The sequence below is a fragment of the Papilio machaon genome, chromosome 2 (genome assembly GCF_912999745.1).
Source record: "Papilio machaon chromosome 2, ilPapMach1.1, whole genome shotgun sequence".
Taxonomy (NCBI): domain Eukaryota; kingdom Metazoa; phylum Arthropoda; class Insecta; order Lepidoptera; family Papilionidae; genus Papilio; species Papilio machaon.
The window spans coordinates 9,797,075-9,941,253 of NC_059987.1; the positions used below are offsets into that span (position 1 = coordinate 9,797,075).

Here is a 144,179-nt window from a genome sequence, read left to right on the forward strand (position 1 = left end):
ATTCGTTTTTTCGTTTATGTTAGTTTTGTGACATGATGAATGATTTTTCTACGAAATTGGTTTACAAACAGTAAACCAAATGTAGTATGATAATTTTTATTTATTTATATATGGAACCGATGATGCCTGCATCTGTTAATCCTCACGAAAATCATATTAATAACTGATTAAATATTTTATATTTCTTTCAAATCTAAATAATGAAAATAAATATTTGTATTATAAGAAAATAAAATATTTTATCTATAAATATCACATTCCAAATTAATAATAAACAATTTATACAACTTAATTGCTCAATTTCGATTTTAAACTTTCGAAAAACGCTAATTTAGTTTTTATGGTGCCTGGTTCGGGGACTGGACTGCCCGGTCTACTCGATTCCTTTGTTACCTCTTCTGTTCCTTCGGGAATGGCTTTGGACCCTCCGGGAACTGTTAGTGGTGTGGCCAATGACAGTTTCAGTTCGTCGCGGAATTCTTTAGAAATACTTCTAGCTGTAAGACTGTGCATGTATATTAGTTTGTTTGGTGGTTTGTCTGTTTTGTCGTCGAAGTTAAGCATGTTGTCTTTGCTTTTTCTGCGTCTTGTGGGCTGTTTTGGAGGCTGAAAAATTACATATTGATTATTACCTTCTAATAATAAGTAATTAATATCTGTTTACTTATTTTCACTTTTTTAATTGTACAAATTGTCATTGTATTTAGTATGCAAACTCTCGCTCGAAGATACAATATTCAAAACATCAAAAATCAAAGATTTCAGTTAAGATAAAACGATAATTTCTTATCAATTTCATACATTTCTTCATTTATCATACTGACCTTGGTTGATTCGTTCAAATTCTCCATGCTGACAAACTTTTTAGCTAATTCTTTTACGTTAGGAAGTTGCGGAAGGATGTCCTCTATATCACTGATCTTGTTCACGCTTTCTTCTCTTTCTGTGTTTGTAAGAGTTGTGTTTGTTTCCTCGCACGTATCAAAATTAGTACTGAGGCTGTCGTTCATTACTTCAGAGAGATTCTTATCTAGTATCTCAATGTTGTCATTGTTGTCAACCGTTTCTTCGTATCTCGGCGATACCTTATCATCGGGCTTACATTTTACAATCTCCCCGGTCTGCACGTTGTATATTTTAATAGAATCTTCTAAACTACTAGTGCTAATAAATGAGTTTTCAATTCTGAGATTTTCCGGTGACTTTTCTGATATATCATCTTGATTGATTATTTCTATGGTTAACGGAGCCGTATCTGGATTGTATGCGGATTGCAGGATTTCATCAAATTTACTATCAGTGTCATCAGCCATTGCAGGTTTTGCGACAAACAGTGTGTGCTCATTCGCGTCCTCGTATTCTATTAATATTTGATCATTGTTGTTGGGCATCGTCGTAACTGATATTTGCATTTCATCTTTACCAGCGAATTTCGTATAATGTTGATTTGTGGCGATTGTTGTGAACTGTTGTATCAATAGTCCCTGAAAGAGCGAAAACAGTAAAATAATATTCGAATGTATGGCATAAACCATTGGGTTATTAAATCAAAAATTAACATGTACAAAGATAAAACTAAGGCTGACTCTAATTGATTCTATAAATGCATATAATCTTTATAAATTAATTTTAAAGCACACGCGTGGTTTTGAAAACGAATTGTGCGTATCATGGTTAATTTTAATATAATTTTTATACTTAAAATGGTGATTATAGGAGGCGATGACGTCGATGGAGTGACCTAATGATTATGGTAGAAGCTAAAGTGAGAGCTGCAAAGGAAAATGTTTGTTATGAAGATGTGCGTGCGACAGATTTTGTTAGTTCATTCGCAAGCATCTTGTTAGTCAAAATTCTGTCACCAAAAACGTACAACACTCACCACTAATCTCATTGAGGATTACTGTGGAAATATTACTGAAAATTTTAATTAGAAGGACACAATCTATAAGTGCAGTTGTATAGGTATTTGTAAATGTATTATGTGCCAAGTGCTGTTAGTCGGCCAGGTTTTTTTTAAATCACACAGCATGCTTTCTTTTCACACGTAACAGATAAACCAAACGCGTCAAAAACGAAGATATTTTGAATTAATTGAAAAATTATTTAATAGTCCTTTCACCATGTCAGTTTTAGAATAAATTTAACTGTAATGTCAGAGTTATCCTATGTATTCTAATAAATACAGTTTCGGTTGTCCTATGTTTGTATCGAGCATAGGGGCAGAGATTCGGATTGGTTGATTTAGTTTTATCTACATTTAAAATAAATGGGAGTGCTGAGAGGTTTGATGCTATTAAAGTTAACTAATAAAGGTGTCTATTCACCATAAATCTTTTTGAAAACCTTTGTTTAATCTAAGGCTTCCGCCGAAAGTGTAATTTAGACCTGGTCGTCGTTTGGAGCGAATGTACAAGTCCTCGCTCTTCAATGTGTTACTTCGCCTAACAAGTGTGTAAGGTTCGAATAGATCCTCTGTTATTTCTGGTGTTTTTGGTATTTTAAGTCTAACTATATCCTCGTTTTCCACATAACCATCACCTCGATCGCACACAGGTTTATGTTGTTGTCTTACGTTCCGGGTGACATAATGTCGGTCTGTCGAGTGATTCTCGTCATCATTATCACTTGGTCTGTCAGGGTTTTCGAATATGGGATTTATAGCAAAGTTGGGACTGGCGTTTCTGGGGCTGAGAAATGCTCGGACGATGTTGTGATGAAGGGCGGACGCCTCGAGGTCGCTCAACGAACTGCTGGCACTTACAGGCGAAGCGAGCTCTGTATCGAAATTGTCTAAACTGGTCGATTTATGCATTGACGATATCGAGCTTGTGTCGCTGTTACACAAGCTGTTTGTCTTGCGCGCTCCAGACGACATTTTGGCATCTTTTATGTAATAATCTCTGCCATATCTGTAAGAGTATGAAATGTTTTTTAAGATATATAGTAGTGTTTAACGGTGTAATTTATGGAAAATGAAGTGTACCGTTTGTATTGAGGAATTTCTTCTGAAAGTACACGTTTCAAGCTTTTATGTGTTGGACTTCTGACTTTCCCATTAGGAGAATTAATTTCATTTTCATTTAAAGTTAGCGAATCGATTTTATTAGTTATTTCCTCGTTGATTGTACCATTATGTTTTCTTTCTTCAACATCGACTTCCTTCTCAATCACTGGATTAACTGTATTGACTTCGGTAACTTCTGCTTTAAATTCTTTATCTTTACAAGTAAACGAATCGAATAACGACGAAGTACTTTTCGCTGTTAATCTTTTTTGTATGGCTTCTGGAGAATATGGATTATTAGGCATCTCGACATAGTTTAGCCATTTCTGGCGCTCTCTGTATGCAATGGAACCTGCAATTAAAGAATATTGTATATGAAAAATGTTCTAAAGTTAGTTGTTACGATTATTTTAGAATCACATACTAACCTGGTATCAAATCTTCATTATCATCTGTGGTAGTGCATCTGAAAAATGATTTTTTTTATATCAGAACTATTGCGAAGAAATTGCTAAATAAATTGTTTGGTTTGATTTACAATGACTTACCTTTCCGTATCATCCTGAGCATGTTGCCTGCGCAGACTATCAGCGTATCTCTGCACGGGCACTGCTACCGTCTCTTCATATTCACCAACTCGCTCGTGACGACTTAACGTGTTTGTTGCTGAGCTATCTGTAAAGATTTTTCTTATTAACTTCATTCCATTTGGCATTGAGTTTGGTATTCTTTTAATTATTTGTTAAACAGTTTATTATTAAGTAAAGTTATTTACCTGCGAACGTTTTTGAATTGGGATCATGATCAATGTTTTCCAAACTATCTGCTTCCATAGCTTGTGATGTATCCAAATCTATTAATAGTCCAGTTTTAGTGTCGTTAAAAATAGATCTATGGATTTCTTCTTTTAAATTAAATTCTGCTTTCGGCGGCGGTCCGCTTTCCACGTCAAGTAATAAAATGGAATCTTTCTCCTCATTATTGTTTACATGATTGGTATTTTCTTCATTGTCAAGGTCGGTTTTATTTCCTCCCACGCTTGAAATGGTTTCACGTGTCTCGTTATACTTCTCGTTGTCGTCCGATCCAATAAAAATCATATTATCAAGACTATCTGCTTCAAAATCATCCGTATGAATTTCAGGTACTTTCGCTTTTCCTCCTATAATATGTTTCGAGTCTAAAACTTTTTTGACATCGCTCTTGTAGTCTGCTGCTTGTTCTTCTGCGTCACTCGCATTATCTGAAAGATCGGTTGTGTCCTCGGCATCTCTATCGCCTATGAGCGCTCGGTAGTCCGCATTAGAGTTAGGGACCAGCATCGGTACAGGTACGGATTGTATTGTTTTAATTTTTTTCTTCTGAAATAGCCAGTTCTCCTCCCAAGATCCATCGACGGCCTGTATGTCACTGCTCGATATTTCGTCCAAGTCATGATCTTCGTTATCTATGAAAAGTTATATTTTACAAATGATTCACGTAAAAATTCACGTAAATAAAATGTGTATCACAGCAACGTTTGTTTATGTGCAAACAAATGTTTTTATTTACAACACAACAGATATAAAATCACCATTATGCACGATGTCTCCTCCGAACTCCGGGAAGGGCACGCGTCGCGGAAGCGCCTCCGCCTCGTCAGTGGCGTCGCCTTCCTCCCAGTCTGATACATCCTCCTCGCGCAGCTGGAGTCAAAATTAATTTAATAAGTACCTTGGCATTAAAAAAACTAATTTTACTAAATCTTACCTCGCCTGTGATTTTCAGTAAATACTCAAATCGGTGGAAATGTGGTGTTGGATATGTTAAAGTATGGATGTAGAAAGAAGCGAGTAAAGTGTATCAGAATTGTTTTAACCGATCACTTGCTACGTGAAGTGAGCTTACCGGTGGACTGATGTCTCTGGTGTTCCTGGAGTGCAGCGAGCGGGGGTCGGAGCGCTCTGAGCGCTCTGAGGGCGAGGGGCTGGCGCTAGCGGAGTGGATGCCGCTGCTGCGACCCCCGGACCCACCGGATCCGCTCTCTGTCTGGTAACGCTCGATCACCTGCAAGAAATCACAGTTTCATAGTTTAGTTATGATACGATTCAATTGTCTGCAAAGGTAAGTACCAGCTGAGCTCTTCAAGTAAATAATTTTTATTCGAGTCTTTTGCACAGTATCATGCGTGATTTGGCCACTATAAGGTACTTGTGGAAGAATGTAAAATTCGTATGTAGGCTTGTGCTGATTCCATTTCTAAAAGAATATTCTTCTTAAAATGATGTCAATCAAAATATTTATTTACAAAATACTTCGTCGAAATGTCTTGTTTTATTGGCGGATTTTGTCAATCCCGGAACTACTGTGAGTATTTAAATGAAAGAAATTATATCGCAAGATAACATTAACATTGGTATTTATAATTTTATCACAGTTGTATTACATTAGTTGCTACGCAATTTAAAACATATTCGACTGTTTATTTTATAACCAAGTGTATGACGAGACATGAATACCGTACATATGGAAATTGCCACGTTATTCACAAGACCAATAAATCTCATTAAGAAGAAATCATTGCAATTGTTTTTATACAATAATAACAAGTATATCTTGTAAATAAAAAACATTTAAACTCTTACAGCTACTTTAAACAAAGTTACCCGAATGCACAACGGATGTAAAACGGAATGTGTATCTTTAGAGAATATTTGTATGGATAATAATATATTCCTAACTATTTATCATATACCTCTATTATCAGAAGTACTTATTAAGTCGCCGATTAAATCTATTTGATTGGTCGCCAGGAGACCGTTGCACTCTGACTTGACGACTTATTTGATAAGCAATCACTTTACAATATCAATTATCCATGCAGGTAATAAATGTTTATTTTACAATGAATTTTAATAACTTATATTTAGCTACTGGATTCAAAATTTAATTAAATGTTTTCTAACGATATTTTCTTAATTTGTAGAGTAGTGGAATTCACCTCAATTGTTTCAAATTATTCAACGCGTTTTAAGAGTTCATTTTCAGACAAAACAATCATATTGGTATGGAACTTGTCGAAGGTCTTAGGTTAAGTAAATTTAAAATCAACTAATTAAAACCATAGCTATATTATATTACAAGAATTAGAGCAACAGAACAATCAGTTTAGAGAAAGTAACTCACAATATAGCTGATGAAATTGTACATCTTCGTAAGTGTTGCAGCGTGACGAAATATAATGGGCACTAGTTTCTAAAGATATAGGTACACGTAAATAATGTGAAAATAGAATAATGAGAAAGATAGAGACAATTCTCATAGAACGGAACACTCTCACACTGCGGCCCGAATATCAGCCAATGCTGGGCAAAGAATTATCTACAGGGTTGGCGACGACGAGAAAACTGTTTTGAAGAGTGTTAAATTAATTGTAAGACTGTCGTTACTTGATATTATTAGCATGTTTTCATTTAATTGTATGATCTGGTAAACTACCATTAGTATATCTTAAAAGCTGAATTAAACAAATTGAGACATTAGATTTAATTAAAAAACAAAAATCATCTATTAACGTTGCTGGTATAAATTCAATGCAACATTAATTTTTATGTTCAAGAATATATGTACAAAATTACTCACCCAACCAATAACATATAAGGAAGCAACTACCAAAATCATATATAATGTCAACATTGCTACAAAGAAACACTCGCAGGTGGTAAGACAAGCGGTTTCAGAACGCACGTCATTAGAGAAAAATTTGGCGCGCGCGCACGATTGACAGATTGCTTTCGCGCCTTAATTAACATAAAATCGTATTAATACTCACCATTTCTTTATAAAGCGTGCAACTGTTTCGATGTATCTTTGGGGCTTATGACAAATTGTTATCGTGATAACACACATTATCTGAGGTTCGTACTCAATATTGATACGGTTGAATCATTTTAGTCTATGTTTTACTAAAGATTTCATTCGTCAAAGGAACTACGAAGGTACGTTGTGTAAGAACAGATTTGATAATATTGTTTATGATAAGTTCTCTTGTTTATGATTGATGCTGATTTATAGATACGCCTGGAGTAGCTGTAGATGTAGAGTTTTGTAGTTGTAACTTATATTTATCTACCCGTATGGTGCAATCATTACGAATGTTTATTTAATTTTGATAATTTCATGTTAAACACAGTGATAGACGTCATGTTAATTTTGTTTCTGTTTATTTAAAGCTATTATTAGTAAAATATTTGATGCAAAATCTCGAATGAAAAAAGATGTTGCCTCAAAATCTCAAGACCCTGAACTGGCTATTCATTAATTTTATTAAGGAAATGATTTAAAAATCTGTGTAAAATTGTCTCGTTATTATGCATTACATAATATATAAAATTCACCTTATATTATGTTACGTCTTTATTTAATCTGTGGGAAAACTGGAAACATTTTAAGTCAGGCGCTCGAGCCGGCGAAAGGTGTGAAGAAGAAGGCGGAAAGTTACTATTGTAATGTGGACATAATGGTCGTTAGCAAGCCGAGTAAATGATGAGTTGCGTATGCGCAATATGCAACTCTAGCAGCTTATATTAACATATTTCTATTCTATTTTTATATACGACTTCTTGAACAATAACAGCATCTTACATTACAAGTATTCTAGTTTAGTATTGTTGGTTTTAAAGCTTATTTACGAGATACGTAGTTTTAAACAACTAATTTTGAATTAAGTCTTCTCAAAATCTAGTAAAATGTCCAATGGTTTTTAAAATAAATAAAATCGGTACGCATAAAAATCGATTATAATTATAACAGGTATGATTGAATTCCGGCCCTGATATAAATAATTAAAATATAATTTCTACGTATTTGTCATTTGACAGCCCTAAATTAGTGTATGGCAGGTGCCGTGACATGATGACTTTGTACGGTTTCCCGCCAACATTACATAAAACTAAGTCGCGACTAACCAGATATGTTCGATTATAGGCAAATCAATAATTTGATATCAAAATAAAAACAGTAAACAAGGCAAGGTAATTGATAGGGATAACACAACCAGTAGCAGAGACAGCTAAATTTCATGTAGGCAAGCCACAAAAAGGTTATATTAAAAAAGTACGCTTATGTCAGAATATTTCTTTTTACCTCCAAACTTTTTTCCGACAACATTTCGAAGCACTCATCGAAGTATAATATAAAGGCGTGTTGCCATTTCTTCCACTGTAATTTCGCAGATATGTAGTACAAATTGCTGAAGTAATAAAACGGCGAAAGATGAGGACACACTGCTTCCATTTTACACCAAAGAGTTTGTATATTCGTTTTTTTTAAACCACTGTTATTTGTACCGCAAACTTCCGACTCGAATATTTTTGACTGCACTATTTAGTTTTAGGGGCATGTAATAAAACCGAGTTTACTTTATTGACTGACTTTAATATAATATATCACTAACTTCATAAACACGACAAATAGTCATTGCAATTGTGATATATGCAGAGGCCAAGAAATATATGAATGCAAAAGTATGAGCGAATGAAAATCTCTTGGTGATTAAACAACGAACAATTGTTGAATATCTCAGTGTTTTTATTATCAATAATAAATGATTTTCTGTTTCAATGACCATGACAAGCTGGTAAGTGAATCAATTGATTCATAATTCATAGCTTTTCTTCTTCCTCCCTTTCTCTCTATTAACCCATGTTCCAATCGAATGCCTTAATTTTTGACCACAAATTACATTAGGCTATTTATCTTTTTCAAAATATTAGCGTAAAACATTCTAATAACTGAACTGCACAATCTTCGACACGGATTTGTTTGTATTCAGCGTTCAATTAGAACGAGATAATAGTTGCTATAACTAGTCAAACAACAATTTTAAGTGCTTTTGTTTTTTTGCATTGTATAATTGTTGTTATTATACAACCTTGTACGGTTTCTTTTATCTTATTAAAACGTTAAATTAACTACTAAAATCACGAAACGGCTAGAATAATAACCCGCAGACTCACTCAAAAATATCCTCTTCTCGATCAATGGATTATTGCGGATACTGTTATTTTTATTAGGCAACAAATCCTTAACATAATTTCTGATCCTTTAACTTTTAAAACAACAGTCAGTTGCTTCGGAATTTTATCAAAATCTTACCTTATTCAATATAGCAGTAGCTAGAAGATCCTCATATGTAGAAGAGTGTATGGTGGGTGTGGGCGTAGGCGTTGGCGAAGGCGCGGCGGCGTACCGCGCCAGCGCCGGCAGCGCTGCAGCCTCTTCCACGACTCTAGCCACGAGCCGTTTGAGCTGCGCGTGCGCACCACTCGCTCCGCTGCCCACGTAGCTGGCATTTGAACCATGCTGGGACTGCGGTAAATCTGACGAAAAGAAACAAGAATTCAGAATTGCATGTGGAAACAGTTTACGACACTACAAATTTTCAACAGAGTATAAAATTTGCTTTTGTAAAGTTGTAGATAGGTAAATACTAAAGTAGGATTTGTGCAGAGATACAGAGTGATTAGAGTGAAGTGCGTAAGAATATGTGCGTGAGTTGAAATTTTTCAAGCGTTTAAAATAAATATAGACATAGTGCGTGCATCAGGACAGGATCTTGCAAAATACCTCAACTCTGCTTATACTTTTGCGTTACAAGTCTGATAATTTCTTCTTTTTCAAATTGCAATTGCAATTTTCGCAATTAACTCTTTGATTGGAGACATAACCTTGATTTATGAATACTTTTGTGTTCAAGTGAAGTTGTAAATTATAATAATACATAGTCAATTAGTTGTTATTATCTGTGGCTGGGCGCTGAACAATGGCAACAATTAGTATTTGTCATAGTCACTCTGCACGCCATCTAGCGTTTTCAGAGAATCCGAGGTCGGGTGCCGACCTCTGACGATTTTAAAAGTTAAAGCATTGTCTTTGATTAATGTTTGTACGATTATTTAGCTAACGACCATAAGACATTTTCATTTTTCTTTTGAAGGAAAACATTATGTTTTCTTTAGACTATAGTTACATAATTTATTGGTTGTTTTATCAAAAACTTACATAAACTAGCGACCATATTTCTTCCATTGTATCGTAAACTAATGTACAATCATCTGTTTTGAATAATGTGAAGTAAATCATATAGAGATTTTGAGGGTTTACTAATAGTTCTATTGGTCTCTTAAAGCATAAAATACAGTCGACTAAGTTTAGATTTTAAACGTAGTTCTAGGACTTAAAATCACATTATTAATGTTACCAAGAAATATAAATATACCGTGTAACTTAAAGGTGTACGCAGAAATTACAGATCTACGTTTGGCGCGAGTTTACAATGTACTAATTATTGTAATATTTTTGGACTTACTACTTAATAGTTTGCATACTACAGTGAATATATAATAAAACACGCTTTAATGTTGTAACCTTTTCTCTCTAATTCCCACGTCAAGCTTTTTACAAAAACCCCATCTCAAAGAGTATGTCAGTGACGTTCGGAAATTTGAACGCCACATATATATAAATACTTTAAAAATTAAATAAAGGTAAATAATAATTAATTATGTTTATTACTTTATGATAAAAAAAGGTTATTTTTTGTAAATACTTTTTGCACTACACATGAGATGAGACTTGAATGAATAACTAATGTGTTAAAATAATACACGTCAGTCTTGTTTTCAAGGAAACTTTTTACTATATTTTTTGTAGGATTCGTCCGTGTTGTGTATAATTGTTTAACTCTTTATATCATGGATAGGTATTATTCTACTAGCTGTAATTAAGTATTAAATTACACTGGAAGAAAAGCAAACGCAATAAGGCGATAAAAAGCCAAATGATTTACGAATAATAAATCGGAACATTCCAGAAATTCTTGGTACATACAAGTGACCTTTGTTTGTTATTGTATGTTCAATAAACACGTTGACTTTTGCCATATCTTTCTTGAGACAAGTTACATTAAATATTCTGTTGAAACAAATATATTTACGTTATTTGTATACTTAAAGTCAAGTTCCATGTCTCTTGGAGTACAAAATGATGTAACTAAATGTACGTTAGTATCACAATAATATGTTTAAAAAGTATTAATAAAATTAAAAGTTAATTTTCACATAATATATGATGTATAAATAGAAACTTCTTTATACATTAGTAGTTGTAGTTTATACAGTAGTAGTTAGTTTTGTACGCGCGGAATTTAAAAAATATAACCTAACCTATGTCACTATAGTGTAGCTCTCCAAGTGGCAATTTTTCTAATCGGTTCAGTAGTTTTGGAGCCTATGCAATACAAACAAAGAATTAAAAGTTTCCCCTTAATTAGTAAAGATTAAATTAGTATAGACTAAATTATACGATGTAATTGGAGAAACAGATTGTAAATATCGTTAAATCTAAGAACTTATATAAATATTATTTTAAACGAAAACAATTAAAGCATTTTATAAAAATAATACAGACATCACCCACACTTGTTCAAAGTCTGGAATGATGCAAAGTCCTATTCGAGGTTCGTTAGTAATTCATTTTACCACGTCAATATTTCAAACATGTACTTAGTTTTAAACTTACCTAAAATCTCCTCAATCCAGTAACAGGAGACATACAGGAATATGGCAACTCCCAGCCAAAACCCGATCAGTAATACTATCAAGTATTCCAACATCTTCAATATTTCATTTTATTATATCACCAACACTGTTTATTTTATTTGTTATCTTTTATTTTTAATATCAGCCACCTTTCGTTATGAGTTTACATTATATTCATCAGAATAATCATGTTTTTGTTGTAAGAATTGAATGGATTCCTTAATTGGAAAGATATATGCGTAAAATTTTTGAGAAAACATAACAGTTTAATTAAAGACGATAACATTTTTTTTAATTGGATGATTATTATTTTAACTAGAATATAACTCTGATTAACGATGTAACTGTAATTTTCCCATTTATATAGGTATTACTAGCTGTCGCCCGCGACTCCGTCCGCGTGCAGTTAAAAAAAACTAAATGGGGGGGGGGGTATGAAAAATAGATGTTGGCCGATTCTCAGACTTACTGAATGTGCTCACAAAATTTCATGAGAATCGGTCAAGCCGTTTTGGAGGAGTTTAACCACAAACACCGCGACACGAGAATTTTATATATTAGATTTAAAAGAAATAAATAAATACGTAGTCTCATGTACTTATATTATTTAAGTAATTAGAACCTAGTAGTTATTTTGAAATTTAACATTGAGTGCGGAATTAAACATTCTGCCAAAGATGTGGCATACTGGCCACTAAGACCTTTGCCTTTTTAGATTAAGAAAAAGATAGGCGAAAAAATAGTAAGAGAACCGCGCGGGAAGTTACCAACGAAATGTAGTCTCGAAAAGTGTTAGCAACGTGATGTATTAGTTATTAGAGTTTTGGGAATTTTAATGTAAATATGTATATAGTTTTATGATTAGTATTTTATTAACGTAATAAAAGCATTTTGGCTGCCATGCTGGTATCAATTTATACACAGTGACCATTTGATGTGTGTTTTAAGAGTTGATTGTTTGTTGATATTATGAAATCCGTTCTGCGTGTTTCGGAACGGAATTGAAAACTTCGCGCGTTGCGATGTAGTGACAAATCAAATGTTTGGTAAACTATCTTTTAATAAATCAGAGATAATTTCTCGAAAATTTAAATAAATCTGTTAACTTAGCAGGATAAAAACGACTAAAGTTGTTTTAATACCTTGCGTAAGGCTTTAGAGAAATTATTTTGGTAATTTTTTTTTCTCCCACTTTCTGAAGAAAGTAAACGCACGGATTGTGAACTATTTGCTACTGTAACGAACGAAAGTAAGGCGAATGCGTTATGGTTTCATAAAAAAAAAAAAACATAACAACCGTCTCTAACGAGTACATCACGACCGTAACATTGATAAGCTTTGCTGAATGTGTATCTAATACGGAGTAAAGGAAAAACGTAAACCAATATCTCACGTATTTTATCGTTTTCTACAACCTTTCAACCAGAAAGTAGTTAAAAGAAACTGGAAAACGAAAACTTATTGATACGAATAGACTCGAAATAACTTTCTTTCAAAAATTTAAGGTATAAGTTAGTGGCGTAAAGCAATGGTAACTTTCTAGTCGATTTATATAGAATTGAATTTAATAGAATCAATAACGTTCATTATGAGAACGCAATTTATATCAACATTACGTGATAATCCGAAAAAAAACCTGTAAAAATAAAGCCAAAGTAACCAAACAGTTACTTAACCGATAATCGTGAGGTATGCAGGACGAAGATGTGACATGAAATTGCTAACGGTCATCATGCAAATTACTGTGGATGTACAATGGTGTGCTATCAGCACCGTTTGCTCTTTGACAGATCGAGGACGATCTTCAGTCGTCCTCAGAATAAACATTTGACAGTATTGTTATGGTCAAAATATAAGTTTAATGTGGTTTTATGTTTATAATCGCAGTGATTCTGAGTGTTATCATATTGTGGTGCATCGTATCTATCTTTCTTAAATACTAGCTGACGCCCACGATTTCGTCCGCACGTAATAATAAAAAACTTAATAAGTAGCTCATGTTTTCTTCCAGACTATGTTCCACATCTATGCCATATTTCATCGAGATTTGCTGATCCGTTCCGGAGATACCTACAAACAAACATCCATCCATTCATACATCCATCTAAACTTACGCATCTATATATATAAAAGAAAGTCGTGTTAGTTACATTGTTTATAACTCAAGATCGGTCGAACTGATTTAGCTGAAAATTGATGGAGAGGTCGCTTAGAACCAGGAAACGGACATAGGATAATTTTTAGCCCGTTTTTTATTTTTTATTCCGCGCGGACGGAGTCGCGGGTAAAAGCTAGTTTATAATATTAGTAAGATGCATCTTCTCGATTTCATTCATTTTCCGTTTTCGTTCATGTTTGCATTTACGAGCCTTAAAACAGTATTTTTGTTTACATGCCTTCATATTAAGTCACTGAATTATCAGTTAAAAGTCAATATTTAAACTAATTCGCTGTTACATTTGGCAGTATTAAACTGATACCATCCTTGACCCATAAAATGATACATAGGTAATAATGTTAATTCGAACACGTACGGTATTTTAATGTTTACTTCCATATATGTATTCCTGTTGCGTTTGATCGTTCGTATGTAAATATGCGAATACCGTAACCGCAAGGATTAGACCTAGTATCATAAACAGCTATTTTAGTAGCAAGTATTGACAAATTCGAAACTAGAAAAAAGTACAGATAGTATAAAATATTAAAATAATAGAGAGATAATGATTTCCTATGATTCAACGTTAGGAATCCTCGGTAATAGATTTTTTCGCTATGTAAAAGTTCACCTTTTTTATCATTTGCGGATCGAATTTAGTTCTATTTTACTTATATACTCCTAGTTTATTTAAAAAATATATATAATAAGATAAAGTTGATGTATAATTAAACGAAAGCATAGGAGAATTACGTTGTCATTTCCTCGGACACGTGTTGCACTAGTTAAGGTAATGACTGGATCAGCTCTCAGTCGAGAGTGAACATAGAAAGGGTCGTTCACATGCAACATGCATTAATCATTACAACAATTTCATTTAAAATACCCCTCGATATTATCATAAATGAACCTGTCCGTCACATAAAATGAATAACACAAGGAAAAATGCGTTGTAAAAATAAAATAAATTAGATATATACATATTATTATTAAGTCTAAAGTAGCGTAGAATAACGATTAAGTCACAAGGCTCACCAGCATCCTCTATACTAGTCGATGCGCACTTCGAAATGGTACAGTTGAAAAATACTACTGGCTGTTTTAACAATTATTCTATAAAAAAGGAATATTTGATAACTGGCCATTGGTTTCTGAGACAAAAATATCTGAATAAGTGACACAACAGATACAAAATGTTTTAAACGCGGATTTTGGTCCCAGAAAGCCATGGTAACTATTGCCCGAAATAGTTATTCATTTATATAGTTAGTAATATATAATATGTAGTTAGTAATATTTACATTTATTCTTTTTGATTTATAGTTCTATAGGTGTCGCTCGTGACTCCGTCTGAGCGAAATTAAAAAAAAAACATAATAAGTAGCCTATGTGTTCTTCCAGACTATGATCTACATCTATGCCAAATTTCATCGAGATCCGTTAAGTTAAGCCGTTCCGGAGATACCTTCAAACAAACATCCATCCATCCATCTAAACATTCGCATTTATAATATTATCAAAATTTTTAAAACGATAACAAACAACATTCAATAAACAAAGTATCATGATTGATGTTATGGAAGGTTGTTATTACTTATTTATATTGAATTGTTTCACAATATTGATGTCAACGATTTATATCTGACAAATTATATTTTAATGACAACTCATTAAATAATAGTTACTTAGCGTTACGCAGGTTGTTATTCAAAGCAACGATAAAAACAGTTTTATCGGATATCCGGTAGACCTAACGTCGCAATGTTCCTCAAGTCTTGATAAGGTAACTGGTTTCTTCGATTACCATTTTCTAGTTTTAGGGTTTCGATCGCAGAAACCTACCATTAACGTCACAAATATAGCGCCACTTTTAGAAATAATATACGTGATCATAATTTCTTGAGCCCAACTTGGCAGAACTTACGATTTGACTTTTCCGTGGTTTACTTATTATAATGTTTTATGGCACTTAACTTATATAGGAACGGCTAAAACACTCACGTATATATATCTGGTGTCGGCATCGACTAGTTACGGGCCCATCGGGGGCCCTTCATCAGGGTGAGTGGGACTGGTAGCCGTTCCTATATAAGTTAATGATAATGTCTCACGAAAGTTTGAATAATTTAAGGGCACTTGTTCATATTATTAATATTTATAAGTTTTACTACATTGGCCAGTTTAAAAGTACGTAAACAAAGTTAAAGATGCTGACGTGGAATCTCATGATCTCAAGAAGATTTTTTATCTCCATTCTACTAAGGATGTAAATGTTGATTTTTCCTTATAAATACAAACGACAAGAAAAACTATGAGGAAATACATTCCGTTCGTCCGTACGTGCTCTTTAAATAGTAAGGTTATTTTCTGATAGTTTAGATTAAGTATTATAAATCAAGACTTAGGTAGTGATTTAGTACTCATGAAACGACTGAACGCGGCAATTATCGTTTAAAACTGTTATTAGTTTCATTATACGTATTTACTTTATATGCAAAAGACAGAAAACAAAATGTTTATACATAATTAGAGAATTCCAAAATAGTACGTGCAAGTATTTACAGTCGTTATATGTGAAGGGCTTTGGCCAACATTAAAATGCAACCGACGCGACGTACAAATAGGGACGTTTGCGTACATGGCTATTTACACTTTCCCTTTCAATAGCTATGCAATATGACAGATGATTTTCTTGTCAAAGTCTATCTTATGTAGTTCTTAACGGACAGTCCTTTTTATTTAATATGTAGGAGTTTTCTGCATGTTACAATTAAATTAATAATGTAGAAAATACACGATAATTTGTCTTTTAAAATACTAAGGATAGCTTAGTTAATGCAAAATGTTATTCCCTTTTTCTATACTCATGGAATTCAAATAGTTTAATGTTATAAATTCGTATTTAGTTTACTAAATTTGTGATAACAAATGACCTTTGTTTCTAACTTGAGAACAATACGAGCATTATAAATGTTGTATAGAAACTAATTTTATTATTATTACATGTTAATATACTAAATTGATGTGAGTGAAAAGTGATTCCTAAATATAACGTTCGTTAAATTGGTTAGATTTTATCAGATCATTGCTACGGTTTTGGGTAAACATTTTGTTTTAGATGTGTTGTCCTGGCACGAATATATGCAACATGCGCCTTCAATTTCAATCGTGGATTATATAAAAATGAGTTAAAGTTTTTTTGTGTTGGTACTTTACACCCGATACGCGGGATGATTTTTTTCCACTGTGGGATAATCGTTTGGTGAGAAAACGTAATGTTATTAATAAACAGAACGTTTAACAAAAACCTTTGACCACTAAGAACTATTAAAAAAACTATAAAATTAAACAAAATGGTAAAGACTACGTTTTATTGTGTTTGCATAGAAAAGCGCGCGAATATTATCTTTTGAAGTACGTATGCCGCGCTGTCAAAAAAAAACAACTGACGTTTGTCAAAGTTTTCAGGACTGGCCGGGCAGAGACGTAATACAAAGACTTTTTATTATTGTTTTTGGCCGGCCTCATTGACGTAACCTTTAACAACTGTTTATTAATAATTTAAATTGGCTAAATAAATTATAACCCGGAAAAACTTTTTTACAATGATATAAAGTCAAAGTTTTCATGAATATGTAAAAACTAAACTAAATATGTAAATAAGTTTAATAAAAATAAAGCGTTTAAACGAGACTTTTGCCCGAATACTGAAACGTCACTTAAATATGTAAGAGCGTCTTAAATTATAAGACCACGCTTAAACTCCAATATGCAATTTTCGTAAGTCAGTTAAAGACGCATCTCAACTTTGATGCCAATCAAATCGTACCATGCTTAAAGGCCACTCAATATCACATTTCTTATACTGGATCGTCACTCAACGACATTTTGCTGTCAAAAGAACTGTCATGTCGACTTAAGTACGCCAACAATTTAAGAGTGGTCGCGAGCTATCTTAAGATTGAAAATCTAAGGTGTTAACATGTCTGCTTCATCATTATCATCGTTTTCGGAGAAATAAAATTCTCATGTCACAATGTTCGTTCCCGTACTCCTCCGAAACGGCTTGACCGATTCTCATGAAATTTTGTGAGCATATTGAGTAGGTCTGAGAATCGGCCAAAATTTATTATTCATACCCCTATTAAGTTTTTTTTAACTGCGCGCGGACGGAGTCGCGGGCGACAGCTAGTATTAATATAAAAATGCCGACTGAACGAGAATATATCGGAATCACAAATAGGTTTGTAGCGACATTTGTCTGCGCCCCGCTTAAACTGCTTAAAAAGTGTTTTGATGATATTAAAATTTTAATTCAAACTTTCAAAATATGAACTAGATGTCGCACCGTTAACTTGTCAAAACAAAACGCCAGATGCTTTCCATTCTACAAAAGTAAGGTCAATTTTTTAATTTATTTATTTATTTAAAAATAATTTAAACAGAAAGGATATTTTTTAACAACCTTCTTTGATTTTTGAGTATTTAGTATTTTTATTTTAATTTTCTTTACTATTTGGGAATAAACACGTCTTACAACTATAGGTTGTCCAAGCCATGCTGCGTGAAACGGATACGTAAATTGAATTTTATGAAAACGTAATCGAGAACAAGCATTTTTTATACACTCTTTGACCGAAAACAAAGGATGTTGCCATGACGTAAAAATAATACGTCTACTTACGGAATCACGCGCTTACATGTCTTGATTTGCGTTTGTGTATTCCACTTAAGTTTTGACGTCTGTTAAATTGTAAGCAATGCTTACGAAACGAGATATTTAAGTAACGTTTCAGTATTCGGGCATTTATCAATTAATAAAAGATTTGAAGCATTTATTCGTAATTTATGCACTATTGGAAAGAGGTCAACTGCCTAATCAAGGTAGGCAATATCTCATATTGTTTAAAATTAAATGCAGCAACTTTAATGTTAAATTGGTAAAATTAACAATAGTTGCACGTGTATTATTCTAAGATTATTATCAGTAATTGATTCTATCATAAGTTCTATTACTTTTTTATTCTGTATTAATAAACAATTTAACCGGAACTTATGATTTCAGACTTACATCATCACTCGGAAAAAAAATATGTTCGCGGTCAAAACTTACAATTTTTTATTAAATCATACAGTTAACTTTTAGGTTATAGCAACTAAATGTTTATTGCTATCGATAAACTGTTTGTGGAAGTGTTTTTGATCATCAATTTATATTTGAGAGAAAATTAATAAAATGATATCCGACTTACGTAAGTTTTAATTTTACGCGGAAATATCTTTAATTTGGCCTAGAATTTCGACGTTATTTCCATCTTAGGTAATATTTAGATGAATTAGAGAATCACGTTCTCTTACATTACGAATCAAAAACGGACAATAAACGTTATTTTTACCATATCATTCTAATGAAAATAATGCGTTTTTTCTTGACTTTCTCAATAGATGTCTCTTATTTTTGACAGTAACATTGTCGAAACACCTACGCTAAAACATTTGTGAAGTACGAGCATAAAATAATAAACTTATGTTATATATTTTTTTTTATATCTTTTTCGTCAAATAATATTTATTGACAAGTAAAATAGTGGAAGGGCAAGCATATACTATGCGTAATAGACTTTCCAAACTAACAAATAATACACCGAACAATTTCTTATCACAAACACATTCCAAACATTACATACTTCTTGAAAAACTAGTTTCTTATGTAACCTTTTTTCTACGATTAGGCTGTCGGTCGTTCGATTGTCGATAATTCTTTAAATTTCCGTAAAAACAGCAAATCAAGTCTATATTAACAAGCACACAAACACGTGCTAAATGTCACGTAAAATAAAAAACACATGAGCTGTTAAAGAATGTTTCATTATACTTATTAAACTTGTGCTAATATCACCGTATTTGTAAAGTTTCTTTCAAATGCACATTTTCGCACAATGATGGTCGAAAAGAATTATTGTTGTACTTCTGAGTTATTCTAACATATCTTCTTTATAAGGATTACCTCAAACTTCAGTGAGTTACGCCTCAAAATGAAGATGTACGAATTTGAATACTGGCCATAGCTGTAAAAGATATTCCCTATTTTTTTTTTAAGTTTAACGTAAACATAAGTGTTGTAGAACAACTCGACTTTATGGTAATATTGAATTGATCATATGTCTGTTATTTGTAAAGGAGTCGGTATTTTTCTCAGCCAAATAATTATGCAGTCTGCAAACATAAGTTTTGCTTTCCGACTGGGTTTTTATGTTTGAAGTTAATTTATTTTAGCAAAATTATAGTCACACCAAAATTCTTTAAATTAATTCATAAATTTTTACTAAGTGCGGTTGAAAGACATCTAAAATTATTATTTTACATTACTAGTATTCATTTACATTTATTTTGGATCCAAGTTAATTTTATTTTCTCATATAATTAAATACAATAGTCAAGTAAAAAAGTAAGTACATGGATAATCAAAAGAAAAAAAACGTTAATTATGTACTTTAAGATTAAAATCATACGAAACTCAAGAAAAATCTCAACAAAAACATATATCAAAAGATGGCGGGAGAAAAACAATTTGCCAACCGGAATGCGTCTTATTTAGCCAATTAAATTGTTATTGTATGGAATTAAACGAGAAATAATTGTGAACAAAGTCCAAGGAGATCCGATATGTTATATTTGCGTTGAGTTATTAATATTTTGTCTTAAATTTATCTTGAGTTTTTTTTTCGGGTAGATACTGGCATGTAATAAGTGGCCGAACGTTCAAAATTTTTTCGCCTCTCGGTCCGCCAAAAAAGTTATAAGGCCATTGAACTTGCATCATACCTACAACGTTGGTTCGTGATAATTTTGGTTTTGTAAGACTTAATTTTTTTTTTACGATTTTTAAGCAATTTGTATACATGATTATTTACGACCATAAAGACGTTTATTAAAATGCAAATATGCACAATATTTTTGATGCAGATTTTCCATTAAAATGTTTATTTTCGGTGTAATTTAGCCATCTTCGAAGACGTTGAATCTATCGGTTATTAGTTATTAATGAATTTTCGAAAAGTAAGTTATTTTTAAAGAAAAAAAATAAAGTGAGTGGGTAAATTAAGTTACCACAGCAATTAACAATACATTAACGGAATATTCCGATCAGATTTGTTATATAACAGACCTACAAATCTACATTAAGGGACGTTGTTGTTAAAACCGATTACATATTACTTATATAAGTAATATGGTCAGTAGAACGAATGTTAGTGCCAACCTTTGAGCATTCTGTTTCTATAAAAAAAAGCAATACTTTAACAGACTTAACACTTAGCCAAACAAGCTGTATTTTCGATTTGTAAATTACTTTAGTAAAGATAAAATAACTGTATTTTTATTGTGTTTTAAATTATCAACTACTTTATATGAACAGGTAAATACTTGTTTTATAGATAAAGAATAAAATGGTTAAAAACGAGAACTTTCCGACGATAAAAATTAACTGGTTTAACTGGAATTAAATACTTTGATATGAACACAATTATACTAATTATGCGTAACGATTTAAAACAATGTTCATACGTTTAAGGTGCGTTTTGAGGCAGACATTTTAGTAATTGTACGATTTGAATTGAAAAGACTTTGATAAAAAGACTAACTCGATTTTGGTTTTCAGTAAAATTATTAATAAGTTAGCATTTTGAACGTTATTAGATACATGAAGTTGTATTAATTTTCTTCTTTTAATTCTACTGTTTTCTATGTTTTAATTCTTTACAGGTTGAATCTACTCCTTCTTACGTATTATTAAGTACTAGCTTTTAGCCGCGACTCCGTCCACGCGGAATAAAAAAAATGCACACAAGATAAAAAAGTTCCTATGTCCGTCTCCTAGTTCTAAGCTACCTCCCCATCAATTTTCAGCTAAATCAGTTGGACCGATCTTGAGTTATAAATAGTGTAACTAACACGACTTTCTTTTTATATATATAGACAAGATTAGTATCTAACTTATTCAATAGATGTAAGGGCGATAAATAAATATTTTTAATTTTTAAATTTAATTTTTAATTCTGTAACTCTTGTTGGCAAAAATCGTTTAATGTTTCATGGTTTTGTGGAAATTTTATCACGATCTCCAGTGATGGTAATAATTTAAGTAAAAAAAATATTAAGGTATTAATACTGCTAGATTTTTAAAGCTGTTACTTCGTTATCTTGTCTAACCAAACATTAACAAGGCTGCCTAGGAACGTTAAATTTGCTAGTTCTACACAAGATAAGAAAAAAAGATAAGGTAAATAAATAACCTATGTACTTGTACTTGAAAATGTGAATTCTAGCTTCATATTTTATATACACACCGGCACAATTAGCGGAACACATAAAAAAGCAGGATTTTAAAATCTTTTACTTGAGGAACTGGCCAGTTATGATATTTTTTTGATTTATTGTCAAATTTGAAAATAGAAAATTAGATGACATACACTTTTTTCATTCATTTATTTTATTTTCCCGAACAATACGTTTTGTCAACTTGTTCGAGTAATAACTACGTAATTGTAATTTTTTTGAAAAATTGCACTTAATGGTTTTTTATAAATTTGTTATTCTATAGGCAATTTTGTTTATTAAAAGCTCTTTATTATGCTTGACTTAACATCACTGGAAATCATTAGGGCTGATGAAATGAGAAGAAATGGCCATACCTACAGATCAATTGCCTCAAGGCTTCGTCGACCAGTATCAACGATTCATCGCAGCATCCAGCGGTACAGATCGTCTAATTCTCTTGTGAGGAGGAGGAGTCAAGGTAGAAAAAGATGTACATCGAGGCGAGATGACAGTTTTTTACAACTTGGAGTTCGTAGGAATACGCGATTAATGGCTGTACAAGCTCGAAATGAACTGGAAGACGTTCGAGGAGTACGAGTAAGTGAGCGTACAGTTCTCAGGATATTTGAAGAAGTTGTTTTAGGGTCGTATATACCTGCCAAAGGCCCAAAACTTGAGAGACGTCACCGCGTAAACCGATTAAGCTATGCGCGAGAACATCGTCATTGGGATTTGAACGATATGAATCCGATAGAGCATGTCTGGGACTTGCTAAAAAGAAGGGTTAAATCCATAATGCCACCCCCCAACAATCTGAATGAACTTGGAAACGCATTACTTGAGGAGTGGGAGCGGTTGCCTCAAGAAATCATCGATAACATAATCTGTAGCATGCCCAGACGAATGGAAACCGTAATCAGAGCAAGAGGGGGAAACACTCGTTATTAATTTTTCTTTAATTTTATTGTTAAAACATTGAATGCTTACTTTTTTAAATTTTTTGTGATGGTTCATAATCATCTAAAAATTTCACTTATTTCAAATTTCTTTATTTTTTAATAAAAAATAACGAAGACTTTTCAAATTCGTTGTTAAAAGATGTTAATCAATTTGTTATTTTGTGTCTAATTACATTTTCGTCAAATATATGCGTTATTATCTCATAGTCTCACTTTTTTTTCTGTTCCGCTAATTGTGCCGGTGTGTATATAAGACCATTCCTCGACTGTTTTAAAATCCTTTCGATTTGTTTGTTAATATCGAGAAACTATCGCCATCTTTAAAATGTATTCTTGCGAAGTTTGAGTGTGAAGGAAAAATATTAGTATTTTAACCTTCATGATGAAATATATGCAGATATAACCTTTTAAATACTTGGCAAGACTTTTTATGGTTTTACATATTAACCATAGATATTTATATAAAAGATTCACAGTCGACCGCAACTTCGTCAGCGCAGAATAAAAAAAAAGCTTTAGTTATTCCCGAATACATTAGATACCTTCCTATAATTCCGGCCTTAGTTATAGTATATTCCGGTCCATCCTTTTTACAGATTACACGGAACAAACGCAGACTTTTCGGACAGATAGCAGACAGACAGACAGACAGGGAGACGTTATAAGCGTTGAAAATACACCATGTTCGCGAAATTGAGTTTTTTTCGACATTACATATAGACAGTCCAATTTTATTAATTGTGTAGACAAGTCAAGTTAATAGACTGTGCAATTCAACCTGCAATAAGAAATCCGAAACACTTAATTATCATTATAATCTAATTTTGCAATGAAAAAGTAACTATCAGTTAATAATTAAATCAGTTCTAGTTTAAACAATAACAAATAAGGCGATATAATCTGTAAGATTCCAAAATATAATAATATACGTAGGGTATTTTACAAAAAATTGATTAACATAGAGTAAAAAATAAAAGTGCAATGAACTCCCGTCATAACCTGTACGAACTTGTGGGAATTCTAAGTAAGCAGGTAGGTTTTAAGCGATTGAAGTACTTATATTTAGAACGAACAAATCGCAAATTCCAATTCTGATGAACGTAATTCATCCTACCTGTCTCCGCGGACGATCCCCTGTCACATCTTGTTTTGTTTTTTTATAAAACAGGTTCTAATTATGCCTTATTTTTTGCATGTAACAAGATCGACAACATGCTTGGTTACCTTTTAATTCTATGAACTCTGTTTACAAATATACAATGCTGAAAACATTTGTACAAATATCGTACGACTATCAATTACTTTGGATCATCCGGATATTTTTAACCACAACAATATTACTTAGAACACAACTAGAAAACATTTCCACGAAACTCATTTTCCTCAGATATAAACGTACCTTTATGACGTAAGAAAAAAGAGAATTCCCCTAATATTTTCCTACCAAGCTTAATACAAAATGGTAATTAAAATGAATGCGATTTGTTCCATACATCTTACTAATATTATAAATGCGAAAGTTTAGATAGATTGATGGATGTTTTTTAAAAGGTATCTCCGGAACGACTCAACAAATTGATGAAATTTGGCACAGATGTAGAACATAGTCTGGAAGAACACATAGGCTACTTATGAAGATTTTTTAGCCGACTTCAAAAAGAAGGAGGTTATTAATAACGCGCGGAAGGAGTTGCGGGCGACAGCTAGTGACGTTATAAACCCAAGTTTTCGAAAATTATGAATTGCGTGGTATATGTTTTTCATTGTTTAATTTAATGTTTGCATTTTGTTAGTTGTTCAATGACCTCTTAAACAGGTGTAAAGGGTAACTTAAAACAACAATATATGTTATTGCTTTGTTGAACTTGAACTTGTATAAACTTACTTATCTATAAATTATTATTATTTTAATTTAAATTATTGCATTCTTAGGTTAATTCGTACACTTACTAGAATTTAAATTTGACTAGAATAGATTATTTGCCTAAAATATGGCTAACAGACGATCGATCCTGGTCCTGGATGGTGGATGATGCGTCCATTTAGTGGTTTGAAGACTTACACAGTAGCACTTGAGGATGGAATTCGAGAGGATTTAATTGGTTTAATTATCTCACATAAGTAACCCTTTCTACCAAAAGGGTAAGTATCTTTTTAAGATTTCCCCTAATAGATAAAAAGGATTTACCCAATTACACATAATGTTAGACAGAACATCTTTATGGCCAGACATTGTTTCAAAATGATGGGAGTAACACGACATCGGATGCGACATTGTTGGTAAACATGTAAGCTCTGGGTAGGTGGGCTGGTCTGTAGCCGATATGTCAGCGGTCATATATATGCACTGGAAGGCCACAACCCTTTTATGATGCGGGGACTTGAAATAAATAAAATAAGGTACGTTACACACTAGACTGATATGACAAATTATGGAATTTTCCAGTGCAGTCGGCCTAGCAGAAAAATTTGTGACATTACTTTATGTGATAACGTTAATTGCTTCTTATTCTTATGAAGGGATTCACTACCGATTAAAAAATTAAAATACTAATTTACCTTTTTAGTCGTATAGAAAACAAGAGCAATATATAAAATTAACCTAATTATGTAATCAGTACATTAAATGAATAATTATATAACATATTTCAAATTCAATATGCCTTTGTTTTAGCACACCTGTGTGTTTGCACCTTTATGGCATTATCTTTAGGTCAATGATAATGCCATGCCTGGCTGTTGTTGTACATATAAAAATCGTTCAAGAGTTTGCAATAAAATTTTATTACCTTCACATGCACGTTGCATATTGAAAAAATAGAAAAATTCATGACATAAATAAATGTTTATTGCAGATGTTATTCAACAAGTCAATATTTTTTTCATGAACGACAGATTATATTTATACCAAGGATTATAGGCGATTTTGTGGGATTTTTACAAAGCGGAAAAGTTAGTTTTCCTGTTTTGAATGTGAATAAATTTCAGTCACACAAAACTGCATGCATAAATAATGTTAAATGTCAAATAATATTTTATTAGCCACGACTAAAATCTATAAATTGTCACTGTCCACAAATATTAAAAATAACTAAGTAATCTCTGCTAATCGAAAGTTCTACTAAAGAGACGATATACTCGTAATTATTTTACTAGTCATTTATTTACTTTTTGCTTCGTAACTAATGTCAACAGTGCGAAGTTGTAGCTACGATATATAAACTTTATGAGGCAATTTACACGAAAATAACATTATTTAATAATAATCTTTAATTAAATCCTAAAATTACGAAACCGTAAATATATAAACTGTGACCAAAATTGTAAAAACCATTTTCACAATGACGTTTAAGTTAAAGTCGCATACTTAACAATATTAATTTCATTTTTTTACCCGAGTTAAGTAATACGTAAAAAAACTTTATAAAATCAAGTCAACCTTGAAAACGCAGCGTTATCGTTCACCTGATTAAATATAATGTAAACTCATTTGTCTCGACACTGGCACTATAGGAATAAACCACTTACACTTAATTAAAAAAAAACACTAGTGACAGATTTTTGACAGTTATAGTTTTTAAATGCACGACATTTAGGCAAAGGTTTTTGGGAGCGGGAGGTTTGAGGTAATGATTCGTATTAATTTCGCGTTGGCGCGAATCTTTACAAGCGCGTTAAGGACGCGCGTCGCGTGCAGCGCCACACCACTCAATGCGTGAATAAGTTGCTCTCGCGAAAACAAACTCGGTGCCACCGTAATAATTCTCTAAATCTTTTAACTGCGGCTTCTTGATTTAACGCGTGAAAATTTAACGCGTAATTTATTATTAATCTTATGGAGTAATCATAAAATTATCGTAGCAAAATATTTATAGTATAAAAGTAAAAAAAAAATGTTGATATTTTTTATAAGATAATTGATTAAACTTAATCTCAAAGAACATGCATCGCATTTTGTAGGAAAGAATACGGTATTTTATAAAAATATATGTAATATAAAAGAAGAATTGTGTAGCGGTTTGGCCATTGTGATTGGTAAGCCTATAGACATTAGATTGATGACATAATGTGAAGTGAATCGTCTTTCTGGATGTATTCAATAAAATTCCTTTACCAATAGATCACTTGCATATAATTAAACCATAGAAACCTTCCGTCTTTAAAATTACGTTAACTAAATTGAAAACGCTACCAAAACTGTTGGCTTAACGGTGATGTCTAATTATGTTACTGGCGGAACACGCGCTTCTATTTAAGCCTAGTTTAATCCACTGATTGAACTTAGATTTAAGCAGCGTAGTGTAACCGGACCCAGCACTAGCGGTTGTCAACGAAATGAGTTATTAGTGGTTATCTTTTTAATTGGGCAACAATTGTGTATTGAAAAAGTTGAATTTTCTCTTCACGAGATCGCCAGTGTTGCCTGTTGTAAAATCAGCACAAAATCTAGATGTGTTTAAAATAATAATTTGTGGCAGTTTTTCATATATTTTTAAAGTGGAACTATATATCGTTCATTTGTTTTCAAAACTTTTTTAATCGCAAAGTTTTAAAACATTTGTAATTAACGTAAAGTAAATATAAATACAGTTAAAATCTGTTATAACGACATCGAAGGGACTACTCATATTGAGTCGTAAAAACCGATAGTTGTAACAACCGGTGACAGGTATTAATAGGAAAGATATGTATATAACATTCAGCCGGGACCTTTGATTTTGGTCAATTTAACCGGTATGTTGTTCTAAACGATGTCGCCATAAACGGTTTTGACTGTATTAAGAAATTAATTTGTTTATTATAGTTTCAAAGCGCAATGTCATCCATTTTGATTTATTTGTCTGTTGTAAGTAGGTACCTTTGCGAGACGCGGCGCGCGGCGGAAGATCAAGGTCCCATGATGATAGCACGTGATATTCTTAAGAATTATTTAATGTTTTCTTCATATTTAAAAACATTCTGTATACTTTCTGTTCTGTTGACAATTGATTGAATTAAACTTATTTGCTTTTCGTATATTTTTTACTAACAATTTAGTCGAAGTCACACAGACGCGTGGTAAAAAAACTGGTATGATCCAAATACTGTGGTTATGAAGATTGACCAGACCACACAGGCATGGTTAAAAGTTTTATAATATTTATATCATCAAACAAATATGTATAAAACATTAGCTCGTTAACAACTTTCTCCACAGATTCTGTTACGTCAGGTAATAATGCTTTGAGTACTAGTACCTCATAGATAATGAGTTCCTATATTAAACAAATCGATTAAGTATCAATTAACTTGTGTGTGGACTGGGGTCTTTAATAAAATGTCAATTTATTTTTTATACAGTGGAATCATACAACGGAAATCTAACTTCCAGCGCTTTATTACAATATAATTACACCTGCAGTAGTATCGTAAAGTGAAATGGAAGTAGTATTTGACAGAGCGAATTGCTTGCACCAGCTGACAATCAGCAGTGACCCACTGAGTACTACATTATAGTTGTCACCGCTGAAGCACCCAGTGCAAAAACATTGCTATCTCAGGTTTTTTTTGAAAGACAAAGAAATGCCGATATATTTATCGTACAAATATTTCGGCTATGAAAATTAATTGGTACACAAACACTGGATTTCGGATTATATAAACAGATTTTGATTCTATCAGTTTATCATCATTTAAAAGGTGACAAAAGTTACGTCACGGAATAACGAACAATCGTATAATTAAAAAACACTTATCTTTATAAATGGATAGGCGATTGCTCGCAAATGACAGTTGCTTGCTTCGTTCCGATTTAAAAACACCTGTTGATGTTACGTGACACTTAATTCTATTCATATTATTAGTTCCAATACACACCACTGCTAAAAATCGTTACCATCAGCGCCAAAAATACGAAAATCAACTAGGCACAAAATACTACGTTTTATAGCCAATCCATTTATAAACGTTAGTGTTAAAAACGGGCAAATCTGATAATTTTTTGTCTTGTCTTATAAATTGATATCTTCTATAGTAAAAAGGATTTTATAAAAAAGACGCTTTCCACCAAAGGTTGTGTATTTGTTTTCAAGAGCCTAATTATTTGTTTTACATTTGCTTTGGCTTTTGTCTTTTTTTTTACAAGTTACTTTTTTATATTTCATGGTCTCTATTGTCTAGAAAATATTGTTACAATTTCACCCGAGTTTTTTGTGAATACAATATTTCTGGTTCACCTGAACCGCCGTTTGCGAAAGAGACCTTAATAGTTCATTTATTTACTCTAATAAATTGTAATTATAAATACTTTTATATCAAAATTATCAAGATAAAAAAGCAGTCGATACACATATTAACATAATGGAACAATTTTCCATAATTTGTTATAAATTAATATTTTATGTAATACATATTTTTCATGCATAATCAGACTGACCCAGACGCTTGTTGCGTTGACACCAGTCACACAGGTTAAAATAGTTATCACCTACTTGCAAAAGGTTATATAACCGATTGCTCGTGTGTGTAACCTTAAAATTATTAATGAGACCGAAACGGACTGTTATCGGACCAAATGTGTTCCGAATGCTTTTTGCCTTCGGTCAACTGGTCGTAAAGAAAACACATTTTGTTTCATCGTAATGTTTTTTCAATCTAAAAATTTGCTAAAAGTTACTCAAACGGGTGGAAGCGGGTCATATTCCACTAGAGTCAAACAATGAAAGAAATATCTGGCATCCTCATAAAGTTATTTATATAAAAGTATTTTTTTTTTCCATAGAGTTAAAAAGATTGCATCATATCATTGATCTATAAATTTTACTTTCGAATACAATTCGATGCTTGTTATTGACTCGAATATACCAAAGAAATGTTATTCTGATGAGTGTTGCGCAGTCTTAATTTGTTATGCATTTATAGCTCCAATAATACAAACAATAACAATAAATAATTTCTTAATATAATCAATATTTTTATTTACTTTCTACTCGTGTAAAATTTCCGCTTGTGACTGAATCAGTTGCATACAATTTTGGACAAACTTTGCATATTTTACATCGTTTTATAGTAATTTCTCGTCCAATTATTTTTAGACACAAAATCTGCACATTTGAAATACATTTAAGATCAACTAATACAATCAACTATATGAAAATATTGTTATTTTTTTTTGTTAATAATCAACTCCATGCAAAATTATAGGTCCCAGACATTATAAACACAGTTTCGATTAGGGTTGCCAATATAATGAAAGTAGACTCAAACACTGATGGCGAACCTGTGACTTGTCAATAAGAAAAAAATAACATCCTAACCTGAAGAAAGCGACAAGTCTATGACACGGTAATAATAATACCGTAAGTGAGAGAGATACAGTTATACACAATTCCTGTGACGTGACAAAGACAGGGATAACTATCTTCCGTCCCTTTCTGCGTACCAGGGTTTGGGCTTTGTTTGGAACAAAGGTTGTCCCCTACAAACAACCTAGGTTGTCCCTAACAAAGTTTGACATTCGTGCTATTTTTCGAAAATTGTGAGTACTTAGTGGCTGTAATTGTGCAAAAATATTTTGATATTACAGTTTTAGTAATGTAAAGTTTATAAAACATGGTATACTGCTGTATCGTCGGTTGTAAAAGCCGTAGTGAGCGAAAAGAGAAAAACATAACCTTTCACTCGTAAGTACTGAAACTACGCACTTATTCACATGTATTCATACAAAATAAGGAAGAAAATACAAACTAGTTGTTCTTTACAGTCTTTGTAATAACTAATATGTTAAAATACGGGTAAAATCAGCTAAAATAAAATAGTATTTTTCGAACATTATGCGCCCAAACGCAGATGTCATTTGTGTCAAATAATATACTGTAGATCTGGGAAACAAGCGGCCATATTAAACTTCTTTTCAAATTGGTTGGTTATTACCCGTAAAAATAATACCACCATCTTGTTGTAAAAATTACCCTGAATTTAGGGGAAATAAATTATAGTATGTATAATGTATATAAATGAAACAATTCACATTTTTTATACTATTTTCAACAGATTTCAAAAGGAGTTTTTAATTCTGGTATATGCTGTGTTTTTAAATATTTGATACTTTCTTATCCCGTTGATTTTAAAGAGTATGCTTTTTAATTTGTCCCATGTAAATTTTGTTTCTTAGAAATTACAATCAAAATAGTTTAATATTAAGTAGTTTTACATGTAGTGTTCACTGTAATGATATACAGAGTAATTTAAAATTATATGACTATAATATTGGTATGTTTTTTGTAGCTTTTTATGAAGACTTAGGGCTTCGTGCATATCGAAGAAAAATAGGACATCGTTTGAATGCTCGTCTAATGGACCTAAGACTGAAGAGATGCCGCGCTTTGTTGAAGCAGTACGCGGGAAAAAAATATCGGGAAATTCTTTTTTTGGAGTCACTCAAGACATCCTTGATTAAGGCAGACGCCGATATTGACATGGACCTCGTTCGTGCTGTGATAGACGACTGGCCGAGCAGATTGAAGGCCTGTATTCAAAATCACGGATGTCATTTTGAATAAACTTTAGTGTCATAAGAATCTATGTTTTGTTAAGTTCATTTTGGTATATAAATGGTCACATAATGAATAAACTTGTTTCAATTATTTTATATTAAACATGTAACAGAATTTATGACCTGACTAAGTATTACTAAAAAAATCTGGTTATGTAATCTTAGTCACATAAACAAAAATTACGCATTGTTTTTTATATTTATTACGTTTATTAATTACAATTTAATTGGGAATATATAAATTGGTCTATATTAAATTATATCGTAATTATTCATTTTCGGGACAAATCAAATAACTGGTAACCCCAATCCTCTCACTTATATATAGGTATAGTCTATAGTACTCTCTATCTGTCCCTTACGGGTGAACGCGCATGCCATATCTATATAATTCTTCATCTGAGGAAAGCGATGACGTTAAGGTGGCAGCTGTAGTTGCGCCACAATTAAAAAACGGATGTGTTTAAAACTTTAGTAATCTATTTTGATACTAAAGCCATACGGTAATTTCGAGGGGCGGTGTCACGTAACAAGGAACCAGACACGTAAAGCAAGACTTCCTTAGCTGATCCTAGTTGATTAAATTATTGATTTTTCACATACTTTAGTAAATATGGTCTCTTGATTGACAAGATGTGTGCTAATTTACACTATATAAAATAAAAACTACACTTTATGGATTCTTTTAACTTAATATCTATTGTACAAAAACACATTCGTATCTAAAACCACTTTCGCTTCAACATAAACTAAAATATTCGCAGTTTTATCGTTAAGATTAAACGTATAATAAAATAGAAAGTACATAAGTATTGTGAGATTCATTTCTCAATATGCAAGTTTTTTTTCCAACATATAACTAGACATGATTGTCCAAACTTATTATAGAACTTCACTGCAACAAAATAACCCTATATTACCTTTATAAATATTATCTTGCATTCTCTGCCATAATATACTAGTCACGGTAGTCACAACTTGGAAATTATGTGTTCCGTAGATTGAAGGTAGGCAACTCATCGGCAATTGCAGACGTTTATGAATAGCGGATGCTTCGCTAATTCGGTGAATCCAGATGACCGCATCATCGTTTGCCACCTTATAATAAAACTATATATTTTGATAGGAACAGCTTAAAGTACCGGTCACGGTTTGAATCAAATGTTATAAAATACTAGCTGTCGCCCGCGACTCCGTCCGCGCGCAGTTAAAAATAAATAAATGGAGGGGTATGAAAAATAGATGTTGGCCGATTCTCAGACCTACTCAATATGCTCACAAAATTTCATGAGAATCGGTCAAGTCGTTTCGGAGGAGTTTAACCACAGACACCGCGACACGAGAATTTTATATATTAGACTAGCTATCGCCCGCGACTCCGTCCGCGCGCAGTTAAAAAAAAAATGAAAAATAGATGTTTTCCGATTCTCAGACCTACTGAATATGCTCACAAAATTTCATGAGAATCGGTCAAGCCGTTTCGGAGGAGTACGGTGACGAAAACTGTGACACGAGAATTTTATATATTAGATTGTGCAACAAGTTCAGATTAATGTTGATGATGATAATAATAATAATGAGTGATGGTTAAAGAGGCATTCATCTTGTGTTTCGTAGTGACAGGGGCAATCGTGCAACCACCTGGCGGCCACGTAAAGTGTATACTTGTTTATTGTTGTGGTGCAAGTTAAAGAAGGTAGGTATGTTTTTGAGGAGGAGAAAGACAATGTGGTGTGTAGCGGTCTTTTGACGGTTCTTTACAAAACTACCAACTGAGTTTAAAGAGTATATTTCTGCAAGTTAATTTTTTGATGATAAAACAACGCTAGACAAGATTTTGTTAAAATGTTGGTCAACATGTCAAGTTGCATCTATAAGAATTTAAAAACTATATTAATTTTCTTTAAGTTTTTTTTTAATTATTTGCAAATTCAACCTTTTATAACTTGGGCTCCGTTTGCCATTATGACGAAATGATTTGTCGCAATATAGCAATGTGCTCCTGAACATTTGTCATTATATTTGAATTTGTTAAAAATAATCCCATAGAATACATTCAATAGAATCGAAAATGATGGTGCAACAGTTTGAATTCTAAGACAAAAATGTATTTCACATTAGATCAATAATATTAAAATCGATAGAGAACTTATCCTTTACATTATTCTATTGATGAACTTTTTTAAGTAAAATTATTGTTATTTAAAATAGTTGTTATTAACTGAAACAAGTTTTACAAGTAAAGTATTACTGATTTCTTAATTATTTAGTTAAGACACATATAGAACAAGAAACAGAGTAAATGTCTCAGCTGAGAATTAACTGGATTTTCCCATAACTGCGACATTTTCCCAGCAACTTTCATGTCTCGACATTTGCCACACATTTGTAATTCTACTTTCTTCTTATGTTTCATTTTTTTTTTAAATAAAAACGATCTTAGTACCTACTTTCGTGGTGATATTGAAGATAGGAATTTTGGCCACATAGAAATTTGATTAGATTGACAGTTAGGCAGTATTTCTTTGTTAGTTAATGCGGCTGTATGCGTCCAAACATTGTACTTAACGGTCTTCCAAATACTATTAACAGTTGAAGCTATTCTCAACTTCACTAGTAACATAAGTGTATCTAAAATATACATGCATTGAAGCATAATATTCTGTGATTTAAGTACGTAATACATTATCGATATGCAGTTGTCATCTTCTCTGGCAATACAGCAATGTTATGTGCTTTAAAGGACATCAACCCCTCAAGTATACGCGAAGGCGAATTCACTGCATCCTGCATTCGGTAGCCTGCAAGGTTCGCCATTGACGGACTACATCACAGAGGACATCATCATCACTCATTCATCATTCGAGTTTGTTTTTTAATTTCATTTTGTTCACCTCAGTAAAACGAGCCGTGAGCTAAACAATATGCGTTCAGTTATTTTTTTATTTTGCGGTTATATTTTGCGATCCCACGCTCGTCGGGCTACTTGTTCTATAAAAAGACGAAAACAATCCTAGCCTGGATCGTGTCGGGAATTGAGGACCATTTTATGGACTAACTTGAATACACTATAGGACAAAAAAAATGTCAACTCATATTTTAGTTTTATTTATCATTAAGATAAACTATTTATTAGCTCTGAATAAATGATTTAATTAGGTAGATTATGTGTTTAAAATTTACTAAATAATACATTAAAACAAAAAAATGTGTCCTATGATCACTGTGTCTTTTAATAATTAATAAGCTTTATAAAAATATTTGAAACCATTGGATATTTCATGTTATAGAAATAATATTCGTAGCCCATTTTTTTCGTCTAAAAGTGTAAAGCGTAGCGCAGTAAATGCTATGTGGGAACAAATGCCATAACATTATCGACTTCAGAAAAAGGTATCGACGCTCATTGTGTAGTCCACTCGATGAAATCCACATATGTATAACAATTCCCTGCATTTATTTAGTACAAGTGCAGTACTTAAAAAAACTATTGTACGATAATACAATCGTAAAAAATTAATTACAAATTTTCTTTTAGTGTTCAAGTCATTGTACTAAATACTTATTTATGCGTATTAAATACATAGTACCTAATTATACGTATCCGCGAGTTAACAAGTAATTTAAAAGTAAAAAAAACATGAATTAGTCGGCATGTTATACATAAACTAACGGATATGGATTTCTCTGACTTTATTTTGCAAGACGCATCGTTGTTAAATCCTTGAAATTATATAAAATGTAATTTCCGAACAATTTTTCATTACATTAAATAAAATCCAACATTGTTTATAAAAGAACGTAATTAATACCTTAATAGTTAAAGTTTTAGTATATACTAATATAAAAATTAAATTCATAAGTCGCCGTATTATTTAAAATTTTTCGTCTGTTTGTCTGTACGCAAATTCACGTTTATTACGAGTAATTTCTAAAACGGCTGGACCGATTTTGACGGGACTTTTTCTAAAAGGTAACTTAAGTAGGTAGGAGTAACAAAGGTTACTTTTTAAAATTCCTTACTAACAAAGTCGCGGAAGACCGCTAATCTAATATTACAAGCATTTTAAACCACCTCAGCAATTATTAACGATTAATATAAATGTAACTAAATACACATATTGCCGCCATTTTCCACCTAAATATCATGTGAAGAGGCTTAAATCTGATTTATTCATATTATTTACTAGCTTTTATCCGCGACTCCGTCCGCGCCGAATAAAAAAAATGCTCACAAGATAAAAAAGTTCTTATGTCCGTCTCCTAGTTCTAAGCTACCTCCCCATCAATTTTCAGCTAAATCAGTTCGACCGATCTTGAGTTATAAATAGTGTAACTAACACGACTTTTTTTTTTATGTTTATAAATTCTATAATAACATTTTATGTTCGTTGTAAGTTTTTGATATTTTTATTTTTATCGAGGTGACATCAACTTACAGAATTGATCGATGTAATACAACTTACGTGTAGAGAAAAAACCTGTCCGTTGTAAAATTATCTCATTCTTTGTTACGGCAAAAAGTTGCACCAGTAAAAACATAAGTTAAGTATGTCGAGACGTGTTCTGTGGGGAACTTTGCCCCCTATTTATTGCTGTGTATTACTGCAAAACATCTTGGTATACTATATCTATAAGATTTTAAATACTTACTTCGTCATTATTATTACATAACTTGCTGTCGTCCGCGACTCCGTCCGCGCGCGCATAAAAAAACTTAATAGCGGTATGAATTTTTTCTCGCCTTTTAAGCCTTCCCTAGACCTCCACGAACATTTCAAGACTAAGATAAGATAAATCCGTTCAGCCGTTCTCGAGTTTTAGTGAGACTAACGAACAGCAATTCATTTTTATATATATAGATAGATAGATGTGTTAAGGTTAATATCGATGATATTTGTAAATACATGCAACATGCTTAAAATATCAACAATAATCGTCAAAAACAATAGACAAAGGGAAAACTAAGAGTTTTCATTCCCAGTACACTAGCTATTTTATCTTTGTCACTATCTAAAAGCGTTTTTCGTGTTGTAAAACCGTGGAATAGTGCTAATAGATTTTCAGTAGGCGCTTTTTGTGCTAGAACGTGGTGCATGCTAAGTGCCAATCAGTCTCCGTGTCTTACATGTTAGCGCGTCTCGTAGCGCGGTGGAGAGGGTGGTCAGCGCACTGCGAAGTTTCGCGTGATGGCGCTCGAACATCTTTGCATCTAGACAAGTTTACATGACTACATAACGAAGAGATCCCAATTCTTAATTCACAGCTATACTAGGTGTTTCACGGAAAAATTTACTGCGACAAAAATGTTATAAGATGTAGAAAATGTATTTTGCTCGTTAAAAGTGACAGGCACTGCTATTTTTTGAATTGACTTTGGCCAATAAACAATTTAAAATGAAAGTACGATATTATTTTAAAAAGGTGATCATATTAGTTATTTCAGCAGTTTAAAAAAAATTGTTAGGCAATAATGGTCTAATTTCGAATATGAAATTTAAATTTTATAGCGCCATCTATAATAATTAAAATGAAACAGCGTTATAGTTAGTTTCGATAGATGTCACTAGTTACTCGAAATTAAGATAAACGAACTAATTAAAATAGTTGTACGTACATTCAGGATGGTCGTAAAGCGGCGCGACCTTGGTGCCCTCCAGCGCGCCGCCGGCCAGCCGCGCAGATAGCAGCTCTAGGAACTCCCGGATGCTGTGCAGCTCGCTCGACACGTCGCTCATGCTCGAGCTCGGCTCGCACTCCTCCTCTGCACAGCAATAGAAACTTTTTACATCATCATTTCAACATTGCAAAAAAAAATCAATCTTCATAACAGTTATTAGCTGCAAGCACTGTGCAGTTAAAACTGAATGTGCGAGTTGCCATAAAGATTGAATGGCACTATAATTTACCGATCTGCTCCAGTTTATCGGTGCTGAGGGACCAGGGCATCAGGCTGAACGCGCGTTGCGCCTGTCGCAGGAACCACGCACCCGACTCGAACTTCACAGGCCTGTAAAATATTGAGTATTGTGTTGCTATCGATTGTATTAGACTAGCTGTCGTCAGCGACAGTAGACTATGTGTTCTAGACTATGTTCTACATCTAGGTATGCCGAATTACAGTGAGATCCCTTCTAACAAATATCCATCCATTCATACATTCAATTCGCATTTATAACATTAATAGTAAGTAAGATTAAGAAAACTTAAGAGAAAGGGTTCTTATCTGGGCCCTTTATAAGACTTGATACAAGTTTTTGAATGGGAATAAATGTCATCAAATACATGAATACATCATCATCATCATCATAAGCCTTATATCAGATTATTGATGAAAAAAAATTGATGATATTTTTTAACAAACTGAAAAGTATTTCAAATCGTGATTTTTTTTTTCATTTTTATAGTCACGTTATAGGAAAATGAATGATTATTATACGCTATTATTTGAATATCGCATTCAGTTTTTAATGATCAAAATACGACATATATTGAAATATTAAGTTCCAAGAATATAACTGTTCAAGTCAAACTGTTAGCAGATATTTGAGGTATACTAAGAGCTTCTCTCTGCTGGAGATTTAATAACTTTAGCAGTTTAATACTAAAGTCTATTATGTATTTTATTAACACGATGACTTACTTGTGATGATGGCACACACAGGGCACAATGCCGCCCTCAGTGTGTCCACCGCATTGCACGCACACACCCGATTTAGCAGATGAAGTTATGCTGCGTTGTTTACACTTGCTCCGAATCTCTTCATCTCTGCAATAATACATATAATTTAATTAGATTGATTTTGGTTCTAATAAAATGTATTTTATGAAATACTGGCTGTCGACTGCGACTCCGTTTGCGCGTAAGTAAGACTATTTTTTGTAGTCTATGTGTTCTTGTGTGTGCCAAATACCGTCGAGATCCGTTAAGCCGTTCTAGAGAACAAACATCCATCCATTCATACATATAACTTTTCGCATTTATAATATTAGTAAGTTAGTAATTTTGAATTAATTACATTACTTAAACTAGAGATCTCTTACGTTGGAGATCTCTTTCAGACTTTGGATTTGAACAAGGGAAAAGTGAAAGGGGAAAGTAAAGGGTATTAAACTTCCACTTAATAATGTGGAAGTTTAGTAAGATAAGGGACCTCTGGAACTTTAATTAAGTTTGGTTTATTACGTAATATTAATCTGTATTGGCAACCAGTACATTCCCTAGGACGTAGTATTTTGCATTGCATTGGGCAACGCTGGCTGCAGCGCGGGTCAATGACCTCTCTTGCAAAATTGAGAAAGCGCTACCATTGTATTGTTTGAACTCGACTCAATCTCGATTTAAATAATTCGAATAATTAGATTGATGTCTTGGTTGTGTTATTTACGTTATATTATTGTTGTGAAACTTATCAGTTTTCTTTATTATATGTATATTGTAAAATTTAAATTACAAAATTCATTTATTCTAAGAAAAACCCCTTAATCCAGACAGGAAGCACGTATTTTATGAACAATTCAAAATAAATCAAGAAAACTAGAATTTCGAGCGGAAGTTTCGATAAAAAAAATGCTAACCATTCGAGTTTATTTAACTTAGTAGGGTCTAGGAAGCTTGAAAAAAATTCCGTCTCTTGCAAACTCAATTATCACAAACTCTTTAACACGTACGTTAATTACGACACATCGTTCTTGTGACATTACATGGCACAAGTCCAAAATAGCAGGCACTATTTAAATCAGTCCACTATTTAACAATATTATTCACTTGTCGAGTCATTGAAATTCATTGTCGTTTTAATGTTTTTACACAAGTGTGTCAGCAGTGTAAACCCACACTGAATTAGATACCTCGAGGTCACGGGCGAATGTTTTACGTCATTAATATTTTATCATCAAGATTATAGTAATATAAACAGAGCTTCATTGTGTGTACTTGAGATAAGAATGACGCAAAGGTTGTTGCTGAGGAATAAGCATCTTTCGGAGATCGCGGAACCATTTTCAATTGCGCTCGAGGCTGGCCACCGTGAGGGTTTTACTGCTTTCCCCCCAGAAGACAGTGTATCTTTGGAAAATTCCCCCCCCCCCCTCATCCCATAAAAGGGCATAAACATATTAGTTTAGATACAAACTGATAGATTAAGGATCTAACAGCTTTTGTAGGAACTGATCGGGCTATCGATTTTGTCCATGTTTTTTTGCTCTTAGGTGTTGATATTTTCACCTTTTATTCGTTTTGTATTAATTATATTTACATTTGAATTTTGTTTTTCTTTCGTGTAATAAGTGCTATAACAATAAAAAATATATCATTGGATTTTTAAAAAGTCTGAATACGTCGTAATACTAGGTCTGCAAGCGTTTTATAAAATCTGCTTTATAAATTAGGCTAAGGCACATTTTCAGCCATAGATTTATGTACTAAGAATTCAAATTTCATTTGAAAATGTCTTCGTCTCGTCACAAAAAAATCAGGTTCCACCGAGATTTGAACTCGGATCGCTGGATTCAGAGTCCAGAGTGCTAACCATTACACCATGGAACCGATGAAAGTGGGTGTCAAATTTTTAATCTGTACTAAAATTGCATTTGTTTTATCGTTATATTTTAAAAAATAATTTTGTATGTTTACATTAAATGTTATTTTGTAATGAAAAACCGTTAAACTCTTAATATTTTCTGAGTGTTTATAAATATTCTGATCCCAAATGACATTTGTTAAAATTATTACGGAATCTAAAATCATTTAATGTTAAATTGTTTAAACTTTCGTGAGACATAATAATTAATTAATTAAGGAGTAAACTTAATTAATTAATCGTTAGATGTCATTTTATTTTAATTTTTTATAACAAGTATAATACGAATGATGATTTTTTATAAAAAATCAAGGTTTGTAAAAAAATCAATTCTTTTAATTGCAGTTTCTCAAAAATTGCTAATGACTTACATGTAATGTGATGCAACCTTCATATTTTACGAGTAAAATACATTAAAAACAATAAAATTCCGTGAATAAAAACACAATAAAATGCAATTATATATTATTATATGATTTACATTTTAAATTATAAAAAAATGTATATTTTTAATATACCAATGCGTATTCTCTGAGATTTATAAATTAAACGTTATCCTTCATAAAAAAATTATACATGCGTAAGTATTATTTTAATGTTAAGTTCTTCCTCACGATTCTTTTTTGCGTCAAACGTGGCAGACAAATGCTGAACTTATTTCCATATTCATAATGCATTAGTGTTCGTCCATTGTTCGAATTTGAACCATCATTTTTACATAAAGATTTTTATTGTACATTTATTGATTCAAAATATCTTTCACTTTAAATGCAATTGTCCGTGTTAACTTTAACTGCGTCAAATATGAGCATCTATTCACACAATTTCCTTGAGTACGGGTCGAAAGTTTTCGTAAAAGCGGGCACAGTGGGCCCTTGTATTAGAGTACCTTAGTCTCCGTATTGTAAAAGACAATTGAAGGGGTGACAAACTGTATTAATATATATTGTGTATTATCTATATATATAAAAGAAAGTCGTGTTAGTTACACTATTTATAACTCAAGAACGGCTAAATCGATTTGACTGAAAATCGGTGGGCAGGCAGCTTAGAACCAGGAAACGGACATAGGATAACTTTTACCCCGTTTTCTATTTTTTATTCCAAGCGGACGGAGTCGCGGGTAAAAGCTAGTTAATATTATAAACAAAGTGAGCTTTCGTATCATCATCGTTAATTATTGCAAAAGTAGCATGAGATTTTTTATGTACTTTACGCTTAATAGCAACGGTTTTTGCTGCACAAATTTAAATATAATAATGATATTCACTGTATATTGGAGTTCAGTGGTTTCTGGGAATTAAGGAAGCTTTTGTTTTTTTCCCAAATTAATCAAAATGCGAATGACCGTAAGTTTCTTGAACCGCGAAACTCTTCAAATATTTTTTAAACACAAAAGATTGATTCAATGAGTGCATATTAATTATTTTTTTTTACAAAAGGTAAAACAATGGTAACATTATATGTATTATTATGTTTTGGGCAAAAACAATTGTCCGTCTTTTAAATTATACATCGAAACAGCTTTGGTGAATACTTTTGAATTCTCTTTCAATGAATACTTTTTCTTTGCTCTTCTTTTCAGGATTAAATTATTACATTTATATTTGGTATAGAAAGTATTCTGCCAATGTTGCAAATTAATTTTGCAAAATATTTTTTTGTACGTTATTATTTATTTTTTACAACCAAATAAAAAAGACCTCAAATCTACTTTTATACCTTTAGTGAAATATCAAACAAAACTGTCAAACCTTTAAATCAGGGATCCCCAAACTATTTTGGACAATTGACCCCTTTTCCAAAATGAACTTTTACCTCAGACCCAGTATGGCCAAATTACCTACTTTTAAGATCAATTATTATTGTTATTATTATTTTTCATTCTGACTTAGGTTAATAGAAGAAGACAGAGTGAGAATTACAAATGCCTTAAGTTCGATATAGACCACTTTAGGAATCCATGGTTTAAATCTTACTTATATTATAAATGCGAATGTTTAGATGCATGTTACTTAGGATTACAAACATCGATCGATTTTTGTTAGAAGGTATCTTCTGAACAGCTCAAAGAGTTTTGATGAAATTTGGCATAGACAGAACATTGTCTGAAAAAACGTGTACGTTGTGTAAGGTGTAAGTATTTTAATGTCACTCCGACGGAGTCAGGAGCGACAGCTAGTTTTTTTTAAATAAAATGATAAAACATCATGCACCAAAATATATTTCGTGTATATTACGCTTATTATAAACAATTAAATATTACCTAAACAATTTGATAACAAAATATAATTATCTATTTCAAATACCTAAACTTATCGACAATATGCAACAATGTAAATTTTATTTCATTATTTATGTTTGCATATAAAATGTAGGTTCAAAAATATAAATAAATGTGGATGCATTTTTGGTTAAACAAAGCGCACATTTTTGATCTGTTTTAAAAAAAATAAAAATAAGGTAAAGTTTAAAACTTTGAATTCATTAGTAATTTTATTATAAGATTTTATTCATGAAATTGTGTTGTAAAAAGTAAAGAAAAATAATATAATTATGGTGACTCAGTCCAGAAGTTAAATACAATAAAAATATTCTCAGAATTATATAGGTAATTGGCTGGTTTATTTTTGCATTTCACACGATTTTAATACTGTTATTTCGTTATTCATATTATCTCATTATTATAGTTTTGGTTTATAACAAAGAGCTTATCGTACATTTTTTTTATTTTTAAATGTTTTTATTATCAAAAACGACTACCATGGTGTATTAAATTACTTTGCTTAAAATTAATAATTTTGTACCAACTTATATATTTACTACTAATTATTTTTTACATCAGTCCTTCATGTTGAACACTTTCAATATTTGCTTATAAAGAAATAGTTTCAGAAGTTATCGACGAGAGTCGATTGTGTCATATTTTAATGTTCACTTGCAAAACACAGCACTTTCGTCATTCAGTCTTCATCCATGTCGAACCACATGGAGGTGACGCTCCGAGAGCCCTGGTCTCTCTGCTCCTCCGTGATGATCTTCAGCACGACCACCTCCATCATGCACAGGGCAAAAAATATCACGAATATAGCGAAGTTTGAGCCCTGATGGTGGAACTGGAAAGAGCTGGGCAGCGGACCGGGCGGCGGCCACGCGGCGACGTACGTGGCCAGGGTTGACACTCCAGACAATGCCATTTTGGATTAGACCATCTTTGTATTTCCCGCGCTCGCGTTACACACGTCGTATTCACATCGATTCGGCAGTGATACCGTGCCTTCGGCGCGCGGTCTGACACTCGTGTGTTCAATGCAATGCTTGTCCGAGCCGCAACGCACTGCACCGCGCCGCCGGCGGCCGTCGCGTGTCGTAAGAAGCGGCTCTTATGAAATATGAATCGTTTTAGTTAGATTCCCAGCATTGGGAAACGATCGAAATGCGGGTGAGCGCAACCGTTTTGCGGTCAAGGCTGCGCTAGCCGGGTGTCGAATGCGCTGACCTTTACTCGCGATACATACGCCAAATCGGATGTGCGCTCTATTCTAAGCGCCTATTGTTTTTCTGATTATATTCGAAACTAATTACTTCTCTGCGGAGTCATTATTATTGTTATTTTTCAACAGTTTAAATGCATTTAGTGTATGGAAACAAATTGGTAATGCTGTTTACTGAGAATTAAAGTTAAATACCTAACCGAAAAGACATTAATTACGTTGTAAATTAAAAGGCAAACATTACGAACTATTCAATCTGTTTAATGCAAGTCCTTCTCAAACAATACTAGTGTATTTCACGTATGTTATTTAAAGTTGTAAAAATAACCGAATAAGTTGCAACAGTAGGTATATTGCTGCTAAAATTTAGAAAGGTTACTGTTGATGTTTTGGATTTGAAAGAATTCATGTTGAAAGAGACAAGAATATCTTATAAGTCAGGGTTTAGTTGCACCAGTTTAAACAGAATTCATGACATTATGAAATAGAACGCGGGCATTGTTGTTTACTGCGGGTACTTATATTAACGGCAATTTGCTAATTACTACCATACAGACGTCTATGTAATAAATGCTCTAATCAATCTAGGTCATTTAACAGTTACCTAAAGACTAACTTCCAGGCATTAAATAGGTTATAAGTGATAAGATACACAAATAGAAATATAAAAAGTATGAGAACGAATTTTGGGTAACATAGCTGTCACATGGAGATACGAAATGTAAAATGAAGGGGTGATCTCTGTGGTCTCTTACTTCCGAGTAGACTCTTACTTTCTCGTTTATGGAAATAAATATGTAAATGTATATTTGAAAACTGATTCGATTGGTTCGTTGAACGATAACGACCTTGACTTGTTACTTTGACGTATATGAAGATTATATGAATATTATAGTTATATCAATAAGTAATTATTTAATGATAAACCAAAACATTATTTATTCCTCTAATTAGAGATAGAGATGTTAACTTTGTAAAAAATAAAACTAATTTTCTTAAAACAAAAGCTTGAATTTACATCAAAGAAGCACTAGTGATACGCTAGAGTGTTTTTTCCTTTCATATAGTTATCATATACTAGTTGTCGCCCGCGACTACGTCCGCGCGGATTTAAAATTATATCGAAATCTGTTGAACCCTTCTAACAAACATCCATCTAAACATTCACATCTATATACATAAAAGAAAGTTTTGTAAGTTACACTATTAATAACTCAAGATCGGTCGAACTGATTTAGCTGAAAATTGATGGGGAGGTAGCTTAGAAATAAGAGACGGACATAGGAACTTTTTTAACTTGTGTGCATTTTTTTTATTCCGCGCGGAAGGAGTCGCGGATAGAAGCTAGTTTATAATATTAGTAAGATCAGAATAAAATAGTATAACTTTTTCGTCTTCAATATTATTTGATTCAAATAAACCTTTTTTATTTTTTTTTAATTATATGAAATATATTGATGTGACACACGTCAAATAAATAAGGAAAACATCTAATTTCAATTTTTATCGTAATTAAAATTATGTTTATTTACTTAATATATAGAGACGAACCAGAACTATCTTTTTCTTTAGTAAGAAAACGGTCTTCAGAAAGTGAACTAGATTCTTCAGTGGAAGAAACACTACTCCTCAATCCTGATTGCCATGTGAGGGTTATGCTGGAGTACATCAGGAAGAAGTGCAAGCTTGGTATCTACACGCACTTTGACATTTGTGATGAGGAAGGGGTTCTAAAGAAGCTGTTCAGTTTGCCACCGTATACGAACGGAGCGGAGTACTTCGAGCATAGAAAGACGTATTATGTTATTGTATTACAGGTCTGTTTAATATTTTAATATATATAAATCTCGTGTCACAATGTTTGTCCTTAATGGACTCCTAAACCACTTAACCGATTATAATAAAATTCGCACACCATGTGCAGTTCGATCCAACTTGAGAGATAGGATAGTTTAAATCTCAAATTATAGTCGCAATTTTAATTTATTGTTAATTATTTGTCTGTTATTATTTGACAGTCACAATTATCTGTTAACTCCAAATGATTCTAACAGATGTCGATACCTTTCGACTGGGTTGAGTAAGTAATCAATAGATGGCGCTGCTATGGTAAATCTACGAACGTGTCATATAAGCTTATTAACTGCGCGCGGACGGAGTCGCGGGCGACAGCTAGTGTTTATATAAAAAAAAATATTAGGAGATAGATTTTCTGAATTTAATTAAAAGTTACGCCCTTAAATTAAATGTTGCAGACATTCAATATATAGTATCTATCCATAGATAGGATATTACAAATCTAGCCTACTTGTGTAGTGGTATTTTTGTTTTATTGACTAGGGAAATGTTTCGAATCTCTGTGTTGAGATTAAATTCGTAAATTCAAAGATTACAGTACATTTTTATGTCCAGTTTTACTTTCAATCTACGCTTGTGACTTCCAGTTATTTAGTAATATCAAGTGAATGGGCTTCTGAGGGACATATTCAGTGGTCAGTAGCAATCGTTGTGCAACAGATTGCTTAGCCCTCGCCATTTCATAGGAGTTTGTAATGTGACGTGCGTTGCGACAGGACTCCAAGGTTGACACTCTCCGAGCTTACACCTCTGAAATATTTGAAATGTCAGAGTAATTAACATTTACTTTCAAAAAACATGATTCAGTGTGTCAATTGTACAGCTCCAGTTTGTTATGTGGCTAACTGCTTTCTTGATAACAATTTAAATATCTAATATGTATCAAAGCTTACATTTTGTTACAATTTTACTAAAGATTTTAACAATGTTAATCTTGTCTGTTTCTGAGTATAAATATTATAGACCAGCTATTACCCGCGACTGTGTTGGGCAGAAATAAAAAAAAAACTTAATTAGTAACCTATGTATTCTTCCAGACTCTATATCTATGCCAAATTTCAACGAGATTCGTTTAGCTGTTCTGGAGATACCTAATAAGTAATAACAAATATCCATTTATTCACCCATACATATAAACATTCGCATTTAAAATAGTAGTAAGGTGAACAGATATTGCATAGAGTTCGACGACTCAGCCTTGTCCAGTTATCAGGTAATATTTTAAATGTAATATTTCTTTTGTTACTTAGGAAATTGACCGACGAGTAACAGCGTTGCCTCAGCTGAATCACGACAACAGATTATACTCAGAACTAAAAACGAGGATCCGAAATCACATGCTGTCAGAAGAGGGCAGTCGGCACACCTCGCCCATGTCCAAGCAGTCGCCCTCATTGCCGAGCAAGACTTCTTTGAAACCAGGACACAAGAAGAAGTAAATATGCTATCCTTGTTTTACTGTTTTCTAAGATAATTTAATTTCTATTTTGGTTAAATAAAAACGACTAAGCAATGGTTTGCTCTTTGAAATGCACAGGCGTTTCCTCTATGTTCGAAATCGAATATATAATTTGTTCGATATGTAAACAAAAATTAATTTAGGGAATTTGATTACATATTTTTATCGGATAATGTCTTTTTTTTCAATTAAAAGCGAATTAGTATTTCACGAAACAACTGTGAAGAAAATAGAACTGCAAATAACTAGCGAAGTGTCAATGTCCAATTTATTGCTATTATAAAACTTCCAGGCGTTTTGTCAGAAAGGCGCTATTGCACTGACGTTGGAGAATATAAATCATAGAAAGACAGTAAGAAATGATTTAGCGATTTCTCAATAAGTGTAAACAGTTTTTAAAGTTTATGTCATATTATGTGATAAGCTGACAATGTGTAAGCGAGTCATGCGCGTGCAATGATCCGTACGTCACCTGCGGAGGAAGTGGCGGCGCGTGCGCAGGAAACACGCAACGAACGTGAGAATAACTAATAATGTTTAGGCCACATACACATTTCCTGTATTATACAGAGCGGCAAATTAGAGATGGAAAGAATCGTCGATATCCTTTTTTAAATCGTCGACATATGAATTTGAATTTCCTCAGTTTTATTTTGCCTTATCTATAGTCTACGCATCCATACTTCCTTAATTTTACCTATGAATTGGACACAGTTGATTGATGCAAGCGGATGTGAGGTCACATTGTTAAACGGATGAGTTGTTGACATGAGGGCATGGACATACCGCATCAATTCTCTCATCAAGAGACAAGAGAATATTTTACCACTTGTTAATAATAAATTCAAAATTCTAGTTATTAAAAAAAAAACAAAAAAATGGGACCCATCTGCAAGCACTTCCTTTCGATTAAATTATTTTTTATCAAAATCGGAGCACCAGGAGCGGAGCATCGCGGTAACACATAAAAAAACAGTCGAATTGATAACCTCCTCCTTTTTGAAGTCGGCTAATAAATAAACAAAAGCGTTAGATTTTAGTTAAGGTTAGAACTCAAAAATTCATATATGTAGTATTATTTTACATAACCATCATGTACCCTGATACCTTGAACCAAGCAAAACAGATAACAAATTGAAAATGAACATTTAGATTATAGTGCGGCAAACTTTTGTGACCCGATGAAAGAGGCATTGTGATTGCGGTTAGTCCTCGCAAAAATATTATTAAGTATTTCAAATCTAATTAAGTAAACCAACCGGCCAAAATAGTTTAAGGCAAAATTAAGGTTGTCTTTTAGGCAATAATGAGTTATTTTAATTTTGTTTTACTATTGCTCACCGGGTCATAAAAGTTTGCCTAACTATATGGATGTTGTGAGCTTGTGAGTTATGAAAGTCACATGGCGTTGGTGCGCACCGGTGCGTGGCGCCAAAACAACGACCGCGCCCCCTCCTCTCCCGCCAACGGACGTGCTGGCTGACATTACTTTTTTAAACAATTTTTAAAATGCAAACAACCAAATTTAACAATACACGGATGGTAGATTAAAATACAACGGTCAAACATATGAAAACATTTAATGTGAGATGGCTAGTTAAAAAAGAAAATGGACAGACGTGAAACATTATGGTTTTAACAACAACTATGGTATTAACTTTGTATGCGTTTCTTAAATAATTTAAAGCAAGGTCCATCATTGAATGTGTTCCTGGTTGTTCATTGTTATAAGTAAGGTCAAATGAATTGCTAACTTGTGTTAAATGAACAGATTTTTGGAGGTTATGTTACTAGTACTAACTAATTTGATATGTAAATAAGTGAAGACCATGAAAAAAAACCGAAACATTTTTAACGGATCGATGATTGAAGTCGGATATTTCATGACTGCGACTTAGAGATGTTGATTGCAAAGTTGGTCATTGCGAAAAATTGCAAGCCTTTATAATTTTATCTAAATTAATTTGATGTGGCTATATCTGAAATTCATTGGTTTGGATTAGATTGCGTTCAACTCTGTGTTACTACACGAAGTAACGTAAAACTTTAAAGTTGATAAATAAAGGGTTTCGATCACGATGTCTGTTAGTTTATAAAGTTACTGCGCATTATAGAGTATAGTTGGATAATTAATTCGGTGTTTTCAGGAACTCTTAGTACAATTTTCATTTTTGAAGAGCTGAGAGTTCTCTCTTACCAAGGGTTTTTCCAACCAAAATCACCGTTTGAAACATATTGTTATCTCTGTATTGTCAAAGATAATAACAGGAATGACGATATGTTTTATACAGAGATTTTGGTTTGGTTTGTCTTAGAAACCAACGGTTAGTCATTTTATTAGAATAATGTTTTGTATTAAAATTAACAGATCTCGACCGCACAGTACAGTAGGACTAAATCGTACTAAGCAATAAATTACATTTTAAAAATTTGTTACGTGTACCTTAGTTAAGTAGTTTACCTTTATCTACTTTTAATAAAGCATGATCAGTAGCTGAATGATAAAAATATTGATCAATCATATTAATATTATAAATGCGAATGTTTAGATGTATGTTTGTTTGAAGATATCTCCAGAACGGCTGCATGAATCTCGATGAAATTTGTCATAGATGTAGAACATAGTCGGGAAGAACACATAGGCTACTAATTAAGTTTTTTTCTTTTTAAGTGCGCGCAGACGGAGTGGCGGACGACAGCTAGTGTTTTATAATTATTACTTTATCTCAATCGAATATCAAGTATGGAATACATAACTGATGACGTTTAGCTATCGTAGAGTTCAGGTAAGAGGTACGAACTTTATCAAAAATGGACATGAAAAAAAAATACGAACCAATCCTATACAAGGAGAATTATTTCTGCAGAGTTATTAATTTCCCTATAATAGCAGACAATATAAAAAATTAAGCCTATTAACAAATATAAAGATAATTTTATATAAACTGTAAATACTTGAATTACCTTAATATTAAACAAGTGAATAATTAATTCATAAACACAACACAATTCACTGCACAACTTCATTCATAGTACAACACAGAATAATAAAAAAAATGTTCTAAAATAGTGTAAAAGTGGACCGCTCTGTTTCTAAGCGTACGTAACGGTGTAGTGACAAAAAGTGACTGACAGACAGACTGGTGGTCGTACGCGTCTTCCTGATGAACAGACTGATGACTCATAGACAGCAGTCTTTCATACTGTAAGGTTATGAAGACAAACCTTCAGGCAAAATCAGTGATTCTAAGGTCTTTTTTTGTTACTTATATGGCTTCTTATAAGATAAATGTAATCTTAAAGTTGGAAAGGGAATGTAATGAAATAGTTTAATTACTAATTATAGTTAAATTTAGTAATTTCAAATTATAAAGACTATTACTGTTTACTGTACTGCATTGGTGCCGTAACTTTCGTAAGATACGCTTAGGATCGCTATCGAAAGCGGAAAGGAATTCCAAAAACGTGATGTTGTTCCGACAAACGTAGTGAAATTAAAACAATTTAAGGAGCTTTGAACAAGTAGACATCATAGCCAGCGCCTACTTCTCGTTTAAAAAAAGTAACTAACTTTTTTAAACGAGAAGTAGGCGCTGGCTTCTAATTCTGTTAATTTATTTTTGTGTGTGACGTAGATACAGAAATAACATTTACATATCTTCTTCCTTGCTATTATTTTACTGCTCTTGAATATTGCAACAAAAAAAATAGGCATGAGACTATCGTTTGAGTAATTAAGGTATAGTTTAGCTATTTCTAAATTTTTCAGTAATAATTAGCCGCTGGGTCGTCACGCTCGGATGCGACTTCCAAAAGCACTGCGGCGCCGCTATCGCATTGTCGTCACACTGACAGGTGACAGCATGCTCGCTCCCAGCATTTGCGATTATGAGGCACACAGTATTAACAATGCTTAGGGCTAAATTCAATTAGTCGACAACTTAGTCGTTATACAGAATGCGGGTATTTCTCACATACTGGCTAGCGATTAATGGAAATTATTGATGTAAAACAAGCATCCTGCGGGAACTCAGTTGACCAGTATAAGACGCGGTAAAGAAAGGTAAGGACTATCGCCAAACGCATGCGGGCGCTAACGTCTAATGAAAACGATACTTGAGAAAATACGTCGTTTAGATAAGGCGTTTTTTCTTGTTCAGCCCTAATTATATTGACTAATGAATGATGTACATCATATATTAATTACTAAATGTACTATTACAACACAATAAATACCTATACAAAAAAAATTAAAACAATTATTTGCAACCAAATAATAGTACGATCGCAAAAATTATGTAGATAACGCCATCTGTTGTTCAAAAGATAAAATATAAAAAGCTCAAATTTACTTTCAGTTTGTGCCGCTAGATGACGCTGTGTTAAGTTAAAATAATTTGTTCTGCTTTTTGAATGGTCCTATACCAATGATTATTTTTATTATTTTATCGTTAAATCACAAAAATTGGTTTTCTAAATAATATAATATTGTATTTTTAAAACTGCTAAAGGAATTATTTAAGTTTTACTAAGATTACTAAACTCCTAGCGCTTTCGTCGTAAATCTTTAGAAAGTAAGAAAGAATTCTTATTAACTTTCAAATGACTTTATTCGATTTTAAAGTAGAAGAAATCATATTTCGTAAAATACTGACAATTATTAACCATGTCTATAGAAAGTAATAAAAATATTGAGAAAAAAACATACCTAGGCCAATTAATTCCATTAGCCATGAGATAGCAGACACCAGACACGATGCCGGCCAGTAGGCCCAGACTGACACCGGTAGATAGAGAGAGTGTGTCCGGCATTTTCACGCACAATAACACTGCTTAAAGTAAGAACTATATAATGCTAATTAGTTTAATTAACTTGTGACATCAGTCTGGCCATGTTGATAGGATCTGTAACAAAAATAAATTATGTTAAAATATATATATTTTTTTATGTTATAAGATATCAAACGAGCAATCGTCCACCCATAGACATTCGCAACCGATGTTGTTGTTGACAACAGTTGTATACCACTGTTAAGCTAAGAATATTTTTTTTCTGAACTAAGTCATATCAGTGTGGTCGTAAAGTTGCACCGGTGGAACGGGTCGTTCTTGCATCTAAATCTGCTACTAACTCGACAACCGACTTTTTCTATTAATGATAGATGAATGAAATTTTATGAATGATACGTTCAAATAGAAGAAAATAAGAAAGAAATAAAATAAGAAATTCGTCTCTCTTGATACCAAGTTCCATGATGAAATAAATGTATACGTTTTTTTTTTAGTTATTAATATTTTATACCACAATACAAGTTTAGGGCTAATCTAGTCAATTCATTAGTAACTACAACTATTGTTACTAATGTGTATTGCAAACTTGCATCTGTTATCTGCTGCATCTTCACACGATGCACGCAAATATTGACCTCGGCTTTACCAACGCGAGCTTTTAATTTTAAGCGATAAACTCAAACAATATCCAATGGGAATGAGCTCAAATGTTCCCAGCAGAGGGCGCGCGGGAGATTCCCACGACGTAGCATCAAGATGAACGAATGAACAATATGCAACCATTTGAATGATGAATGATAAGCTTGAGTTGCACATAAATGATTGAAATAGTTCGCGCCTAATTTTTTTAACTGAAAGGATATTTTTTTAACTCATGTGTGAGAAAAACAGTGACCATTAATAGAAAAGTAATTGTTTTAAGCATTTGTTTAGACAATGTTTGTTGACAATACAAATGTTTAGATGGATGGATGGATGTTAGAAGGTATCTCCAGAAACACTATATGGATCACAATGAAATTTGGCATAGAGATAAAGCATAGACTGGAAGAACACATAGGCTACTAATTACGTTTTATTTAATCACGCACTGGTGGAGTCGCGGGCGACGGCTAGTTTGTACAAGCAAAATAAGGTGGAAAATCGAGTTACTTATGAAATTGGTACACGTCTCATTGATACGACATCTGATGTAATACCGAAATAATTCTTAAATACCTGCAGATGCGGTCACCGTACGTGTACGAATATTGAGACAGGTTATTTACGTAATTATTAGCGGAACGAAAATTTAAAAAACAATAAATTGAACGTTGAATAAGTAAATGTATGCAGCTTACATAACAGTGATTAAGTTGAAAACAGGTGTGACACAAGGAGGTAACAGTCACTAATATTATTATCTTAGCTTAAACATTTCGATAACCTCACGATATACATGTATGTATTTTTCTCGTTGTATGTTAAAAATATCACTTTATTTATTCGATAAAATGCTATTTTTTTCTATGAATTTGTCAAGCCATTATTTTATGACGTTCTGTTATTTATCCATTATTAGTGGCAACAGCAATAAATACTGAATATAATGCTAACATAAGCCTCTTGAAAAATTTGTTAATTACATATTTATAAATAAGTAGTTGTCCGTCCTCTTCCTCCACGCGGAAGTACAAAACTTAGCCTTAGCCTTAGCCTATGTATTTTTTCAGACTATGTTCTACATCTATGCCAAATTTCACAAAATCCGTTGTGACGTTCTGGAGATAACTTCAAACAAACATCCATCCATCTAAACATTCGCATTTATAATATTAGTAAGTTAAGAATTATTAATTATGTACCAAACAGTATGTCACATTATGTATGTTCGCATTCTGTCCACTTTCATTACAAAATTGCGCTCTGCAAAGCTCAATTGAAAGTTAAAAAACAAACAAGTGCTTACGCAACAATGTTTTACCTACACGGAGACCTGGGACAGATCTCTCCGGAATTGCATTAACTTGATGTTCAACGGAAAGGTTTATATGTAACTACGTTTTGATTACATGTTGCAAACTTCCGACCGAGTTTACATATCGATGGCTCCTACGAAAAAGGTCCAATGTGCAAATAGACAACGTTACAAGACAGGCTTCCAAAGTTAAACCATGTAGGAAAAAATGACGCATTGGCCCTTTTACTTTAGCAGAAAATCGCGGTTACACCTGTAAATGTTTATTTGTGTTTAGTTCATTTTGTTAACTAAACTAAGAGGTAGCTTTTAACATAAAAAAGTAAAAATCATCAATTTATTACTTTGGCCGTTATACATAGGGCCCATCGATATATTGGTATCTTAAAAAACTGGGTTTTGTTATCACAGTTTTTGAGAGACAATAGAAAACAATATGCTTTCGTTTAGGAAATACATGATAAAAACGATTAGCAAAACTTCAACAGTGGTAGATCCCGCAACAACAATTTTTGTTGGGTGCACGAATGGACCGGTGCAATACCACGACCACACGGAAGACAGGCGTGAAGTGGGAGCAATACTGTGGTGCCGGAGGCCTAATTTTATTCCACGTTCCCTTCCCACCCTTTTCTTATAAGGAAAGCATGAAAAGGTGGAGTGGATTTGACAGAGGAGGGGACTCATAGGAAGAGGATATATCGTCTTTCTGTGCGTCCCTTCCTCTGTCAATTTAAGGTAGGCAACGCATCTGCAATTGCGGATGTCTATGGGCAGCGGTCGCTTCGCTGTTTAGGCGGACTCAGGTGACCGCTTGCTCGTTTGCCACCTTATAATATAAAAAAAAAACTTGACATGGTCTAAGAATAAGAGAGGCCTCTTTATATCTATTCCAATCATTTTAGAGGTTACAATGTAGTTTATTAATGTTTCGTCAATATTTATTTTCCAATGCTATGGACATAGTGTATACGTTGTAAAGATAATGTACGAATGTACTTTCATAAACGAATTTTACGAAACGCCATTTTGAATTATAAATGTTTGAATTTTTTACTTCTTTATTACCGTTATTAACGACTCGGTATGTAAATTAGTTTTTTAAACTCTCTGTACATCTTATTAATATTATAAATGCGAATGTTTAGATTGATGGGTGGATGTATGTGTTTGAAGGTACATATCTCTAGAACGGCTCAAAGGTTGTCGATAAAATTTTGCATGTAAAACAAAGTCTTATATAATTCCGCTCGGATACAATCGCAGGCTACAGATAATTAAGAACACTTTACAATATCACATATGTATGCATGTTTTGTTTGTTATCTTCTATATATATAAAAGAAAGTCGTGTTAGTTACACTATTTATAACTCAAGAACGGCTGAATCGATTTGACTGAAAATTGGTGGTCAGGTAGCTTAGAACCAGGAAAAGGACATAGGATAATTTTTACCCCGTTTTCTATTTTTTATTCCGCGCGGACGGAGTCGCGGGTAAAAGCTAGTAGATTATAAATTAACCTTTTCGAATATACATTCGTTGTACTTATAGTTATTTTGTGTTTTATTTCAAAACGATTATTCAAACGTCACTTTAGACTTTGACGTTGTCAATAAATGACATATATATTTGTCACTTTATGCAATCAGATTTTATTTATTTTTTAAACTACTTTTGAGCATTTATTTATTAAAAGGTATTTTATAACCTCTTACGTTTTAAAGTTACTGCATCTACTGTTTGTCGGAAAAAATGACGGAAATTTTATTTCAATGTCTACTAGGAATCCAATGCAAGGACTATGTTATGGTCGCTGCTGACCAAACTTTGACACAAAGCGTTTTATTGTTAAAGACTGGTTAGACATATTTAATTTAATAACTCGTTTTATTTTTAAATACTAAAGTTGTATGTTCTTTAGTTATTTATTTATTATTATCAATAATCACAAATATTCTCACTACTTCTTTTCTCATGAATAGAGCTAAATATTGTAATTTTTTTTTATGGCATAACATTTTTTAAGTTTCTTCAAAGTAATTAACCACTTGCTGGGAGCGTCTATTACTGTGCAAATATCTTCAAATAGCTCGACAAAAACTTTATCAGTTTATAGATAATGGAACGTTCAACGCAAGGTCGCAGTCTCCGCGCAGCTGACTTGCCCCTCTATTATAAAGATGTGAATTATCATTATTTCATTATAACAGACATTCTTTTAAAAGGGTCCATGCAACTAACTTTTTCATCTCCTTATAGAGGATAATAAGACAAGGATTTTATTTCCTGGTTTTTTATAGCCAAGTTCTTTGGCTTAAAAAAATAAATTTCTCATTTTGGTTAGCCTTTCTTATGCTACTCCTTCAAATAACCGAAGACAAAGATATCTGGAAGAATCCTCATCAAGTCCTATTTTTGGACCGTCGTCAATATCCTGAACCGTAACATTTTTACGCAAACTATAAAACCGGAACAAAAAATTATCCGCGATTATATTTTTTTAATCTGATGCAGCAATAATATAAGTTACTAATTTATAGATAGCAACAAATTGCATGAAGTATCAGATACAATACTGATAGGTCTGAACGGTAACCTGGGAGACACGACGCAGTTCGCTCAGTTCGTATCTAAGAACGCTCAGTTGTACAAACTGAAGAACCACTATGGATTGAACACGGCCTGCGTCACACACTTCGCGAGAACCAACATGCTAGAGGCGCTGCACAAAGGAGTGAGTTTTACAGTGCGTAATTTTATGGCCATATCTAAAGAGACTGAAACGGGACACACCTATTTACTCCAATCACAGTGTATTTTACTTTAGTTTGTTCTCAGTAATCTTGGAATATATGTCTCTTATTGGTCAGTATAAAGAAATAAACAAATTTAAATGGTCAATCCACATCACATGTTAATTAATTTGTCGGCGGTATTTCCAAACCAGTACGACTTAGGGTCCTTCAAGAAGCGAGCGTATATTTTTTTTAAAGGCCGGCAACGCATTTACAATTCTCCTAGTGTTGCGGATGTTCATGGGCGTCGATGATCACTTCGGTGTTCGTGCCGCTCGTTTGCCCCCTTCTCTTATAAAAAAAAAACTTATTTTTTGTTTCTAGAACGAATCTCTATCTAATATTTTCTTGTAGACACCTAATATGTTAAATATCGTGGTGGCGGGTTACGACGAGGAGAGTGGGTGCCAGCTGTACACAATGGACTTTCTAGGGGCGTGCTTGCGCGTGCCCTACGCCGCGCACGGTCTCGGTGGATATCTCAGCTGGGGCATTCTCGACCATTACTATAGACCTGGTAAGTTTAGTACAACAATCTCGCTTCTTATACTTCCATATATCTAGGTAGTTTTCATCTTTCGTTATAGATTTATCAGAGAAAGATGCATACGAGGTGCTGATGTGTTTCGTGCGTGAGGTTCAACTGCGGCTGTTCATGAACCTTGCCAACTTCCAAGTGAAGACCGTCTCCAAGGACGGCATTAAAATGCTGCCCACCATATGCTCCGCTTCCTTGCAGTAATAGCTCGATTTTATCATATCAGTAGTTGTTTTAAAGCAAATGCCGCGTCAGTAGTCATATTTGTCGTGTGACTCAGTGTGTCTTATTGCTTTTCTTTTTAAGAGAAATTTCATTTTTGACCACTGCTCTAATTAGACATTCGACATTAAACGAAATATGTTCAAAGTTTTTTTTTCTAACTTATCATTTACCTTATTTCTGGTTGAAATATTTTTTTGTTCAGCAAACACACGGTTAGTCTCCACGCTACGTAAACTAAAAAGTGAAACTCCTCAGTATCTCATTAACGTGAAAGAAATTTATAAATGCATTGAGTTTTAAAAAGTATGGAGATGCCTTTAGACTAATTAAAAGTTATGCCGAAGAGAGATATCTGATAAAATTTCTCATTAAATACAAAAAAGTAAGACGGCAAACTTCAATGAATTTTTCCTATTTACTTATAACTTAATTATCTATCTACATCATCAGATGGTTATTTTTTTCTATGACGGAGATACAATGTGACAATCCATTAAAATCTTTATGTGATTGCTTTTTTCTTCAGACAGTTAAACAAGCATCGCTCACCGTAGAACTCGACTTCGATGACACTTATGTTAATGCACAAACATAACATAGATTTTTATACCTTTAATTTCCTTTAGCAAAATGAGATTCTAGACCGACAAAGTTATTTAACTCATGAGTCAACCTAAGTTATCTTAGCCCACTAGCGCCTCCTGTCAAGAAGTACCACAAGATCCTGGCTGGACTATGCTGTCTTGTCACGTTTTTTCCCTTATGTCTATGTAGGTTTTATATAAAACTCTTTTACCACTCCAGATAAGCTTGTTGCACTTTAACGTCGACACTTTAGTGAGATTGACAGGGGTCGTTATTGAGCTATGAAAATATAGTCTGACTTATGCCCATCAGGTCAGATAACTTTGTCGGTACAAGTCTTTCAGTAGACGAAATCTACGGTAACAAATACTATGTAGTCCTTAAACTAATTAAACAAAATGAATTAAAATTTTGAATATAAAATATGAAACGCAATGAGTTTTCAAGGAGGTTTATTTAGCGAAAGCCTTGCTCGTATCTATGTAGTAAGATGATAACAATGTAAACAGATGTTCACCTCAAGCCGTCATACAGTGATAACGAGACAAACACGATCTTACATTTATCATTACATCACGACAAACTACATAAATACATAAGCAGTATATTAGCTGTATGTGACCTAAACTACAACATTTTAAATTTAGAATATTCTAGATCCATTTTTTTTAATTATTAACTCACATACACTATAACCGTATGATTTTTGGGAAACCTTTCATGAATTATCCTTGTTTAAACTCATTCAATTAAAAGCTCCATGAATCCTACAAAGTTATATAGGAAAACAATTGAGGTAATAACCTTCATTACCTCAATTGTTTTCCTCTTTAGTGTACTTATAAAAGGTTTCAAAGTCACATAATATATTTATTTTTTTGTTGGCAACATAATTAACGTTGACTCTTGTTAAAACTGGCAAAAAACTAATCGATTTTTATTTTTAAATAGAAGCTACTACTGATCTTGTAGTAATACTATACTCAATGTTGGAAACAATAACTTGTCATTAGCAGAACCTATTTCAGTTTCCTAAAGTTGTTAAAATTATCGTTACACGCATAATGCGTCGCTTACTTAACACTCTTTGTATTTTATGAAGCAAGTAATACATTGTATTTTATGTAAGGACGGAAATGCCACCTTAAAAGTACCAATATTACCTGCGTACTTGTATTTCATTGGTATACATTTAAAATAATCTAGAAGGAAAATGCAGCCATTCTAAGAATGGTGCTCTGTAAAATTTAATTCAAACTAAATTTATTTAAATTAATAAAAACGTATTCATGACATAAAAATAATAAAAATAACAAATAAAACTATCTTGTACTCGTGTTATCTTTGTTTAAAATCTCAGCATTTATTTCTTACAACAAAATGGCTGGCCAACAAGTGTTACGTGTTACATAGAAATGAAAATAAAATAACAAAACGATGTGGCATTTAGTATTCAGCGGAGAACAATGATTCTGCTCATACAGATTAGTGTTTTAATGTTTTTTAACTTCACGACGCAGTTATCTTCAGCCAGTAAACATTTTCACGTTAAATTACTACGTTAGTTCTTCGTTAGGTTATGTAAGTGACATACACCTTATGTCAAATGGTACTTAGAATTATTGTTAGCTAAGAGATAATCAATGAAGTGTAGCTATATAGTCATAAACTAGAGTTAATTGCAAATACGCTTATTTGAATATGAAAAGTTTATCATTTCTTTGAATTTCATGTAATAGTGAGCTTAGCTTTAATGTCTGTCTAGCTATCACCCGCGACTCCGTCCGCGCGGAATTAAAAATAACTTCATAAGTATGTGTGCTTCCAGACTATGATCTATATATGTGCTAAATTTCATTAAGATTAACAGGTCTTGTCTTTACAGATATACCTTCTAAAAAACATCCATCCATCTAAATATTTCGCATTTATTATATAAGTATAATTAAAAATCTCTTTCCTGAATCATCCTAAAGTAATTTCGTTACACAAGATGCAGATTTGGAGATACAATATTGTTAGTAAGTAAATAAACAAGTAAATTTCTCCCTCATTCCATATGTATTTAACATTCAAAGTGTATCTTATGAAAGTTCGAAGAATTTCCTATTACAAAGGCATCGAAACAATTGAACTTAGTCACATAATGTGTATCTTGTCTAAATATTTAAGTAGACGTTCTCTTTCAAACTGTTTTGAAACTAGGAAAATTACTAATTTAACAATTCTATACGAAACCAGTGAAGGTTTTAAATGAAATTGTCTTTTACGCCAAAATTGGATAATTTCGAATTTTCAAATAAGAAAAAACGAGTTTATTTAATTCATAGTAAAGTCACGTTATATGTATAAAAGTCATCCTTCAGAATCGAATAAAGGTTACGTAAATATGATCGATGGGTGCACTAAATCACAAGGCTGTGCTGCGGTCACAGACAATCCAACTATAAATGTACTCACATCAAATGTGTACGTTACAGTGCCTTGCTTTAATGTTTTATTTGGAATACTTTATTTACACGTTATTATTGAAAAATATAAAGCTCTCTTAATCTAAGTTAAATTTTTTTTGGAAAAAATACTCGCGAAAACACTACAATTTTTAATTAAAAAGAACCATCTCCTTTTTGAAGTCGGCTAAAAAGACTCAAGAAAATTATAGTTTTTTTTTAATTTGGTACCATAGAGTATTGATAGAGAATTTTTTTTTAATTAAGAAAAAAGATTTTTTTTCTAGAAAAGGCAAAGTAAATCTTCGAAACCCAGCGATTTTATTTGCTAAGCGACGTCTGCAATATAGTGTTTGAGGTTCGTACACAGCGCGCGTCGACGATCTTTCTATTTGACATCGCCAAAGCCAATCGTTTGCAACCTGTTTGTCAAGATGGTCGTGAGAAAAAGCGATTCTTATGATGGCAGATCAAAATCTATACAGTTGATATGTAGTCGCTATGCCAGTACTGACTGTTTAGACTCGCGTCGACGACGCAGAGTTGTGTATACAATATTAGTTTCGACGATTTACCTTGTGTATAAAGGGCCTTATTATTCTGAAGGCCTAGCCTGAAAATTTGCGAGAAAGTATTGGTAAGGTCATCGACAAAATTTGTATATATTAGTTAGGTGCAGCGTAAAGTACATAGACAAATTTTGTCGCTACAAATTTTCAATCCCTGAATTCATAATAGTAGAGACAAACGAACTTAGATATATTATTAATTCTAAAATCTGGTCTCTTTGTGTATATTCATTTAAACTTTCTTATCTATAATATTAGTAAGTTTAAAGATCGTTCTAAGAAACAGTCAACACAATCAGTTGCAGTAACTAAACTGCAGTTTTTGTGTAAATAACTCAGGAAGTCGCTTAGTTTGAAGGCTATTTTGTCATGTTTCGGACTTTTCTCAGATATTGTTTGCAAATTTTAATAGTAATACAACGTTTGAATGCACATATCTAAATTACTTTATGATTTAAAGATTTCTTCACCCATTTGTGAGAAGAGAAGAGTTTCTTTTACTTTTATGTGATGACGATTACTGAGCTTATTGCTCGTTACTTATCAGACGAAACACATACATAGGAACAGATCTTCTTGAAACCTAGGTTCTGATGCCACTTGTGTTATAAAATTGATTTGCTATTTGAAAAGAGCCTCTGCATTTGGTATTTTAAAAATTGTAAATATACTTAATATTTTTTACATTACTAAATTAATCCTTAAATTGTATACTCGAAAATATTTTTATATACATACTAGCTTTTACCCGCGACTCCGTCCGCTCGGAATAAAAAATAGAAAACGGGGTAAAATTTGTCCTATGTCCGATTCCTGGCTCTAAGCTACCTGCCCACCAATTTTCAGTCAAATCGATTCAGCCGTTCTTGAGTTATAAATAGTGTAACTAACACGACTTTCTTTTATATATATAGACTAGCTTTTACCCGCGACTCCGTCCGCGCGGAATAAAAAAAATAGAAAACGGGGTAAAAATTATCCTATGTCCGTTTCCTGGTTCTAAGATACCTGCCCACCAATTTTCAGTCAAATCGATTCAGCCGTTCTTGAGTTATAAATAGTGTAACTAACACGACTTTCTTTTATATATATAGATATAGATATAGATTAGAGTAAAAATAAAATAGAGTAAACAAAATCTTACCTATTTTACGTTCAGAAATTACAAGCAAACTATACACGAAAAAACACAAGGAAAAAAAATGTCCTTATCACAGTCACGATAAAATCAACAAGTCACTCAATTATCGTCGTTATTGCGGTTAATTACAGTTCAAAATTGCGACAATGGGATCTGTGCGAGATGAAACGCGGGCGCACGGAGCGATGCGCGCGCGCAGATGACAAGAAGCCTCTTATCACGAGCCTCCGCTCATTATATTGTAACCATGTCGGACAACTTTCACGGATTTTCTATATTTAATTTACTTGTAATGTCTGAAACATGTCATCGATTTTAATGTTCGTTCGCTTCTGTATCATCGTATAAATGTCATAAGTTGTAAGTATTTTTAGGGAAGATATTTTTTTTTAAACATAACATTTGTTGTAAGTATAGATAGTAGTAAGCAGGAAAGATAACCAGGATGTTGGTACATTATAAGGTAAAATATCTTCTGAACTGTGGAAAAAGATGTTGAAGAAAATACTCTAATCGCAAACGTGGGACATATAATAGAATGTTTATATTACTTTCACTCACTTTTCTTATAATCTCGTTAAAATATATGGTCACTATACACGTTAGAGAGATGAATGAAAGGAAAGTACATACGTGCAAGTGAACTGGACACGTCTCAGACGACGTTCGGGGATCAAATGGCCGGGCCGGAAACCTGTTGCTTTTGTTTGCTATAAGAAATCATCATACACAATCATAAGATCAGTAACATTTTCTGTAGACCCTACAGAAGTCAATTGTAGTTACGTGTGGAGTCTTATTATGTGCATTATCTTATTCTTATGGTTACGATTCTCGCATTTACATTTAGACCCATCAAAAATATATTTATTTTAATATGAAAATACAATTAATAATCTTCATCACAAAGTATTATATTTTCAAATAAATAATCCCGATTTAGTTTTAGATTGAATAAAAAAAAGAATTAATTGACGTGGCCTGTGTTGTCATTTTTAAAACATTTTCAGTTGGAGCGAAAGTAGGTCATGCGTTGTGCCACCCTGCAATTTAAATTGCGCATAACTCGCAAAAATTCTACGCGGGGAATGACGTGGTAATTAAAAAAAAACGAACAAATCGTATGTAATAAATTCTAACGTCACGGCATATCGAGCATTTGGTTTACATTTTTTTTAAATTGTTCGTAAGTGTTCAGTTGCGATTTAGGTTTGACCAACAAAAAGTCTAGATTTTAAACAAATTATCATAAAAATCCACCCAACCAAAAAAAATATCTTTAGTTATGATGAGTCATTTAAATCAGCAATTTTCCGCACTAAGTTCCCAGTTCCTGCATTCTTAATTCACGCACTACGCAGCTGTGAACATAAATGGGCAAGTTGTTGCCGACAGAAGCACGGCATGGCGGACAACATGTCCTTCCGAGTTTCACTTGCGATGCGATATTAGACCAGTTTTACTTTCAGGAAGAAGTTGACATGTTTACTGTGGGAATTTTTCTATACTTAAGCTAAAGATTTGAAAATTATTTACTACTGCTACGAGTACAAAAAAAATAAACTGGATAAATCGTGACGAAACATAGAGGCACCTAAGAAGATTTTATGAAAATTTTTGCTTGAAATTGATGAGTTCTTATTTTATTATTTATGTTTTATTAAAGAGAGATATGTGCTTATACATGTATGTCGGCGGTGGAAATCCACAGTTAGAGTAAATCTGCCACAGCAAAGCATATCTGAACTGTATCCGTGATATATGGGCTTAAATTTCCGGGCACTTCATTTCGGAAATCCGTTCGACTTGATACGTAACGTACATGAGGAATAATTGGTACAGATTTGAAATATGTTCTTAAAAATTTTAAGTAATTAACCATCTATCATAATATCAGCCTAAAATTAAGCAGATAGAATTATATTCAGGTATGATAAATAGTCACTTACCTTTTTATTAGTCGCAAACAGATTAAAAAGGCATTTAGTATTAGCACAGTCTGAGATCTAAGTGGAAAATCTTGTTTCAGACCACCTGAACCCACTACTATCTGCTTCACACTTCGATAAACCTTAAGTACTGTCGGTTATTCTAATAGTAGTGCCGCTAAGCCTTTTCTTTATCGTGGGGAAATGACTACGCATATCCGACTCTATGGGGCGAAGAGTCGGATTATGTCGGACTCACACCGACTAAAACCCCACGGTGGTCGCCACCGGCGCAAACAAGGGGAGGCGGGATCTCCGTTCGGAACACAACCGTCACCCCTTAATCGCTTAGCTAGTCCTTTCGACCTAGCTCCTTCTTCATTTTGGCCTTCTCAAGGCTGTTTGAGTGTTAAGGACCCCACCCTGAACACTCGCAAAGCCTAGTAGTACATTAATAATAACTATTTCTAGAGGATATGTTAAGACGGTTTGGACACATTGAAGGAAGAATAACAAAGAAAATTTATGGCGCGAAAGTGAGTGTAGGTCTGGACAAAATACTCAAGAAGAGCGGTATTAAAAGCAGCCAAAACAGATGTGCATGTAAGCGTAGAAGAAGCGGGAGAGTTGTATCAGGAACGCGTCAAATGGAGGTCTGTGTTCTCTGCCTACCCCTCTGCCTGAGTAATGTAGTTTTTGTAGTTCATTCAAGGTATCGTTTTTCTTATTTTAAGGAACAATTTTCAATAAATATACCAGGATAGGGTATGCAGTAGTCTGAACTTCTCAATACGTGCTAAAGCCAGTATTCATTATTTTTCCGTCGAGTTATCGTTTTACAAATTTGCTCGTGAACTTTGTTAGGCGTTAAAAATACAGATATTTTATGTGACTCACTCAAATTAATTATAACATAACATTAGATCCGAATTTAGATTTATGAAATAAACGATTTGTTTTAATAACAACAACTCGTGATAATATGGAAAAAATATTATGTACTTATAAAAACTCGACATTTTAGCTTTTTTTATTAAAACGCCTCATGGTCAGTCGGTCAACCCTTCTTTTCAATATCAATAAAAGGACTCGGAAACTCGTTTGTATAGAAACTGGTTGTCCTCGAAATTCTTAGAGGGCAGTATGGCAAAATTGACTGCACCCTGCGGACGAAACTATTACATACTTAGCCTATCAATCGATTTAACTGGCTAGCTATATGCCATCCCATAGTGCCATGCCCCACTAAAAATCGAAGACTCTCTTGCCTACATTTAGTTATAAGAAATAGTGTTTTTTAATTTATTCTAACCTAACAAAAAAAAACTTCTTGGAGGTATTAAGATTTGTAATGGCAAATCCGACGTAATCCACGTCTGGGTTTCGCGCATGCGCAGTATAACGCCGCGTTTGACAAGCGGCACATTCAACATAACCTCAAAGGACCAATGTTAAATAATAAAAATATAGTGTACCCGTTGTGTGTGTGCTTTAATACTATTGGTCAGACGCATCGGACCATCAGAATCAATTTAGTCATCGGTTTACTTCTTTCGTTGTTTCGTCACAACACTTCGTATAAACGATTTGTGTATTCTGTTTACACCCAGTGTGTAGTGTAGTGTTTTTGATAAGCGTTTTTTTGTGAGTATTTGTTTGTTGTGGCCAAGATAAGCGATTTAAATTACTATTTATGCAAGCTCAACTGATAGTATTTTTGCTTTAACTGTTTGTGCCACAATCCTCTGTCTCGTATTCGTTGGTTTTTTTCGTATAAAAATATAAATGGCAGTGATTATTAAAATTATTTATGTTAAAAAAATGGCAATTTAATTAGATTACCAATTTATTTTTGCTGTGCTGTACGATTTTTTTTTAAAGCAACCGTGATAAACAATAAATAGGTTCCTAGATTAAGTACATTTAAACTTTAAACAGGATGGTTTCATATCCTCTAGCTGAACCATCTCTACTTAAAAACACCTACGCTCTTTAAAACACGGACACTATATTCATAGTTAATTTTTGTATACATATACATAAAGAAATATATATTTACTGATTAGAATTATATACATCATTCGCGTGGAAAATCAATTAAGTGACTTGAGGCAAGCATAACAATGTTTTTTCAGAATTTTCCATCAAATATTTTTTATAGTTCCGAGTTTCAAGTTCGTTCACTTTATTTTTGTTACTTTATTTGATTTTATGAAGACATTCGTAAATCGATATCTTCATTTAATGTATTCTTAGTTGATATAATGTAAAATCATACACGTATTGTAACGAATTCAATGAATATTCAATATGCCGGCGACGCCGGCCACATAATTGTGCATTTGAAAATATATACGATATAGTATGCTACAGTGGAAATAGATCGAACTTTTGAAGGTCGTGATTATTAGATCGATTACTAGTCGTAAAGACTTGTATTTTAACATATGTTTTTAACTCTTGTTAACTGTCTTTTGACGGTTTACTTGCGATCCCAATACCAACAGTGTGGAAGACGAAAAATCCAGGTCGCAAGTTAACAAGTAGGCTATGACAAAAAAATCAAAGTTGCCAGAGTTTGCAAACCCTACTGTAGGGCCAACTTAATAGATCACAGTTGACTATATCGAAATTGAACAATATAACCTTGTAAGATCGGACATAAATCATTAATTATTTACTCAAAGTTAGAATTGCACAATTCAACCATTGAACGTCGTTACAAGGTTGTGTTAGTTAGTTAAAAAAATCGAATACAAATCATCGACTTTTTTTTTAAATAATTACATGCAATTCACATATGTTTGAATTGAAGTCCGTATCGATTCATTCGCTTTAATCGATGTTTTTAAGCAGGTCACTTCACTATGAAGCTAAAACGAATATGTCAAATGTGATCTATTAAATAGGCAATTGACTCTGCTATAAGTTTGAATATTGTTGATGTGGAACGGTGAAAATTGTCAGCATGTCTTTATATTGTATTTAAATTTGTGATGTCATGATAAAAAATCAGCTAATCCTATTTTAACAAATTGTTCAATCTAAAACGTGACGTTTTAAGAGTTCAATTATAAGTTGAAAGGGAAATGGTCTTAGTACGAAGACATAATTCCCTCGCAGGAGGGAGCGCGGGCGGGGGTGAGGGCGGGGGTCGCTAAATAGAGTGGAAAGATTAGACGACGTCAGCGACGCACCATTACATTTTACGAACTCCGCTAATATTTCATTGAAGACAATTTAACATTTTGTTCGAAAGTACGGTTAGAAAATTGGATGAAAATCAAATATCTAACCTTTAGAAATATTTGCAATAGGCAGAAATCATTAATTTTCTTCTGTTTATTGAGAAAGATTTGTGTTTTAGCTGGAATTATCAAAGTTTTTAAATGGAACAATTACTATAAAATAAAAACAAAAAAATGTTAATTTCGACTTAACTATCTAAAGTATTTTTGTGCACCGGTTTTGAATAGCTTGTGTAAAGTAATGTTAATTTGTTGACGCTACACGATCTCAGGGTGCTTCTCTACAGTCGCCGTGTCACCAATCGTCTATCTTTAAAGTTGATGACTTTTATAAGTGTAGCTACGTGCCAATTATTCCCGATAATTTTAACGCATGCTTTATCTAGTCTTTTTTAAACATAAATCTTCCGGAACCTGTCAGATGGTAGATTGATCGTAAACAAATTATAAATTACTAGCTGTCGCCCGCGACTCCGTCCGCGCGCAGTTAATAAGCTTATATGACACGTTCGTAGATTTACCATAGCAGCGCCATCTATTGATTACTTACTCAACCCAGTCGAAAGGTATCGACATCTGTTAGAATCATTTGGAGTTAACAGATAATTGTGACTGTCAAATAATAACAGACAAATAATTAGCAATAAATTAAAATTGCGACTATAATTTGAGATTTAAACTATCCTATCTCTCAAGTTGGATCGAACTGCACATGGTGTGCGAATTTTATTATAATCGGTTAAGTGGTTTAGGAGTCCATTGAGGACAAACATTGTGACACGAGATTTATATATATTAAGATTGTAGTCCCAATTCCCATGTACTAAAAATCACAGATTATACACGACCTAGGGACCTTCAAGAAGCGAAAATACCATTTCCTTAAAGGCCGGTAACGCATCTGCAGTTCCAATCTTTTAGCAGAAGTTCATGGGTGTCGTTGGTCACCTCAGTATTCCCGCCGCTCGTTTGCCTCCTTCTCTTATAAAAAAAAAACTTAGTTTGTATACTTTTTGTAACTATTATAACTTTTAATTCCTTTTATCAGACTTTTGTTTAGGTTTATTTATTAGGCAGCATTTGTTACTTGACCTTCACATCTGCAAATCTTAATTTGAATACACAATAAATATTTTTAATTTTATGTTTATTCAATCGTACTAGCGCTTATCGGTGGTATGATAACCCGTACACTTGTGAAGGTTACGAGTAGCATACGTTGTTTGTTTAATTCAATGAATTTTCCATTTAGCTTCATTATAAAATAATTCAGTTGTTACTCTGACTTTGCAAAGGCGGGTACAAGAAAAAGTTATTGAAAAAATGTTACGTGAAAGAGACAGCTATATGTTTTGTTGCGTTATCTAAGTTCATTGAACAAGTACATTTTTGTCGTGAAGATTGACCGTGAACCTGAAGTTACGCTCAAAAATAGTGTCTTAGTAACTGTGAAATTTTATCAGTATTATGTATCTGTGAAACATACGTGGAACACAATTCTTGAGCTTATATGTGGGACCCAAATAATATAAGACTTTTTTAAAATATAAAATGTCAGTGATTGTTGAGAACGGGAACGGGATGAACAATCCCCCGGAACCTACATCGTTATTATCAGAGACTGATTCTTGTACAAGATTGGATGTAACTGGCAGTGTAGTAGACGGCTTGACAGAAGAAATGGATGGTGTTAAATACACTGTGTACAAATCTAGATGGGTAATGCTCGTGTTATTTGTGATATACTCTGCGTCAAATTCGCTGCAGTGGACCCAATATACTATAATACAGGATATAGTTGTGAAGTACTACAGTGTGCCGAGTACTGTTGTGTCGTGGACCTCCATGGTGTATATGATAACATACGTGCCTCTTATATTTCCCGCCAGCTGGCTACTGGATAAAATGGTGAGTTCCTTTTATCGCTTTTATTACAAGCTTTTATTTAATTTCATCTGTACCGTTGTCTGTCATCAAATTTAGCTTACATGTATAAATCGTGTGACAATGTGGTACTATGATGACATGGTGCTGATCTGATAATAGAGCTGGAAGGTGGTTATAGGAACTTCGCAACGAAACGACACAACCTTTTCGAGTTTTAATAACTTAAATTGTTTAAACTTTCGTGAGACATCATAATTAATTAATTAAGAAACGGCTTAACTCACGTTTGATCGTCCGGTGACGGCACCGACTAGTTTCGAACCCATCGGGGGTCCATCTTCAGGGCGAGTGTTTAATCCGAAGACTTCGCGGTCGCGTCGCGTCTCGCACCAATTTTAATAACTTTGCTATGTTTGCTCCGTATCTAATCGCTATTTGAGCACTTGGTTTAATAACTTTAAGTCTTACTTAACATACTTATTATTTAAGTTATAACTTAAATGTAATGCTATTTAGACGCAAAACGTTTGGACAAACAGATTACAAATACTGAATCAAGTAAATATTTCAATACGAACAAACAAGTGATTGAATTTCCAACATCTCCGGCCACAACATCCATTAGGAAAGTTTTGTTTCCATTTGCAAAATTTGCGCAGCGGCTTAACGTCCATTTCATTTCGACGGCATTAAATACGTCAAAGCAATACAAACAACCAAAGAGACAGGTTTTAGGTAAAGGCTTTGTAAAACGTAAGCCGCTAACAGAATTCGCGGTGGAAAGTAAAGGAAATTTCATCGTTTGTGGTACCAGATTTTATGTCTACTGTCTTACTCTCTATCATTTTCTGTCTTGGGACGTTTATTATTGAAGACAAGTGTAATGCATATATAAGTGCATTTCGCGCGGACGCATCCGCGCGAAATTTAATATGAACGAAATTTAATAAAAACTTAATATGTAGCCTATGTGTTCTTCCAGACTATGTTCTATATCTGTGCCAAATTTCATCAAGATCGGTTCAGCCGTTCCGGAGATACCTTTAAACAAATATCCATCTAACCATCCATCACCAATTACTTATCACTTTAGCCTCACATGAACCTAAAGATTGCGAAACACTTGAAATAACAACAATTTCGCGGTCTCACAGACGATGATTAATTCGATAACAAGAGCTCAAATACTTTTGAGTAGATAAAAGAATTCACTGATGTAAACGATCGGACGATTGATAAAAAATGAGTAAATTATCAATGTGAACTGTCTTTAAACTGTGCGCGTTAGCAACTGATGGACGTTAGTTTGATGGAACAATGTCTGTGGTTAATAAAAATGAAAACGATAGTACTAAAGCAGTAGAACCTGCTTGGTCGACTTACACGAGTCCAAAGAAATTAGAAGGTGTTATGGAATACGTGGCGTCTGACAGTGTAACTAAATACAAAGTGCATAGAAAAAGATGGTTCATGTTGGGCTTGTTCGTGCTATATTCGACTTCGAATTCGATGCAATGGATGCAGTATACAATAATACAGGATATAGTTGTGAGGTACTATAATGTGCAGAGTACTGTTGTGTCGTGGACTTCAATGATATACATGATCACCTACGTGCCTCTCATATTCCCTGGCAGCTGGTTACTCGATAAGACGGTAGGATTTTATTTATTAAACTGCAAAACATACAAAGAGAACAAAGAAAGTAAATACTCTATTTGGAGATTCCTTAATTTTTCTTTCTCGTAGACTCATAATATAATTTTATCTGGTTTCAGTGTATTTTTAGCTATACATTTTCCACTTGTGAAGGTAATTTTTGTCTCGACGTCGTGATCCCTGTTATCTCGTGTACCCCAGGGGTCCTCCTGGATCACTTTCTGAATCATTGATCTTGTTTATAATTTCGACTTGTATTAAATGAAATATACATTTTCATAGGTTTTTTAACGTTATATTTTTAAATTTTTATTTCACACTAAATATTAACTTTATCAACTTTTTAACAGAGTGTGTAACAAGATTATACCGTGCATTATTGGAATTCATTTTTCACGGCCATAAATTTTAAGGTATGATGCCCGTGCATATTTGTAGCTCTGTTTTTGTGTAACTGCTTTATTAATAATATTAAAACTTTATTTTAGATAACAATTTCAAGAAAAGAACGGTGATAATTCTTAAAACCAAACTAGGTTCAAATTCAAAGCTATTGCAATGTTAAGCTAAGTCAGCGGACATATTACTTTAATGTTTTTGTGTATTCTACGTTTTAAATCTTAAAACTGAATACAGTTTGAAAGGCATATTGAACTAAAGCTATTAATATCGTATCTTTAGTCCCAGGTGCGATTAAAGTGATAATTTTTATTTATTAGGTTATTAGTCGAAATTTATTGCGTTACAAGAATTGATTAGAAGCAATTAAATAACGATTAATGTAGAATCTTTATTGTTGTATAAAATTTTGTTACCCTCGGCTTCCACTGCTGAAACAGTCGCATAAAAACATATTGCTCTCTATCATTTTCCTTGCAAAAAGTGAGATGACTATATTTTTGTTCCTCATGACAGCGATTTATCGAACTCATAACGAAAAGCTATAAAGCAAAGATAATCGTTTTTTAAATTAAATTAATTTAACTAACAAGTTATCTCTCATTCTTGCTTATCGATAGAATTATTTTATTTGTAATGAATACTAACCACTGAACTCAGAGAAGTTAAGTGACAGTTTAGATCGGATGAAGTGTGATAATTCTAATGAAAGGGTATTACTTAACGACCAGTTATCTACTTTGAGTGCAAAAAGATTAACATAAGTAGCTGCTTCAAACTAATTACAAGTATTAAATTGCTCTAACTTAATTCGTTTATCGAGCCGGGCAGATCACATCATCCCATCCATCTTCCTACTAGCCAGCTTAAGTTGACCTATAGGTTAAACTTTAAAGTGCAACTCGGTTATAAGAAAGTTATCTTGACAGCTATGCAGCGGTAATAAGACTTAATTTTGATGAAAAATTAGTATGATTAAAAAAAACGTTCGTGTTATAGACAGATCTTGTGATAATGGACACTTGAAAGTGATGAAATTGTCTTTGCAATTAAACGATGGGATAGAAATGTCTTAGGGCGTAGTTTCATTTGTCGATGACACGGTCTTTATACAGCGAACTAATGATGTATGAAAATTATCGGCCTATGTAAAGCAAGCGTCGTGCGGCGATTCAGTTGAACTTCACGGGTGCTTTTTATCGCGCGTTAAAAAAGCGTTTAATTAATATTTTTATAGATATGTTCATATGGCAGCACTTTTAAAACGCGACACTTTTTATTACTATACGATACTATTGTACAATGCTCGCGACGCATGTATCGTACAATATTATCTGATATTTGTGTAATCTTGTGTTGTCCTATTAATATCTCAGGTAGCAACAAAAACATAAATAGAAAGTTTTTAAGACAGGTTATTAATTAATTTAACGCTTAGGTAAGAGGTACAAGGCACAAGCAATAGTTATTGCTGTACTGTTATTCAAGAAGTTTCTTGAATATTGGCTGGTGTCAGATCACTTTGAAAGTTACCAAGAATAGATAGTTATGGATGGTGGATGCAAGCACGAACTTCGACCGCGCGAAGTTCGTATTACTTTTTATAACTTAAAACAAAGTTTTACAATTACAAGTTTGCTATTTTTTTATATATTACTTTTTTAACAACATTTTACTTTTAATCATAATTAAACATTGCATCATTTTGAATTTGTTTCACTTCCAAATTTAAAGTTGTAGTCTTATGTTTACACATGTTTTTCGTTTAATTTATTATTAATAACTCAATCAAGAATAATTTGTTCTGAATAAAGTGGCAGCGCGATCTAATTGTCCAATGATTTATGGAATAAGTTGTTTGCTTGTATTGGGTTTAACGTGGCGCGACTGTTTCGTCTTCTGTTTGTCTAACATCAATGTAAACTTTACAAAAACAAATAAAATTTAAAGGTTAGTAATGGATTTTTTAAATTCATTTCTTTATTAAATAAAAATATTATTAAAAAAAATAAGTTGAACTTAAATTTACTTTGTTATATATTTGTACAGTTTTATATGAAATAGAGGTAGGATTTGCAATAGAGTGCCAACTGTTCGTATAACTTGTGAAAATTCGAAACAATCCCTGCGCAGTTAATCACGCAGCGCCTGCCTGTTGTGTGCGGCAATATTATCAGTGTTATTTGTGTTGCTATTATTTTATGTAAGTTATTGTCGTAAAGCATTATCACATGGGCCAAGATCACAGGGGTTTTAGTGCAGACTATAAACACATATACACGTATAATTTTATATGTCCACTTCGAGTTTAACTGTTGATATACATCCACGGAGATTCGCCGTACTCCATTTATAAGCGTAGCTTGCAATTAATCTTGCTGGCTCTGGAGCTGCTTGCGGCCGGGACACGTGTGCAATAGAGGTCAGCTTAAAACTAGTGACTACATATTCCTTTTGTAAATGGACGTTGCCAGAGATAAACTGTTGTATGAAGTTACGGCTCTTAAAAATAGGAGCTTAAATCCCTTCTTATAAAAGATTTTAAATAAAACGTCTAAACAAATGGTTCTTATTAGCTTACATTACACTGTTTAATAAAGGCACAGTTAAATTCAATGAATTTAATAAAAACAACAAATATAAATAGCATTCAATATTGATATTAAACTACTGTTCAGTGCACTAGATAGACAAATGTTTAGAGGTAAGAGGATTTAAAAAAAAATTAAAGAATCACTCGTGACCGGTATCATCAGTTGAAGATAATTATTACGCACGGACAGATGCTTGTATATTTCCATATCGCACTTCTACGCTTATTTTACACAATATATATTACAAAAGTACTAAATCATTGTATAAATGTCTAGCTTTTAAATGTCTGGATCAGCAGAAAGTTTGTACAGCGCTTTCGAGTAGCAGATATGACGTAATACCTAAGCTTCGTTTAAAACTTTTACTAAAATAAGGCGGCTTTAAACTTTCTGTGTTCCTCTTACAGAGCTCAGTGGAACGATACTAATGTTTTGTTGAGATATTGTTGGAGTAATAGGTAATCTAAACAGATGAGCCCGCACCATGAATTTTGTACTGGGATCGATTATTTTGACACCACCAAAATGTTCAAAAATTATGCATACTTAAGCAAATATGTGCGTACATTTCCAGCCCCGTATACAGCTCGATGACGTGACATGTCGTAAATTGTGATCGGCCCGCGTCATGTAGCGAAGGATTTACGATTGTCCCTCTCTATATAAATCGTGCTGCCGCTGTTATGCAAAACAGACTCATCTGCGACGTGAAACCCTATGGACTTTTTGGACCCTATGAATTTTTTGGCGGTTTATTTGTGAAATGTACATACATCTACTTTATAATACTTCACTACAAAAAAGTGGTTGAGGTAGATGCGATGCCCAAGTACTTCTTTCTATTAAAAAAGCACATTTTCGAGATGTTAATATTGTAGTAATACATTGGCCTTTTCAATGCAAAATAATGACGACGCGACGTACCATTTTTTTTTCAATTGTCATTTAATGTTTTTTTTTTTCATTGAGCTGTTCTTATGTGCCAGCTTGTTGTACGGTAGCTTAGATAATGGCCTTTGTTACCCACCGACTCCGAAGTCATCCGCGTGATGTCTGTGACGCTCTCCAACCATTATCATGCACTCTTTGTCTTTGACATTTTAAGACGTTTCTTTCAGAATATGTTACACACAACATTGATAACAGATATGTTGAATACGCACTTGATAATTATACCTAAGTGACTGTTTGTTATATAAAGGAACAATGTACAAAAATTACTATAACTGAAGATTAAGTCTAAGTCCAAAAACTTATCGGTCCTGGCGAGAGCGATGCTGTTATCGCAGTTAGGCAGACTAGGCAAAATAAGTTGTTGACTTGCTTGCTATTTATTTATGAGAACCCAGAATATTACGTAGAGATAGATAGATATCGATAAAGACTCTAACTTTTAATTAGTGCGCGATCCTTGCGACATTTACAAAGCGCGGTGCTCCGTTCTCATGGCGTACGGAAGGTCGATTTATTCCTAACATACGGTTTTTAATTAGTTTTTTCAGCACAATGTATGTGATAACGAGTATCTATGTGGATGCCTGATGGTTTGAATTTATTATTTATTTATTTCGATCTCGGAAATAGTCCGTTTTGTGACTTTTTATTTCGTGGTTCTAAGAGAAATCCTGTGAGAGTAAAAGACATTATTATCTGTATCTTTAAGTAATTTGATTTAAAGTGGAGTGACGTGAATAAATTGATTTTGCGTAGCATATAATTTATACTCCCATCTCCTACATAACCTAAGTTCATCAAGTAATGCTAAACAAACTTTGAAGTTGCAGAACTTCGGGTTAACATGTGGACATTCCTTTGATCAACTTGCGCTAAAGAATTTGAATAACTTCATAACACAGGTTTCATAACTTCATAACACGTGATAAAGTTGGATTTAACGCTATCTTTTTCAACTCAAAAGTACTTTCGAGGTTTGTTTAACATTGTATGTGTTCTCACACTATATATTTTGTCAACATGAGTGTGTTGACGATTCTGACGCGGAAGTGTGGACAGAATGTTCCAAACTCAATGGCCATTGTGTGGGATTTGCTACGCCGGCAGCGGCATGTGCCCTTGCGGATAATAGGTTCGATTATGTGACTATTGTGTAAGTTGTGAGTTGAAATAGACTGTAATTCAATATATAACTTTAAACTTTCGTAGTTTTTACTAATATAACGTTCGTAAGAAACGGTCAAGTTCAGTCAACCCGTGAACATGGCGCATGCAACTGTGCCGAAATATCGGGAGCTCAAACAGCCTAATCGTGGTAAGAATCCCGTTTCTTACGAACATTATATTTGTAATTCAATAATTTACTTGAGAGTCCAACGATTTTGACTTTAATAACTTATTTGTTTACGATACAAAGAATTAATAGCGAGACAAAATTGCTCGAAGATTGTTTATTACAGTGTGCATAAAGGTTTACAAACAACATACGACTACGCCGTGCATAATTGTTTACACGGAGACAGTCAGTCTGCCGTATCATTGTTATCATCACGCCGAGCGGACGGAGGGTGCGCAGGAAGTATTCATTCAACCTCTCACTCGTGTTGGAGGGAAACTCGACAGTCGACAGCGGCCCATCGCGCGCGCCACTTGTCCACCACGCGCTGTTTACCGCGCGCGGGAAATTTGACAATAATAGTTTTAACTTTAAATTATAATAAAGTAGGCAAAGGTAACGCTTCAAAAGCGTACTTGCAGATAATTATAAAATAATTTAAAATTACTGTGTTATTTACGTGCCAAATCGCGTTAGTAATTTTTGAAAATAAATTAATCTCAGAAATTAAAAAATATAAATATGGGCGACTCAAAGACCATAGAGGTTAGCGGTAGCGTTATGGACGGAGTCGGAGAGAAGGGTGGCGTATTGGAATCTCCGAGTAAGAAGCAACCGACGGAGTACACGGTGTACCCGATCCGCTGGCTGATGCTGTTCATCTTCGTGTTCAACTCTGCGACGAACGCGATGCAGTGGATCCAGTACAGCATCATCCAGGACGCGGTGGTGAAGTACTACGGTGTGACCAGCATCGTGGTCTACTGGACCTCCTTGATCTACATGATTACATACATACCGCTTATTTTCCCCGCCAGCTGGCTGCTGGATAAAGCTGTAAGTTCACATTAAATAAAAGCTGATTGTGTATATCAAGATAATACTGGTATATAAAATTTTAATCCCTATGAGGATTTCTTTTTCGTTTGATTTTTGGATTGACAAGAAAAAGAAATTAATTAGTTGAATTCTGATTCGAACTTTAAATATTCAAAGAGTTGCATGACTTTACCCTTTGAACCAAAACAATGTCTTATTTTTCACGTGTCAAATATATTCATTAAACATTAAGGTTAATAAACATAATGTTTTGCTGCTAAGTTTAATGTTATAAGTCCTACGTTCAGATTGGTGTTGGGCATTATTAATATAGAAGAAATAATGAAATAGATTTATGTAATAAGCCTGAATTAATTTAACCTCAGGAAGCAAACTTTTAGCCATTAACCATTCAATGCAGTTGTGGAAATTCCTAAACGTACAAGTACAAGCTAACTTTGCCAAATTATTCCGAATTATGTTTTCAAGTTGGCAACGACGTGTTAACATGTGGTTTCTCGAGCAAGTTGTTTTCTTAAGGAATTTGGTCAAACATATTGATATCGATGAAGGGATGATGATAAATAAATCAAGAGAACATTGCAAGTTGTTACACGGAATTGTTTATGATGAAGACGAAAGCAAGTCAGTCAGGAAGTCCTGAGTAGATATTCTAACACTGTCTGACTACAGTCAAACTGTACTGTGCAGTATTTTTGCTATTCATCTTACTCTTACTAATATTATAAACGTGAATGTTTGGATGGATGGATGTTAGGATGTTAGTTTTTTCTGATATATGTATCTAAAACAACTTAAGTACGATCTTGTATCATAGTGTACGTTGTAGATTAATATACCCTTAAAGTATCATAACGATGTATTCTTTATTATCTAGACTTAAATCTTGTTAGTAAAAGAGACTATTAAAATATACTTGGCAATTAATAAAATACATTAAAATGGAATTAAAAAACAAAGTTGGAAAAACCTGTTACAAGGAAAATATTAAAAAAAATACTACATTACAGATTATATTAAATTCAAGGCCAGATTAACGGTACATTTTCTCAATATTACATTAAAATATGTGCTTAATTTGTTCTGCAGTTAAACTTTATTCACATGTCAATCTCATCGTATACTAAAGTGCCACATACAAGTTCTATTTTTAACATCATTCCTGTATCAGCCTATTTATTAGTAAAAGATCGTGACCAATCCAAAAGTAGAAATATGCTCTGGTTGTACAGATCCTTTATAGCGCAACCGCAAACTATTATCCGTGGAATTCTGAGACGAAAATCTCCGTTTAAAACTTATTGTTATTTTTGTTTTGTTAAAGATAATTACAAGTTTATGGCTTTTAACTTATAATTTCTTCCATTGTATGGTATTTCGAAGTGACGTAAAGTATTAACTGGCAATTAGTTAATTAGTAAGCGTTTCTCGCAGTAGAATTCCACTGCAATGTTATTCGTATTGTTATATATCCCTGTTTTGTTAAAGATAATGAAAGGGATGTCAGTATATATTTAGACAGTATCGCGGCAGTGGAGTTCTACGGTTAGGCAGTCATTCAAAACGTTGCGACGTTGTCTAGTGCTAATGATATGAACATCTTTACTGCACTGATAACGCAGCACGCGTCCACTGGCAGACCACATACGAGACGTCACGTTTGCACTATCACTTGCTGTTGCTAATCCATATAAAGCTGCGTTCACACGCGTATGAAATGCTGCTTTCTTTTAATTTACTAATACTTTAATCGGAATTTATTGTAAATCTGATATAAAGTTAGTTTACATTGTCCTCTTCGTTTAATCAAGAATGATTGAATTGAATTAGCAATTATTTTTTTATTAAATTATAATTTATCAATTGAATTAATATTGAACAGATGTTTTCTTTTACTCTTTGACCTTTCTGTACTCTATGTACCGCGCCAATTTTATTTTATTTTAGTAAACAGAAAAATAAAATGTTCGTCACTATTTTTCTATGTTTTTTATATTCGCAATAAAACAATACTAGTACGTATGTATGCTTCACTCAGAGTTAGCCCACAATAGCTAAGGGCAACCACTCCAAATTGTGAGAGCGCTCAAAAATTCAACTACTCGTACCATTGCAGCTTAAAAGAATACACAATATATCTATATTTAAATGCTTTGTTCTTGTCTCTGTGTGTTACTAATCATTTTCTATTAAAATTTCATGGATATGTTATTGCAGATTTTGACAGCTTTATTTCTTGATCTAGTGCTCTTTTAAAGTATAGTTTCAAGTTAAAATATATAAATCAGAGGAAGTTTGAAAGTAGCGCCAGTTATCGAGAAATTGAGGAGCAGAAGGTTAGCGTGGTTGTTGTTCATATAAACAAAAAAGTAAAGAGATTGAATGTGGATGGCTATAAAAGTAGAGGAAGACCAAAGAAAGTATGGATGGATTGTGTGAAAGAGGATATGCGTAAGAACGGGGCAAATTCAGATATGACCCATGTGCCCACCCTTCATAGGGATAAGGGCAGATTGATGATGAAGTTAAAATATATGTTAAATATGTTGCAAAAAAGAAACAGTTAACCAATCTGTTATTGTATACAGCTTTATAATCTTTTTGTAATGATGATGGAACTCGTTTTACAATTTATTAACTTATATTTAAATGTTGTCAAACATTTTAATTGACACTTAAGTTAATTTAATTATGCAAGATTTGATTGTATGGATAATATACTTAACTTCAATCACTACCAATTGCCAATTATAATTAATTTCAAACCATATTTGCTTTTTTTTATCAGGAATGCAAACAGGTTTTATTAGTGATTTTATCCGAAAATAAAGTGACTAACTTCATTAATATTTTCATAGCGCGGAACAAAATCATCTCTCTTTGTTATTTCACACAGCTTGGCGTATATAAATTGTTAGCTTTGTTATAAAATGCATTCAAATGTAGCATAGCAGTGACAATAGATCGGTTAGCAGCTAACCGAGTTAGATGCACTAAACACGACCTGAATCCACTGCGACCATTGTATGTGGGGTGCTGCGGACACGCTCGCTTTGATTTACATGTGAAATCGCTGGTGAGTGTTCACTATATTGGTCCAATTCATAAGCGCCAGCGGGAATTTTATTAATTTATCTAATGATGTTTAAGACTCGTTTCATCTCCTTGGTGTGAAATCTTTTGACATGTACTTTAATTAAGTGCTCATTTGACATTTTGAAAATGTTTGAAATGTTAACAACATCAGTTAGATCGGTCCATCAGGAATCAGAGACGCCTTATAGACCAAGTTAGAGTTTTCATAGTGTTTCGAAACGGATAAGTGCCAGTGGTTTAAATCGCTTTCAGCTTACATCATGGCCCCGCTCTTAATACCTGATGTTTTTAGTATCGCAAACAAAGAAGTGCGCGGATGTGATTTGATGCATTCTCACCGTCGCCTGGCACTTTGTTCAAATGCAGGCGTACCATTTCTCAACGTAAATATGACTTATTCCCATCACGTAAAATAAAATGCAATACCTCTTTATGTTAAGATTTAAATCTTGTTTGTTAAGAGGTGGTAGGAACCTGTGTAACTTGATGCAAATTTTCTGAACCTTATTACCACGACTAATCTAATTTTGATGTGTTTAAACTATAAATACATAATCGTAAAAAGATATGTTGATGATATATTCACAAAATATAACATACTTTTTTCCTCACGACAACCTCAATTTTAAAGGTCGCTCCTGTGCAAAGGTCGAAAAGATAAGAATTTCAAGTATTTCAACTGACTTCCTTTAATGTGCAAAGTAATAAAATATATTATTTTAAATTAACTTGGTATGTATGTACATTGTTTATCATACAACATACAAGCAGCTGGGACTGCGGTACTAAATCTTAAACACAAATCTTAACAGCGAGCAGATGGCAGGTGTTCCGTTCTTGATAAACATAACTTATTAACGTGGATTTAATAAGAAGAAGTAAACAATATTTGTGTGTACACAAGTTTGAAAATTGAAGCAGAAATAGCGTTCGGAAATATCGGAAACAGTCTAACAGCTAACAGTACCAATTTGTGAACTAGATTTTATTTTAAATTTTGAGTTCTATTCTTAAGATTTTTTTTCATATGAGATCAAATTTAGAAATTATAGCGGCCTCAAAAATTTATGATATTCCCGAACGACATCCTATTGAAAATTCAAACAAAAACGCAGCTGTGACTACAAAATTATTAAAAAAAATCAACACTGGTATCAGTATTTTATGAAAACCTGTTCGAAATCTTTATTTATTTATTTTATTCATAATTATTTTGACTACTTTTAAATGTTTTTAGAGAAAGTATCAAAACGATTGAATCCAGATAATCCAAAATTATATGGAAAGTAAAGATCTTCCACAATAGTACACTCTTTACAAAGTTACATGTTAGAGTGCTATAAATTAAATTAATTAATTACACGAGGCAACGACACGTGAAGTTGCCTCCACGCAGTCACTCCGAACTCTTGCTAACTTCATTTCGCTGGAATTTTACGCGCGAATTAATTTAGAAGGATTTTATAATTTTACTTCTTGTATTGTAATTTGATAATTTAATTGCAATTTCTACATAAAAGTGCTAACGATTTATAGTTTAGTAATATTGAGAACAGCTCACCTATATATATTTAACTTTCAGCTCGGCCTATAAACGTTAACGAACAAGTTGAGTTAAATTAAAAATGTTTCGACAAACTCTACTGTTCCTGTTTCAGGTCAGTAAGTACGCAGGGCTCAACAAGTTAGAAGTTAGAATTGTTTTGCTAAACATTCATTGCAGAGTCTAGACCCTTCAAACAAAACAAAATTAATTTTATGGTTTACGAGCTTTTACCCGCGAGTCCATCCGCGCGGAATTAAAAAACTATATAAGTAGCCTATGTGATCTTCGAGACTATGTTCTACATCTGTGTCAAATTTCATCAAAATCCGATGAGCCGTTCCGGAGATACCTTCAAACAAATATCCATCCATCTAAACATTCGCATTTATAATATTAGTAAGATTACTTATGTTCGATTTTCAAAATTTCTTAACAGAATATTTTTCAACAGATCTTCTTCCTATTTCAGATACAAAATTAAAAAAGTAGTAAAAAAACTTGAGAGGTGTCAAGGGACACCCGGATGGAACGAAGTTCCTTTCAATTAATTAGTGAAGGAACCAATGTTAATTCTATGCATAAAAAACTTAAGTCTTCACAAGAAGTACATTTTATTTCTATGAATTTTCGTTATATATTGTCACGTCGTTGCCATGGTGATATAGCAAAAAGTGTCGTGACAACTTTTCGTAAGAATTTTTTGCGTCTAGCCCCCTTACACAACGCGCGATAAGGAACTTCGTTCTAAAAATGCATTCACATATTGGGTAGTTAGATCAAGTGAAGATCACATTTCAAATAGTTTATACAAATATTGAATTTCATTTGTCATCTTCATCAACTTCGTAACATATCATTGTTAGTATTATGTTGAATTCACATCTCTATTGTCTTTGAAATTAATTACTAATATGTGCACATAATTATTATTTCCATTTCTGATACACTTATATACTTTGATTTATGAATATAATAATTTATTTATTGGTTACACGAATGGTCGAAGATCATTGGAACGATAACCTATTGTTAGAAACTATAAGAGTATTATCTAAGTAAACAAACATATTAGATAGTACTTATTATGTAGATTCTAGGAAAAAAACATGTCGTACATAGTTTTATGATTTCGTCGTCATAATTTCTGTTGAAATAAACAATTAATGCATCTTACATTATCTTTGAAATAACAATATCCTTTACTGTTCATTTTTCATCTTACAATTAAATTCCTAATTGTTTAGCTCTTTTTGTTTACTATAAGAATACTGGACAACTGATTTTCAAAGAGGTCCAGGTAAACCCTGGTGTTCATGTAGGATCCAAAGCATGTACGATGACGAGAAATAACACTTGAGGAGTTTACAAATTAAAGAACAAATGCAAAGATTCGGCGTATCCAGTTTTGTAAGATATCTTTAAGGAAAAAGGAAAAATTCTACGGATTAAAAAAAAGTTACCGTTAAAATCGATGGAAACCAGTAAATAATAGAAGACATAGGAAGATATTTGTATCGGTCACCTATTTCCGAGCGAGTGTGGGGATTGCAATAGATTGGAAATGTTATCGATCCCAACAAACAATTGCTTGTGAGATACTACTAGCTTGTGACTTACATTTGATACCAAAAGTTTCCAGTGTTGACGTTTCTGTATCCGGCTTGTATCTTACTCGCTTACGGATATATCTGTATCCAAATTTAAATGGCGTATTCTGCACAGGGTTGTAACTAGTTGCGAATACTTTTGTAGATTTTTTATAGTAATAAATTGAAATTTGCCTACATCCTCATACTCCTCTCTGCGGTTGTATTCGTAGATTTATCATGGTCATTTTGTACCAGTGACCCTCCTTAAATCAACGCCATTTTCTTTGCTTGCTTCCTCTCTAATCGATAAATAGATAAATTGACAATATTACGTTGTTCGAGGGCGTCTCCGACCGACAATGCCACTTAGAAAATTAAATTCTTGCTTCTATAATATTAAACTTATTTTATCCTATAGTTTATGGATTTCCAAATTATTCTTTGTTATTTTAACTCTATGTTACAAATGTTAAAATGGGATTGAATTCCTGCATTAATTTAATTCCTGTATTTACTTAAGCTATTAATCTTGTCTTAAATTATTTCAAAGAGAAACCGCATAGCATGCGGTAAATTCGTGAAAACATTTACTAGTAATAACGTTTACAGCAATTACTCACATTGTAAACCTAATACAATCATAATGCAGAGATTTATACAGCTCTCGTTGAACTGTCTGTGATTAGATAAACACTTAATGATCGTCATAGCAACGACTGTAATCTTACTTATAAATGCGAATGTTTGGATGGATGTTTGTTTGAAGGTACCTCTGGAACGGCTCAACGGATATTGATGAAATTTGGCACAGATATACAACATAGTCTGGAAAAACACATAGAACACATACTTATTAAGTTTTTTGGAACGAAGTTCCTTATCACGCGTTGTGAAAGGGGGCTAGACGGAAAAAATTCTTACGAAAAGTTGTCACGACACTTATTGCTATATCACCATGGCAACGACGTGACAATATATAACGAAAATTCATAGAAATAAAAATGTACTTCTTGTGAAGACTTAAGTTTTTTATGCATTGGTTCCTTCACTAATTAATAGAAAGGAACTTCGTTCCATCCGGGTGTCCCTTGACACCTCTCAAGTTTTTTTTTATTCCGCGCGGACGGAGGCGCGGGCGACAGCTAGTAACATGTGAACTATAGTCATTAAGTAAATTGAAACTAAGTAATTTCCATTCCTGGACACGATGATGGACAAAAATTTGCATTTATTCTAAAGGTTGTAAAAGTTTATAAGTTGAGGTAATGTCAGTGATAATTTATGTGATGAACTGCTTCCTAGACGAACTATAATAAAATTAAAGCAGAGAATAGAAAAAGATATGATAATTTGTATGAGTCTTCTAAATGTTAGACTTATTAAAAATCCTATGCCGCTGTCGTTCAAAATATTACAAAAGTATTTTAATTAGTCTGAAAATACTTAATACGAGGATTAGAATTAATAGTTGCAATTATAACATTCATTTGACAGACGTTTGTTTTTTCTTCCGTAAACCATGTGTTATCAGACATCACGTTAATAAGCTTATTGTGGGTTTTCATTGACAAAACACAAGTGGAAAACATCATGCTACGTATAAACTTTGAAAGAACAGATATAGCAAAATGTTATCATACAAGTTTAACTAGCTACATATTTACGTTATCAGTGCCTAATATGTAATGCCCTTGGCTCTGTTTGCTGGTTACCATTTAAAAATATAGCTTAATGTGTAAGAAAAACATACGTTTGCACGTAACATACAATGTTTGCACAAACAAGGATACAAAGTACAATTGTAAAAGATTTAGCAAATAATAATCGTCGTATCTGTGTCCAGTATTAGCACTTATTGATAACACCTTGAATTTTTTACCAAAATAACATTTAAAATTAGAAATTAACATTAATTCCATAAAGAACACTTCAAACATTCGTCCTGAAAAATAACCAGTTTATGATACGATACCATACATTGGAATCGTCTACGAAAGAGGAGCTTCGGATCAGTTTCCCAAAAAAAAAATTTACAAACCGCTTAGCTCAGTCTTTAGGTAAACGATTCGAACGAAATGAGCGCGAAAAAACTAGTCATTGTTTCTATCATTTCATATAAGTCCTTGAAATAACAGGTTATTTTAACCTACATTTAAAACACGTCGCTTATTTTATTATGTTGAAAACTATTTACTACTTCTTGATTATATTTTAATACAAAAAAACAAAAATTATCAATAATTTTAATAAAATTCTAGATTGTTCTATGACTGATTGCGTTGCATAGGTTATTATTAATCAATATGTTAATTTTGCAAATAACCCTGTGACGTAAATCAAGTAATAATTTCATGTTTTTAATTCAATATCCCTTTTTTTATAGAACACGGAACTAAGTATGGTGTATTATTGGACAGTATTGTTCAGTAATTAAATTGCATAATTTATATCGAAGCCTCGCTCGAGGAGAATTGAATTACCTTTGTTAAGGACTTTATAATCAATTTACTATGCTGATATAATTTTTTACGTATACTTTATATAGTAAATTACATTGTCATTTATAAAACCTGATCTTAAGTTTATGGTAATGTTTCGGCAGTGAAAACTCGAAGTGTTTTGTAGTGTAATAACTGAAATAGATAATAATACTTGTACAATTGAATTTGATTGACCGTGACTTAAATCTTTATCAGGCTCTCGACAAAGTTAGCGGACTTATATTTTATATAGGAAAATTGCCTTCTCTACATAAGACAATTGCTATCAATCTGTAACTAGACAGACTGCTAGGTACCATCCACACATCCTGGATGGCTGGCAATCCATAACGGTGCGATTCTCGCACAACTTTCTTTCTTGGTATTTTCAAACTAATACGACCTAGAGACCTTTAAGAAGTGAGCATACCATTTCCTTAAAGGCCGGCAACGCATCTGTTGTTCCTTTGGTGTTGCGGGTGTCCATGGGTGTCGTAGATCATCTCGGTGTTCCCGCCGCTCGTTTGCCTCCTTCATTTATATAAAAATACTAGAAAATAGAACATTGGAATTAAGTACTTTATTGTAACGACCTAAAGGGTTAGTAAGAGGCTGTAGTTTTTTTTAATGATCTTTGAATACATCTTATGGATACAAAAATACACAAATAAAAATGTGACAGTTTTTAATACCATTTTTGAGGTATATCTCTTAAATTTGAATATTGGTCGCTAATTGATTTCTGTGCAAACTAAAGCCGTTGTAAAAAATAGAGCTTCTGGATTGAATGGATTTGATTGTCCCGACCGACGTGACGTAGGCGTTGTACCTTGATTGTTCCATTCAAAAAGGTCGTGTTAGAAAAGAATCGAATTGAAATTTTCATATATTAATTAAAATACTTTTTCTACGAACAATTTACTAGTATATTTCTAGCGAATACCGAATGAAGATTGTGAATCTATACATATAAAAGAAAGTTGTGTTAGTTACACCATTTATAACTCAAGAACGGCTGAATCGATTTGACTGAAAATTGGTGTGGAGGTAGCTTAATAATAATAATAATAATAATAATAATTTATTTATTTCAGATAAACATCCATTAATTGTTAGTACAGTGTTTTACTTAAAAACTATGTTAGTAATAACTTATATCTAAAACAATAACTTATACATACAATATATTTTATATCAGCACATGGGCATTAACCCAGTGCTTCCACAATGGGCTATCCACGCGACTCGCAAACACCTCCAGGATAGTGTTACGGCTGCCGCGCACCCGCTCCATCAGGGAGGCAATGTGCTTGCGCCGAATCGCGGCGAAACCATCAACCCGCGCCTCTGCAAACATCCCCGACGCACTGCAGTGGCGCGGCAGCCCCAACAGTGCCCTGAAGGCGTTGTTATATTGTACGCGTAGGGCGTTGTACGCGCGTTGGGTAAAATTGAACCACAAGCTGCATGTATAAAACGACTGGCAATACGCTCTGAATAAGGTTAATTTTACATCCCTAGAGCACGCAGCAAACCTCCTAATCAGCATGTTGCTCCTAACGGACAGCGCCCTACGTTCCCTCTCCATGTCGTTTTCATCTGTTTGGGTCGCTGTTAGCCAGTGACCTAAATACTTATATTTTGAGACCATTTTAATAGAAACTCCGTTTAGGGTAACCGGCGGAACATTTGAGTAATATTTGTTACCAGCGTGAAAAACTAACAATTCAGTTTTGGTCACATTGTATTTAAGACCATGATCTATTGCAAAGTTCTCGCATATATGGAGAAGTTTTCGGAGCGCGCCGATCGATGGGGCCAGTAGCACCATGTCGTCCGCATAATTTATATTATTCATAAAGATCCCATCGACCGAGCACCCGACCTTCGCACCGCTGAGCGCACCGATCAGCCGATCAACATACAGACTGAAGAGCTTCGGTGACGTCAGCCCTCCCTGTCTCACCCCGCACTCCAACCCGTATGGTTCCGATAAAGCGCCCGCCCATCGCACCACGTTGCTCTGGTGATTGTACCAATATTTAAACAACTCGATTAACTCTCCTGGCATCGTGGTTGCCTCGTATAGCTTCTTCCACAAAACCCTATAGGACACCAAGTCGAATGCCTTCGACAGGTCGAGGAAACATGCGTATACTGGAGTCTTTCTATCAGTATAATATCTTACAGTATGCTTGACACAGAGAATTGCCGTTTCCGTAGATAGGCCCGCTCTAAATCCGAACTGAGCATCGTTGAGGGAGATATGTTTGCCGAGTTGTTTGTCAAGCAAACTGTCAAGTACTTTCGACACTACGGTGGCCAATGAAATGGGCCTATAGTTATTTGCATCAGAAGCATCACCTGATCTGTCTTTTACTATTGGCACTACAATTGTCCTCATCAATTCATGAGGCAGGTATGAGTGCCCAATACAAAAATTGATAAACATAGAAAGTACCCTGGGTAGATGAATGCCGGCATTCTGGAGATGTTCTATACTCAGCGAGTCATGTCCAGGAGACTTTCCGCGTTTCATCCCTCTAATAACTTCAGCTACCTCTTTTGCTGTAAATCTAATGTGATAGTGGTCAGTTGTTTGTGCCACTGTCTTGTCGTCGACTGAACTTAATGGAGATTTAACAAAAAATCTATTTTTAAAGAGGTTGGCGATCGAGGCGGGCTCACTAACTCCGTCAACACTCACGGGGAGGCTCGACTTGACATTTAAAGCATTGGTTTTTCTCCAAAAGTTGGAAAAATCTTTTTTATCATGACATGAAGCTATACTATCCATTCTTATCTGCTGTTGATTGTTTTGGCACCATTTAAGTTTGTTTTTAAAACATTTCTTGGTACTTTGCATATTGTCATAAACTAAACCCACTTTTGGCTTACCATACCAAACCCACACCTTAAAGCCCAGCCGAGCCTCCTCGTAAGCCTTCCTTACGTGTTTATTCCAGCCGGACAGATTTCTTTTTCTACTCTGGTTAGTTGTACTTTTATAGCTATGGCATGCCGCATCCTTCAAAACTTGTGTTATTTGGTTATACATTTGATCTAAAACACGTCTATGGTCTAAATTATTACAAATCTTATCACTACAAAATCTATAGTCGCGTGGAAAGTCAATTGTCTTCAGTCTATTATTACAAAATTCTTTATATAATTCTATCTGATTAATGTCTCTATTCCCCCAGACAATTTTATTACATTTATTCACACAAGCATCAAGTTCTTTTTGAAATACCTCTAAATTACAAGTAATTTTTAACGGGAAGTGGTCTGACCAAAATACATCATACATAATGCTAACATCGGTTATAGATTTCCAAGCCGTTTCCGACACTACACAATGATCTAGCCAGCTGTGAGAACCGTGGGCATCACTGACATACGTATAGGCGTTAGAATTAAGTCCTAATAATTCAATGTCTGCACATCGCCAGTTAAGTTCTGTACAAAAATTGATAAGTTCACTACCGAAAGATGAAGATGGATTTGCGTTAAAATCACCTAAAATATACACTGAGCTTACACAGCTATCATCGACAATGGCGGCGATCTCACCCATACACTCCGTAAATTCTGTGAGATGTTCAGGTGAGTCCGTTGGCATGTATACCGAGAACACCAGTGCACACCGACCAGCTGAGTTAATTTTAACCGCCGCCAAGCGTACACTGTTGCATTCTATGACCGATACATCTGCAAACATGCTCCTCCGCCACAATATTGCGACACCTCCGTAAGGCCGGCCGCGCAGAATACCCAAGCTGGTGTCGACTGCGGATCTCCCAAAGTACCCGAAGGCAGGATCAATATTGCCAAGTGCAGGTATGTCGTGAGGCAATAGCCATGTTTCCTGCAGTGCTATTATGTCCGCCTCTCGGCATAAATGCCTAATACACTCTTGGGAACGCATAACCGATTTACAGTTAAAACTAATCATTTTAATATTATTCTTTATGTTGTCCATCATAAGCCTTTGAGTTTGAGTTCACGTCAGGCTTAGTTTTTTGCCTTTGATCATACGTGGTCCTGTTAAGAAATACAAAACGTCGGAATTGAATTCCTTCCGGCCATAAATCGTCATTTAGAAAAACTGATAGCTTGTTGTGTGGTACAAAAATTTTGTATGCGTCGTAGCGTTTCTGTCGGACCATGTTAATTTTCTTGACAGACACAGAGATATCTGTTTTTTGCAATATGTAGTCACTGATATCTTTTTCCGTTGTCGCCTTATCCACTTTGTTGATAAATAAAGGTATATGTATGTTCGCAACCTTAAAATTAGATTCAGGCTGTATTTGCGCCTTCCCTTTACGACCAATAAATTTATTTTTCGACCTTCTTTTCTGCACCGTCACCCAATCCTGATCCATAGTATCCTTTTTTTCCCACTCTCCTTCATCACTTTTTAAAACTTCCGCCATCGTTTTTGACTTGGGCCACACGCTAATGGTTGATTTCGAATGCTGCACATCTTTTGTCTTCTTTTCACATGTTCTTATTGCGCTTGTTATCTCATCATTGTCGCACGCGCATGCTATTGGTTGCGCGCAAGCTGAAATAGCATCATGCGTACCTTCTAGACAAGAAGGAGATAAATGACACGTTGATTCTAAGATGTTTTTAATGTTTGTGCTGTCTTTATTTGCAGTGCTAATAGGTGTCGTATTTACATCTGTATGCAGTAGGCCGATTGGCCCACTATCCAGTCCGCAGCTATCGATGATCCGACGTACCCCCCGTTTTCGGTTTACGTGCTTGTCAAAGATGTTTTCGTTCGTTATTTTCTTTAAATTATTAATTTCATTTCTAAGTTCTCCGAATTGTGATTCCGTGACGAAATTATGTTTTATGTTTTTGATTTCGTTTTGGATAATAAGTATGTCCTTTAACAGCCGACTCGCGTCTACATGGTCGAACGTAATAGGCGGCAAGCGGTGTAATTCTTTCGCCACAAATGTAGGCACCTGTTCGGGGTCAGTTTCTTTAAATAATGTGATCACATCATATAGATCTCGTTGTTGCTTCCCAGCTTTTCTTCTAGTGACGTTGCGCTTAGTTGTCGATACTGCTTCGAAAAGCAAGCACTTGGCAGATTCAATTTCTTCAACGGAAAAAGACGTAGTGCATAATCTCACAAGGCTTTCTTCGTCCATTACGTCAATTTTATTCTGTATGTACGCCAACACCTCATTTATCACTATATTACACATTTTACACTTAATCACATTGGAAGACATTTTATTTTATTTTTTCTTTAGTACATCAACATTTCATGCGTGTTAGCGGTAACACGTCACGTGACGTCACTGAGCTTGAGCTTAGAACCAGGAAAAGGACATAGGATAATTTTTACCCCGTTTTCTATTTTTTATTCCGCGCGGACGGAGTCGCGGGTAAAAGCTAGTATTTTAATAAAGTAAATTTTATTGTAAACCGGTTATAAAACTTAGTACCAAAAATGTACCGAACTCGCAGGCCTTGATTATTATAATCCGCTTACATAGATGGTACTCAGAAATATTTTTTCAGTTACGTGCGAGATAAAGCTCTTTATATTTAATGTAAAAGTATATAAATAAATAGCGGTCAGCGTGAAACGTAGGCTACGCTTTTCAGGCATGGCATGATAAGGGGTTTAAAAATGTGAATCAATGCTACCCTTTTTAAAAACATTGTGATTCTTTTTACTGTAAATACAGAATTTATTTAAGAGTCTTTTGAGCTTTAAATTTTGAAATTCCAAATTTAAACATTAGGTAATTTAATTGGTTCGGTAGAAAATTGGTACAAGACTTTTCCTACTCCAAGAGATAAACGATGTCAATTGCTTTTTAAAAGAAAAAAAATTTTACTCTAATACAAATTGTTTATGTATTCAACTAGTTTGTATTAAAAAAATCCTATCACTTTATTTGTAAATGTATTTTGAGAATTTGAAATAAAAACAGTACAGTTCATAAATTCTTCGCTTGGGAATTGCGAGCATCGAGAGATACGAGTACCTGGTGGTTTGTGCAAAATTTACATTGCATTGGATAGCGTCGGCGTCCGTCGCCTATAAAATGAACACCAACGAGCCCTTGTACCAAATTAAAACCTAAATTTTTTAAACAATGGTAACACTGCACATTTTAAGCTTAAATTCTTTAAAGTAATGTATATTGTAACATATAAGTAAATAGAATACAACATTTCTCAACGACCTTTTTTAACTAACATCTTAGAAATGACAAAACATACTTAGGTATTAAACCTTTATATGATCTTATGTAGCTATGTGGTTCTACGCTATAAAAGTGCTTCTTTCAACCTAATAAGCAAAATATAAGAGCAATAGAGGAAACACGACAAGTTTTGCTTTGGAAAATTCTCTAGAGAGTGACACATCTTTCCTCTTTACTACTCCATTTCTTTAATTCTTGTCGCTGTTTTGTTTTATCGTTTATGCTATTCGATGGAATAATCTGTTAGTTTTTTTTTTACCAAGAAGTAGTGAAATAAAAATTATATTTATAAAAAGTTTATAAAAATTCCAAGAAATATATTACAGTTTTTTTTATTGTAATTCTGTTATAATTGTATTGGACATACTATACAATAATATCATAACAAAGCGACAACCTTCAAGCTGCAAAAAGTAAAAATTACGTGGGTTTCCACTGCATCTAAAAAAACATACTCTTATCTCTGTTTTTCTAAGGTAAATGAGTGGGATGACGATATGTTTTTGTATGTGTGTTTCGACAGTGGAAACTCACAGATAGAATAACATTTTGTGCCCGACTGTACATTTGCAATGTCAGATCTTTTATTCAAAGTAGATGAGTGGTCAATCATTACGTCTATTGTTGCATTCAGCGTTATTTTTGTAACAATATAAATTCAATTCAAATACCGTGAAATATAATAAGTGAACAGTGTTAATACTACATACATTTTAATTCTTCTTCAAAGTGACATATTTCATGGCCGACATGATTTTCTTACTAAATATATTACTTAAGACAAGCAACATTTTAACGATGCATGCAAATGCATCGAGCTTTATTCTAATTCCAATACAATACCAGCTTCCACGTCTATAAAATAACTAGTTTTTACCCGCGACTCCGTCCGCGCGGAATAAAAAATAGAAAGCGGGGTAAAAATGTCCGTTTCCTGGTTCTAAGTTACCTGCCCACCAATTTTCAGTCAAATCGATTCAGCCGTTCTTGAGTTATAAATAGTGTAACTAACACGACTTTCTTTTATATATATAGATTTGCTTTGGATTACGCTCGATTAAAATCACGAATGTTCTGTTTAAAATCCTGTCCAAAACAAAATTAAAAGATTATATTTTCCAGGGTCTACGTGTGACGACTATCATCGGTTCGTTCGGGACATGTCTGGGAGCGTGGCTGAAGGTGTTCTCGGTGCCACAAGACATGTTCTGGCTGGGTTTCGCTGGACAGACCGTGGTTGCGGTGTCGCAAGTTTTCATACTGAATGTACCGCCACGACTTGCCGCAGTATGGTTTGGTGCCGACCAAGTGTCCTCTGCCTGCAGCATCGGTGTATTTGGTAATCAGGTATGTAAATTTAGTCGGTTACTGGAACCTAGAACAAATTGTAAGTAAGCAATCAGTTTTTCCGCAAAATTCTTATCAGATAATACGAAATATAAAAACATAACTGAATTTATTTTCTGCTATAACTCCAGGACTGAGGACCGACGATAAGGGACAACTAGCAAATTACAACCCTCTGTCTTATTAAAATAAAGTTCTAAGTCCCTTGATGAGTTTGTAAGACGAGAATTTTCCGCAAAATAAGCTTTTCATGCGACAATTAACGGACAAAATTTGTTTGAACTTAATATGTTACGTGCTCTCAGAGTGTTTGCTTTGACCCCAAGCAAGATATGTGTACATTGGTGATTCGTAGAGTGACCTCTTTGGGACGTTAATGCATTATTAATAGCAATTTGTTTTTTTTTAGCATATTTACGCTGTCTAGTATCATATTATGTAGATAAACTTAATTAGTGGACAACTTCTTTTACTTTCTACACCTTTCATTTAATATACTAACATATGTAACACGTATATAAAGTGTTCATTAACTAAGTGCTTAGTCTTTCGTAGACCGAACTCGATTTGTAAGGGTTGACTTTTTTGTCAGTCGAGCGTAACGTATTTATCACTTAAAAACCGTTCTATGTGTGGTTTTTGCAAATATATATTACTAATGTTATAAATGCAATAGTTTAGATAAATGGATGTATGTTTTAGAAGGGATCTCTGTAACGTTTCTACGGATCTTGATGTAATTTGGCAAGGATGTAGAACATAGTCTAGAAGAACACAGGCTACTTATTAACTTTTTTTATTCCTGCGCAGATGGAGTCGCGGGCGACAGTCTTGTTATAACCTACACGTGTATAAATTATACTTAAATTGTCAAATTAAGACAGTGAAACAAACGCACATCGAGTTCGCGTAGACTCTCGTTAAAGAAATAGTTAAGAGTTCTGCAATCTAAACTATGTTTCTCAGACCATAAGTTTCCACTGATCCAACACATGTTTAAAAACATATTGTTCATACCCCTATCACATTCTTTGAAAAATAAAGACAATCATATATTTTTATAGAAGCGTTTCGGCAGTGCAAACCCACGGAGAGCATCGTAACACGCGACTGTCGGAAGCAATTATCCAATTCGCACCCGCGAGGGGTTCCCGTATTGATGATAATCTGTTTGTTTATCACGTGGCAGCAGGCACCAGGCACTAGCACAAGGGAGACAAACATTACCCTGGATCTTAGTCTTAGTCATCTGGACCAGTTGCAAATAGAGAGCACATTTATAGATGCACTTTCATTTGTTTTTTTATGTAGAAGTGAGCCCATTATTTTTTTCAAAAGCCGGCAAAACATCAGTAGTTCCTCTGGTTTTTAGAACCGGATAGCGAATTGGATTTATTTAAATAGTTATGCGTACTTGTAGAGATGTTGGCAAACCTCTTTTATCCTCTCCTTAACAAATGGAAAAACCGTAACCGTCTTTAGGATAAGCGAAGTGATTTTTATTGACCTTACGAATTTGTTTACATACAGAACAGCAATATATTTTATAGATACATGTTAAGGATATACAGCACAGGACTTGCGCAACGACTTTTACGAAATCATTATATAGTACAATGACCTTAAGTAACTGGTTATTGAATGTCGAGGAAAACCGAGGTAAAACCTCTTTGGCAACGATTAATTTTTTTAACTTCAATTGCATTGAATCTCCAACAGAAAAACAAATTCAATCAACATATATTACGTAATACATTGTATTACCACAATTGGTCAGTGTATTGTAATATTATTTTTGGTATGTAAAGTGTATTAAATCTAATGCAGCATTACAGTCCATAGAAAATGGATTATGAACGGTAAAATTGTACTAATGAAATAAAAAAAACATTATTTAAATAAAAGACTATTTGAACAAACAATTAGATTACGTCTTTAGTATAGGAAGATGTTCTGTTTACGGTATTTGTAGCCTGGTTATATAGTATTTATTATCTACTAGTTGTCGCCCGCGATTCCGTTCGCGCGGAATTAAAAAAAAATTAAAGTAGCCTATATCTTTCTCCAAACTATGTTTCTCGTCTGTGCCAAATTTCATCCAGATCCATTGAGGCGTTCTGGAGTAACCTTCAAATCCATACATCTATCGATCTAAACATTCTCATTTATAATATTAGTAAAATTTACTTAGGAGAAATATCACTGATTTTTAATATAAGCTTATATAATAAAAAAAATGTCCATGGAAAATACATATGATTAATGAATTCCTACGTAATACCCTAATGTTTTCATTTCGGTCCGGGAGAGAGCGCGGCGAGCGGTGTCATAAATTTAAATAATGGCTTTTGTGCCTCCTCTGAACCAACGGATTAATGATCGGATAAAAAAGGTTTCCCTTATCACTTTTTAGACGAATACAATACATTGTAGCGGATCAATAATATCAAATTGTTGAATGAAACGATGTTTTTATAACTTTATTCAATTACCGAAAGCAACTTCTCTTCAACTTTTTTTTGGTGTCGGGGGGGTAAATTTTCTAAAGATATCCTGCCTTTAGCAGGAAAGACAAGGTATTTGACCCACTAAAACCCCCTCGGTGGCCAAACTCAAGTGCAAAAAAGATGAGGATTCCGGGATCTCCAAAGAACGCACCGGAACCCTCAGCACTTCTCCCCAGGAGAGAATTCTCCCTGTGGCTCCTCACTATAACGGTAACGTAGGACCACTCTATGTTACCGTCTTCCCGGGATCGTTTAAATTGGCAATCAGACCCTTATCCATCCATCCAAACATTTGCATTTATAATATTAGTAAGATATAGTATTATAATGGATGGATGGATGTATGTTTGTTTGAAAGTATCTCCGGAACGGCTGAACGGATCTTGATGAAATTTGGCACAGATATAGAACATAGTTTGGAAGAATATAGGTATAAATAGGCTACTTATAGTTTACTTCTAGTAAATAATGACCGTATACTATAAGACACTTGTATGTTTACAGACATTTCGGAATGGAATAGATTATGTTCTTAATTGTCACAGACTATCTTATCTACTTCTTCAATTAACCTACTAGTAATAATGTGTATATGCCTGTCAGTTGGGCGTGGCGCTGGGTTTTCTGCTGCCGCCGATGCTGGTCCGCGCGACAGGCACGCCGGAGGAGATGGCGGCTGACTTCCGACTCATGTTTTACCTCGTCGCCGGATTTACCAGCGTGCTCTTTGTATTTATCCTGCTCTGTGAGTTACTCAAACATTATTTGATAATTAATCTATATTAGAAGAATAGCCAACATGAATAAGTACCAAAAGAAAAAGACTAGTAATTAAGGAAGTTCGTTTGTAAAAAGGATTAAAGAATATACAATGAAACAAAAGAACAGAAAAGCAGCACTTTATTTGCCTTCTAATCTAACTTATAACCGTGAGGTTATGTGACCAAAATCCCCGTTTAAAATATATTTCAGAAACCCACGGTTAGAGATAGGATAGAAACGGTCCAATTGTTACTGTTTACTACCGATCTTATCGTAGTCTAAACGTTCCATCATCAAATTAACCCTTGTCATATTAGAGAGGTAGACTCATTGATTGAATAGACTTGAAATATAGTTTGGTTATCTAAATATATCGAATTCCCAAACGTCTGATCTGAATATATTTCGCCGTTCAATCATATCCTCAAATTGATTTTCTGTCCCGACCGTGTGTATGTGAATATTAGTCTCATGGCTGTCATCATATTATGCTGAAAGTGTGCGCTCTTATATTTTAGGTCTAATGTGACCTCTTTGGTAGGTAAAACGCACCGATTTGGTGCCGATTTTTAGAAGTTTGTTATTCAATTATCCCCCGCTTGTAAGACTTGATTTCCCCGAAATAAAGTTCTGGAAGAACGTAGTTTTGTGGTACGATTATTTAGAATTAAATTTTTGGAGTTTCCTCAACGTTAAGAATATAATTGTCAAGCTACACAGAATATAAACGGAAATATAATAACAATGATTCTCTATTTTCCAGTCTTTAAGGCGGCCCCGCCGTCGCCGCCGTCTGCTGCCGCAGACCTGGGCTCCAGCTTGGACTCAAACTTCCTGCAGTCCATCCGCAAACTGTTCATGAATCGCAACTACGTGCTGCTGCTGCTCTCTTACGGCCTCAATGTCGGTGTTTTCTACGCCATCTCGACGCTACTCAACCAAGTCGTGCTCACTTATTACCCGGTACGTTCAATTTATGTTCTTTATATTAAACTTAGTAATTCTAAAGATTTAAATGACTGGATTTTGTGAAATCTAAATGATCGAATTTATTGTCATGCGTAGGGTGCGAACGAGGACGCCGGACGTATCGGTCTGGTGATCGTAGTGGCGGGTATGGCAGGCTCCGTGGTGTGCGGACTGGTGCTGGACCGTACGCACCGCTTCAAGGAGACCACACTCGCCGTTTACGTCGCCTCCGTGCTCGGGATGATCATCTTCACCTTCACCCTTGACTGCGGCATCATCGCCGTCGTCTATCTGAGCAGCATTCTACTCGGGTGAGTCGATAGTGTTCATTACAAGTATCGTTTCAGCGGACGGTGCCGGCACAGGGGTTAATATTCTACTGGTTTGAGCAGAGGTATACTGTTGAGTATGTGAGCGTTGAGTATTATATCAGATATGTTTCCACAGTTTCTTCATGACCGGCTACCTGCCCGTGGGCTTCGAGTTCGCCTCTGAAGTGACTTATCCTGAACCCGAGGGCACCACATCTGGTATTCTAAATGCTGTCGTTCAGGTTAGTTAAATCCAATTAGACAATGTTATATAATCAGAAAAATGTGACTTTAACATTAAGTTTTAAACAGATGGAAGAGAGATTTTATTTTAAGTTGAATCGTTTCCACAGGTGTTCGGCATCGTGCTGACTCTGGCGTACGAGCGCATGTTGGAGGCGTGGGGTGATCGCTGGTCCAACCTGACGCTGTGCGCGCTGCTCGCCCTCGGCGCCGCCATCACCGCCGCCATCCGCTCCGACCTGCGCCGCCAGGCCGCACAGAACAAGGCCTAGGCCGGCCTAGGGCTGCATCGGAACGCTCAGGTAACCAACCAACCGTTGCTGAATGGACCCATAAATTGTTGGAAACGAGGGAACTCTCGTACAGCGTATTCTTCAAATTCTAGTCAGGCACATGGGTTTTGAATGAACGTTTTCTGATTACAGAAGGAGCCCGCTTACAAGAAACCAGCGTTTATCTCGCACAAGAGGATGCGATATAATGATCTCTATGGTTAAACGAAGATCGAAATTTTAAACCCTAATAATGCATTTTACGTAGCCGACAATTTGTAGACATGTTGAAATAGTTGTGATGTTTTTAATTCCTGTTATAATAGGAACATAGATTATAGAGAAGACAATACATATTCAAGCTCATAGCGTCATTTAAGAGATATGTCGTCTTTTATTTTGAATCGATTTTTTGAATCGATGGTATTTGACAAAAAATTGTTAAAATCGTATATTTCGTAACGAACTTACAAATAATAAAAAATTTATTATAATGCAGATTTATCTAGAGTCTATTTGAACTGTATTAAGGCCTAGATAGAATTTTTGTCTGATAAATTAATGGGTCTAATGATCTAAAAATCGATTCAAATGAGGCGGTCCTATTTTATTGATGAAATTGTTTTGCTCTTGTAAATGATATTTAAAAAAAGTATTTTTAGATAATAATAGCTTTGAAAACTCTAACCTGAAAAAATCTTAGTGATGAAATTTTACAAAAAATATCCTTTTATGGATTAATTTTTCGCGTAATTTTAATATTTCAACATAAACTTGTTTCTAATGTTTACAAACAACGTAGAAAAACATTTTGTTATTTTATTTTAAATTCATTCTCGTTAAAATATTAGTGTGTTAATTTTATCAACACAATTTTTTTTTCCTAGACCGAAGCAAAAGGTTTGTTTTTTAAATTATTGAAGTTGAATATCTTTGACAACGACAAACCAAAGTATTTTAAAACGAAGTGAATTAAGGGAAGAGACAAAGTTTAGTTTGAGTTCAACGAATTAATTAACTTTTTTAATTATTTAAATATTTAACACGTTGCAATAGATGTAATATGAACATTAGATTTATAGAATAGTATAGTTAAGGAGCTAAATATTAATCGTGACAATAAATGAATGACTCGAAAGCAACAAATTTAAAATATATTTTACCAAATTTGTAACCTCAAATATTTTGGTAAATATGTAGTAGATCATAGATTATGAGAATAATGATATTGAAATGATATTGTACAATAATGTAGCCATATAAAAAAACAGTGAAATATAAATGTGCTTTTGTCTACATGCTATTTATAATAATAAAAGAAATTGTAATTAAAATAAAATGTTTTTGCTGTGGAATATAAGTTAGGTTGTGGTTGTTAATTTTTTTTGTTATTTTTGCTACGCTTGAAAATTATGTTCCTTTTTGTAAAATAAGTTTTAATGGAATGGAATGTACTGTGTATAAATCAACAAAGTTTAAAAAGTAAAAATATTAACCAGTGTGGCACCAACGTCGATATAGCCAGTTCCAAGTTTTACCACCATACGGATAAATTTATCAGACTTTACTAATATTTCGTAAACGCAATCAATTTTCATGTACCTCCGTTTTACCTTCAGTTATATATTTAGTAATTTATTGCCAAAAAAGTGTTTTAGCGTTTTTAATTCGCACAAATTGGTGCATAATTATTATCAATGTATTTTTCGAATGGCGTCACGATTGAATCAATTACGTCAATGCTAGCGAAATATTAAAAACTTCTTATCAGCGGTTTTTAAGTTAACCTTATAGTTAAAAATTTTAATATCTTTCAAAATATAATTTAAGGTTTTGTATATTTGTTTTATATGTCGTACATATGATGTGATGAACTTCAGTATTATATATTCTTTAAGACAGTAAATCCGTTATTTAATTACTTGCAAAGATGAAGTAAACTAAGAAATATATAGTAAAGTTTAATATTGTAAAACTTAATTAATAGAGAACATATATATTGATGTATCACAGCTAGTAAACATACATACATACAAAATAAATGTCTATTAGACTTATTAAATGTTGTCTTTATTTGCCTATCAGGTTTACCAATATTTATTTTGCAAACCACTCTGTCATCAGTAGTATATTGTGTTCTGGGCTGTATATAATAAATCCATAAAGCTATAAAAGATTGCAGATTGGCAATCTGTATTGCAGTCCTTGGCATTTCAATACCATGTCTGAAGTACTTACCACTTTATAAAGACCTGTAGTTAGGTAAGGAAATTTAAAATTCTAAGGTCCAGCCGTCCTTTTTTTATGCTATCGGTCACAGAAGCAAGCAGGTTGCCAGTAATAAAGTGTTATTTAATCTGTTTTTTTAGGAAATAAATAAACAATCTGTTTCATTTGATACGTCAACGCAACGTCAAAGTCAAAAACTGTTGTTTGTTGTTGCCATGGCGGCATTTTCGTAATATTTCTTTCGATTTTATAAATTGAAATCAAGTCATGGTTTCTATATTATAGGTTTGTAAAACTCCGTACAAATTATGAATCGTGTGATAAAACGGTGACGCAACAGTACTAAGATTAAGTAAAAAAATATTATTATAGTTGAAAAAAATATTTTCATACATACAATGTAATTTAAATGAGTGTTATAATTCGAATATAAAATTAATAATGAATCAAGACCAAAAACAAATTATACGTGAAACTTGTAAATCTCACTCCACAAAGGTTTCCGACCGTGGTAAGTACTATATACATATGTAAGAAAATATAATATAATTAATATCAGGAAAGCTTATCGTTCTCTATCTCTAACTTACTTGAGAAATATGATGCGTTTAGTGAAAGTTGGTGCCTGTTAAAATAAAACATAAAACAAAGATGAAATATTTAATATCACTAAAAAAATGTTTACTTTTCCTACAAGAATTCACTCGTGCCCACCCAACAAAGCTCAGTAAGCAAGAATTAGAGGATCTTTACTATGCTATACTGGATAATAATTTAGAGCTTAAACAAACAATTAATACACAAAATGAGAAGATCAAACAGCTGTCTACTAAAGTGCAAAGATTGGCATCACTGCAGAAGTCAGGGCTCGGGAGAAATGAAAAAGATTGCTGCATAAACGCCAAAGCATTAATAAAGGAACAGAAAGACATGTAAATATATTTTTAACAGTTATTGTATCTTTACTGGTATGTAAAAGACACTTTCCACTATCTTTTCTTTTCCAACACCTTTTCAAAATTCAAATTGATTTTTTTTGTGACTAAGTAGTTACTGTTTGCCTTGAAAAGGCATTTACATTTCCACCGGCGCAGATGGCGCTTAGCCTAAACCTTGTTTAAGAGTAACTAGGTTCGAGGGCTCCCTCAGGAGCCTCGGCTCGGGCTGTTAATTTGTTATTATTACCGGATTAGGTTCAAATTAAGTTTCTCTAAATGACATATAATAAAATGTCTTTCATAATCTTATATATATAAAAGAAAGTCGTGTTAGTTACACTATTTATAGCTCAAGAACGGCTGAATCGATTTGACTGAAAATTGGTGGGCAGGTAGCTTAGAACCAGGAAACGGACATAGGATAGTTTTTACCTCGTTTTCTATTTTTCATTCCGCGCGGACGGAGTCGCGGGTAAAAGCTAGTTTTATATAAAATCAAGTATCAAACAAGAAATTTGTTTGCTTAATAGTTCTTCTAATAAGAGATTAATAACATGGTTAGATAGGTATATATTTATGATTATAACTCTGTTTCCAGTATAGCGGAGCAAAAAAGAGCAAATGACAGGTTGTCGGAGAAGAATCGTGTTCTAACCATGAGACTGTGCTCTGCCAAACAGTTTTTAGGCAAGAATTCTGCAAGATGTAACAAATGTTGTCTTGCAGCAGCTATGTCACTAAAGTGAGTGTTTATTAATTATTCTTATTTTTTTTAAGCACATGTATTCATTTATTTACATTGGATTTATATAACACTAGCTACCCGCGCCTCCTTCCGCGCGGAATTAAAAAAAAACAATAAGTAGCCTATGTCTTCTTCCACACTATGATCTACACCTATGTCAAATTTAATTGAAATCCATTGAGTTGTTCCGGAAATACCTTCAAACAAACATCCATACATCCATCCATCCATCCATTTAAACATTCGCATATATAATATTAGTAATATAGTGAGATATAAAATTCAAGTAATTTAAATTTCAAATATTTAATTTATTCACTATTCTATTAATTTTTTTTTTGTATTTACATCTTTAATTTTTTTATTACAGTTTATTAGACTATGAATGATTAATTACGTTTTTTTTTTATTTTTAAACAACTTAATAATGTTATTAAATTTAAATTGATTTTGACTATATTTTATCTAGCGTTTGTTATATTATATTACAGAAATTCATCAACAAGTGCTCTGAATGTGAGCACTAAAAGGAGTGTAACAAATATACATACGATGGTTTCCTCTAGTGATTTGATTCACAAGTATGTACTTATCATACAAATATATAATGTATGTAGTAAAAACATTTCGTATGGACTCATAATAATGATGTATTTAATAAGTTTACTTCACGTATGATTGTCCGGTGACGGCACCGACTAGTTTCGGACCACTCACTAAATCAGTGTGGGTCACTCGCCCTGAAGATGAATCCCCGACGGGTCTGAAACTAGTCGGTGCCGTCACCGGACGATCACACGTGAGTTAAGCCGTTCTTAATTAATTTATTATTATCTCACGAAATAATTTATAGTCTCACGAAAGTTTAAACAACTTCATGTTTTTTTATTATATACGTTGTTTTATAATAGGCTGATAACTTAGTATTTTTTTTTTATTCCAGCCAATTTGAATTATAATAGTATTTTTATCATTTCAAGGATTATTTTAACGGTTAAATTTGAAGTAAACTTGGATAGTTTTATTTTCAGAGATCCGGTATCTACAAAGGCTATTGAGGTGCAGACTGATTGTGACAAGTAAATATGTGTTTTTTTTATAATGTATACAGTCTGGATACAGTCGAACCTGGATAAACGAGAGTCTAATGTACCGTGATATTTTTCTAGTGCATAGAAGATATTTATGCAGAGTTTCTTGAACAGTTCTCGTTTAACCAGTTTCGACTTTACTTTTCATTTTCTATACAGATATTGGTAAAACTGAGGTAAATAATGTTGAATATTGGAAAATATTAATAAATTTTAGAGTTGTGACTAGTTATTAAATTATACACAAAATATTTATTATTTTAATCACTTTACAGGATGAATGGTGAAGTTTGCAATGAAAATAAATGTAAAACTCTTATGGAAGAGTTGAAACAGAAAATTGCGTCACTGAAAGAGGCAAGTAGATAATTTTTTTTTAAAAGGGAAAGCTTTAATTACCATTTCTTCTGAACCATAATTTTAATATTCGTATGACAGTTGCTGCAAAAATCTGTAAAAAAAAAACTCGTCAATTGTAATTTTTTTTAAGCGAATAGCAGTGAGATTCAGTCCATTCACTTGTGGAAATGATGTTTACGTTGCTCATGTAAAGTCGCGCTGGTGGAAATGGGTCTTAATACCTTTTTTAGACAGTTTTAGTGATATTTTAGTGTGTTCTGTACATTGTAATAGGAGTTATGTAAGATCCATTCGGATTACTTGTCTCGCGTGAGCCGGCTGGAGCAGGAGGTGGTGGTGCTGCGGCAGGAAGAGGCGGGCAAGAAGCTGATGCTGCAGCAATCAGAGGCTCAGAGTGGACAGCTGCTGCAACGACTGAGAGCCGCTGAGAATCAATGCGGTAGATTATAATATAACGAGTTTTCTTTCACCTACTTAAAGTTCAAAAGAAACAAGATCCTTACAACGCGCTGTGTGCCTTTTTCTTTTACCTACAATAAATCTTAAAGTTTTCCCTGAACAGTCCTAGATCCTTTAGGGATATATTAACGACTCTGAGTGCGATATGTGTCGTGAGGTGCAGAGGAGATAGCGGTACAGTTGTCTGCGGAACAGCGCAAGGTGTTGGAGCTGGAGATGCGGCTGCGCGCTGCAGAGATCACAGCTGATGTCACCCGCACAGTGCAACAACACCGCTATACTGAAAAGGTGGTTGACATCTTACAAACTTATATCTATAAATATAAAAGAAAGTCGTTTTAGTTACACTATTTATAACTCAAGAACGGCTGAATCGATTTAACTGAAAATTGGTGGGCAGGTAGCTTAGAACCAGGAAAAGGACATAGGATAATTTTTACCACGTTTTCTATTTTTCATTCCGCGCGGACGGAGTCGCAGGTAAAAACTAGTATGTTATATTTTTTTAACCATAAATTCACAGGAGAGCAATTTTAAATATTTAACCTTTGATATATTCTGAAATATTCATAGTTTTATCGTCAAAAAATAGTTAAACTGTTTCCTGAAAAAAAGTGAAACTCAGTTTAATATGAAATTAAAATTTATCAATACTTAAATGTCTCGATTTATACGATATATTAATACTAGCTGTAGCCCGAGACTCCGCCCGCGCGCAGTTAAAAACTTAATAAGTAGACTATCGCGGTGTTTGTGGTTAAACTCCTCCGAAACGGCTTGACCGATTCTCATGAAATTTTGTGAGCATATTGAGTAGGTCTGAGAATCGGCCAACATCTATTTTTCATACTCCTATTAAGTTTTTTTTTAACTGCGCGCAGACGGAGTCGCGGGCGACAGCTAGTATATATGTAAAATTTCATAAAAATCGTTCAAGATATTTCGGAGGAGTATATGGTAACAAACAATGTGACATGAGAAGTTTATTTAGTTCAAATATATCTGATAGTCTTTTTAGGGTAATGGAGGCTATATTGGAACGGCTAAACATAAATAATCGAGAAAAACTATAGTAATTTAAAAAATGTTTTCAGATGCCAGAGTTACATGCAGTGTGTGAATCTACTTCGGTGAGTTTTTTTTTATTTCTATGTAAATTTAATTGCTTATTAATTAGTATATGCTTATTCACAAACAATGTTCTATATATATACCAAATTTCATCCAGATCCAAACAGCCGTTCTAGAGATACCTTCTAAAAACATCCATCCATACATCCAAACATTCCCATCTATATATATAAAAGAAAGTCGTGTTAGTTACACTATTTATAACTCAAGATCGGTCGAACTGATTTAGCTTAAAATTGATGGGGAGGTAGCTTAGAACTAGGAGACGGACATAGGAACTTTTTTTATTTTGTGTGCATTTTTTTATTCCGCGCGGACGGAGTCGCGGGTAAAAGCTAGTTTATAATATTAGTAAGATAAACATATTTAATATATTTTAGCTCGATTGCAAAGAACTCCAAATGGCGGCAACAAAGAGACTTTCTAATGTTGAAGAATTAAAATGTCCAAATACACCTAAAAATTCTGACGACTCCGGTTATATGGAGGCTATATTATTAGAGGAACAAAAGGTATTAAAAATTAAAAATTAAATAGCAGTTGTTGGTAATATATCGATCGGACATTTTTTTTTATATTAAATTTTCAGAGTCCTCGAAAAGAAGTCAGTTGTGACTTAAAAGAGAAAATAATAGAATTGCAGACGCAATTAAATTTATTAAAAAGACTTGCTGTAAGTTATATTTATTAATTTTGTGTAAAAGTAATAAAAATAACCATATTATTTAAATTATGTTAGTACATACAATATGCCGACGTTGGCGACGGTGGCTCAGGGGTTAAGCACTTGACTTGCAATCTGCAGGTCCTGGGTTCGAATCCCGTCATGTACCAATGTGTTTTTCGATTTACTTACATATGTACATTTATCCGACGTTCCTACGGTGAAGGAAAACATCGTGATGCTGCACATATCTGAGAAGTAATTCAATGATATGTGTGAAGTCAACCCGCACTGTGTCAGCGTGGTTGACTATGTCCTAGTCACCCCTAACCTTGGGTAGGCTCCGAGCCCCTCATTGGGGATGTACAGCGAGCTGATGATGATGATACAATATGCCTAAATAAAAATATTTATCTAACAATAGGCAGTTGAAATAGATTCGGATAAGAAGCAGCCTAATTTTGAGTCTTACGACCTCGCTATTGAAGAGGACCAAGTTTCAATGCTGAAGAACATAAACGATTATAATAATTATACAAAAAATCCGCTACTTAATTTAGAGGTATGTGTTTAAGATAAACATCGAAACAATATTATTTTTTTGAAGTTTTCTTAAGACTGCTAGACTTTTTTTTTTGTTTGGAATACGTTGTATTAAATTTATTGTAAAACGATTTATGCAATAGCTTTCTTACTAAGATTAAGTGGTCACTAAGGAAGCACCCTTAGTGTAGATTTAGCATGATATATCAAAATTAGGCTGCTTTTATTTTAGTTGTCAATTTTTGTTCAGCCCTTAAAGACAGGAGAGATGTTTGCAATAAAGCAATCAGAATCTCATGTGATGCAAGCTAAGGCAGAAGAAACTTTGTATGAGAACGCAACAGAACCCGCGACCAGTGTGCAAATGTCTAGCTTCCAGAAATCTAGCTTCAATCTACCTCCACCGACTAAAGGAATATTGGAGAAATCAGACGAGTAAGTTACCTTAAATATATTGTAGTTTCGTAATTTTATAAAATATAGTTATTTCTCGCGACTTCTTCGCTGAATTAAAAAATAGTTTATTATCAGTACCATATGTGTTCTTCCAGACAGTTTTTTGTAGCTATACCAAATTTCAACCAGATCCATGCAGTCGTTCTAGAGATACCTTCTAACATACATACATCCAAACATTCACATTAATAATATTAGTTATTTCTCTGATTCTACAAAACTTTAAAATCCTTACAGTCTTTCTAAAGGATGCAAGAAAGACGAAAAAGTGGGTAAAAATGTATCTTACGATGATGTCATCAGTGATACAGATGATATGAAGAAATCTGATAAAACAACAGAACAACCTGAATCTTATCCCATTGTAGGATATTCACCTTCGGATGATAAACATTTTGTAGTCACAGAACAACAAACTAGTGAAGACAAAGTTAAAAAGAACAGAACAGAAACACGTCAAAGTAAAGATGAAAATTCTCCTACAAACAGAAGCTTAGAAATTAAAGATGAACGTGATGGTTATTATAAAGTTTGTCGAAAAAATAAAGCTTTCAAAGACAAAGGTGTATTTAATAAAGAAAACAAAGATAAAGGAAAGAAAAATATCAGCATTGATGTTCCCGACTCAGACGTTCATCTCTGTAGCAAAGAAACTAATATAAATACTAGTAATAGTAATCCGAGTACTGAATCTAGTAAAGAAATAGTACCTAGTGGTGTAACTTCACCTAAGTGTCAATATTTGTCACATCCAACTGACAAGGATGGCATCAAAGTCATCAAAGATGTCAGGAGCAACTCTGATATGAATGTACCGAATCCTGAAAATACGAAATATCCTAACGAAGAAATACCATCTGGTAATGAAAAAATCAAAAAGAGCAAAACCAAAAGGAACAGGACTTCGATTGAACATAAAATTGAAAAGTTCCGGAATAACGATAATAAACAATTAGGTCAGTTTTAAAAATGCATATTCATCATCATCATCAGCTCACTATACGTCCTCACTGAGGGGCTCGGAACCTACCCCAAGTTATGGGTGACTAGGCACATAGTCAATGCTGACTAAGTGCGGGTTGACTTCACACATATCATTGAATTTCTTCTCAGATATGTGCAGCATCACGATCTTTTCCTTCATTTTGGGAACAACGGATAAATGTACATATGTAAATCGAAACTCGAAAACACATTGATACTTGACGGGATTTGAACCCAGGACCTGCAGATTGCAAGTCAAGTGTTTAACCCCTGAGCCATCGACGCTCTCTAAATGCATATTACACTCTTCCAAAGTTCACGTTCAAAACTTCTTTCCTAGGCGAGATTTTTTTTAGTTCTAAATTTTTTTGTATCGTCACTTAACTTAAAATATTTATTAAAGGGTAAATTGGGGTTATCAAAAGTATAAGATGCACATAGCACGTTAGCACGTTTGTACATTTGCACGTTAGACATCTGCGAGAAGCACGCAGTGATCTGCACGTGCCCGCGTGCTGCGCGCCGCGACGTGCGCGTGTTCCACACATGCAGCGGCACTGGCAGGTTCGCCACAGTCACACACACACCTCCCGACACAGGCATGCGGCACTGCGCCTGCGCATCTACTACTGGTACAGCCTATTCCTCAATTTTGCATTTTTTAGCTTAGCTTAGTTTAGCTTTGTTTATTTTTGAGATACTAATTTTTCAACTCAGAGTTAACACATAGGTACACAAACTCAGAAGTTCCGAGACTCGGGCGACGGTGGGACGTACATAGTGCACGCGGAGACGGCAGTGCGAATGTGCGCTCGCGCTGAACCCGCAGCTCCTGTAGATACTGATGGAGAAATCTCCGGCTTCACAGATCTGCCCGACGAAAGTAAGTGCCTAGTTTACGTAGGGTATACGATATTTTTCAATTTATGTGCTTATTATTGGAATTCATCTCTTTGAAATCTTTAAAAAATAATCTGTGAATAAAAAAATGTGTTCAACTGCGTTAGTTCAAATTTCCTCCTTGTTAATTTATCTGCAACGTAAATTGCATTGCGCACGCTCCGTACGTACAACTTTGAATCGTCGACGCGAATCGTATATTTGGTTAGTTCAGGCATAGCGACTACATATCAACTGTAGATTTGCTCCGCCATCTTGAAAATCGCGGTGACTTTTCTTACGACGACATTAACAAACGGGTTACGAGCGACTGGCTTTGACAGATGACAGAAATGTCGGCGACCCGCACTGTTTACGAACTTCTACGATATTAGCGACTAAAATCGCCGAAATTGGATCGGAAGACATCGACATTAATCGACAGGAAAAGACAATAATTCAATAGCAATAGACGTTATTTTGCTTTGTCTGTAGTAAGTGGGCGAAGCGCGGTGTCAGCGGGCGAGGCGCGTGCGTACACGACGTGTACAGACACGGCCACCGACTGCATCACACTCAGTGAGGGCGAGTTGCCGCTGCACACACACTGTACAGGTCAATACTCTGTCTTTAAAACGTTTGAACACATCAGCAATTAGGAGTTGATTACGTAACATCCATTTCCAGGAAGAAAACTTTTATCACCGGGCGAGAGGAAACGGAAGACAAGTAGCGGAGAAATATCGTATGTGTTTTCTTATTGATCGAATTATTCGTACTTGTTTTAGGTTCTATAACTAATTGTACTATTGTAGACCTCCATTTTCGACGTCGCAGCGCGTGGAGGACGCTCTTCAAGCCATCGGGGAGGAGCTGGCGCGTTGCCGGGCGATGCTGCAGCGCCAGCGTCCCCAGGTGACCCCCTACCTCCCTCACCTGACCTCATTGACCCCTTAGGTACATTGTATTTTAGTTTTATCCCGTTCCCTGCCTACCCCACCTGGGGCTGTATTGTATGTGCAATAGATGTATATTGTATCGTGTAAATATTAGATAAATAAAATTTACTAAAGTCATGTTCGTATTTATTTTCTTCGTCTCATTATTACCACTAGTCTGAAGCGGTAGTACACATTAAGTACGAGTATTATGAACTTTGTCACTATTTGAAAACTAATAAAACTCACTTCAATCTTTTTATTTTATATCACCTCCGAAGAAACATGGTAAACGTTTATAACTACAAACACCATAATAGAGACTTACGAATGTTAAGAAAGATACGAGCTGACCGGAGAACAATACAATGAATATTTAAAGCAATATTCTCCCCAACTCGATCCTTTCTTCTGCCCAAGGAAGCGGTATAAAATGTATGAAGATATAAAGTAACCAAGATCATTCTATCAAAAACACATGTTGTGAGCCTTCGTATAGGAAAGTCCCATATTTCGGTTGGTATGCAGCAGGGCAAAAGTTCAAAAGACATGTCGTGCAATACGGAGGGCGCGTCTGATGCGCTCGCGCTGCGGCGGGCGGAGGGCCAGGCGCGCATCGTGGCCGCGCACTCCCACATCTGCCACTTCACGCTGCACATCGGCACGCTAGTGCTCTCCGACCAGGTATCTACCTGTCAGGGTATAAAAGACTAGAATGTTGTGGCATTTAAAATTAAGTTCAGTTAGGTAGGGGTAGATACCGCAAAGTTTTAACTGCTGTAAGATTGGCAACGTGCTATTGTACATACGGCAGTGAATACCTACTGTTATAGATTCACTTTCATTATACCAGGCGGTACTACATTCACGCGGCAAGTCGTTGCTGCTGACATGGCGGTTCTACGAGCAGAGTGCGGGACTGGCGCGCGTGCCGCCCGGCCGCGTCGCGCACTTTGACCTCACCACCGAATATCAGCTGCCCTTCACTGAACACTTCCTCGAGTACATGAGGAATGTAAGCATTCAGTAGATTTGACGTACTATAGCGTACAGGTTGATGCAAGAAGTCTATAACTTCTCAAAAGACCGAATGAAAATATTTTAGTTTTACATGTGGAATTTGTGTGCAATGTCAAAAAGTTATCAAATACTTTGAATGGTGATTAGCTAACAACCCTTAAAGAATTGACAATCCTAGGAAAGATAACAGAATTTATTTTATTGTATTTAATAATGTGTGATTAATTTCAAAGATGCATTACATTACATCGTAATTACATTTTTGTTTTTAGATTAATAAGAAATAAATGAAATAAAAATTCGACCACAATTGGCTTCATTTCCATTTAATTATTATGTAATTTAATTGTAGCAGTTAGTTCAGTAAATGCCCCATTCAAAATTCAGATTGTTTGGCAGAGGCAGAGCCCTGTAAAAAAATCTTCGTAATGACCTATAAAAAGGCAAACTTTACAACTGAATTAACAATCTTTATTTGCCAAGTTTTTTATAATCTTTTTATACAAAATATCCCTTTCCATTCCGATCAAAGAAGGTCACAAAGTGCAATGTTGAAATGATAACTACAACTTATGCTCTTTTTTATACCGTTCCATCTGAATACGAAATAAAAAGTCTTTTTTATTCGGTTCGAACACTCTTTTAATGACAACCAAAGGTTTTCTAATTCTGCATCTATCTGTCCTTTTCATGTTTGGTTTATGAAAGTGAAAAGGCAATAGTTCGTTGGAGCAATATATATTGTGTGCAGGAGGAAATGAACTTGAAGATCTGCGAAGCCAACAAAATGGACGAGGTGTTTGCGAGTTGCGCACTGCCGTTACACGATTCGCTGCTGCACGCCAACCGCCGCGCTGACATGTCACTGCCGCTGGTTACTGCTTTAATAGACAATTATAGAAACATTCACAGCAGAAATAGAGTCTGCAGTAGAAGTTATTGCAGGTTCCTTATCTCACGGAAGACAAACATCTTAAGAGATTATGGTGTTTAAGGATTATCCATACTTTTGTTTTTCGTCTGATCTGCATCGTCGTTTCCACGTCTACATTTTTTTTTCTTTAAAAAGCTTTTAGTTGCTCTCATATATCTTATGTGTATCACATTGTAAATGTGGTACCAGGTGGCGGGTGAGGAGATCCTGAGCAGCCGTGTGGTGACAGACGCACTGGACTCTGGTGAGGAGGCGGGCGTGCTGGACGTGTGGTGCCAGCTGCGGCTTGACCCCGCCCTGCTCTCAGCGCTGCGCAAGGGCTCCAGCAAGGTAATCTCAGCACATTTACTGCCGCGATCCTATGACTTAGTATGTCGAATCTACATTAAGTGGAGCCTTTAGTGAAGACTCTGGGTAAGCAGGAAGTCTTCTGGCTGAATTTGTTTTTCAATGTTTTCATAGGTGCAGGCAGCGACCATGTCTGTGCCGGCGAGCGAAGACCAAGCCAGCGTGTACCACCTCACGCGTGAACTAGAAGCCAATATGCAGCGCAACAGCAAAAATAATAAAGTAAGAAGAATCTCGCATCGATTTCCTATTAATAAATCGAAAATTATGGTTTCTCTTACCTTTAACTAGGTGTTTCTTTAATATTGATACTTCCTTTCAGCCAATTCCCGGATTGTTATCAAATAATACGGTTAGTGTTGTTAATATTTATTATATTACATTATTTGTAACTTGCAATGGAACTAATTTATATTTTTTTATAATATTATGGCAGCAACTAACAGTAAGATCGTCGCAGGAAGTGCGGCAAGCGGTCGTTCATGAAATCCGACCGCCGAGTAAATTGCGGGTTCTAGTTGTGAGTACTTACCCAATACCCTTACTCCAATTTAACTGATTTTGTCCTTTCACTATAAAGGAGTTGGCCTTATTAGGTTTACTGATTATGCCTCCATGTTTACGATTCTGTATGACGATGGAATGTTTCGAATAAGATTGACTTAGTCGTTACAGTATATTTACATTTTTAAATAATTTATAGGATTCTGATTCAAACACGATATATAGTCTCATGAAAAATAAGCACTGGAGAGCCGGTACGTAAGAAGAACGTTTTCCTTAAGACATTTTAAATTAAGCTCATAAATAGATGTAAAAATAAAATGTAATTTCAACGTGTAGGCTCCCCAAACGGACATGCACAAAAGAAATCAGTAACTATAGGACTGGACCGCGATGAGATGGAAGTGGTTGAAGTTCCCGTCAGAGTAAGTTAACATTTAGTTCTTTATTCGTCGATCGAGACTTTATGACAATCCTTACCGTACCTTTTTTACATCTGCATCCACTTAGAGAAAACAAAGATAACAAGATGAATTGACAAAATTAATTATGTCGATGCTTTCCTCGTGTTAGGAGCGTAGTTCAATAGTGACGAACTTGGGACCGGAGGAGGAGATGCACAACCAGACTTTAGACATCACCGTGGTGTGGCTGGCGCTCAGCGAGGAGTGCGAGGCGATGACCAACCCGGATGTGCAGCGGCTCTTCGTCGCCTACAGCTTCCTGGGCAGGGAGGGGGCCGAGCTGGAGACGCCGGTCAGCCTGCCCAAGCCCAAGAGTTGTAATGACAAGTGCTACTTCAACTTTAATAAACGTAAGTAGCGATAAAAGCTTTTATATCTAAAATATGACCGATTCCTGGGACTATTAAATTGAGGTTTATGAGGTTAGATCGAACATTGACTCCGACCTTTCAGTCGTAGACTCCCAGAATGACAAATTAGTAATACTTCAAAGTTCAAGAATCAAATTATTTCAAACATCAATCGAAAACTGAGAGACAAAATAAAAAGCATCTACCAGAAAACTGAAAGATGCTGGTAGACGTCTTATTAGCCAGTAGACCAACTGATGACCAGCCCCGAATATATATAAAATAGCGACATAGACGAGTTGTGGTGCAGAGTTCGTGCTGAACGACAGCGAGCTGCCGCTGCTGGGTCACATGGCGCGGTGCCGCCAGCGCGACTCCGCGCCGCCCGCGCATACTGACTGCCTCACCTTCGCCGTCGTCTCCGAGCCCCCCGAGGACCCGCTCGGACTCGACACATGCGAAGATATCGGGTCAATATAACTCTAAAAACACATTTTATTATTCACCTAACCTAACATTCCTGTGTCAACACATCAGGTGTTGTGCTAAATTTTGTTGGGAGATTACTTTTGAATCCATCATATAAACATTTTTTTCTAGGTACACAAGTATGTGGGCGAAATTGTGCATTTGATCCCTACCTGTTGACACATCAATGGCATGTAAGTGTGTCATGTGTATAGGTACGCGCACCTGTACCTGGGCGACGTGCTGGCGCGCTGCGCGGGCTCGGACAGCTACACGGAGGTGCTGTCGGTGCACGCGCGCTCCGGCACCGTGTGCGGTGTGCTGGCCGTGCGCCTCGCCGGCCTGCACGTGCTGCGCAGGCTCTGGTCTGTACCCACTGCCCACAACCTACTGCCCACTGCCTACTTCCCACGTCCCAGCTCTCGTACTTGAAATATTCTGTACGCGTTTTCACGAGTAAGATTTAACCTACTACAATGAATAAAGATGGCTAGAGATACTCTAAAAATGTGTGTTCTACAACCTGCATAATTTTAACCTAAGAAGTTAAAAGAATACAAGAAAACTCTGTACAGTTAATAATGATTGCAAGCATTATTAACGTAATATGGGTTTGTGTCGTAGACTGCATTTCTCGTTGATTAAAAACCTTGGAATTTTTTTTCAATTCAGATTAATTTTAATTAAAAAAAACGAAATCTCTCAGCACATAATAAAATAACGTTATTAATCGTATCGAAGTATTATCTGGCAATGAAGCGGAGTCGCGCTTCAGTCATAGTGCGTATTCGACGGGCGACGGACGCGCAGTCGCTCCGCGGACCACGCAGCGCGACATACCGCCGGAACGCTCCGTGATAATCTATCGTGTACGCACCGTACCCCTACCCTGTGGACACTCCTTTACCCTGTGTTAACCTACCCCCCACCCGTGTACGAAAACATATACACGCGGCATCTGTTTACACGTGTGATATTCTGTTCGTTCCCACAAATGTTTTCAGACAAGACACGAAACTATGTTTTAAACCAACGCCGCTTTGATGTGTGTTTTCATGAAACCGATTTAATTCCAGCTGATTTCTTTTATCTTTATTCGTCTAGTTTGCAGTCTAAATGAGGTTTTTTTTACATCGAGTGATGTTTACAATTTTGTTGTGTTTCTCTTGATTTTTTCTGTAAATAATTTCTTACTTTTTTCAAAATTCATTGCCATGATAAGAAATAGATTTCTAAATTAACTTTACCGTAGGCAGCTTTATCAATCCTTAATCCGAGTTTTAAATAAGTATGAATTTATTTGATAAAAAATGTCTATTGTAACTTTATTGCTATTAATCGGTCAATCAATCCATCGCTGCAAGAGGCGTCCTTGTCCCAGTGGCGTGCCAAAGACGTGGACGTATTTAGCCCGGCCTTCCCGGCCGCACTATTTACAAACTTTCTTTGAACTCTCACCATTACATATTAAACCTTACGGACATTGAAATAAGGGTCATAGGGCGTTTCAATTTAAATTGGCTTGTTGTTATCCGGGCGAAAGTTTATCTGATTGAGTTTGGTGAAAGTGTACCTTATGGTGATGGAATAAGGGTGATTAGATAGCAATTAATTGAATATTTCAGTAATGTAAGGAGAGCTAGATTTCTCCCGCGTTGACATTTGTGCGTTTAAAAAAAATGTTTCACTAGCTCTCTTCTAGGCTATGCATTCTTTGAACACACGTCATAAATTGATTCGACTACGTTGTCTATGGTTTTGAATGTTAGGCCTCTGGGTTTATGTGCTGAGTTGGTGACATTTGTGTTGGTACTAGGTTCAATTTAATCGAGTTTTCTTTATGTCTTTTTCAAAACACAATTTTCATTTCATTTTGTTTTCGGGTCTCACCACGTTTGTCAGATGCTCATGTCAAAATAAGAATAATTTAGGATTTATTAATATAATAATTTTCAATCCCACTTATAAGTGATATATTTATCTTCACAAATATCTGTAACAAGACGTGTACTGAATCTGCTACAGACGTAATCAAAAGCACATGTGCTCTATATTTATACTCCATTCAAAATCCCAATCCAATCATTGCTAAAGTGTAGATTCGTAAACCTTTGCTTTTGCTTTATGTCTTCTTATGTCAGAAGAGATCCTGACATTATCCCACTATATGAGGACGCACCTAGTTTTTGTCCTCCGGAACGATGTATCACGTCAGCTTGTATATAAGCCTTAAGAAATAAAAGTTTTTTGCTAGTTGGTTGAAAAGTTCACTTTTAGTCCCTGCTACGAGGGTAAAAGTGCAGCATTCTCTCCTGCCAAGTTGAGGCTAACAGGCATGCATATAAGTTACTTTAAATCTCGGTAACCTAGCAACCGTATGTTTACAAAAGGGTTAATTAGAAAACTGAAGAACATTGTCATCCGCGATCAAATCGGCCGGTGGTAATATTCTACTTTTCACCCTAAGTGCGTAATATACTATTATTCACATTGATATATTCGCAAAACTTAGTTGCAACGTGCACATTTTCAACAAATTGATCGTGGGCGGTATTATTTTCAGTTACACTTATTTCAAGTTCATGCACATGTTGCGAGCGTATGCATTTTCAAAATGTATTACATTCAATTAATTGATGAAATTATATTTGTATTACGACGTGTTTTAAATATAAAACAAGTTCATCTAAAACAATGCATTATTTTTTGGCTACAATATCTAAGGTAGCGAATTGAATTTTATTTTCTCAGAACCTACATTGCATTTATAAATTTTACATTAATATATCTTACAAATATTATAACTGCGAATGTTCAGATGGATGGATGGATAGATGTTTGAAGATATCTTCGGAACGGCTGAAGGGAACTTGATGAAATTTGGCACAGACGTAGAATATAGTTTGGAGGAACACTTAGGCTACTTGTTAAGATTTTTTAATGGCGCGAGGATAGAGTCGCGGGCGACAGCTTCTAATATAATAAATGCGAATGTTTGAATAGATGGATGGATGTTAGTATGTATCGCCAGAACCGTTCAACGGATCGCGATTAAATTTGGCATAAATGTAGAACATAGTCTGGAAGAACACATAGGCTACTAAGTTTTTTATACCGCGCGGACGAGTCGCCAGCAGACATCTATAATAAAAATGAGTTATTAGTGTTAATCCCATTTTCAATATTAATTCTACATACATAACAATATAATGATGTAAAATATCGTTTAATTATAGTTTCCTTATTTTATTATAATGATTTTTATCATATGATCTACTTTAGTTTCAGTCTCTTTGGGAAAAAAGTGATAAAAATATGTGTTTCGACAGTGAACACTCACTATAATGTTGCTTTTAAAATCTGGTTATACTAGAAAATGTAGCAAATGTGTTGATTAGCGCGGGAACGTAAGACATTGAACCAGTGACACTGAGCGGCGATGAAAATATCAACCGTTACTGGAGGTCGAATTCCCTTCTTGAAACACACGAATACACACAATTTGTTTTAAATATAACGAAAAGAAAATTCGTTGCAGAACTAACGTTTGAAATATTTGATTTTTCAAAATATAATTAACGAAGATGTTTTGACTAATTTGATTGTTAGTATATCTGAAACAAAACACTTGTGACTTCTACTCGTCAATTTTATTTCTATAAAGCCCAGGAACAAATAGAGATTTCTATTATTTTTCATATCTTAAGTTTAAAAATCCTCTGTAATCTTAATTTCAAACAGAAATGTTATCATATGTATAGAAAACTAGCTGTTGCCCGCGATTTCGTCCGCGCGGAATTAAAAAAAAAAACTTAATAAGTAGCCTATGTGTTCTTCCAGACTATGTTCTATATCTGTGCCACATTTCATCAAGATCTATTGAGCCATTCCGGAGATACCTTCAAACAAACATACATCCATCCATCCATTTAAACATTTATAATATTAGTAAGAAGTAAGATGATGAAACATGATGTCACAAACAAATCACTATTAAGATACAAAAATACTCTAGCTTCGGTCGTCAGACATTACTCCAGAGTTCTGACCTTGTGCTAATTATAAATAACATTTAAATCATCCACCAAATTACGATACAAAATATTTCAGTCAAAATTAATTTTATTTATAAAATCTTTACAAATGTGGATCAAATTTTATCCGCCACGAATCAATCTTTCTTATAATATTAAACAATAAATCTTCCTAATATAAATGCGAATGTTTAGATGGATGGATGGATGTTAAAAGGTATCTCCGGAATGGCTCTACGGATCGTAATATTTGGCACAGATGTAGAACATAGTCTGCAAGAACACATAGGCTACTTATTAAGTTTCTTTTTCGATTCCGCTCGGACAGAGTCGCGGACAACAGCTAGTTCATTTATATAGCTTTACACGAAATAGAAACTTGTATTATTGTCACAAGATTTTCATTCAGTGGTCTCGAATGTTTTTTTTTAATATTTTTATTTACGTGACAATTTTCATAACAATATACGTTTTTGCATTTTTTTTTTCAATTGTTTTCCGGCGAAGTTGATGAGTAACAAATATGCAAGTTCAAGTATATCTTGGTATATTAGTTGGCACCAAAGGTGGGCATTAACTCGTTAATCCGTTAATCGTTAATTAACGAAGTTAACATTTTCCTTAACGGATTAACTTTTAAGTTAAATTCAAAAAGTGTTAACGCTCTTGTTAACTTCCGTTAAATTCTACTTCCGTTAATTTAGTCCGTTAATTGTTACAATAGACACTTTCGACATGTTGTCATTTTATTTAAATTATGCAACAGGCTAAGATCGGCTATGTTCGGCGACCGTCAGCGAGTCGAATGGTGAACGAGAACGAGAGAGAACGAGAACGAGCGAGTGTGATGCATGTTATACAAATACAATACACCGAGCGGCCGGGATAGACGTGATCAAAAGAGTACCACAGAATCCTTGTTAGAAAATAGTGACGATTTAAACAAACTTACCTCTATCAAATATTGCGAAGTTTAGGCGCTAGACACCTTCAAAGTTTATTAATTATTTCACATTTACACAAATATCTCGAAAAGTCTTTATTACATTTTATTCACATTAAAACTGGTTTTCATTTATTTAACATCACTTTTTTTAGAACAAGACTTTGTTATAAAATCAACATAAGGTTCGAAAACACTTTACTTAATTGTTACTTAATACAATAATTGTTATACGTGAGACGCAAAATCTATTAAAAAAGATAAACTCTGCGTTGAATAGCAATCAAAATAATCGAGTGTGCATTACTCTTCAACGTCGTACCTAAAATACAACTAAACTTTGTTGCAGACAAAAATGTTTATTTTAATGTTGGAGTTTAAAGACAACAAAAAATATAAAAAAAATAGTTTATGGTGCATTTGAAAAAGCGTACAAATAGTATTTTTTTGTCATTGCGTAGATAAGAAACAAACAATGAAAAAAAAAATTAAAAATTCGAAAGACGAAATGTGCACGCAATAAACGTTCCTCAAAAACAAAAGGGATTTAGGTGTTTATTACCGTCGTTTGTTTTTTTGGGGCTTCTTCATGGTCAACGAAAAATAATTTTAACAACAACAAAAATATGAACAAAGGATCAAATGGACAGCCGCACAGAGAATGCGATAACGAACTCGATGGATTTATGGCCCCAACCCTTCTAATGGTCGGGGATGCACGTGCGCTGCGCAAAGACAATAGCGAAGATAATTTGTTTGTTTACAAAAAAAAAGTATTCGACAAAACGAGAAAGAATGAGGAAAAAGATAAAATAATTATGTTAGTGAAATAATGTTAAACTGTGTTATACTAAATTTAATAAATGAAATGTCGCCACAAGTGACCTTTACAAAAAGACATCGATTTTTTTACGTATATCGAAAGTTTATTTTAAAATTAATCGAATGTCGTTGAAAATAATTCAAAAAATACTCTTACTAATTAACTATAACGATTTTATCTATATATATAAAAGAAAGTCGTGTTAGTTACACTATTTATAACTCAAGAACGGCTGAATCGATTTGACTGAAAATTGGTGGGCAGGTAGCTTAGAACCAGGAATAGGACATAGGATAATTTTTACCCAGTTTTCTATTTTTTATTCCGCGCGGACGGAGTCGCGGGTAAAAGCTAGTAGGTGATAAGAAAGAGAGAAGACATCACCCGCGATCGGTTGTTTTCGTTATGTCGTGTAACTTATGCTCTATATACTGAGAGTAATTTAACTTGTTTTAACATATAACAATAGATCGGACGATAAATCATTAGATGCTAGAAGTTATCGAAGGCATCTCAGTTGTATAGTCGATGCGTTGAGATGTATCACTGAATTGGTTATATAGTTTATTTATCAATGTTATAATAAGTTTCCTCTGATGTTAGAAGTTTTATTAATAAATCTATATTAATAAACAAAAAGTACGTAAAAAATGATGTCTGTTCGTGGGCCCTTAGCTAAAATAAAATAAAAAAAATATTACCAAATTATACATAAAATTAAATGTTCAGTTGTTGGAGTATGAGCAAATGAATATCCTGGTGCAAATAGTAACAGATAAATGTAAATACTGCACAAAAGTTTTGATTGTTTTCTTTTGAATATTATCACATGTCTTCTTACTGTTTAATAGAAAATTTATGTTGTCTAAATTTAGTTAGCTCTAATTCCGTGACGTCGGATTGTCGATAAAAAAATTGATTGAAAAAGTCAATTGTCCATCATTGTCAGTGTAGTATATAAGTGTGTGTAACTAGTGCATGCTATGTCATTATTATGGTACAGGCATTAGTAGGTACATCGCTCCTATTGTCTAAATTATATTTTAGTATATTATATAACTAAACTATAGATAGGATTAGCGATCGCAAGAGATTTCGTAAGCGCAGTAAAAAAATAGCCTAAGTTCTATTGAAAGTCTCGACAAAATCGGTCCATACGATTCGGAGATTATTCATATGGCCATTTCCCGCTTGCACCTTATACTCGTAATATAAACAAAAATTAACTTTAACTGTTAACTTTAACTTGCGTTAAATTTTCGTAAATTAAACGCTTTAACGATTAACGAAGTTAAATTTTTATTTAACGAATTAACGATTAACGAAGTTAACTTTTTGATTAACTGTGCCCACCTATGGTTGGCACACTTGACAGATGCGTGTTGCGCCAAACATTCTCGCAACGGATACATTAAATGATCCGTGTGGAATACGAGTAAATATCTTAGGAATTAGTTACGTGCAGCTGCACAAACATTTGCCAAATATGTGTCGTTTTATTATTTGGTTATGCTGCAACTAATGTTTTAAATCTAGATGTCCTCGTAGACATTTCTTATATCGTAGACGCAGTTTTCTGATGTCTGAATAATGCAATTTCTTTGTACCTTTTTAATTCACATATTGCCTACTTTAGTTTAGTTAGACATTCTGTTTTAAATGTGAAGTGCGGAGTGACATAGTGGTGGAAGTTTAAACATATACACAAACAGACAGACAGTGATAATACACAAAATGGCCGACACACACGAAACACTAGACCTCATGAACCAAGAGGCGATAGGTCAGTTTACAAGATTTACAAGTAAAGGAGTAAAGAATAAACAACGGTTTAAAGACTTTAAGAACTTTCAGAATTCTTTTGAGGGTTTCAGGTTTCAGGTTTCTCTTGAAAATTCAAAATAAAATATTACATTAAAAAACCCATACCCAAATCGGTAACATCGGTTTGATGGACTCGATACCAACGATTAGCATGATTTTTTTTTATTCACATGTACTTAAACATTTTTTTATCGTTGTTTATTCTCTAAAAATGATTATACTCGATGACCGCTTTTAGAAATCTTGTAGAGCCTATCTTTAGTTAGTACTTTTCGTAATTAATACTAGCAGTAAATAATATTTAGTACATAAAATTAAAACCTTATTAGTACACACAAATCTACTTCCATAATTTCGCTTTTTGTAAATTTTAAAAGTACCTAATTTTCAAAATTTACTCCATTGACAGAAGTGAAGCTTATTTTTGTAGAAGTAGAAAGTTTTTAGATGTAGTGTCGTAGTATTCTTTCAGTATACACTAAACAAACTAAACACAACACATCAAACAAGTTGTACGTCATTATCATCCTATGTCTTTGATTTTTTTAACATGTTGTTGCTTTCTTTTGCTTTTATAACTGTCTTTTATTCTTTAAATTTTTATTTTATTTTAATTAAATCTAAACTTTAGACTTCCTGAAAATATTCAAAAGTACAGTCAGCTGCATAAATAAAATACAGTATACATTTACAAAAGTTTAAAACTTGTACCAAAAGCGTTGCCAGGCGTCCGGATAAAGCCGGACATAGGTAGGCTTGATTGCGTGTTCGGCCAAAATAAACGGTTTTCCGGCTTTTGTTAGTTTTTACATTTCCCAAACGAGAATGTACCTATTAATACTTAGATAAAATCCTAAATAATAATAGGGTGTCCGACCTTTCTACCTAAATGTCCGGCTAAACTGGCTGGTCTGTCCGTCTGGTAGGTTTAGCGACCTGGCAACCCTAGTATCAAATCAACGGTTTACAAAAAAATTATGCACTCATCTGTTCATATCCTTCCGACCGTGAATAAATATTATATTTGTTATTGACGGATAATTGCATACATATTTTTTGAAACCGATGCCTGTAAAAGATTCTAATGTTATCTAAATTTGTACCTATTTATGCAGCTGACTGTACAGACTAAACTCACGGAAGCAAACTTCCACCAATTTCCTATTCCAACTAGAATACTCTGCAATCTTTGTAGCAAGCTTTCCTTATTTGTTTTCCTGTGTTGTGTTGTGTTGTAACACAGTGGTACACAAGTAGTATTGTGTGGTGACGTGGCGGTGTGTCGCAGAGTTCGGCGAGTGGGTGAGCCGGGTGGCGGTGCCGGCGCTGTTGGCGGACCGGCTGAGTGACGCCGGGGCCGGACAGGCTGCGAGAATGAACATGGAAGTAAGTCACTATTAAGTATAATTATTATACAAGTTGGTTGGTTCATCTACAATTAAGTGATCTATTAAGCTTCTCCAATAAGGATATATTAGCACATACATCTTCTCTTCTGTGATGCATCTCATTCTTCTCTTATATTTTGCAATCTTCTGTTTTCTATAAGGTAGATATTTAGTGACTTAAAAGTAGAAAGAGGGTATAGTTCTTTTCAAAAAACTTGGCAGTCCAAGGTCAGCAGCGTAATCCGCAGTGCATGTCGTTACGCAACACTACAGCTTATGAAGTTAATAGCCGCCAAGATATTAGAAAACTACTGTAACAGTTGTTATTATGAATAATTCTAGATTACCCATGTAAGTCTGCTATAAAACTTATCGAACCCGAAATAGTTAGGAGGCGAGACAAATTATTTTTAAAACTATCGTCACTTAGCTACTGTACTGAAAATAGGTTTGTTTATAGACTGAAGTGAGTTGTAAAATTTAGTAGTTACCTAAATATAACATTTTTAAAATAAACAAGTAGTGATCTCGACAAACTATGTATTTAAGAAGTAACATCATGTAGATTTTGTATACACTTCCGATCATGACACTGGTCGGTAACGACTGATGCATCACATGATGACCTTGTTCTTCACTCTGCAAAGCTTTTACTATCTAAGCAGAATGAAAAAATAGTTCAAATCTATTATAATTGAAAGAGAGATGTACTTCGTAGTTATTGAGACTGCAATTTCTTATTCAAGTCTAAAAACCTTGTAATAAATCTAAAAATGTTGCTAATTAATACTTAGACAGACAAAGTTATCTGACCCGATGGACATAAATCAAACTAAATTATGATAACTGACTAGCGCCATCCTGTCAATGTCAAAGTCAAACTGTCACAAGGTCCTTGTAGTACTGTTGTCATCTTTTTCTTTATGTCATTTCCTTTTTTTTTGTGACTGAGTAGTCACTGTTTGCCTTGAAGAAACATTTACAGTTTCACCGGGCTTGAGGTGGCCGGGTGCAGATGGCGCTTAGCCTAAACCTCGTTTAAGAATAACTAGTCTCGAGGACTCCCTCAGGAGCCTCGGCTCGGGCTATTACTTCATTATTATTACCGGATTGGGATGTTAATTCCTATGTCCGTGTAGGCTTTATATAATTTTAGACAGAACTAAACGCGACAGTAGCGCCTGTCATCGACTCAAATAAGCTTTTCCCACTATATTTTACATCGTTACGATTCAAATTAAATGGTTGACGATCAAACAAGTGGGCAACGACAACATTACAGCGTTTCATGTGACCGCTGCCAACAACCGTTGCTTTATGAGTCCTGTGTCTGAAATCTGCAGTAATTCAACATTTTATTGATGTTACAAACTCAATGAGCAGTGAGCACAATTAATCTCAAGCTCAAGTTAATTTATTTGTTTGTGAACAATCACAAGAGAATTGCCAAATTATGTATGTTAGTGTCTTACTACATTGCCAAAACAAGAGTAAACGTCGGCAGTAAAGTAATGCACGTTTCTATTCAGACCGAAAATAGCCGAAATAATAAATAACTTTATTATTCATGATGCTATACTAAGCTTTTCGATACGAGTCCGAAAATATCATTGCGTTCAATTGGGTATTTTTAGATTAACTTTTAGGTAGTTTTATTTCAGCGCCATCTATCATCGTAAGTTCAAAACTCGTTGGCAGTAGCAGTTGAATTGTTGTATTTTCCACAATGTAGTACTAAAACATTATACAAGATGGCGCACATCGTAGATTTAAAATTGTTTTTGTATCGCATTACAGATGTCTCTGTTTGTACCCTAAAAGTTCTATTATCCAAATTGGATGTAACAAAATATTTTCTGCATCTTGGGACTAAATCCTTAGTCCATTTGACTAGTAAATTAAGCATAATGCTAATCGCAAATGTTGTCTGATATTAAGAAGATGTCGGAAACATTTACATTAGCTAGGGTTGTCAACTATAATTTTCCAGAGCTAAAGAGTTGGAGTCTATGTTTATTGCAATTTGACAACCCTCCTTGTAACGCAACTCGTTTAAATTTACAATCGATACGTTCAAATAAACGCGAAGTGGCAGACCGACGTAAATACAAGTATTTTTAAATCGCACAAATTCCCCACTAACTAGTCTGATTGCTGTACATTTAGATAATCTATTTAGGAATTTTATTTAGACGATCTTTAAATAAGTACGAAGGTTAGGGACAAGCGGATCTTTAAGTATTTTTTTGAGTTCAATGAAAGTCAATGCATCTCGTAAAACCTTATAAGTTTTAGCACAATTTTTCAAGGAGAATCAAAGGTAATTTCGGTATTGCAGAGTGCAGTTGTCGTTAGTCATGCGGATAGGCGCCGACCTTGTCCAATTAATCAAACGAGCATTATTTATGTCAGGCGTAAACTGACATAAGATTTATTATTACAAAAACCGATGTTATCATCCACAGTAAAGAAGTAAAAAGTTTTATATGCAGGTATATTAACTGACTCTTAAAAAAGATAGCGTGGCAGCAGAAATAATTTAGGCAATACGAAATAATTTAATCAAAATTTGACACTCAAAGAGTTTCATTCTGTGAACTCCGGCGTGAACAATGACTCATGTTGTTTCGTAAATGCCGCATTTATTTATAAACAACAAGGGAATTTTATTATAACGGTTATTAAGCTTCCGATGTGCTTGTGATTCCATTCTACTCTACAACAATCAAATCATTATAATTTTCAATTGAACATTGAAAGTTGGTCATTCATAACGAGATGTCGATTGTCGAGACAGTTGAACTAAGTTGAAGAATTCGAGTTGTGTCAATCGAATTATACCATGACGTCATCAACTCATATATTAGTGTGGCGTTATAAAAGCACTATAGTGGAAGGTCAGTAAGTTACAAAATGACGATATTTGAGGTGCTCAGTTATTTAACTAGTTCAGGGCCGGACCGGACTCCAGACCGTAATACTCGGTTTCCCGGAAACTTGACCAAATTAAACCACGATGTTATTTTGAACTCGTGCGTGCTTATCCGACAAAACACACCTGAAATCTAGCCTAGATTTCGCTTTGTTTTTTTCCACGTTCGAAAATACGAAGTGCAAAATATGTATTTGTCCTAATTTAATAGAAGTATAAATGATACATTTTGTTTAATTTTTACTGTTTTTTCGACTGCTCAAGTCAAAAAACGCACATTACGATTTTGAGGCTTGTTATTTAAAATAACATTGTACCAGCCTTGTGCGCGTTTACTTCCATTACTGCAATCTTACTAATATTATAAGTGACATAGTTTAGACTTTAGATGGATGGATGTTTGTTAGAAGGTATCTCTGGAACGGCTCAACGGAATTTGATGAAATTTGGCACAGATGTAGAACATAGTCTGGAAGAACATACGCTACTTATTTTGTGTTTTTATTACGTAGCCGCGAGCAACCGCTAGTAGTAGTAACCAAGTAAAGTGAACTCGAAGCTTCTAGCAACGTATCAATCTTTTCAGTACCAAGTCAATCGACAATCGCATTCAATAACCATAATTGACATCCCATTTTTATTCTATAAATTAATGAATTAATTTTAGTTTATAAATTTAATATCTTGAATTGTTAGTTCATACTCTTTGCATGATGACTAAGACCACTGGACGACGTCCAAACTAATTACGAACCTGTAAATCATGACAGACGTTGGAAATGGACCTCGGTCACGACGAATGCATTGCAAATATACAAGGAGACCTGATACATGACAAGACATGATAACTACCTGTTTATATACTTTAAGATATAACAGCGTTTATATTCCCGAAGGAACTGTGTAAAACATATTGCTCTCTCTCTGTTTTTGAAGTGAATGAGTGGGAAGGCAATATGTTTTTAAACATGTGTTTCGACTGTGAAAACCTACGGTAATACCAATTGGCTGATAGCCTACAACCCTGATCGAACATGAATTGAACTTGTAACGATGTAAAACAATTGGCAAAATTATCCACGTGTTTGTTCCATCAGATCACAGAGTTGAAATACTGAAATGCAGGTTAGATATGGAAATTTCTTTTTTATTTTTTTTAAACTCTTAATTCACTTTAATAAATTTAGCACCTTTGTCACACACGTTTTCCTGTGAAAAGGTTGACAACCCTTGTCTTTGTTAATTTACTTTTGAATCCACAACCCGGAAGTTGGCAGGGGTGATAAAAGTTCTCGAATGAGAAGCGAATTTATTATCTGTGACAGTTTTAGTCCCTGCGAGGAGGAGGTGATGTTCCTTAAGCGTTATAAATGAGCTCTAATTATATGTGATTGAGAACAGATATGCATTTTTTCACCAGCACAACCCAAATAAACAGAGCTGCTTTGGTCCGCGGTTTTCCAGGACATGTATTTTTGTGTGACAATATTTTGCGGTGAAAAAATGAATCGTTTATTATTAATTTCGCTTATGAATTTATTGCACGATATGAAATATTCTCTGAATATAGGTTACTGTAATAATGCAGGGTAAAAATACAAAAAAAAAATTAAACTAATTTTGAAAACTATACTACAATAGCGCCATTTTTCATATCGTGAATAACCAGATAGAGCGTCGGTGGCTCACGGGTTAAGCGCTTGACTTGCAATCTGCAGGTCTTGGGTTCGAATCCCGCCATGTAACAATGTGTTTTTCTATTTTCGATTTACATATGTACATTTATCCAACGTTCTTACGGTAAAGGAAAACATCGTAATGTAACCTGCACATATCTGAGAAGAAATTCAATAATATGTGTGAAGTCAATCAACCCGCACTTAGCCAGCGTGGTTGACTATGGCCTAGTCACCTCTAAATTAAGGTAGGCTCAGAGCCCCTCAGTGGGGACGTATAGTGAGCTGATGATGAAATAACCAGATTCATTTCCTTAGCACACTGATAGGTCTTTGTCGCTTTTATATACAAAAAGTCATCATTTAGAACATTGTTACCGTGGGTTTCTGAGATTTTGATCTTCCATCCTTGTTTAAAACATATAGCTATCTCTGTTTTGTCAAAGATAATGACAGGGATGACGATATGTTTTATACAGAGATTTTGGTCTCAGAAACCAACGGTAACAATATTTATTAGACTCCACAGCGACAGTGTTTAAGAAATCTAACAATGTTTACTACAGCGTTTAGTTTTATTTTAATACTGTTGCATTATTTTGCTAAAGTTTCTCCGTTTGTAAACATTTCTACAAAATAAACTTCCTGCGTGCATTATGCGTGGCGGAGAATAATAAATAATGAACCACAAGGCTGTTTCCATTTCCAATCTTTACGTTATTAAATGTGTTGTGAAATTAAATATTACATTTCAGGATTTAGTTAATTTAATGGAAAGGTTAAACGATTTAAAACACTTTCGATATTAGACAAAACCCATCTGATAAGATGCAGTATACTTTGTTATTTTTGAGTTTTCTGTAAAGTCATGTCCACGGTTTTAACATGCCCCATTCGGCCACATATATTGTTTGTTCTACTATTGTAAATTGCTCCAGATAAATCACCTAATTCTATCATATTGTGTAACTCATCCTTGAACTGAATTTAAAATAAGTAGAACAAGTATAAGTAAAAAGTCATGTTCCCGTCTGTATTCCTAATGGAATATAGACAATTTTTTAAATAAATTTAGCAAACAGATTTAAATCCAACAACCAAGTACAACTGTAATCTTTACGCTAATGGGTTTAAAGATCATTTGTCTGGCTATTGAAGATCGTCAAAATTATAGTGAGATGGTAGAAGTGAAAACTACGGTTATAAAGTAAAATTAATAAACAAAGAACCTAAAAGTTATTGGAATACGTTTCTGACAGGCGTCAACTATAATATTCCGGTGATGAAAATAATCGTACGAAGTTTTTTAAAGACTCGAAAGAAAATTAAATGAAATCCAGTCATCCTTTGTGTATTGTACTTGTAAATTAAATACGTCTTTGTATTCGAAAGAAATCATCCTAAAGTCGTATCACACAATGTAGTTCGACTATTCCCAGATTTCTTAGAAGTGATTTATCTCCGCTGCTACATTTTTAGGCATTTCTAGATTTTGTTTGTAAACTTATTTCAGAATTATGATGTTAGAGATTTATTACATGTCTTCATGAAAAACGCTGGGAAGATAAAATGTTTGAAAAGAGATTTTTCTTTTAAACGCGGTAAAGAGCAAATAATTTAACGTATGATGATCTTTTAAATAGTGATTTATGGTATATTTTATGCTCAAAGACCAATATACCTACAGAATAAACTAGATCTTATTATGGTTTCTATTTAGGTAATAAATATAATACGTTAAAAGTTCCATCTAGATATCTACGATTTCTTTGTTTTAGATTAACAATTATAAATATTAGAAATTCACGGTTTTACCATAAAAATACTTAGACAGTGTTTCTTAGCTTAAAACACACGTCAACCCTTTTATACCGTGACTAGAGTCCGGCGGGGATTTTTGACTATTGAAACATTATGCATAGACTTGCGAAATGCTATCTTGACCGATAAATAATGAAGTGTATACCAAAGCAGTATGGTAATACACAATTATGGTGAAAAATATAACCACGTTTAGGACAATAATATCAATCAACGGCGGTCAAAGGGTTAAAACACGTGTTTAACTAAACAGTGTCTAACAGAATTTTTTGGAGTAATACAGTCAGTTTTGCTGTAGTTGTAATTGTTCAACTTATAAATGCTTTTCTTTCTTTTTCTAAATTGTGCGGTTGCTATGTGCTAATGCGCTAATAATATAGATCAATCCTCGAGTTCAATAAACTCGTATCGCTTTTATATATTGATTTTCGAATCAATTGCGCAATGATTTTCCCGACTGTGACCGTTCGATGAGTCCAGCTGTGTATCAGCCGTGAGTCATAACAAGGAAAACATGTTTACTCAGTCACTTTCCGTTTAGATAATAACTGTCTGACCAATTTCTCTGAACGTGAAAAATCATAAAATACAAGACGGCACATTTCATGATATTTACTTACAGTGTCGTTGAGGAAAAATTACTGGAAATGTGTGCCGAAATGTGGCATTGAAACACTCAACATGTTTTGCTTTACACTTCGCTTTGTTTACGAATGAGGTAAACGAAAGCGTTTGTTTCTGTTGGAATTAAGATGTTCTTTTTTCTTTTAAATTTCTTAAAAGATTACATCCGCATACGTCTTATGCTGTAAGAACAGCCACTTTAACAGAAAGACCAGGTGATAGTACTAAATCTGTGACTTCGTTTGTGTTTCTTTTAAACGAATAACATAAATATTTTAAGTACTAAAGTTATAAATAAGATATAACACAGATATTGTTTTCATTTTACATACTTATGTAATGTTCTTTTATATTAAAATAAATACGTATTTAAATAGTACGAATTTTCATATTATCGTTTCCAACAGCAAGTTGCATTGACAAATGTACGCTAAAAATATATCCGAAGACCTTGGATGTGTTCGAAATTATATATTTATTTTCATCGAGCAACAGACGTTACTTTGAAGAGCTTTCGTTTTGTTTGGGTTTACATCGATTGCGAATTGATGTTACGAAACTTGGAGATCAAACGTTACTGAGATTGAAAAATAACTAGGGCTTAGTTCTATTTCAATGACTGACGCGCGCAAAGATTTCGAAAGCTGGTTTAATTTTAACATATTGATGAACTGTTTGTTGGGTTCATGGATTTGTATAGATTATGTATGAGTCAATGATAATGTGTTAAAAGGTACGTGGGATTATGATTTAAGAGCTTATAATTTATAGTTTCAAAGTGCGTCACAAAGGTATACTGATTTTCACTTTCCAAGGTTCATTTCAAAAGGAAACATGGTACATTAAGTCTCCTAAACTACATTTGTCCTAATATTTCATTGTTACATAAAAATCGTAGGTGCTTTTTTTAAAAAGCTTTTATTCTACGTTCCGTAGGTGTCCACGTAGCGCGTAGAACACGTAGCCTTTTAATTGTGCTACGATTAATTTGTTCCATCCATTACAACTTGACCGAATGCTTATAAATTATTTAGGTTTTTACTGTATATGGAATATACCAGTATTATTTATTTTATCTCGTAGAGATGTTATTTCTAATTTTATCTATATGTTACTTTTTATTTTTAATAATTAAATATTTAATGTTACTACTATAATTATAAGAAATTGATCATCAACTTAAACGATTCGAGGCCATAAATTTAAAAAGTTTAGAGTGTGTGAAAATAAACCGTCCTCTTCACGCCCGCTTAAACTTGAAGGTTCGCAGATTTAATGATGTTTAAAAATATAATCGCGGTCCCGACGCCGAGGTTATTTGTTAACTTTGTTGACAAGTGCGATATATACATCTAATCATAATATAGTTATACATTATTTTATGTTCGTACTCGACAAATGGTATATTTCAACACATTTCTACTATGATTTTTTTTCTAAGCACTTTTTTTTTAAATCACAACATTAAAATTTCTTGTAAATAGTATTTTTTATTCACTGCTCTGATAATAATGATTACCCGGACTTTTCGACCGCACAGTAAATTATAAAGCCACAATCTGACACAATAATCTCCGCAATATTTTTTGTGTCCTGTAATAAATTACGCTTTTCAGGTGAGAACACTCGTAAAAATATTTTTCTTTTTATCTTTCCACAAAACGACAAATTAATGTAAACTTCGTCGCGGTGTTTTCCCCATGGATCTGTGTCAATATATATCGTGTAAAGAATAAATACGTCTCACTTGCGTTTATAAATAGCGGCTAACCGGAACAAATATACGGCACACCGTCTGCCTCCGCCAGAGGTGCAAATTGATGCGTGCGCCTGCGCTAAGTAAAGCTCGCCGCTCGCCAGCCAGCTCAGTCAAGCCCCAACCTCCGCAGTGAACGATCGTGTACACTTGTGCCGCGAAACAAATACGATAACTTAGTTACAGATCAGAATAAACAAAATTTAAGTACCGTTGTAAACAAATAATATGACAACGTAATATTAAGTGAAGCCGCGATGTCTTTTTGTAGAATTACGGGCCGCAGCAGAGGCCTGCCCAAGCCAAACTACTTCCCGCTCCTCGCGCCGATCTCTCCCGCGGATGCCAAGCGCTGCTGCAGGATCACCGGCAAATCATACGGTTTGCCCACTCATCACTACATTCCAGTACTTTTGACGGCGAGTTCTTCTAAAACAAAGTGCAAAATAACAAATGTGGCCGGCGAACTTGGACCCCACCATTATTCGCCAGAAATTAATTATGGCAACAGAAAACATGACCTGCTTCCGGATTACAGATACATATTCCCTATTCTCGACGGCTCTACCGAAGCTCAAAAAGCATTAATGGATATGTTATTAACTAAACAAGTTACTGAAGAAAAGCGATACGTTTATACTGTTCAAGAAAGACGCTGTGGATTAGTGTTCTCTGCTCGTATGGAAGCAGCCGTGCGTGATGGAGACGTCAGGGATGTGATGCTCGCCAAAGATTCGGATACGGTTCTTATAAAAACAAAACAGGGTCGAAGTGTTTCTATGGACTTTAAAGATTTTACCGAAGATGTAGAAATGTATGAAGGAGAAGGGCCGAATGCGGAAGTGCTAAAGTTGAGAGAACAAGAAGAACTTGAAGAAAGGAAGAAAAAAAGAAAACGGGCAGCGGCATTATCGTCGATGAAAAAAATATTTGAAACTAAGGAAAAACTTGCAGAAGTTCAAGAAATCGAAGAAGAAATACTGCGTCAAGATCGTTTGGCCAAAAAAGCTAAATTAGAGAAAATTAAACATGAAAAATACGACTCTAAAAGCTATTCGTGTGACAATTTTAACATAAATGAAATGCGATCCAAGTCTAGCATTGCTGTATGTAACGGAGAATGGAAAGATCAAATACACCCATTGATGGAAACATGGGATTGGGACTTACTTGAAAAGGAAACAAAAGATGAGCATTTTATTCCTAGGAGCACAACATTACCTTCACCCGTGAAAATAACACCTTATCATTGTGAAACAGAAGTATACCAAGTTGATAGAAATATTAGTGAAGTGACAATACCTCTAGAAAGCGTTCCTTGTGTGAACCCTTTAAAACCGATTAAAAACCGGCCATGTGAAACAATATTACAAGCTGTGAAGGAGCTTTCGCAGGAGCGCTTAAATGAAACTACTGATGTGACTGAAAAACTATTCGAAGAAAATAAATTAGACATGTTGCCCACATTAGAAATTTTGCCTAATGTTGTAAAGAACATTAAAAAAGGTAAAAAAGAAAAAATCGCTAAAATATCGGGATTAACTTTAGATATTAATAAGGCAAAAACCTTTATTCCTGGGCAACATATAAATACACCTAAAGGACTAATTTTCGTTCCCGGCCAGACTGTTGAAACCCCAGTTGGACCTGTTTTTGTTCCAGGTCTAAGTGTAAACACGCCTACTGGCCCCGGTCTTATCCCTGGCCACATAGTAACATCAGGAAATACACAAGAGCCATTCCTCCTTGCTGGCCAAGTTTTACAGACAGCAAACGGTGAAGAATTTGTTTGCGGACAGACTATTAAAAATAAAGACACATATCGTTTCACAGAAGGCCAAACAGTTCTGTCAGAAGAAGGTCTTAAATTTGTACCAGGCAAAGTTATTAATAATGGGCCCGAAGAAATATTTGTACCGGGTCAAACAATTTTGACACCAGATGGTGCGCAATTTATTCCCGGTCAAACAATCACAGAAAATGGAGAAATATCATTCACACCGGGGCAAAATGCTAAAATAAATAATGAATGGCAGTTTGTTCCAGGACAAGCTGTACATCAAGATGATGAATTACATTTTGTTCCTGGAGCTACATTGGCAACACCAAATGGTCTAAAATTTGTACCAGGCCAAACTGTTATAAGCGATGGTGAGACATGTTTCGTACCAGGAATTACAAAAACAACTAATAAAGGCTTGGAATTTATACCAGGGACTACCGTTGAAACAATTGACGGACCAAAATTTATCGAAGGTCAAATCGTACATACAGATTATGGACAGAAGTTTTTACCTGGGAAAACAATTGTTCAAGCTAATGGACATGTTGAATTTTCTGTTGCAAAATCTATTGATGATATCAATTTCACTGAGGGCGCTCCCGTAGGTTTGCCAATAGATATTAAAACTTGTTCGGTATCCGAAGAGTCTCTATATGTTTTTGGCCATATGGTACAAACGGTTAAAGGGATAGAATTTTATCCCGGTCCTAAAATGCCTAAAATAGAAGGTAAAGTTGTTCCTGGAAGACTTGTTAAAAACGGTTTAAATGAGTCTCGCTTTGTGCCCGGAATGATGGTTGAGGGAATTTTCGTACCGGGACAAATCGTGTTTACTGAGAACGGTGAGCAATTTGTTCCGGGACAAGTTGTTGATACTGCAGAAGGACCCAAATTTGTACCTGGTCAAGTGGTCAATACAAAGAGTGGTGCCAAATTCGTTCCTGGTCAAACCATTCACACTATCGACGGCCCTCGCTTCGTTCCTGGTCAAATAATTGAAACGAAAGCTGGTCCCACATTTATACCCGGTCAAGTTATTTGGACTGAAGAGGAAGGATCACGGTTCGTTCCCGGTCAAGTCGTTGATACCGAAGAAGGTCCAAGATTTGTTCCAGGTAGAGTTATTGAAACAGACGATAATGGCGTTACTTTTGTACCTGGTCAAATTGTACAGACACCTGAAGGTCTAAAGTTTGTTGCTCCAGATCTGGTTGAAGGAGAAGAGGGCTTAGAATTCTCCGTCCAAAGTTTTGTTGTTACACCTGAAGAACTTAAACTTTTGAAAGTGAGAACTAATCCAAACGACACTACATCTACTAAAGGCGAACTTACAATTGACACAAATATGTTACGACAATTATCCGAAGCCGGCATGTCGATCGGTAGACAAGTTCCGGCTGATCTGCCTGCAATAAATATTATTTTAAACCAAACAAGAAATACTGAGGCATTAAAAGCTTTTATTACTGACTATGGTTTAAAAGATGATATTGCTAATCAACTAATGGAGATCGTTACATCGATAATTGAAATAAGTGGTCATTTGAAGACTGATATTCATGAAAACAGAGTCGAAAATGACTCCAAAAAAAGCAGATTTAACAAAAAACGACTTGACAGCTGCAATTATGAAGATGAACAAGATGTGCAACAGGAAAATGTTAAAAATTCAATCGCAGCAGCTGTTTTAGCTGCTTTAGTTGCAGCTGAACAGTTTGAAGGAATAAACAACAATAACAGCAGAGAAAAATATCAACTTATCTTAAAATCTATCGACACTATATTGGGACAAGCTATTGATGAAAATTTCGTATCTGCTATGTATAAAATTCTTCAAACGGAGGAAAGTAAAGAAATGCTTCGAGAAGAAATACTTGAAAACTCTTCGAAACAAAAGATAGAATTAATTAAAATTGCTTTAAACAGTACATTACACAAACATTCCCTGCAAGAAGAAGATATAATTGAAAAGTTTTGTGACTTTCTGAGCAGCGAAAATGAAGTCTTGGGGCCTGCTTTCAAAAATATCACTAAAAACGATGCAAGTGTTCTACGTCACGTACTTAAACATATCACTGACTCCATTTCCTTTATTAAAACTGATAATGAAGCAGCGGAAACACTTCAAAAAGTTATCGTGTCCGCGGTTCAAGAGAATAGTACGAAAGAACTAGAAAACATTTTACAAGAAGGTGAATCAAGTGATATTAAACAATTTATTGGACAATCAATCGGTCTCGCTCGAGTACTTGGCATGCACGATGTTGTCAAAAAATTATCAAGTACTCTTGAAAATGAGACAAACTTAGGGAACTTATCAAATGACGCCGAAAGTATGAGCATTTTAAAAAGGGTAACAGTTATGAGAAAACTTGCCGATAAAACACCTGGTTTATACTCAGCTCTACAAAAACTAGAAAATGATCCACAGCTCGCTCGTACAGATCCCAAACTAAGGGATTTAGTACGAGAAAGCGCTGCTCTGATGATCATCCCTGAAGATCGACCTTTGATGACTTCTGATGAGGTTCCATTAAGTTTACTTCAGCCCGAAAACAGTCTAGCAATGGAAGACTTTCTATTCCAAAGGAAGAAACATCGGGGAGCGTTATTGATTATGAAAAAAGGCTTGCAGGCTGTGGTTCCCCGCGAAGCCAGTCGGTCTGTTCTGACCGGTGAAGTAGCCTACACTGTTCTCGATGAAAATGGAATAAGACACTTTGAACCGCTACATGTATTCTCAGCCTTAAATCTTAGTAAACCTATCGCACATCGTTTTAGTATGTATAGCTGTCCAGTCGTAGATGACAACGAGGAGGACCTTCAAACATTTACTGGCTATTGTAATATAAGTAATAGTCAAAGAATAACTAAGTTCGGTGGATGGAACCGTCGGTACAGCGGTGTACACGACAGGGAAAACACTAGAAGCAGAATGAGCACTTTGGATAATACACCCAGTTACAGACGTTACTCTTCAAGATCCTTAACTAGATCTAGGTCTACTTGTAGCAGAAGCCCACCTAAGGTAATCTAGAGTTCTAAAAACTACTAATGTGATATTTTAAAGCATAGGTAAAAAGATTTATTACTTGATCATAAAATAGTGACTGTAGCTAACCAGTTGTTTGTTTTGTTCCAGGTAGAGGATGTGGTGGTGGCGCCGTGTGACTACACAGCCGCAGCAGATGATGAAGTGTCGCTCAAGACCGGCGACATTGTCGAGGTTCTCGACACAAAATCCGCCCCCGGGGCAAAGTGAGTACCAACTTTATCTACGGCATGACACGAGCTTTGCACAATCGCGCCCTCTTTCATGTTTTTACTCTGTAAATAGTTAACCGATATGCGTGTATTGCGAAACACATGTTACTGGTGCACGCACTCGTCTAACTCGTTTTATTCATTAACTGTTTTATCGTGATATGCCTTACATTCCCGCATGTCACCACTATGTTAAAATAATCACACAATATAAAAATACACAAATATTAGAATACCAGTCTTCATTATTCTAGATCCGTATAACATTAAGTTAATACTAAAGTTCCTAAATGCTAATTTGAATCTTTTTCCTGCAATTCTGTAGAACACAGTTAACCTAAATAGTCTATCTATATCTGGCTGAGTAGTCAGCTCTAAAATAGTGTAACCAAAATAGTGTAAATAAAATCAAAATGTCAAGAATGCGTTTTATTGCATTCGAAAGTGCCGGACATCGGCGCTGGATAAAATTAGAGCGCGGTCGTCGCTCCAGCTTGCGTAACATCGCCATCTCGTACACGTTTACCATATCTCATATGTATTCTATCATCACCTAACTCATCACCATCTGCATCACAATCATCACCAGTTACGTAATATGGTTCCCTTGTTGATGCAGGTACAGAGGGCGGGTTTATAGTTACGAGAATCATTTCTTCCAATCCAGAGGTCCCTCCTTGGACTATGTGTTTAGTGTGCCCACATACAAAATGTATTATTACTGATCTCTTTTATATGAGAAGAGGAATTGAAGAAAATAAAGGCGAAGTCACACTATCATTGTAAATATCTCGCTTGAAGTAAGCAACGCCGGAAGTATATGTTGTATGTGTAATCTACTTGTTGTGATGAACATTATTATTGTGATAACTTTAGTATTTACTATTGGATATATTTAGTCGCTTGCACACAATGTATCCGATCCCAAGAGTATCTACGTGTAATTCAAAGGTAATGTAACAAATAAAGACAATAAAATTTATGGAGTTTCTTTTAAAAAAATATCTTTTATCAGCTAGGACTTTACTCTTTAGTTATTTGTGTTTTTTTAAATCTATCGTAACATTTTTAAAACCTCAGTGGCTATGAAAAACATTCAATACAATTAGCGTTGCCAGGCGTCCGGATAAAGCCGGACATAGGTAGACTTTTTGATTGCGTGTCCGGCCAAAATAAACGGTTGTCCGGCTTTTGTTAGGCTTTTTACATTTCCAAACGAGAGTATACCTATTAATACTGAAACAAAATTCTAAATAATATAGAGTGTCCGAGCTTTCTACCCAAATGTTCGGCCTGGCTGGTCTGTTCGGTTAGTAGGTTTGGCGACTTGGCAACCCTAAATACAATACGTTCGTATCGTAACAAACCCGTACTAATGTTTAGCATCAAGTTTTATCCATGGGTCTAATCAATTTATTGTTAGCAGAAAAAATGTGAATAATTGAGTTGTTAGACGATCAAAAAACACAATAAAAAAATTACAATAGGTGCATACAAAAATAATTTACCTACAATTTGCCTTTTATCACAATCCCACGTCTCTATAAAATCAAAATTAAACTCATAAACTCCAAAGAAATTAATTTAGTTTTGTCATCTCTTTACTGTGGGTTTCTGAGACCAAAACCAACGTTTAGAATATATTGTTATCTGTTTTGTCAATCATAATGACAGGGATAACGATATGTGCAACTACCATATATCATCCAATAATACGAATATGTTTGATGACATTTTATATACATACATTTGTATTTAGGACATCTAGGATCTTACATATCTAGTCAGATATTTGTACATGGATTGAAGGTGGTAAAATTTGTTTCTAATATTTAGATAGATCCTTAAATACCTACGAATTTTTGATGTTGAGTTTGGTCATGAGTTGTCTTGGTGAAAAATGTCTCATCTTTTAAGAATAATAAAAAAAAATATGTATCTTTCTAATGTTTGCTTTAGTTGTTTGATAAAAGATAGAACATAAATGTATCATACGTGCGTGCGTAACATTTAAATGTTTAATAAAATAGACATTTGGAGCTAAAAGATAAATTAAAAAAAAAGATGAAAGCAGTCACATATGTGGTACAATATTATATCTTTAGTTCTTTGCACTCGAACAGCCAGCATGGCAGCAGATATTTTAGTCGCTCTAAAGATTAATAGACGAAATGAACTTCATTTTTAATATTAACACAACTGACAGACAGAGAACTCGGCATGTTTCTCACGAGTTCAGAACAAGGCAGAGCAGTAGACAGTGCAGTACTGCTACTGTTTTAACGCACACACCGAAGCTGAATTGTACTGTTGTTTGTTTAAAGGATAGCAGTACTGTACACTACTCTGCCTTACTGTTCTGCCCTCGTGTGAAAAGTCATTTATATGATTTACGTCGAAGCCGCGTCGCACAAGACTCCGCTTGGATATGGACGACTGCGACATTGAATGATGACACCGTTTTTTTGGCATCTTCTTTATGACACTTTGACGAACTCGGTCATAAATCAATTCTGGCAAATATTTTGATTGTACACAGCATTGTGTGGGTTGCGATTTGCAGCGAGGCGCGCCAATTAGAGGTCGTTGTTCATAGATTTAAATTTGAATAGAACTTGGCGGCTTTACTTCCTCAGACGCCCTAAATGAAATATAATAACCGTAATAAGTTTAATTAGCGAAAGTTCTGAATATTAATTATAATTAAATTATGTAAAAATAATCTAGTCAGGTCCAGCCTTATGAATTTTATCATGAAGTCTAGGTAAAGTGATCAATGAATTGTTTCTAATTGCATCGAATAACCACGATTAGTACGTTATGTATTAACTAGAAACTTGCATTGAATAACATTGAAGGTGAACCAGAGAGAGATAAGTTCATTCTCTTAATAAAACCTATTTCAAGGTGAGCGGTCAGCTTCCTTTTCAAAAAATAGTAATTAAATAATTGAATTAAGAAACATAGTAACTTCGAGTAAATGCAGAAATATTTACGTGATCTGGAATTAGATTTGAGGATTAACCATTCTGAGACCAAAACCTTCTTTAAAAATATATTGTTATCTCTGTTTTAACAAAGATAATGACAGGGATGACGATATGTTTTATACAGACATTTTGGTTTAAGAAACCGACGGTAAATTGTCACCACCGTTTTATCAAAAACCTTCAATATACTCAGAATATAAAGAAATAAAATTAACCTTTTATACATTAAATGGAAAAACTATTCACGGACATTAACATTGTGTTATCGAGAACATTTACTTTGTCGGTTATAAATGCTTCTGTGTCTCATCAAACGATAAATTTCCCATTTTTTTATAACAAAATTATTAAGCTGAGTCACAGACAGGTAAGAATGACGGCGTGATTTTATAAAAATGAAAATCAGCCGTGTATCGCCCACCTAATGATTTCTGAGAAGGCAATGTGCCGTCCGAATACAGATCATTCACCTGGCTATACTCCAACTCTGTCAGGTAAAATTTGACTTTTCATTTTACCAATATTTTACGGCATATTTATTGTTCTCTTCGCTATTTCTGTTCGTGGCAGAAAATAGCACGAACATATACATAATGCAAAACAGTACTCTACTGTTACGTTTTTTGTTACTAGAAAAGGTTATCAAATAAAAAAAGCTTTTGTTTTTCTTGTCGACATAAATCTTTATTACAAATGGCTAATAGTTAGGTTTAAGGATAATATTAATTACTTTTACATTCACACACATATAGTTCGCCGTAGGAACTTTGAAAGTTGAAAAAACATTCAAAGCGAACTAGGTTTCAGTGCGATTATTTTATTAGAAAGTTTTCCCATTATTTTTATAAGCTGCAAATATAATGATTCAACGTTAATCATGTATTGCTCTGAACTGTTAGAATTACCAGCTAAATGTTATTCTGGAGCGTGTGAGGTGCGGGGAACGGTGGAGAGCGGGCGTCGCTGGAAACTGTGCCACTGCTGACGTCACATACTTTCTGGGCCGCACTGAAATAGCCACCGCCCGCCAAGAACCTAACTTAATGCTCTCTTGTTATTACTTGCTCGAACTTTCGACTGATCTTCAAGTTTTATATTGAAATTATATCATTTTACCTTCCGTTTTTTTTATTTAAGATAAAGTCAAAAGAAATTGTGAAATGCCCTGCAAGAGATTTAAACATCGATGTAGAAATGTACTTTCTACTTCAACAAATTTAGGTTATTATAGGAATTTACTAAAACTACATTATTTGTATGCAATACTAGCTTTTACCAGCGACTCCATCCGCGCGGAATAAAAGAAAATAGAATTCGGGGTAAAAATTATCCTATGTCCGTTTCCTAGTTCTAAGCTACCTGCCCACCAATTTTCAGTCAAATCGATTCAGCCGTTCTTGAGTTATAAATGGTGTAACTAACACAACTTTCTTTTATATATATAGAAGATGTACACAACTCGTTCTAAGGAAACATCCAGAAAATACTAGATCTGTGCCGTGACATCTCTCAGTGACACTTGAAAACCTGTAAGTTCGTTATAACTCAAGGTAACCGGAGAGCCGCCGGACCCTGACATTGAGGCGTCACCACACAGCGTCCCGACCCGTCCAACGTGATTGATGGAAAGGAAACACTCGTTCTCGTGAAAACTCAACACTTTTTAATTTATTTCTAGCCACGAGCTCTCAAGCGCAGATTAAAAAGATATTCTTAATTTGAAAAAGTGACAATTTCAAATTATCTTCAATCAACGACTTCCTGTTCTTCTGTGATTTATTTTGAATTTAGAATGAAATCAAATCTTACCTTGTTAAAATGCCAGTATCAATCTTGTGTGACTTAAAATAATTTAAGATTTAAATTAAATTAGTATCATCAGTTTTTAAACTTATTAATTTGTTTATTTTATTATGAAATTAATGATTTACAATACAACAGTTATTGTAATTTATAACTAACGAGCTGTCGCAAGCTACTCCATCCGCGCAGAGTTAAAAAAAATATAATAAATAGCTAATGTGTTCTTTCAGACTATGTTCTATATCTGTGGCCATATTTTATCAAAATCATTTGAGCCGTTCCGGAGATATCTTCAAACAAACATCCATCCATCTAAAATTTCGCATTTATAATATTAGCTAAGTAAAAAGATTATAGGAGAGAGGAGTTCTGTTTGTTTAGTTTAGTCTATAAGAATTAGAAGTCACATAGATGTTGATAGAATACACAAACACACAAACAAACAGACAATTACACAGTCTGTTTGTTTAATTTCAACTAGGTGTTTGAATTTCGCATATATTTTGCCTCGACCTCATTCACGAGAATTATAAACAAACCTTTTTAACATCTGTTGTAAACTGTTATATGAGATATGCTAGTATTATTATTAAAAACCTTCCATAAAGAATCTTACTTTGGATTGACTATGGCCTAGTCACCCATAACTTGGGGTTGGCTCCGAGCCCCTCAGTTGGGACGTATAGTGAGCTGATGATGATGATGATGAGATGGACATTTGTTTGAAGGTATCACCGCAACGGCTGAACGGATCTTGATGAAATTTGGTACAGATGTATGACATCGTCTGGAATAACATGTAGGCTACTTATAATTTTTTTTTATATTCCGCGCGGACGGAGTCTCGGTCGATAGCTAGTATCAAATAAATATTTAAATCTGAAATATAAAATTTTCATGTCGCAATGTTAGTTACCATACTCCTCCGAAACGACCGAAACGGCCGAAACGGATACCAATTTTAGTGAAATTTTAATACATATTCAGTAGGTCTAGTTTCGGCTACAATCTATTTTCCATGCCCCTTATTAAGTACATTTTAATTAGGCGCGGACGGAGTCGCGGACGGCAGCTAGTAGATATATTAATAGTAGATATATGTAATGTCAACACTAAAATGACTTATTCAACTTTCCATCGCAATCTTAATCTATATATATAAAAGAAAGTTGTGTTAGTTACACCATTTATAACTCAAGAACGGCCGAATCGATTTGACTGAAAATTGGTGAGCAGGTAGCTTAGAACCAGGAATAGGACATAGGATAATTTTTACCCCGTTTTCTTTTTTTTTTATTTTTTTTATTCCGCGCGGACAGAGTCGCGGGTAAAAGCTAGTATAAACATAAATAATAAGACGACTTGATCTTTTAACATTTAGTTTATGGAAATGTCTGATATTTACAGGAAAAAAATGATTTCTCTCATCTAATATTCTTATTAAACAGAGATAAACTCAAAGAAAATCCAACATGTAAATGCAAATTGTATACTTTATTCAGTTATATCATACTAGTAGTATAGCCCTTTGTATGTTCCAATATACCTCAGAATAAGCATGCTGTATCCATTATGTAAACCCTTCTCCCATCCTCCAGGAAGCCGCGCGTGGACCCCGAGCTGGATGTTAATGCACAACTCCTCGACATCTCGGCAGCCAAGCATAAGCTCGCCGTACGACCGAAGAAAAATCATCCGAAAAGACCGAAGAATACGAACGATAATGGAGAAAGGTAGATACTAGTTGTGTGCCTTTGCGTTTAAGCCGACTAATTATTATTATTATACACAATAACTGCCTATGCTATTATTATGTTTTGTTTTTGTTAATCAAATCCAGTAGAGATTCTATCCGAGGTTATTTTTCAAATTACCGTAATTTTCCTTTAGCTAAGATAACATTAGTTTGTAACAAATATTTTGGGAGTTGAAGCTTACGGTAACTTGGAAAAAACATGTTTTTTTTAATGTAACTCAGCATGAAACTGACGTAGTATTTGATATCATTTCTTTGTCGTTACTAACAAACAAAACGAAATTTACGTAAATAATATTGGTGCTACTTAGTGCCGCAGTCCGTCTAGGTTGACCAAAATAAATCTTCAGACAAATGTCCTAAATACAAATACAATAAAATATCACACAGCAGTCGCGCAGTCGCCGCCTCGCAAACTGAAGTGTATTAGGTTAAGCTCACACTAACTTTTTATCGCACGGTGAAACAAATTTTCAAAAAACTTACACACTTACATTTTTAAACAATAACATTGTGACATAACTTTTTGTATTTTATATTAACTATGACAGCTTTTTGTTATAAATCACTATTACTTTTCGCCGCTCTGGGAAAATATCGTTTGTGTACTCGTGGCCTTAGAAATCCAGCTGGCTCTGCCAAAAGTTCATATATTTTAACACTTAACAAGCCTAATGTTGCGCAACTGTATGATTTATTACGTTGTATACATGACCTCATTGCTAATGTTACAATTCTATGCGAATTTATTGATACCTAGTTACAATGTTTGGGTCTGAAGCTAATTACGTAGGTTAACGAAACTATACGTAATTCAGTATTAGTTGTAGTTTTGGTAGGTCATGGTTCAAAATAATAAAATGATACTGAGCACTAACGTTACAGATTAGACATTAAAAAGGTATTATTAAATGTCTGTTATGAACGAGCTCATTATCTTCATGTGTTTTTTTTATTATAAAGTGGCAAACGAGCAAGCCGCCACCTGAATACCCTTAAAAAGCGAAGCGACCGATGCCCATAGACATTCGCAATTGCAGATGCGTTG

General features: G+C 34.2%; 5 protein-coding genes and 1 non-coding gene across 11 annotated transcripts in view; 3 read left to right on the forward strand and 3 right to left on the reverse strand.

Moving 5' to 3' along the window:
• Positions 1-259: 259 nt before the first annotated feature.
• On the reverse strand, positions 260-51,774 carry LOC106710485. 5 transcript variants are annotated; one of them, XM_014502551.2, is made up of 14 exons: positions 51,656-51,774; positions 38,199-38,324; positions 37,465-37,565; positions 37,173-37,319; positions 9,143-9,366; positions 4,895-5,053; positions 4,581-4,692; positions 3,783-4,454; positions 3,556-3,682; positions 3,436-3,473; positions 2,987-3,359; positions 2,765-2,912; positions 825-1,484; positions 260-606 (listed from the first exon to the last, which is right to left on the reverse strand). In XM_014502551.2, exons 1-14 carry the CDS (start codon positions 51,757-51,759, stop codon positions 289-291), a joined length of 3,309 nt encoding a protein of 1,102 aa, XP_014358037.2. In that variant the 5' UTR covers positions 51,760-51,774; the 3' UTR covers positions 260-288. The 5 variants fall into 5 exon arrangements, with proteins under 5 accessions (XP_014358037.2, XP_045541227.1, XP_014358039.2 ...); XM_045685271.1 differs by lacking the exons at positions 37,173-37,319; positions 37,465-37,565; positions 38,199-38,324; positions 51,656-51,774 and adding exons at positions 11,567-11,804; positions 26,462-26,744 and having other exon boundaries at positions 264-606; positions 2,576-2,912; XM_014502553.2 differs by lacking the exons at positions 9,143-9,366; positions 37,173-37,319; positions 37,465-37,565; positions 38,199-38,324; positions 51,656-51,774 and adding an exon at positions 6,629-6,744 and having other exon boundaries at positions 265-606; positions 2,576-2,912.
• Positions 40,032-40,103, reverse strand: Trnaq-cug. The gene has a single exon. It is a non-coding gene; the product is annotated as a tRNA-Gln (tRNA).
• Positions 42,949-43,495, reverse strand: LOC106710487. The gene has a single exon (XM_014502556.2). It carries the CDS (start codon positions 43,332-43,334, stop codon positions 43,101-43,103), a length of 234 nt encoding a protein of 77 aa, XP_014358042.2. The 5' UTR covers positions 43,335-43,495; the 3' UTR covers positions 42,949-43,100.
• A 1,201-nt stretch (positions 51,775-52,975) lies between the features above and the next one.
• LOC106710459 (proteasome subunit beta type-2) lies at positions 52,976-57,304 on the forward strand. Its single transcript, XM_045684401.1, has 4 exons — positions 52,976-53,118; positions 56,238-56,431; positions 56,847-57,009; positions 57,080-57,304. Exons 1-4 carry the CDS (start codon positions 53,064-53,066, stop codon positions 57,232-57,234), a joined length of 567 nt encoding a protein of 188 aa, XP_045540357.1. The 5' UTR covers positions 52,976-53,063; the 3' UTR covers positions 57,235-57,304.
• Positions 57,305-68,448: 11,144 nt separating this feature from the next.
• LOC106710493 (feline leukemia virus subgroup C receptor-related protein 2) lies at positions 68,449-98,803 on the forward strand. 2 transcript variants are annotated; one of them, XM_014502565.2, is made up of 8 exons: positions 68,449-69,084; positions 92,921-93,145; positions 96,256-96,397; positions 97,178-97,377; positions 97,480-97,694; positions 97,831-97,936; positions 98,048-98,239; positions 98,363-98,803. In XM_014502565.2, the coding sequence occupies exons 1-7, from the start codon at positions 68,728-68,730 to the stop codon at positions 98,207-98,209; spliced, it is 1,407 nt and encodes a 468-aa protein (XP_014358051.2). In that variant the 5' UTR covers positions 68,449-68,727; the 3' UTR covers positions 98,210-98,239; positions 98,363-98,803. The 2 variants fall into 2 exon arrangements, with proteins under 2 accessions (XP_014358051.2, XP_014358054.2); XM_014502568.2 differs by lacking the exon at positions 68,449-69,084 and adding an exon at positions 70,325-70,719.
• Positions 98,804-131,566: 32,763 nt separating this feature from the next.
• The window catches only part of LOC106710470 (obscurin), a 56,609-nt gene continuing 43,996 nt past the window's right edge, over positions 131,567-144,179 (forward strand). Inside the window, exons 1-3 of the mRNA XM_014502530.2 lie at positions 131,567-136,346; positions 136,461-136,576; positions 142,974-143,108. Of these exons, the coding sequence (XP_014358016.2) occupies positions 131,793-136,346; positions 136,461-136,576; positions 142,974-143,108 (4,805 nt within the window). The 5' untranslated portion in view covers positions 131,567-131,792. The remainder of the gene's footprint in view (positions 136,347-136,460; positions 136,577-142,973; positions 143,109-144,179) is intronic.

Excerpts from the sequence above, each read along its gene's own strand:
- LOC106710459 (XM_045684401.1), top strand. The coding sequence starts at position 53,064 with ATGTATGCAGCTTACATAACAGTGATTAAGTTGAAAACAGGTGTGACA. Across the intron at positions 53,119-56,237 it reads AACAGGTGTGACACAAGGAG|ATAGCAACAAATTGCATGAA; the intron begins GTAACAGTCACT and ends ACTAATTTATAG. Across the intron at positions 56,432-56,846 it reads TAGAGGCGCTGCACAAAGGA|ACACCTAATATGTTAAATAT; the intron begins GTGAGTTTTACA and ends ATTTTCTTGTAG.
- LOC106710493 (XM_014502565.2), top strand. The coding sequence starts at position 68,728 with ATGTCAGTGATTGTTGAGAACGGGAACGGGATGAACAATCCCCCGGAA. Across the intron at positions 93,146-96,255 it reads TCGGTGTATTTGGTAATCAG|TTGGGCGTGGCGCTGGGTTT; the intron begins GTATGTAAATTT and ends TATGCCTGTCAG. Across the intron at positions 97,695-97,830 it reads CTGAGCAGCATTCTACTCGG|TTTCTTCATGACCGGCTACC; the intron begins GTGAGTCGATAG and ends ATGTTTCCACAG.
- LOC106710487 (XM_014502556.2), bottom strand. The coding sequence starts at position 43,334 with ATGGCATTGTCTGGAGTGTCAACCCTGGCCACGTACGTCGCCGCGTGG.
- LOC106710485 (XM_014502551.2), bottom strand. The coding sequence starts at position 51,759 with ATGCCGGACACACTCTCTCTATCTACCGGTGTCAGTCTGGGCCTACTG. Across the intron at positions 3,474-3,555 it reads GCTCAGGATGATACGGAAAG|ATGCACTACCACAGATGATA; the intron begins GTAAGTCATTGT and ends ATCATTTTTCAG. Across the intron at positions 3,360-3,435 it reads TAATGAAGATTTGATACCAG|GTTCCATTGCATACAGAGAG; the intron begins GTTAGTATGTGA and ends CTTTAATTGCAG.